General features: G+C 38.1%; 4 protein-coding genes across 4 annotated transcripts; all 4 read right to left on the bottom strand.

Moving 5' to 3' along the window:
- Positions 1-67,848: 67,848 nt before the first annotated feature.
- Positions 67,849-88,529, bottom strand: LOC115922194. The gene is made up of 2 exons (XM_030980523.1): positions 88,403-88,529; positions 67,849-69,112 (listed from the first exon to the last, which is right to left on the bottom strand). Exon 2 carries the CDS (start codon positions 68,949-68,951, stop codon positions 68,253-68,255), a length of 699 nt encoding a protein of 232 aa, XP_030836383.1. The 5' UTR covers positions 68,952-69,112; positions 88,403-88,529; the 3' UTR covers positions 67,849-68,252.
- A 16,522-nt stretch (positions 88,530-105,051) lies between these two features.
- Positions 105,052-109,906, bottom strand: LOC115922193 (macrophage mannose receptor 1-like). Its single transcript, XM_030980522.1, has 6 exons — positions 109,863-109,906; positions 109,267-109,333; positions 107,858-108,039; positions 106,743-106,959; positions 105,998-106,203; positions 105,052-105,433 (listed from the first exon to the last, which is right to left on the bottom strand). The coding sequence occupies exons 2-6, from the start codon at positions 109,325-109,327 to the stop codon at positions 105,131-105,133; spliced, it is 969 nt and encodes a 322-aa protein (XP_030836382.1). The 5' UTR covers positions 109,328-109,333; positions 109,863-109,906; the 3' UTR covers positions 105,052-105,130.
- Positions 109,907-113,070: 3,164 nt separating this feature from the next.
- On the bottom strand, positions 113,071-116,829 carry LOC115922192 (THAP domain-containing protein 2-like). Its single transcript, XM_030980521.1, has 3 exons — positions 116,727-116,829; positions 115,324-115,519; positions 113,071-113,430 (listed from the first exon to the last, which is right to left on the bottom strand). Exons 1-3 carry the CDS (start codon positions 116,792-116,794, stop codon positions 113,320-113,322), a joined length of 375 nt encoding a protein of 124 aa, XP_030836381.1. The 5' UTR covers positions 116,795-116,829; the 3' UTR covers positions 113,071-113,319.
- Positions 116,830-120,540: 3,711 nt separating this feature from the next.
- On the bottom strand, positions 120,541-125,248 carry LOC577120 (THAP domain-containing protein 5). The gene is made up of 3 exons (XM_777369.5): positions 125,037-125,248; positions 123,549-123,750; positions 120,541-122,630 (listed from the first exon to the last, which is right to left on the bottom strand). Exons 1-3 carry the CDS (start codon positions 125,108-125,110, stop codon positions 122,226-122,228), a joined length of 681 nt encoding a protein of 226 aa, XP_782462.2. The 5' UTR covers positions 125,111-125,248; the 3' UTR covers positions 120,541-122,225.
- Between the last annotated feature and the right edge of the window lie 13,100 nt (positions 125,249-138,348).

Below are 138,348 nucleotides of genomic sequence, written 5' to 3'. Positions count from 1 at the left end.
CGTTCTCTCTCTCTCTCTCTCTGTCTGTCTGTCTGTCTGTCTGTCTGTATCTCTCTCTCTCTCTCTCTCTCTCTCTCTCTCCCTCCCCCAGCTCTCTCTTTCGCATTCATTCCCCCTTTTTCCTTTGCGATTATCTTTCTTTCCCTTTCCCCCACCCACCCCATCATTCTTTCTCTTTATCTCTTGTACCCTTTTCTGTAGTAACTATTACATATCTCTCCCTCTCCTCATAATTAATCGCAACCCCCACTCCCCTCTCTCTCTCTCTCTCAAAAAAAAAAAAAAAAAAAAAAAAAAAACGAAGTCAACTCAATAACCCTTGATATTAAGTCATAACATGTTGATTTAGTTGAGCTAACGTCCAGTCCTAATAATTGATTTACACTCGATTAAGCGGATATCCTTGGCCTCCTTTCTGCCCGTCATAATTTTATATAACTTCAAAATATAACACCCATTCGCCATCACGGCTATGACCATGCAAGCATGTAGCCTTCCGTGCTCAAAAATTGTAATTATCATGTTGGAATAAAAATTACATCCATTTAGATCTTTGGAAATGGAATCTTAATTGATCTGCACACAATGACAATAGAGGCGGCCGAATAACGAATATCGGATGCACAGGTAGACCGTGAACAATACTGTATAATTACGCTTTCGGGCATGCGCACTGTTTCGGTTTGTAAAGACTCCTGAGGCATTTTTTTAATCGAAATTAATTAATGAGATTGTAGAATAGTTTGTAGTTAAACATGAACAGTGATGCGGAAACTGCCAGTATCAGTTGCACATGGTTTCAGGCATAGTGCAGTCTGCGCCGACATGGTACAAAGTATGTACACTCAGTCTGCAATAACATGGAAGCGTGTATACGTGGGACAAACAGGCTCCTCATTTTCAAGAATACAAAATATCCATGACAAAATGGAAAAAATATTTTTTTTAAACCTGGAGTGGATTGCAATGATAAGATTTGAAGGCGGCATATTCACAAATGTTAATCTGTAAGCCTTGATTAGACAAATGACTTTGTATTCTTGTTGAAAAACAAATGCACTGTGGAGTGTGAGATATCTGTAAAGAAAGCTGTTTTTTTTTACCACACCGAAAATTCACCCAAAAGCATGAAAAGCAGTACATTTGACTGTAGAATGCAGCTGCATTGAACAAAGGGGGCAATCAAAACACACACACTAGCTGGCTCGGGTAGATGTCAAGATTATTGTCTCTTTGGTTGATCTCTCGTAACCCTTTAGAGTTCATGATTTCGTTCATAGAAAAACCACAAAAAAGTGCACTGATCTGATTCATACAAAGCCAGATATCGTGCCCTGAGGTAGTTTTATTACTGCCAAATTAAAGCTACTAAATGCAATGCCGCAACGTCCTTTGTGAGGCAGCGAAGAGCGTTGAGTGCCCCTATGTTGAAGATACCGTCTTTGATTCGATTCTGAAGAGAACAACCGAAGAGAGTCCGCCTTATGATTCTGATCTTCATGATACGTTGGGTATCAAATAACATGCACGTGCTTGTAGGGGTATCTCCCATTCGTGCTCATTTGATACATTATGAATATTCAGCTGAGCACGATGGATTGTTAATAAGTGTATTCGAGGGGTAGACGGTATCGTCTCTGGCGGTGTCCTTTATGTTTGTGGTCAGCGACGGTATAATATCAGAGGCTGCGGAAGGAGAACGTATCGAGAAGAAGACTGATCAACCAGATTTGATTCATAATTCCAGGAAGATTGTTTATGGAGGCGACAACAAAGGATGGGCCACGATTGTGGATTCTCCATTTCTCGCCTTCGAACTATAGGAATATATAAAATTCAAATCAGAACCAAACCGCAAATCAATGCGAGAACGCGTGCTGACCCAATCTACTGGTTACTTGAAGATGACCATCTCCATGTGGCCCCTTCTACAAGGGTTGTCCAAAGGGTTCAGCTGAGGTTTGAAGCATCATCTCACCTGCTCAATGTGACCGCAGTGTCAACCCTGCTCACTCAATCTGTCAAAATATTGAAGGTTTTTTAAAGAGAGTGAAGGGACAGAGGTGTTTGGATAAGCTAATGAGGTACTTGATCACGGAACCCTTGACCATTCATCAAGGTATTGCAGTGGTCATTTTCCTCTTGACCTCATTATGCAGGTCCTTTGCTACCACTTCATCATGTCATGTCCTTAAGGTGATAGGTGTTCAACTTCAATCAGCTATAGGCGCTTTGAGTAAAGAAATTATAGTGACATTGTTGTGGAATCGTGTTCAAGTTGATGCACAGACTTAAAGGCCTACAGTAGGTGGCAGTATAATGAGTAGAGACAAACTAGATATCATCTGATTAAAGATGGAAGTCCAAATGACATTCTCAATCTAAAACAAGAACGGGCTAAACTCAACAGTCATCAAATATATTTAGAAGAGTATCCCAATCTGACATTTTTTTCCTTCGAATATATTAGTTCAAATTCTTGTACCACCGTATATTAAAGCGGACAGTGATGGGGTATCATTGCAAAAACGTAGGCCTACAACAGAAAATATAGTTGGAAGAACTACGAAAAATACCAAATTTATTGAAATTCTTATCATCGACATCATCATCATAACGCATTATAAATGAAATATAGCATGTTAGAAGAAATGCCCCCTTTTCACAACTGACATATTTTCAACGAATTAGGTTGTCACAGATAAAAATCTATTGAATCAATCAAAACTAAACAATCAGGAATAGGTGAGATGGATTACTTCAATCTAAATAATCACCTATATGATACGAAGGCTTGTGAAATATTTGGTATGTAAGCTTGTCTTTCTGATACAAAGGGGTATAGTGGTGACGCGCCGAGGGGGGGGGGGGGTTAATGGCAAAGGGGCATCTGACCCATACGTCCATTAAATTGCACGTATACGATTAAGTAGGAGAGCTAAGTAAAGGGAGGTTTTAATTTTTTTTTTAAATGTCCATCTATGATGGGAGTGGTATATTTTAATGGGAGGGAGATTCTCCATAGTAAGGACAGGGAAACCCCCTCCCAAACTATATACGATTCTTTCATATTTCATCCGCATAACAGACACTTTGCTCCCCGATCCCCTGTGACTCAACTCATTCTACGCCATTGTACTGTTTTTTACGCGCTGCCCACGTTAAAATTGATATTGATGCTAACGATAACATCAATGGTGTTATGAAAGGATTACATTCTCAAAAGAGTTTAGACATTTTCATTTAAAAAATGTAAAGGAAAATGAAGGACCCAATCACATTATTCAATAAAAACTCAATTAACCAGATGAAGAATGTCGTCCTTTTTTAGAATTGGTTTTACAAAACCTTCGCTACACGACCCCGCCCATTCATTAAAACACCAATGATAAAACCATTATCAGCTTTGAAAGAAATTTAAAAAAATTACATTTCAGCGTTTGAACAAAAGCAAAGTACATGAATGAACCGTTGCAATTCATAGATGTTTTATTTGCATTGAATACAAAGCTTGTCTCGACGCCATGTTTGAATGGAGAAGGCTGAGTTCTGGTAAAGATGAAAACAATTTGTGAGCTTTTTCACATTTTTTGTCAATGTCAGATATGTCTACTGACATAGGATTTGTCCTTTTCAGGAGAGCATGTCCTCATATTCGAAATATGACGATAAATCGCTGGAAAGTTTGGACGAAACACTCACGACACATGTGCATGTAGTCCCACATATCCATTTCTGTGCGGAATGCTGTTCACTGGGAGTGATTTTCAATTATAGCGAGGCTTAGTTAACCTTCTATCATTTACCACGAAATACCCACCTCCTCTTATTTACTACAAAATCTACCATTCTCAAGCGTTTCTTTGTACAATCGTATGACCAGAATTCACCTTTTCTTATATAAAAGAGTCGAGTTTTCAAGATAATGTCTTTTTCTTTACACATATACAGCGGATGAAAGACTGTAGGCTACTTACTATACATGCGTTCTTTCATGATGACTTGTAGACAAGCATAATCCTTGTATCATGAATGATTTATGACTAGTTCTGTAATTGTATGCACTATTGACATTTAGGACATTTGTCATAGTTCACGTATTTAGTTGACACGTCTTAAATTGGTTTTCCTTTTTGTTGCCATAAAAGATGTTAAAATTGCTTTGAAGCCGGCGGAGTAGGGGCAGTTCTGTAATTGCGACCGAACCCATATTGCAGCCCCTAAAATCATCGGTTCAACAATCTCTACAAAGGATCAGAAATGGATTAGGCAATTGTAATTTCCTTTTGACGACCCCCATCATACTAAAGAGCTTGTAATTTACATATGTTAAACTGAAATATCCCCGAGGCACTACAAGGACTATGTATCGCCATTATAGGGCTTTTGGGGGACAATTTCAATCACTCTAAAATGGCTGTATTTCTGCGAGAAAGAACGGGTGTAATGGTTTTTGTATTCTTCTTCTTCAGAAAAAAGAAGAAGATTTTTCACCGATGATATACAGTTTCTTGTACCCTGTACGTATTAGGCAGCGTCATACATAGTATACGGGGCATGCATCTGAAGTGGAGTCATACATCATTATGAACAGCGGTGTAGGCTAGGTTTTTTGGGGGGGGGGGGGGGCAGGCACCGGTCAAACTCGGCAAATGCTCGGTGGTTGAAATGATCTTCTTTATAGAAACGCTCACACTCTCTTCATCTTGCTTTCCCTTGGCCTTGCCCCCGTTCTTCCCTTCCTTCCTCCTTCTTTTTCTTCTCACCCGCCCCTCTTTTTGACATTTGATTAAAAGAGCACGTGCCCATGTGTACCTAGCTACAGTGTAGCTATACGCCACTGAATATAAAAAGAATTACTGTATATACATAGCATTCCGTAGCAACGTGTAATATACAGCTCCTGCACACCAAAAAACATGGAAATACCATTCATTTGCTATCGAACATACCATCTCCACTCGTTTCAATTCTACACAATCAAATTTGATTGATTTGATTGGGGAAAAATCTGGGACGACTTCTATTACCTCTAAAGCCGGGCAAATCTCGTATGCAGGCAGCTTTGACATATAATGGGAACCGCAGAATAAGGGTAAATATTCCGCCGAAAATATGTTGGTCAAAATGTATGAATGGGGAGGGTATGACCCACTTTGGTTAGATAGGGGTCCATGACTTTGACCCCCTTATGCGACCTTTTATCCCCATTTCGCTTCGATTTGCCCCATTTTATGACACGAGCTTGAGAGTATGATTTATGCAAAGGAAATGAAATAGTGTGCTAATCCACAAGTTAATCGATATTTAGCCGTACTGCAACAATTGAAATGCGAGAAAAGGGTTGGCGGAAAACAAATAATCACAAATTATGATATCACACGGAGCAGATAAATTATGATGAAAAAAGAAAGAAAAGGGAGCACAGTCGTGGGAAAACCGTCAAAAATAAGGTGTAAAAATAGAACAGTGTGAGAAAATCTTATCTCTTTTACAAAGTCTTAGCGACAAAATATTTGCTAAAAACATGTAAGAGGTTGAAAAGGGTCGTGAAGGTTCATGTCATAAGCATTGATTACACGAGACAGTGTGATTGATCGATTAGAGAGAGAGAAAAAAATCATGGGAAATAGTTATGAGTAAAAGAATATAAATCACTCCAAATATTGGTAAATTTTAATGAAGATTTAGTCTACAGAGTTTTGTACGTCTCAATATCTCTCAGTATGGGGTACAAAAAGGGCGCTGGAACGATTAATAACTGAGGCGCGTAAAGCAAGTGAAGTGCCCAAAAGGCCGGGAGGGGGGGGGGGCTTGCAAGGGCGTCGATCGGTTACCAAGAAAAAAGGAAGGGTGCCTAACCCTCTGAAACCCTTGCCCCCCTCCCCCTTATCATTCGTCACTAGCCCAGTAAATTATCACGTGACTGTAGACCTATATAAGGCTTGGTGCAGAATTTTTTTTTTCTTCTTCAATTGTTTGGAAAAATACGTCATGTTCTATCATTGAGGGAATATCTAATCTGAATCTAAAGGATTTGCGCATGATCTTAACGAAATTATAGCGGACAGCAAACTACAACTGCTTAGGCCTAACAAATCTGGGAAATGATTAGGAAAATCAATCACTGTCGTAGCCAGTGTTACAATATAATAAATTTACATCTGTTTCCAAAGAACATTCACTCTAGATACATCTAAACACAAAGAAAAGATCTCAGTGTGCGGTCCGACAAACATGAAAAATTGAGTTATGACTTTATTTATCATGACAGAAATCTAACGAACATAGTTACTTTTGACAAAATATACAATGGCTCTCAGTTACACCTTTGAAAAGTCCAAAACAAGGAGTAACCCAGGACAACGAAGCAAAACTGACATCTTCCATACTAATGATAACAACATAGGGGAAGCCTAGTTTATATTGAACAATCAACCCTCATTTGTTGTAAATGATATCACCGGTCATTTAATATAACATCTACCTTCTATTACAATATATTGATGTCGATTTATGATGTTATGAAACTAATCATAACATGAATATTCTCCTATAAACGAATTTTCTATTTTCTGCGACATGTGAATACAGGGCTCTCTGGGAGAGCAGGCTCAGAAATGAACTTGAATGAGACCACCCTGTTAAAATAAAACTATAATAAAAAAAATAAAAAATAAATAAATAATAAATAAATAGAGACCAAACGTTAATCATAAATTAATAGTAAATATTTTCTGTAAACAAATTCTATACTGACCATAGTTTTCCCCGTTTGTAGCGTTCATTCGTTAACTTAAGAGATTAACAACTGACTAGTGACTACCCAATATTTGAAATTGCACAAAATCATGCTTGAAACAAAACCTTAGTTCTTGGCATTTGAGAACAGACAGACGCCCTCTCCGCACATTTTAAGGTTCAACCGGGCTAAATGGAATGAAAGAGGATCAGGAAAGCTTAAATTCATGCAGATCATGGACGTGTTTTGGGTCCATGGTCAGATGATGACATCAATGACACTTCATGAAAAGTGTTATTTATTGAATCCTACCGGGAGTATGTCACACTTGAATGCGATGTGATCGTGATAAACCTTACGGGGCGTGAAATAACCCCCAAATCCTACTCCACCTGCAGGTGACAAAGAGCGTCAGATGACGGGGTATTTTGGAAAAGAGGGGTAAGGTAAGGGTGTGTGGATTCGGAGGGAGGAGGGGGGAGGGGCAGTGGTTGGCATATCATCAAACGATATAAGAAATAGGCCTATCGAACTGGGGCGTCTAGGTGAGAAATATTTGGGTTTTCAGGAGAAACAGGGGGAGGGGGGGGGTCTAGAGACGAACTCAATAGGAGATATGGCATTGGCGTAGGGTAGGTCCAATCGAGGGGGGCACGAAAACTAGTTGTAAGTATATACGAAGGAAGATGGGCCTCCCTGTGTTTCTACCAATAAATAACAGAGATTGTGACGTTATATGGTTTAAAAAAACTCGATAAAATGATTAAAATGCATTTTCTGTATATTTTTACAGTCCATTAAACGATAGTCAAAAAGGGAAAATATTCTTGTTTATGTCATTAGTCTGCTCGTGTTCATTTCCCTCTCCTTTGCCATCTCTACCTTTCTCCTTTCTGGTGGACGGACTTTTAACACTTCGAGTGGGGTACGAGTGGACCCCTTGGATCGCTACGCCAATGTACATGATGATAGGAAGCAGTTTTCCACTGTTTAAGAATCAGAAATAGTAGCTTACGTGGACTAAAGAGTCTCAACTAAAGGGAGGGGCAACATTTCAATCTGAGTGAAAGGTTACGCTTCTCTTTTATCAAAATAAAGCAGACCATAATTCGTTCAAAACAACTCTTTCCTGTAATTGAGCGGGTATAACTGTGATTGGAAAAGGCAAATAAAAAACACCTTCTTCGATTAACTTTGCTGAGGTATGTTGTTTGTGAGAAGACCGGTTTCATTTGTGGAGTTTACTGCGACTCGTTATTGTGATGAAATGTTCCATGTCTACGTCATAGCCTACAGGTGCATCACATTAAAGGGCGGATTAGGGACAAACGAAGCACGAGGTGAACATCAAATTTCCTGTGAAATTGTTCAAGAACGATGATTTGATGGTTCGATACAATCAATTTAACATACTCTCATCAACGCTCATATTACCGAAAGTAAAAACTAGGGAGTGGAGTACATTTCGAGAGACCACCTTTTTTCCCATCAGCTTGCCAATAAAGTTTGCACTATAATGTCGTGTTTTGTACTAGTTTGGACCGATTTTGCACCAAGTATTTACAAAAGTTAAATCATAACTTTAAACACAGAGGGAGAGACATTGTTTTTAGAATACAAATTGAAAGTTTGAAATAGATTTGCCAAGGTAAAGTGAAAGTTATCCGAAGAGTAATGTCTACAGAAGCTGCATCAGCCTATACATGTTGTCATGGTCGTTAGGTTTGTCAAGTGGCCGGACGAAGGTTGTTACGTAACATGTATATGAGTTTTTTCTATAAGAATGAACTGAAAACAAATATTATACTAATTAATCACAAGTCTGAATCTAAGATATCTCGCGGTAAATTAAAATAAAAAAATGTCTGCAGAGTCATAACTAATCCATGTGGCATACATTTACCATTCACAAATCGGGGGTGTCAACCCTTCTTTCTTTAACTTTTGTATTTACGTAATGTCGGTATAAGTCACCGTTGATAGCACTACCAATTGCTCCTGACAAAATGCATTAACATGATTGACAAAATGGCAATAAATGGAAAAAAAGGTTTTGACATTTGTAATCAATACCCTCAATTTGAAACGACCGGAAAAGGTTTACATAAAAACCCATAGATTATGTGGCGTAAATATTTGATTCAAATATACCTTTCTTATTTGCAATGGACTGTGTTAAACTCGGGCAAGGCCAGAGCCTGAAAAGAAACAAATTTAACCCTTTTCCCAATTGCACTCATGGCCCGCGGGTAGGCCAAGCGTTTATTGAAATAAATGTATATAACAAGCAAAATTGTGTTTGTACGGTACACAAACTTTTTTTCGTGCACAAAGCCTCGGTCTGGTTTGAAAATAGCGTCAACTTAAGGTGTGAATATGCACTTTTATGAGATCAAAATAAGGTCATCATGAATATTTTGCCTTTAAATTTCGTTAATATTGGAAACTAAACATTATTGTATTGAATTCATACACCGCTAATGATCATTTCAAAAGACAAGTGACAATGGGCTCATAATATACAAACATCGCGATGTTACGCTGGAGTTTGCTTAGCAACACGCCCAAATGACCCGGTTGCTAAGCAACTCTCACGATGACGTCGCGATGTTAGTGAAATCACGATATTTGTAAACGGGTCTATCAGTTATCAAACAAACAAAACAAAAGAATGAGGAATAATATTAAGGAAACGCTTTCTCTCTGTGTGTACTACTCTTTAAATGTACACAATTTTACACGAGTGGAAATCTACTTTTTGAGGAGTCATATTGGGATAACTTCGTCAGTGAAATCCACTCTTTAAGGAAATGTTGTTTTCATCCTTTGCTTTCGGAGTAGATTCCACAATAATTTTGAGTTGAATCAAGTCCAAGAAGTGATCCTCACTCGGCCATTTCTCTATCTTGTATTTTTTCTACTCTGTATTTAGATAATATGAATATTGTAAATTACTTTGTTTTGTTTTATCTGATTTCACTGTATGATAGTATGATGTTCATGTTCATTCAATTTTATAGAGCGAAAAAAAAACAAATTTAAAATTTGAAATATGAAACTGCGAATCCTAAAATATTTCAAAAGATTATTTCCACTCTTTTGCATTAGGAGACTATGTGTGTATAATATCATAATTCGATAATACACACATTTAATATTTATGGAATTGAGTAGACTTAATTCCGCCACTTCAAAACAAGTTTATTGACGAAAACGCATTAACCTTTCCTTAATACGAATTACTATGAATTACTATGAATTACGGCAGACATGGTTGAATTTACGAGCATACTGCTATAAAGTTATTCTCTGCCGATCTTCGATATATTTTATAGGCCCGATTAACTCAATTGTGTCGCCATTCTCCCCTAATCACTTACTTATCATTCATTTCCTATCCAAATCGCTAGGTACATATTATTTATTTGTAGTCTCTAAACCATAGAGTCAATCTTCATTCCATTTGAATATGTATCACCATGGCATTATCAGAACTCATCATTACCTTTAACACATAATATTGACATTGTCACGGTAACAGCGATCTCAACAAAAGCGATGCGTTACACGTTCAAGAACCTGTGAAAAACACTTTTCGACTTTAGAATGAGGCTTTAGAAATCATCATAACAATAAGAACATACATCCATTTTGTATTCCAACTTCAAAACATGATTCTGTTAACATCAGATTTTTTTTAATTTGGGCATAAAATTCGATATTCGACATAAAATCTCTAGCAGTTGAAAGTTATTAACATCGTCTTCGGGGCTATATAAGGGTAATCTCGAGATTCGACAGAAACTGTCTGATAGCTATTTTGAATCGTTGAAATGAATAAGAAGAAAAGGATCTACATATTTTTAGGTTGTTTGGAACAGACGACTTTGGCAAAAAGGAAAAATCTTCTAAAGCCACATACATGTACACTGAACAAGGCACATAGCTATTATGTTCGAGGTGAAAACACTTTTTCAAGGACAGTAGCCTTCCAAAATGTTGGTATTCTTCCTTCCAAAAGCTCCTGACTAATATACTAATACCATAATACTACTGCAGTACATGCCATTTTCTATCGTTGTGTACCTCTACCACTGTTTTGTCTTCAGAGATCATGATTATGATCAAGCTTTTATGAGCCGTTCAAAACATCAGACGATAAATTGTTTTCATATTGAAATCAATCGCAAGTGCTCTATATACACGTAAATATTATACATAATCATGAACGGTGCAGTGCGTGTAAGAAAAATATGTTTGCCTTCGTGTGTTGACTTTTGTTGCCAAAATATGATGTTTTTGTTACAAATTGTTGTATTATGGATTACAGATATAGAATGCCCTTTGAGACAGCATCGAACACCCCGCCTCTCCCGTACACGCCCCAAGGCCGGCGGTGCAAGGGGGTGATGCACCCCATTCAGGTCCTTGCCACCTCGCATAATGTGTCTGAAATTCCTCCCCTTTTACCCTCATATTTCATTCTAAATTCAGTATCTTCTTGCATATTTCCAGCTCAATTTTCCAATTTGAACTCCTTGTGTCTTTTTAAGCCCCCTCAACTCATGTGGAAAATGGTACCTACGTTGAAGAATGTCTGTCGGCAGCATGACTTTGCATGTATTGGTGTAACTAATCGACCAAGGCGTATTTGATACAATTTCGATACAATATCATGAAAGAGCTCGGATTACCCAAATATTTTCGCGTAATTGGTAGCAAATAGACATGCCCACTGTGTTCTGATACATACGTCATTAACAGGTGAATGTGCCAAAATCAGGCGGGTTTCATAGGTTTTTAACAATATTTTCGAATACAAACTTGTTTTTGCAGCGAATTTGTCGAGTAAATATTTTGCTTCATTTGAAGGTGATGTTCAATGGAAGGATTTAATAAGAATATTTTAGTTAATACAATGGAACCGCTGAATTAATTTTCTATTATGAACACGCTCAACTTTTTAACATTGTGGAGACAAAAAACATGCAAAGCGGGATTGTATGGATGAACATAGAGCATTAGTCCTAAAACCAGAAGGTAGTGGGTTCGAAACCCAAGTCAATACGCTACCTTGTATAGGACTTCAGACCATGTCTCCTAATTGTGTACAGTGTAGCAGTCGAAAAGTTCGAATCAATTACATAATGATACAATACTTGATAGTAACAGATAATCTGGTCATTAGCTTTCTTGCCCACATTGCACATTCTTCACTCCCTGAGGAATGAAAAGTCACCATTTTTATATGCGCACAATAGCTAACATGAGTACATGACCAAATTAACGCTCGCATCATATTGATGAATTCATACACCCTGGTGGAGAGAGGCAACGTGGAATAAATTAAATACCTTGCTTATTACATAAAACATGCATAGTGGCTCGAACACATGACCTTCCCATCCTCAGTCAAGCATTTAAACTACCCGACTGCGAAACCTCTGCACATGTGCATCTCATGTGTTTGAAAATTTAAAACACTACACTACAACAACCTTATTCATGAGTTTAGCAGACGACTCGAATGTGTTCATACGGCTGTGACATTTTGTCTGAGGGATTGAACTTGAATCTCATGAATATTTTACCCATTAGTAGTGGAGCGGCTTGTCCCGTCTATGAATAATTTGGCCGATTTTGTTTCTTCTCCGACATAACGTTATGCTAGCATGTCACTGCACAACGTGTAATGGTGTATCAATATGACCATGAAGCCATAACTACTTTAAAACTAACAAGGTTAAGGGGCAATGCGAGACAGAGTGGTATGTGAAGGCTGATTTACAAATCACTGTATATATATATATATATATATATATATATATATATATATATATATATATATATATACAACTTTTTATGTAAGTCCATTCGATAAACATCGTAAAAAGAATTTTTCTTCTGATCAGTTAATGTATCTTTTTTCTCTGAATCACATGCGCACACACACGCACATTACACACATAATAACAATATAATAATAATAATAACAAATAAATTAAAAGGATGGGTATATTGACAGGTAGTTTCAAACAGGTCACGCATTCCACTACGTTCATCCAGAAAATAGCCCTTCAAGCCAACAAAGTAGCCAAAGATAAGCAAACAATCAAATAAGGGATCGGGAATGAGCAAATTTACACTTTGAATCCGCAGGTTGCTAAATATTTTCAAGAAGAAAGGGATTTTGAGGTATTTCAAGTACCCTCTTGAAGGAAAACAAAGGTGCAGTCACGTATAGCGAGTCCCAGGTGGTGGATTTAAGACCAACGTGCCACTTTTAGTCAAAATCTTGGACAAACACTGACCAAAAGTGGTAAACGAAAAAGGCACTTTTCACCCTCTTCAAAAAATAAACCGTGAAGTTTTTTACAAAGTAAAGCAACGTTTATTTGAATGATTATGAAAACAATTGTATAGAATCGGGTTTTCTTCTATCGCATAAGGATTTCAGGAGTTGTGAGAAAGGCAAAAGCATTACCTGGAACAAAATGGAGTTCGTTGAAGTCTCCTTTAAATTTTCTCAGCATAAGATCATTAATTATTTGCGATATGATGTGGTGGGGGTGACTAAAACTACACGCTGTGCTGGGTCGAAAATTGTCCTCTCTAAAGGTTGTGCGTATGGGGGCAATATCAATGTAAAATTCATTAGAAGGAGGATGACTAAGAAAACACACAGTGCATGAAACACTTCTTTTTTTAAAGAAAGATAAATTTAGATCATTACAATGTGTTGCATGAGTTTCCTACATAAATTTGCCAAACGTAATTTGAAAACATGATTAAAAAAAGGGCAACAACCCTTAGCCTGATTGGTTTTGCAACTCGTGGCGTTTCTAGTGGCGTATCCATAAACATACCAGGGGTGGAACATTCCCTGAAGATGGGCAGAACAACACTTAGATTGTTCATGCGCAATATATAGTGATTTTATTTTCGAAGCCTTTAACGGGGGGGGGGTACAGCGGCTCCACCCTATGCTCGCAACTGTGTAGTACAAACGAATGAAATGCTGAAGAGTTTCTCGAAGCATCTATGATCCGATACACCGACTAACAACACCTTGATATTCACAACACGATTTCAATCCACGCATATATAAAATAAATCTATCCATACTAAAATAAGTTACAGGAAAGTCACTTACAAATTAATCGCCAATAATCCACACCTTCAAAATTCCATTCCAATGCACACCGGTAATGTATCACTTTCCTGCAACCTCCCGCGGCTTCATGCAAGCACGAATATAATCCAATAAAATATTCACACGTTTATATTTTAAGTTTTAGGTCTCCGAAATAGCAGGTTGTCTTCTCCACCTTCTTATCTCGTATCCATCTGTTATGAGTATGACGGTAATATATTGACACCAGGGTATGGATGGGCGATGCGATCTTCGAGCGGTTAGCTCATCGTTATGCGCGGGTTTCACGCAGAGACGCACATCGAGAGGCGTGGTGTGGCGCCGCTAACGAGGAAAGTGACAGAATGAGAAGGTAAAGGGAGAAAGAGAAGGAGAGAAGGAGGGGAGAAGGAAAGAAAGAAAAGGAGTAGAGAGAGAGAGAGAGAGAGGAGAAGGAGGATAGAGAGAAACAAAGAAGGGGGAGAGGGAGGGCGAGAGGGGAGGGGAGATAGCACGTATTTACTGGATACAGGGCGAACAAAAGAAGACAGGTAAGATCAAAAGTTGTGTAAATAAAAGACAAAAACCGGATATAAAAACCTAATGACGAAATTTGAAATTTCATTTCAATTTTCCATGGAAAACAATTGCCCAAAACACCAAATCAATCATATTATCTTTTAGGAGTGAGAGATTGTAATACAAATTTAATTACTACAGTATATCAAAATTAATCAAAGGTTAAAGTCTACCAACATAACGAAATACTACACAAGGGAAAATCAAACTGAAACATGAAAAGCATGTTCTCGAAATGGGGGAATTCCACCATGAGAATACGAGAAATACTAGGATGAGCTGTGGATACTGATTTTCTCGCAATCATCAGGATCACAAGGGGCCCTTCTCGAGCAAACACACAGTGTGTAGAATCAATCTTGTTAGCGCCAACGGGTTTAAGGTCCGTTCCCATCACCACGCAATGCACTCAATGTCTATACGATGTACGGTTAATAAACACCAATTGTGAAGGGTGCCAGTGTTTGAAAAAGGTCGTTGCTACCCACGAGTAGACGGGATAATGAATTTCGGGCAGTGTGAACACGTTGCGATCGAAAGTGCAAATCTTGCGAAGATGTGAAATCACTAGGGAAACTACAGTATGGCGAGAGATTGCTCGGCATTTGACATTAATATTTGAACTTTCGATTCGGAGTAGAATGCCTGATTATTTGGATCGTTGGATCAAGCTGTGGCATTTCCACAGTTTCTGCCATTATTGATCACAAGAATGTCGCAATTTTCATGCTTTCGAGCCATCCATTTTGATTTTCAAATAATCCACTTCTTACTATAGACATAATATATCATATCATTCAGTGTATCCCTCCTCCTACAATTATTTCAAAAACAACTATGTATAAAATTTGTTCATTTCCTTCGAAATTTGAACAAATAACTTAGTAATTTGAAAGAAAATTGCGTTTTAGTTGGCACAAAATTGACCGATGGCATGCACCGAAATGCCTTGGCTATATCAAAGTTGTATAGCTTCCATCTGTCTGACTTGTATTCACAACGTATAGAGCCTATAGCTAAAGTCGCTATGAGATAATAAGAAATCCATTAATGCCTTCTGTGAATGAGATTATGATCCGATGAAGTATCATTGGTGTCATCTTCAATCATCTTTCATCTACAAACATGTAAAGAAATCAGGTCCAAAGTAAATGGTGCGTGCAGCAAGGTGACCTGATAGCACCGGTGCTACTTTGATGGTATTTGTGGCCGCACTTCTGTGCGCATCATTTTCTTCTTGTGTGTTGATATGTTGGTATGTTCACTTGAACGGATATATTAAGGGGAATGCGTTTCGCAGAAGTGCAGAAGGCTCTTTAGCACTATGCGTATCTAGTGTGCATGGTGTTTTCGTTGGCACTTTGCAGATTTCATGATAGTGAAACTTATCCGCGGCAGTGATGACGACGGGTATCAAATGACGTACCCAAGGTCTTAAAGGTGTTGGATTGTTTATCATTGTTGTTACAACATGTGCGATTACCTGATGGATAGTGTCATTCTCCTCCCTCCCCTCTCTCTCTATCTCTCTCCCTCAAATGTTCTCTCTGTTTCTTTCTTAAATCACTCACTCTTCTCTCCCATCTCTATAAGTAATCTCTTTTATTCCATCTACCCCTTTTTCTTTTCTTTCATTATCATTTTTTCTCTATCTCAGACTCTCCATCTGTCCTAGATTGTTTTACCTTTTTCTTTTCATCTTACTAATTAGAGTATTTGAAAAGCAAGAAAGAAAGACAATCGATTTTGGATAGAAGGGAAAAGAGTCAAATAACTTTCTCTTTACATTTCTTTACCCCCCTCTCTCTCTCTCTCTCTCTCTCTCTCTCCTTCCTTCTTTCTCATTCTCATTCTACACCGCTTTTCTATTCGCATGGGGGGGGGGGAGGAACCGTACCCGTCTTCCTCCTCGCTACGCCACTGGCCCATTGACTACACTATACTTCACTTCGTTCATTAAACATTTATTGGATTAATCTTCCAGGCACATCTCAAGTGCCAATCATAAAATAATGGCAGACTAATTACTGTCTGCTTAATTACACGCGAAGCCGGTCTTCTTTGGACCGTCAATGAACCAGAAACCCGAAATAATATATGCAGATGGAAACACGCTTAATTGACTCCGCAATTAGTTGAATGGACATATTGTGAAAATAGATATTTTGTGTGCTTCATTCTTCTTTTGTTCATTTTATGTGTCAAATTAGATGATTTATGGCTTCCTATCCTTTTGACTTTGCGGGAGAAAAAGTGGGTCGTAGACGGAAAAAATAGCTATCAGCTAAATGGGCAAGTCTTCGTAAACTAAATTTACGATGGTTTGAATAGAGGTAAGGAACTAAAATACAAAAAAGTCAATGTGAGTGAGGAAACCCGATACAATCTAATCAGGATTCCAAATTGGGTTTGATATTTTACAGATGTTAACTATTTTTATATAACTTTTATCGGGGTTTTCCTTAGAATGTTACCGTTCTGTTTTTTTTTCCACCAACCTAACTTGAAATAAGGCTGACGTCCCCTTTAAGTCTTCACGTTGACAAACCATATCCCGATATAATAAAGATAAATATCAACAACAAAATGCGGTTTCAGATTACAATGTAGTCAGTGTGGCATACCAAGCCGCCAAGCCAGATGTTCGCCCCGAAAAACACGCGTTTGACAATGACCTAATAATAAACGTAGCATCCTTTTATATAGACAGGCACCATGACAATCACAGGCCAAGCAGGACTTTCAACCCGAACCACCCCCACCCGTTCCCAAAAGTATCTAGAATGATAGACTTATAATATGATGGCAATATCGTGTTTTTTCTTCCTCATATACCGACACCGCACTACACTATCCCCTTCACTAAAGGGGTGTGGGCGCTCCCTCCCCTCCACTCCCTCCCCTCCACTCCCTCCCAAAAGAATAGCTATAACGGTGAACACAATGTAGGTAATATCACTTTTCATACATCGACACCACTACACCCCCCCCCCCCCCCTCCCCCAAAAGAAGCTAAATTGCATAGCGTTGAGTTTATAAGGGTAACGCCCTTTTTCACAAATGGCGCCACGTACGTACAACGCACGGTCGTATACCTTGGGGAAAACTGTAAACATTTAGAAATAAGGTCGTGCCCTGGACTTAGTGGTAAACATTGGCGCAGTATAGCAATCAAATAAGACGATCTGCACTTTCTAGTTAACTCGATTTACACTTCTCCATGCGTTACTCTGCCTTGAGGTAAGCTACAAAATGGCATTCAGCGACTTTATATTTAGTGTTATACACTGACATGTAGTCTTGATGCTGGTACTCGTACTTCAAAGGTTGAAATTCCTAGCTCAAAAGGATAAATACTGTACATTTTTCGGTAATAATGTTCATGATTCCATTAAACAAAAGGAATATGAACAACGAAATACATGAACAAAAATAGCTAAGCACTTCCTCAGGCTGACACATTATTTTCGAGGAAATGGAGCGACCCCTTTCATTGTATTATGTTTTTTTCATAAAGTAATAGAAATGAAAATTGTAGGAATCACATCTGGAGTCAAAATACGCTTAAAATTGTGTTCCTATTCACCCAGTTGTCTTTCACCCAATTTGACTGCATTAATGTGTTTTTCCTGATATCGTAATCATATTAAAGAAAGAATGTTTTAAGGCGAATTGGAAATTGTATATAATTTTATCATGTTAAACTCTTGCAAAATTAACGCCTTTTTCCCTGTTTTTTATACACATGATTCACCTCTGGCTACGTTGATATTCATGTCAGGAATATAAAATCGCTCTCGGCATCTCAAATTAAATACAATTAGAGCTAAGAACCTCTCTATCATACTACTTCCCAAATCTTGTTTACGGAAATGTGACTGCCTGCTCAATATGCGAGGGAATTATGTACCGCGCCGAGCGCTTAACTAATAATCTGTTTCGGGCATGCTTGCTTACTAAGCAAAATGATGCTTTTAAAGAGTAGATAGTGGGTAATTAAGGGTCATTTTTATGATCAATTTAAACGTCGTCTGTCTCTTGGGAGATCGGGAGAGAGAGGGGTATCACCAGATGAAACACAATGGAATGCATGAGCGATGCGTCACGCGTTTATATTGAGTTTCATGAGATAATGTCGTCTGCTCAAAATGTTTGCGCCCGTATAAGGATGGCGGGAAAACACAAGATTTCTTTTCCTACACATATGGGTGGTTCGATACCTTATTTTCGATTGCCTTATACCCGTGAGTCATACCAAGGGAATTACTCTTAATTTTCGAGGGCTGCCGCTGGGATGAAATATGGAGGGAATTCCGGATTAGCAATCTGGGTATAAATTGCATTACAGGTCAAAAAAACTAAATAGAAGGAGCAAGAATCCAAGAGGAAATGAGAAGAAGTCTGATGACATTTAATTAATCACCGAATTCTAACAAATTGCCACCACGTTTATCAAGGGTGAATGACATTCTATTTAATCTAATTCTTTGGATTTTCTTTATCATTAAATTTAGCATATTTGGCGTCCTCCTCGGGGGGGGGGGTGACTGGTGTTGAAACATGTTAATTTGAGCTTGTGTTTTATCTATCACTTGGAATCATGATCATGACAGGCCAAGCCTGAGTGCAAACTTGTTTAATATTTTGAGGGTCAAATAATACGATCAGATTTGTTTAAAGCATAGAGCCCGCGATTTAATATGCTACAGTGCTCCTGAAACATTTATAAAATACTCTTGCTTTTCGCAGTTATTACATAATTAGGCGGTAACTTCAATAGCAAATAAGATAAACAAACAAACTATGCTAACCATGCTGATAAATAACTATATTTCAAAATACTTGTATTTACACAAAATATATATGATTTTAATAATATTGTGGTTTTAAGTATTAACAAAGTGTTTCTTTACACAGCATGCTTTTGAGTGCAGACAGAGAACCCCATTGGAACCCCCGCAAATTACATGTTCAAATTCATGCTTCACACAGTACATGGGTATTAAGGGGAAATGCATTTATGAGATGCGTGTTCAGAGATCAGACGTAGCAGCACAGTCCTTCTGTACATGGGAACTATAGATAATATCAGAAATGAAAATCATTAAGGGTGCAACAGAAAAATGTAAAGAAAACGAGATAGGGAGAACAAGAAAGAGAGAGGGAATGAAAGAGAGAGAGAGAGAAAGAGAAGGAGAGAGGAGGAGAAATAAGATAAGTGAAGAGAGAGGGGGAAAGGAGGGATGAAAAGGAGGAGGAGAGAGAGAACGAGAGAGAACGCGAGAAAGAGAGGGAGAGAACGCGAGAAAGAGAGAGAGAACGCAAATTAGGGAAGAAAGCAAGTTGATGGGGTTGGCGTCTAAGACTCTAAGAAGGTTGCAACGAGATACTGTTAATAATTCTCCCTTATTTGAGGCCTGTGTTTCACATTTTCGAAGCGCAACACTCTTGTTACTGATATCATCTTATCAAACACTAATTACCCACGTCTTAATCATGTTAATTTATCAGTTATTCCCGTAACTACAGGAGAATTCTTATCGGAGACAACCCCAAGTTCAATCGATTAACATATTACCCTCCCAGACAGACTGGCAAACACACAAGTCTGTAGTCTGCAGGAAAAGACTCGAGTTTGACACTTCCAATTTCATCAAGCCTTGAGCTTAGCATAACTCTGTCGTTCTCTGACTCAGGAGCATCTATAGTACAGGGCCTATGGAGTGCGGTAGACTGTCTTCATAGTCGATATAGTTTTACAATTCAGACCCTATTATGGACTTCCAGTGACAAGGTGTGTGCATGCAAACTACTCTAAACTCGTGTGTGCGAGGAGCGATGAAGGGTACGAAATGGAAATAGTCCGTAACCGTGTAGGTGGGAGGGGGATAATATATTATAAGATGAGGGAAAGGGGTGGGGATAGGCGGGGCAGGAGTATATGGTGGGCTACAGGGGTATATTTAAGATTTTGTAAAAGGGGGTGTACTTAAGGTGTGCAAAAATGGGTTTTAAAAAGGTAGTACGGGCTAGTTGTGCCTCCCATCCCAACTAAACCCGCCAGGGGAGAGGGTAACTGATCAGTGGGGAGGGGGGGGGGGTAAAAACATACACCCACACCCACACACTCAGATGGGGAGAGAGGGAAAGAGACATAGGTTTATGTACCGAGGTTTATCTAAGAAGCAAATACTTAATAAATACAAAGAAGCGGAGAGGAGAAATCAAACGGTTAGCTGGAAATGAAATTAGACCTTATATCTAAAAGATCATCAAACCCTACTTATTTCTAATGTACAACTGGAAGGTGAGAAAACAAAGAGATGAAAATCAAAAGGGATTGAAGTAAATATTGAGGGAAAAATAGGTGGGCCAACAGTAGGGAGACGAACTGTGGGGAAGACAAAGACAATGAGAGCAGGAAAGGAAGTGAGAAACTCTGGGTACAGCCGTCACGACAATTTATAGATGGGACTACATACATTGGAATTCGATATGCCAATATCACCCACGCGTGTGCACGCTCACGGCAAGTACAGCTCTGCAAGATCAACATTGAACGAAGAAGCCTTGTACACATCAAACCGTTCCGTTTCGCATTGTGTACAGGCATCAATCTTGGGTAGATGTTAAGTTCGCGCTTTCAGCAGGAGTAGAAGATTCTCTTCATTACTCTCATCTGACGTTTTTAAGCTTATAACAATCATAAAAGGAGATATTTTTGCATAAAGACTTCACAATCCTATTGATAGTCTATTTTGTTTTCCCTACGTCGTGGTAATGTCTCTGTATACCAACGCCCAAGCGACACCAGTGCTTACTTGAGCCTGGACCCACATGGCGCTATAAAAGAGAGAATCTCGCATCTCTTTGTTTTTTCATAAAAAGGCATTAAAAACAAGCCCAAACTATTCCCGTAGTATATTCTGATGTAACACAATAATTAGGCCTCGTGTATTTGCCTCTCCCCATTATTGACGGAGTAGTATACGGTACGTAACCTAGCTAATCGATCGAATTCAACCTTTGCCGAGCACAAACTGACGGTGAAAAATATGGGCGGAAAATGAAAACAAAGACCTTGATCTATGTTAAGTCAATTTGCACATTTTCCCTCCATCTAACGAATCCAACAAACCAACATTTAACATTCATATCGGATTTCCTATCCTAAATTTGAAAAAAAAAAGACATCTGCTTATCGTGTGGTACAAACAAAGAGCGCTAGAGGCAGGTGTTAAGCTAACCACAGCCATTAGAACCTAAGTGATGGATGCGGAAACATTTTGACAGCAAATTCAATAGAAAGAATCTTTTGAACTTGCGCTATGTCACGTAATATAAACACATGGGCTTGACGATGAAATCTGACAATCCGTCGTAAGTTATTTGTCGTTCCGCCCTTCATAGGTGCGTCCGATATATTCTGTAATAACATCATAATATTTTCCTTAATCCGGGTGAATCCCGTTACCAAGCCCCCCCCCCCCCCCCCCCCCCCGCCTCCTTTAGATTTATACCATGAAGTCAAATTAACTTATAAAGGTCTTACAATGACAAACGCCTTAATTGGTTTATATGTTTTTTGTGTGTGGAATTTTCCACATGCTATAGTTGTAATAGTCCTACGCGAGTTTGTCTGTTTTCCAACTTGCTTCCCGTTCGTTTAATTGTTTCGTGATGTGCATGATTGTGTGCGTATAGGAAACTGAGAGAGATAAATTAATGTCCTTAAAATAAAGAAAGGAAAGAAAATGGTGCGGTCATTGACTTTGCCAGCCATATTTGCCCGAAGGGGTAATAAATTAATGTTCTAGCCACAACGGCTGTGAGCATTGATTCAAATCTCAAATTTCAGATCAGATAAATGATGCACATTGTGCCCCCCCCCTCTATCTCTCTCCCTCTCTCTCTAACCTCTCTCTCTCTCCCCTCTCTCTCTCTAACCTCTCTCTCTCTCTCTCTCTCTCTCTCTCTCGCTTTCTCTCTTGCTCTCCCATTACGTGTCTCTCATTGAAATTAACATGCATATTTCAGAGGCATGCAGTACAAATATATGGAAATTACAGAAACGTGAACTGAATTCGTTTGTTTAAAGGGAATGTTAAGGCAGGAGAGAGTGTTATCATAATTATTTGAATACAATGGCATTTCAGAAATGATAAGCAGTATAGGGAAGAATCCTTTCGGGATTGGGTAGGGGTACTCCAGGTCTACACTATGCTGAAATCAATTATGTTTATACAGCCTCCTCGATAAAAGAAAAAAATGCAAACAAATCTACGTTCAAAATGAAAAGTGAGTTCAATTTATTATCGAGGAAGTAAATTTTTAAAATCATATTTCGTTTTATGTAAGAGTCGCTAGATTTTGACATACAATTTTGTGAATGTAAATAGGTTTCACTATAAAACTGTGACAAAAATGACATACAAAAGCGGCAAATACCTTTCATGCCTTCCAGTTAATGTGGATGCCTTTAATATCAGAGACAAGGAGCGCATCTCCTGTTCTCCATTCAGCGACAGACTGACTGATGTATCCCTAATTGAGGTATATCCATAATTTGCTCTGTCTGGCTGTTTGCAGAGCATGAATCCTATGCATAATTCACATCAAGCCGGGGATATATTGATAAGAGAAGATCCTTGATCATGTTGATACTGCATGGAAATAATTGACATTGTGCGGCCATGGAATACTTTAAAATGTATGACCTTAGTGCGTTCAGAATACATTAAAATGGGTACGTGATTAATTATCAATCGTGATTGTTCACATTTTCAGACAATTCAAGAGTTGTAACAGAGATTGTAATATTTGAATTGATATTCCAAAGGAAAACACATCAACAGACATTATAAATGAAATATCATCGTCTCAAACAAAATTATTTCTCAGTCTAGATTTTTTTCTAGGTATTTATATAATGAAAAAAATTATCATAAACGAATAGATAATGATCCAGGGTGGCAGTGGGAGTACAGTACACAACATATTATGAATGGGTGAGAGGAAGAGGGGGCAATTACCCCCTAAATGGGTACGTAGGGAATCACTATAGTCGGCGCATTTGAAATTCTTTCAGCACTTTTAACATTTCGTCTCCAAATATGAGCTTACCATGTCCGTTCAATTTGTTCAATTTTTAAGGACACTCTCTTGGTCTCTCTACCCCCCCCCCTCCTCCCTCCCCCTCCTACAAAAAAAGAGGAATAAATACTAAACGGAGCAACGCGTGTGGTCGCACTGAGTCACCGACCTTTCAAAACAAGGAAGAATTATGTGGCAACTGCACATTGACTAATGATGGTGATAAAATTGAAACAAAGAACCCGAAAACACAAAAATAGATAAAATAGGGGGGGGGGTGCCAAGAAACAAACTGAATGGGCGATAAACAACACACATCTCATATCTTGGGATGTGTAGAACCGTAAACTACACCATCTGTTCGTCTGAGGAGGATCTAGCTGAGTATTGTCCCTTAGGAAAAGTAAGTGTCGCCACATAGTAGTAAGAGTCGCCAGATAGTAATTAGTGAAATGGCACCCAACACAAGCGGATTATGCACAGACAGAGTCGTGTTCAAAGCATGCATCTTGCATGTAGATACAGAAGGATGTGCTTTTTTTAGGGAGACAATTTCCAAAAAGGCATAAGAAAGATGAAAATATGAAGATGGTAATATGGGATTGTGTTTTTATATTTAGATTAGAGTGTGACATATACACTAAGAATGGAAAGGAAGAGGGGAGAAATATTGAGAAAAAGAGAGAGGAGAAAATGCGCGAGGAAGAAAAGGCGAGGGGTGAGTGTGAGGTAGGAGAGAGAGAGAGATGAGAGAGGAAAATAGTCAGACAAGCACAACAAAGAGACGGAAATTGGAATTGTTCAACATCTCCTTTAAGCAAAATAGTATATTTCATTCGAGTCTTTATCCTAACGAAACACTTTTAAGCAACAAAAAATGTTAACATTTTCGGCTATTATTGTAATAAACAAGAGAAATATTTTGTACAATAATCATAATTATGCCCAAATAATTGTAACTGATAAAAATAACAGAAAGGGGAACAACAAGTTAAATACGGTTGGCAACTTGAAACTGTTTTTCAAAGGAGCATGCAGCCATGCAGTTACCGTGATCGCACTCTCTGTTGGCTCTTTCAATATTTCAACATAAAAGCAGCCGCGACGAGTCACCTATTATTGCCGGTGTTTCGTTGCGAGAGCGAGACGAGGATGAGAATCACAAGGGAATTCCCCGCCAGAAAATGAATTACGAGCCAACAGACGATCCCTTCAATGAATACAGTTTATTTTACCATGTGACGAATGGTCACTGAAAGTAGTCCCGGTGAATCAGCTGTATACATCAACTAAGAAATTATGTATAGGCTACATATACTCATGAATTTTATTCCTACATTTCCCATCCTATCCCCTTCCTCCTCATTCAATCTCTTTTCATATATCTTTTTAAAGGTAAAGACCAGTTATGGTCATGCGATTGCATTGTGAAAGAAACGTTGTGGAATCGATCAGAAAAGGTTGATCATCTAGCATCTAGCATCTGCAAGGTTCTGGAATCATCAAAATGATAAGAAATTTGGCCCATTCTTCGTAAAGTTACAAGCACTATACACAGAAAGATGTATATGGGACTACCCTATATCTCTCACAGACCATGAGAGAAACAAATTTACGAAATATATGAATTAGTAGGCGGTTTCCCGGCAAATTTTGTATCATCATGTATTAGTAAAAACATATTCTTTCACATGATTGGTATGAGAGCTTCCATTTCATTTTTTGAAATTGGGGCGTTTCCAATACTGGTCTTTACCTTTAAAGCGTCTAGCCTACTGCGCTATGACCGAAAGAGGAATAGGATCCGATGAATTATGATAAGATAAGACCTGAACGAGATTAATGAAAAGCAAAACAAAAACCAATTCATATATCAATGTTCAGTGACTCAGAGCATGTTAAATGACCGGTTTACGTATTTTCCCATCCATTTCCCAAATTTTGAAATGTATAATTTTGCCTCTCAACATTATCTTCATCAATCTTTCTTTCACAACAAAACATTAATCGCTATAAGTCATTTATTAGGCCTTTGTATATCAACAATTTTATCCTAAGTATACCAATCAGAAATAAAAGCCATTCTCCTATTTTAAGGGGGGGGGGCTATCATTTATCATTTGGTACATCAAATATCCTCAGACATTTTGACACTTTTTGTTGAATGGTAAAAAATTAATTCACGTGCAAAATTAAAGTTGAGGTGTGCTCTTTTCACATCTGTGTTAGATTATTCATACGATAACAGCTTTTCATTCATATCAACCATTTTGTAGGTTTTGTAACAAAGGAATCGTCGTCGGAACAAACAAAGAAGCGTTAAATCATCTTCTCGTATATCTTCTTTCTCCCTCTCTGCTTATCACCCATCTGCCTACCCCGGATGGCAGGTGGGGATAGGTGTCATATATTTCTTCTCATGTGCACTCAAAAAGATCAGCTCTAATTCCGCAAAATTACTAGACGTTAAAGGGTATCATCATATACTGTGGGTTTTTAACATACAAATTTGTAATTATTATTTTAATGACATTTTTTCAACAGTTCTTAATGGTGTTCATCAGCGTTTCGTTTCTCGATAATCATTGCCTAACCATGTCGATTATTTCCGTTTCAATAATTACCAAAACATACCATTTTAAAGGTGAAAACTGCTTCTTGCTGTATATAGGCAACATTTTTAGTGTTTAGATCACTTATGTATTTTTTTTTTAACTTTGCGTGGTGGTTATGAAATTAGTGTTGGGGTTATGGAAATCTGGTGACAAAAAAAAAAACCAAAAACAGGACTATTCTAGAAAATTGAAAAACTGCCTTTGATTTTCAATCTACATTTTCTACAAACAGCATGGTTCTACAATATTGAACGACTTCGTTTGAACATGTTGACGGATTAGTAGAAGAAAAACATTTATAGTGAGTAAAACGGACTTTGTCTCGTCCACAATTACTGGAACGGACTATATACAATCGATGCCTGACCATCATATCCAAAACGTTCATGCCGTTGAGATTCCTTTAAACTTTGATTCCGGCGCAAAATTGAAGAATAGATCTGTTGTCATTGTCAGCATCCTTAATGAGCGATGACGTTTGCCTAAATGTGGTAGCTCCGTCGATTACCAAATCATTCATCACTCGTGCTCGGTGACGATCGCACCTCTCTAACCATATTTGATTGGTCGACAAAGGCGCGATGCCTTTTTTAAGACACGAGCCGAGACGATGCGTGTGTGCGCGAGCGCGATTGTGCGATGGTGCGAGTGGGTAACTAATTAGCGCTCGGACTTCTGCCATAAAGTTAGTCATGTTAGTACTTAAAATTCATTGTAGGACTCTCTAGTGAAAGTTTTGTAATGGTTTCTAAAACTATAATTGCAATTCATAATCTGAATGTAACTACGTAAGTGAAAAACTTGAAAATCAATACGCAAGGACATTTCTTTGAGGCAAAGTTAGTGAAGGCAATAGGACAGCGGGGCTCGCGAATCTATAAGTGCCTAATAAAAAATATAGGGTATCATACTTTCTCTTTGCGATGTTAAATAACTCCTTTACACACCAAGGCCGGTAGTTAATACAATTTAAGTGACTTATAATGAGATCCCTAATATGATTGTGTGGAAAAGGCGCATCTGCGGTCTTCTTCTTCTTCCTTGAAAGATATTTCTCAATAAACTTTGACTGTCGAAAAGTATAACATGAATGTAATGTCATAAAGCAATTATGGAGTCACACAAGATCTCTAAAATTTAATTATAAGATAAACAGTTTGGCCTCAGCTGGAACTGGGGCATCTGGTAAACGGCAGACGACATAATATATCGATACACAATTAGTGCCTTAATGAGGTGCTCGATATCGATCGGTAGAAAATAAGAACCCATGTTAGCAACTCCGGTAAATAAACGTTTAAATACCATCACAATACCGACAATAAAAGCCCTTCGTGTACAGATCTTAAAATAGACAATGAATCAATTGTGGGAGTCTTGTTAGAATTAGTTTTGATCAATAGTTCTTTCACAGGATAGGAACCTCCGGACATATTTTGTTTGAAGGACGAAAGCGCAAGTCACTCATTGAAAGCAACCTGAACCAATTTCTACAGATATAGTAGAGTACAACCGGAAGAGTTTTAAGTAGATTATACCTTGCTCCAAAGGTTCAGCTTGGAATAAGTTAACTTTATTTGATCAAAGCGAAAAGAAATACCCCATGTAGTTTTTATACTTAAAACGTAAGCGAACGTGTTCTATTTCATTTCATCCTTGATTAAACATGCATAAACCTCTCTGACTTATAGCCTGTAATGTAAATGTGACGATAATTTCAAAAATATAAACTTCGGAAGTTAGGTAGTCCTCTCTTCTAAAAATATTGTTATTTCTTACGTAAATTGGCAGGGGCGAAGTGTGGTTCAAGTCTTGGGGTATACAGATCAAATACCAAAGGCAGAAATTCTCTCTACTTTTCCCAATACTCTTTCTGCCTTTCAAGTGGAAAGGGCACGTAGCCCCTAAGTATACATCCCGCGCCCCGCCGGGCCGACGCCACCTTAAATGGTCTATCATTACTTAGATGATTGCGACATTACGTCTCCACAACAGTTATCATCTATTGAGCCAAGGACTATCCATCGATTGCTTGAGAGGTAAAATGATTCAAAAGAACTGAAAACCAAATACTTTACCTGTTGTCATCCATTGTTACGCAATTCATTCCACTTAACATTAATGATTGGGGTACATGTTATCGAAAAGAGGTGATTTATCGGGACAGGTCTTGATCGATAAGCTATTATAATCAAAGCAAGGATACGAAATGCCGCTACAACATATCTATGGAAAAAGGTCGAGATGCAACCTGTACATCGGCGCGTTAGAAAATGCCGAATGATTTTAGTAACAATGTATGCTTTTGTAATCTCATGCCACAAATACATTCATTTAAATTAAGTGGAACTGTCTTTGTATTCTGACTCATTCAATAGCCTTTTGAATCGAATTCCTGCTCGACTTTGATATTCGTTTTCAAGACATTAATTTAGATTTGTCTCTCTACGCAGGTGGGGTAAATAGGAAATGTAAATTATTGGGTACCAGAGCAGCTCAGCTGAAAGCCACTGTTATAATTCTAAAAGCTGTGGTGCGCAGTTAGGCATATATAATTTCACAATAACTACGCAATTTCAACATTTTATGCAATTTTTCTTCAACAGAGTTATTACCATGTCCTAAAATAAATGAACATTTCTCTGAAGATGATTCTTAAACCACAGTACTATAACTGAAGATTACAACTTGTCCATAAAAAAGCAATTACGTCACAAAGAGATCCCAAAGTTGATGGACCGATTTTATGGATCATCTAATCACCCGCTTCGTTCTTTTCAATTTCCTTCAATTCCTTCATGAAATAGTTTTACGCATTGGACCAGACAATGAAGAGCATATTCCCGCCAAATTGCCAGTCAGAGTACACTTTTGTTCGGTACTCTGGACAAGTCATATCATAATATCTATAAATACCTACATGGATAACGTATAAGCTACACGTTTTATCATATTAATATACTCGGCCACCTGTGTTTCTTTCATTATGTATTTTACTGTGTGTATTTTGAGGTAAGGTCCGTGATATAACAGAGTTCAGGTAACGTAAAATTCCTGTCCCTGCACCGAATAGTTACCTTTTTTGTAAATCGAAGGTACTTACGTAAGTAAAACAAGGCACATACTCATTGTGTCTTTCTTTATCCTTAATATCCACCATCTATTTTTCCATTACCCACATCATCCTTCTCTCATCAATCCCATGATGTGTTAATACCAGCCAAGCGTAAAATGGCGCGTAATTTACGTCAGCAGAAAGTGACAAAAGCGGCCGTCTGCACAGAGGATGTGGAAGGTGTGAAGATCCCCCCTCCCCCCCCCCCCACACACACATATTCCTTCCTTCTAAATATAGCCGTACTTTAAACGTGGAAGCAAAAGATTATTATTGCGATGGAACAATATCATGATATTCCAGAAGAGACAGAGTGAGAGATAGACATAAAAAAAGAGCAATAAAAATAAAGATAAAACCATAACGTTAGCATCAGAAAGAGAGAGGGAGAGAGAGAGGGGGTGGTGGAGACAGTGGACGAGAGGAGAGAGGGAGGATTGGTATAAAGCGGCAGATATTCGAAGTATTGAGAAAAAGCTATAAGGAGAAAATTATTGTGAATATCAACATGGCCAGATAGGTGAGGGGCACATAAGTGCGACAGAGCGGGAAATAAAGGAGCGAAAAGGAACGAAAAAAGAGGAAGGCGAAGGGGAAGGGGAAGGGCAAAGAAAATGGGTTGCATGCAAACAAAATGTGTCACGTAACACCCCTATAACAGCTTATGAAATGTTATATAATGCACTGCCATCTTCGGCTTGTTGTTAACCTCTTTCTTATTTAATACACCGGTGACCCATACCTCAATACGATTCAAGAAAATTGTTATCATGGTTATGACGTAAATATGTCATATTTCTTGTCAACTAATACAAAACAAATAAAAAGAAATATAAAGGAGTCCTGTTACAACAAATTTAACTGTCAATCTATCAATCACATATCAATCCTAAATCCAACTTATTAAAATCAATGGTTCTCGATTGACAGTAATCGTCGTATTGGACGTTTGAAATCGTGCCATCACAAAGCCTCATTTAGCAAAGCTTGTTTTATCTTCCTTTTCATTTACTCATTTGGACAGCGATGACAATTAAAAGACAATTTGGAGGCATTCCTTGACGTCTTTTAGACGTTGTATCCAAGCAACATGAAACTACCCCATGGGTTATTAGCAGGACCAAGGAAGAGGGGTGGAAGAAGCGTCAAAGGGGGTGCGACAAGTACCCTCTTGAGAAGCAAGACCCACAATGATTGTTGGCGTTTGAGTCAATAGCTTTGTTTGACAATTTAGACGGGAGTATTATTGGTCATCCGAAACGATCGTATGTCCTACAAAGATTTCCTGCTCTTTAATACGATTAATCGAACTTCATTGATCCGAAAGTTATATCATTCAACCAAATCAGCTTTTTCAAGAAAGAATAATAGTGGGGGGGGGGGGGGGGCAGGGGATAGAAGTGGGAATAAATTTTGAAAGATGAACAGGCATTAAGTATCGAATGGATCTAGTATCAATGAATCTTCGATATAGTTGCTTCCTATGAGAAGATACCCCTAACAGTGCAAGAATGATAAATACAACGAAATTGAAAACTAGACCCTTCGGAGTGCTAAGGGGTCTCGAGTAGAACCTATACCAACACCTGCTGCGCTGACATGCACATTGGAGATGCATGAATATAGAATGGCGCCACAGAAGTGCCGGATTTTATGTACTAATTGCATTCACAATTATTTACGCGTCATCTTCACAAGTCATGGATGCATTTGCTAATTTTCTCTTCAACATGTTAAATGATTCCTTTCAATGAAGCGCTTTGAAAATGTATAACTTTCATGATGCATTTGAAGTTTTAAGCTGCATTTTATCGTTCCACCAAGTCAAACAATAGCTTGATTATGCTTGTATGATATCCCTTGAGATAAGTTCTGTTACAGTCCGTTTCTTACTGCGAGTTCAACTTAAGATACAAAGTCTGTTGTCTCAACACGCCATTCTAGTTAGGAAAATAGAATGTTCCAATGAGTCAGAATTAATAAGGTCGATTATCAGCAAAACTCGGCTAACCGAAAGAGACCATCCCAGCAGCAGTAGATAATTTGTTTAATTAGATATCCTTCCTCCCAACTGAATGAAACATTGATGCAAATTGTAATTATTCGAAACAGGATGAAGCAGGCGATCTGAAGGTGCATGTCAATTGGTATACATATTGGATCCTCCAAAAGATCTGTCCAACTTCCAACCTTTTTTGAAAATCCCATTCTGCTTCTGTCACAACAGGGTGGCGCCGAAGAGGCGGGATATTTATTCAAAGACACCTTAATTGGATTGATGAGTAGGTAAACCTTGCCAATTAGGCGAAACTGGAGATCAGCCCGAGCAAATCATATTTCGGTAGAGAGATACATAAATATGTTTTCTTCATGGGCGGATTGGGTAAAGTTGTTTACGGGTCATTGAATTTAGGTTACACTTTTTTATGATACGCAACCGGTAATTATTAGGGACTTTTAGATTCGCACGAAGACAATAGGTCTATGCTATGCTCGACGTCCTTTTAAAGCACTGCCTTGAATGGACGTCACACGTATTAGTCCACGCAAATCTAAAAATCCCTATTATTGTCCCGACGTGTCCGATCTACTGTAAAGACATGTCCAATTCAGCTCGAGACCATAATCATCGTGAAGAAGTGCTTCACTTCAAATATGATGTAGAAGTCCAAATTAGATATGAAGTTATTTAATTAATGAACAATAAATACAGAATAACGACCACTTATAGCGAACTTGCGTCCCAAGAAAACCTATGACTTTGACTTTGAAGTCGTACGTCCAGTGATGTGTTTTGTTTCCACTTTCTTTCTCAGAACACCCCATGCATATTTCATTTCATGAGTGTGGCATGCCTTTTATAGTCAAGATATTAAGTGCATGGCGCTAAAGCGAAAGGCTACATGCAGTTAGCTGGGTAAAGCTCTGCCAATAAGACTTAACAAGCTTCACGAATCGTCATCATTGCATAACCGAAAATCCCCGCCACTTTTCACTCCGTTTTGTTCGGCGGATTAACAAACGAATTTACTTTGTGCATACTGATTTTCCCTTTTAGAGTCATTCTTTAGGAACCACTTCGAGACAGCATTTCTAATCGTATATACATATTGTGCTTTGTGTATCCATCATGTCCCCTCGGCTTTTCCACAAATTGGACAAGTGGCTCTAGACAGACAGGACTCTTGTCAACCTGAGATTTCACACTTAAGATACTCAAAGTGGCCCCCGGCATCGCCTCCAGCTGCCAGCCAGAGTCGTTTTTTCTTAACTTCTGTTCATGTCTCTAAACAACTATTTAAAGCTCTGTTAAAGAAAGTCTGCCAATGTCTGCCCAAAATCTTGCAATTTGGTCTCGTGTAATCTCGACAAAGCGCCCTAGTTCTGACTTTTCTTATTGAGAGACAAGACACCTTCTTTAAAAGGTGTGTCAAAACTTTGGTCAAACGTGGGAAAGTTATACTCTTGAGTACATGCAGAAGAATTTAAAGTAGGTCTTCTTGCATAATTCCGAATGTTGGTGGATTTAGTTTTCAATAGTTCTAAAAAAATTAAGGAGTCTATGACATACAAACTTTTAAAGACGGAAAGCCCACAAGTGGCTAAATTTGGAAACACAACATTGCCGTTAAATTGTAAGAGGCGTAGTGCGGGTGAGCGCCCGTAATTAACTGCAAATGTAGAATAGGATTGATAAGACTTAATTGAATATAATTTACGAGTTTATAAGTTGTTTCTTCTTTTTCAAGTAACTCTACTTAGTGAATAAGGACTTTTTCTTTGCATAAGTTTTCTATTTCTACTATCAAATGTTTGCGCAAACATTCGTAATGGGAAAACAATCAAGTATCCAAGGGCATACGGCAAACGCGGTCAAAATTGTTCATCATTTTATCTGTAATTTGAGGCAGTCCAGAGGGCTCACGGTAAATAAGCCGAATTTTCGTACTTTCTTCTTTTTTTTTTTTTTTTTTTTTGGGGGGGGGTCAAATTGGAAGGGAGTATGGCAACTTAACCTCATAATGCATCAAATATTAAAGGTTGCACTGTGGGTATGACGAAAATCATATTTTTAAAAAACTTGGGGCATCAAGATAACCAGCAGAAAAAAAAAACACCTGGTGAAATATTCGCTCATGATAATATTTCTAATCGAAGCAATTTCATGGAAAAGAGAGGTATTAAACTCAAGAAGAAAACATATGCATTGCTATAAATAGAGGCATTTTAACACCTTTAAACAAGAATGGAATTTGACATTTGCAGATAGAAGACCATTGGACCTAATAAGACATAACTAGGAAACTGTTTCTTGAAACTTGTGAATCTTACGAAGATGTTAAAGAGTTAAAAATACCAGTCATGCCAAATATGGTTCTTTTATTAGAGTAAACGATGACATTTCCTTGAAAATATCACGCACCTTTAGCCAGTTTAAGAAAACTTTATTCACAGTTCAAGCACTCTAAAGTTTTAGCTCTTGAAAACAGAATTCCTTTAACAAAATTCACATACCATCACGTATGTGTCGTAATACATTCGTTCCTCAAAGTGGTATGACTTTTCCTGATCCGATTTAAAAGGTTAATAGAACGAGCGAAAGTTGAGCTTTATGAGTTCAAGAAAAATCTGTGCCATCACCCTTCGCGTTTCATAAATGCGACCTCGGATGGTTTACTTATCAAAACATGGAAGTGTCTTGAATGTAGAGTCACTGGAGAGGAATTATGGATCGAGAATTGAGTAAGGATGAGGTTTAATATTCTTAGAATTGTTCCATACCGTGGGGATGAAACGGGGATCGAGGAGAGGTTATATCTCACATGATATACATATGTATATTATTTTCAGCTAAATTTTGTTACATACTTTGAGAAGTGATGCGACAGCTCTGATATTATTTTGAATTCAATATACAGTCAAAGATATAGTCAAAACAATGGCTTTATATATTTGATAAAAGATATTCGATAAAAAGAATGAACTAACAGTGCTAAAGTAAGTATGTAAACTGTCTTATTCCGAACTGATTCATTCAAAGCCTCAAATACACAAGTAAAATCACTTGATGCGAAAATTTATAGAGACTTTTATTTCTTCATTCTTCGATTAACCAACTGTCATTGAAATGATATTTTGGAGAAAACAATACAAATAAAGAAATTAATTTCATACTGTTTCCTATTTCAATTATATTTTTATCACTCTCAGTCAACAACAATCAAAATCCGTCTAAATCCTCGCAACAATATATACATGCTGCAAGTCTTGGGTTTTCTGAATAAACAAGCAATTTCGGACTGTATAATTTATTCGTTCATTCACATTTCTATTTTGAGAAATAATCGAAAACATAGCAGCTTATTGAAGGCCAATTGGACCAAGGAGTTACTGAACAATACACGAAGAGTGAAATTACACACTAGCCATGGATTGAATACAGAGAAGAGTAGAGAGATAGAGTTAGAAACTGAGAGAGAAAGGGGTCGGGATAGAGAGATAGAGAGAGAGAGAGAAAGAGAACATGTGAGAGAGAGTGAGCGAGAGAGAGAGAGAGTGAGAGAGAGAGTGTGTGTGTGTGTGTGTGTGTGAGCAAGAGAGAGAGAGAAAGAAAGAGAGATATAGAGAGAAAGAAAGAGAGATAGAGAGAGAGAGGGGGGTGGGGGAAGAGAGAGCGTGAGAGAGGGGTATAGGAAAGTTTAAGAGAGAATTGTGAGTGTGCGTGTTTGGGTTTGCAAACGTGGGAGTGTTTTTGTGAGTATGTGTGAGAGAGAGAGAGAGAGAGAGAGAGAAAGAAAGAGAAAAGACAAAAGAGGGAGAGGAAGAGAGAGAGTTCTCTGCATACACCAACATGTAAACACCGATTTCTGATTGCTAACCGGACGGCTGAACAAATTAAATGCAAAATCTATTGCAAAATCTATTGCAAAATCTATTGTAGCACAAAATGATGTGCGACCTCGCAGTCTTGTGACTTTGCTTTATATTACGGGGGAGACCCCAGAAAGAAAAGAAAAGTGGTCAGTCTGGATAAAGCAATTTGCATAATCGGTCTGTGTCCGATGAAAGGTGTTTTGATTATCAACTTACAATGAGGGTTTTGGAAGGAAAAAAGTAACTGTGTTATTCAACATATTTAGACTGTGACAAAAATATGCACGAATTGTTTGGGGCATCAAAATCACCAGGTTAAATACATGTATACGGCGTATTGAGTACTTCTTTAATAGGTGACATTTGACGGCATTTTTCGGCTAATGCTTGCAAGAAACGCAGTCGACAATCATTAGGTCTGACACTTTCTCACGAGCATTTATAAAAGGAAGCACAACTTAGCCACTGTTTTTTCACTAAAGTTTCCCTCAAATTTACACAACTGTAAAGGGCTTTACGAAATTAATGTCTAACTGTTTTTTTTTCCTGATCAGTTGACTGAAAGAATGAATTTCGAACCGTTAAGGTAGTGATATTAATATACCAAATGTTACGATAAGGTTAAAATGTCAGCTGATTTGCTTTACTTTTGTTTTTCTTTCTCCGGATGAATGATAAAGAAAGATGATAATGTGTTTGTTCTTACCTTATAATGTCCCAAGGCATCGATAGCTCGTGCGTACCCATCAGCAGAGTACATGCACAAAGCCGACAGCAGCTCAAATACTTGCTTCTTGACGGGGGCATTATCCGTGTCCAGGGCTGGAAGAAATCGACAAAAAGAGAGAAAATTATTACGTTTGTACTCTTTGACAGTGATTACATTGTCAATATTAAGCATGTTGAATAAAATGTGGTCCAAACATGTGGATTTACTGACATTACGAAAGTATGGGCGAAAGTTGGTTAGCACCTACGTCATATATTTTAATTCGACCGAATAACAAAGTAAATTGACACCTAATTGGAAAGTTGGGAGATTTTTCATAATTTTCATCAGTTTTATCTTGTCATAATTCATTATGATAAATAGCAACAATCGCATCCTCTTCTAGAGACTTAATATCGAGGATAAATACCTTAGGGCACCAAAGGGCACTTGCCCATCGACTTGGTATTGAACCCAGGACCTCCCGGTTACGAGATCTCTGTTTCACCACTGAGCCATAGCAGTTCCATTAGTGTCACTTGTTATCTCGAAAAGCCGTTCCATTTAAAGATCTTATGATTACCTTTTACCAAACCAAGATTCGACACCATGGCCCGTGAAACAGGTAGAGCAGGAAGCTGTAATGAATGGAGACTCCGTCTCGAAAGAATTTCCCGAGGAAAATATATTCAAGATTAACTTGGCTTAACAAAAAGAAATGTAACCCTCTCCAGCCATCAAATCCATCTACAGCTGTCCTTATCAATGCACAGTTTCCCTCTAGTATTCCAAATATTACGAAATGTTACGCAACGCCGTCTGCTTCCCGAAGTTCTCTATTCACTCGGTCGTAAAAATATGCAGGCATCGAGCTTTGAAGACATGCGTGGCACCGAAAAATTAGGTCATGTTCAGTGAAGATGTATTTAGCTATAACATATAAAATACAGAATTCCCGACATATGACCAATGAAACTTCATTTTGGTTATCAAATGTTTTTTTCGTGCTGGGATAGCTCTACTGAAGACGAAACCATTTCAACCAGCAAAATCGACCAAGGAAATCGTGAGTTGGAGCGAATGTAAGGTTTTCATCATCAGGATTTTCTCATCTAATTATTGACATTTTCCGAAAATTTCCGAAATTTGTATATAGCTAGGAAGGTAGTCCAAAGGTTTATCTCCCTAAAGAACTAAATGAAATTGTGTTATATGTTTGCGCATTTGTTGGACGATGGTTAGAAGCTGTCAATTCATCACCACTTTTCACCCCAAGTACGGGCCGGCAACGCATAAGCCGCCGTGCTCGCTGGCCTGGACTGTTGGTGGAACGGGAGGACTTAGAGCCACTAGGGAGTTGTATGGTCTCGGAGAGGGATTAAGGGGATTACGGTAGGGGAAACAAAAGACGCGCGGTGCCACGGATGGCTTCAAAGGGACCTCTTGGACGGGATCTCCATTCATTACAGCTTCCTGGGTAGAGGTAAACAAAACACTCTCTTGATTTAGAGATCATTGCCAGAGCCTAATTTCTAAGGTTGATCTGGACACATGCCTCTCTATACGGTCCCGCGGGAACGCTTAATGGAAGAACGAAAATCTTACTTCACAAGTTCATAATTCCCCACCTGCCTTTGATTTGAAAGGGTGATTCTCAACCTAGATTTAGAATATTTATCCGTCACTTCGAGGTGTAAGGAGGTTAACTCACCTGTTCATGCCCCCCCCCCTCCGAGTATTTATAGCATATCTGGGCTAAACTGCAGTTTTAGTAGAGTGACTATATATGCCAACACGTTTTAAATAAGGAAACTCTATTTATGTTTTTAAAGACACCATAGTACCGAGATGACTAAATATATTTTGCATTTTATTAAATTGTGGGTTTATATATATATATATATATATATATATCTAGATTCCATTCTTTTTTCTGTGTTGCTTTTAACCAAGACGACAACTTGAAGAATCTCATTGGACCGTTGTCCGAATAATCGAAATTGCTTGTCATGCTTTTTGGGCGTCTTCTTTTGGTTCTTAAATTTTCCAACTCTGTTGATTTTGTTAATTATTATTATAGGCTTCAAAATGGAACCATTTTAAAGCTCCTACATGGGGACAAATAATATTCTCAACCAAGAACCTAATGAATGCCATATATTTGCTATATTTAAATTTTATCAAGTCAACTGTTTCGTTGTATTTGTTATAAAATAAATATGGGAACCCGTCACTTATAGTGCAATGAGTTTCTTTTTGTGCGAGTTTTCGACTCGGTATAATTCGGTTTTGGAGGTGTGTCTTCATCTGATGGACCACATTATCCATTTCCACTCTCATATTCCACGTTTTTCTCCCACGATATGTTGCTTTGATAACCGAGCCGCCGGGGCCCAAAATATGGCAGAAATCTGCAAAAATAACCCTACGGAGCGTTGATTTTGCGACCTCCCACTGTAGGGGGTAAAACCCCTTCGTTCTCACAAACAAATACACATCAAGAGTTCAATTCGGATTGAGCCATTTGAGCAAACAAATTACAATCTGCAATCATAACAAGTCTTAAGGTTGTTATTTTCTTCTCTTTTCATTATAATGAAATCAAGGAATTCATGTTTTCAATAACAATCATGCCTCGGTGTGTGGGTTCGGATCAGACGACAACGCACGCAAAGAAGGTGACAAATTATGACGGATATTTGTATGCCCAAACTCTGAATTCTCTTTACGATTCTTATACATATTTTGTGACAATGCACGACCGCAAGTTACGTCTACAAATTAATTGGCTTCCATTCACTCACTCATGCTATCGAACGCAGAATAATTCAAAAACCTTTAAGGAACAGTCCACGAACATGCCACTAATCTTTTCATCAAATATCAAAATCTGATTAAATCCGTTTTGATTGTCATTGTCGCTGGTGGAGTAGCGAAACCCCCGCCCGTTGTAATAGCTTTGCAATTATTAAAACTTTTCGGAACTGCAGGTGATACACGTAATGACGATTATTTCGTAGGTCTGGCTTCTGATAATAGGGACAGGCAGTCAATGGCGGTATAGTAACGGTTCAAAGAACGTCAGCACGCACTTGAGATGGTTATCAGCTGTAAATAAGTCGAAAATTCCCACACTTTGACAAAATATTGCCCTTCGTCGACACGCAATGTAGGACTATATCATGGAAGCTGCATGCAGTTCGCCTTATTCGGTTGGGAGGTCACGTGGTAAAGGTGGGAAGAGACGCCGTAAGAAGGTCAGTGGTTCAAAGAAGTCAGGATTAAAAAAACAAGTAAACTTCTATCATTTTTATGGCTTACAGTTTTTATTTCAGTGTTTGTACTTATGTTTTTCACATTAAAAAAAATGTTACTGCATGTATAAATACATTTTGAAATCTTTGTATCGTCAACTCCCTCCCCAAATATCTGGCTCCCTCACTCTCCATCGTCCACCGCTCTTCCTCTAATTTCAACTCAATTTCCTCTCCCTCTCCCCCTCCTTCTCTTTCTACCCCCTCTATCTACCCCCTGCTCTCTCTCTCTCTCTCCCTTTCTCTCTCTCTCTCTCTCTCTCTCTCTTTCTCCCCCTCTCTTTCTCAATCTAAACAACATGAGATAACGTCATTGTCATAATCGTAAGGAAAATAGTCTTCATATTATTCGAGACCACAACTCCAAAATAAAATCGACTTTATAACCCGCAGTTTTTCATCTTTGAAAACTTTTTGTTCTACTGTTTCGACCTATATACCTTTACAAAACCACCCACTCATTCTTCTTACCATACAAACCGAGAAAGTTGACCCAACTGTTGGTTTCTACAGTACAAACAAACCTATATAGGAACAAAGGGGATTGCAATGGATACTACGACGGAGCTCCAAATATTGACAAAATTTCAACCTTAAATAGAACTCTGACCTAAATCAAAAGATTTCTTTTAAACCTACATGCGAAGTAATCTGGGCTGTGTAGAAACTGGGATCTTGTATCGGTCCAACCATTTAAATACTACAATGTAGAACATCCAGCAGGCACTCTTAATGGTGCTGCCACCTTTGTTATTATGGGGTACCCACTGCGAAAGTGCCCACAAAGTGGACGGGTCAAATCGACTTATTCTTGCCGACAGAATGCTCAATGAAATTACCTAAAGATGATAGATGTGCCAGCCCCCCCCCCCCCACAATCGAAACATGAGCACGTCCAAGACAGTCTCTTACGTTGCTGACTACATCAAGAACTGATGATTTCATGAAAATGATGGCTCAACTTGAGCTTGTTTTGATGAGTTCCAATACCAAGGATATTTTCAATGTTAATTGAGTTCATCGGTCCGCAATACTTGGTTACATATGGAAACAACTGGCTTGCCCGTGTCAATTTTTTTATGGTAGTTCGATCGCCGCCCCCCCCCACCCCCACACACACTTCCACACACGCACACACCTCTATATATACGCCGATGTGTTAAACAATCTTAGGCTGTGACGTTAGCATGAAGAAACGTGTGCGTGTGTTGCGGGGTCGCCACCTGCGTCAGGCAATACGATTATTAAATTTCATATAACATCATGAAGTGCGTTGACAATCATATTATAGCACTTGACCTTGCGTGTTCAAACTTGTGTAAATGAGTTAAGCGATACTAGTACATGATTTTTTACATGAATGATAACTACATTATTAGATTTTATTTCATTTAAATTCATGTCAACACGGAAACACTTGCTTCAGCCTATGTATGTTCTTTGTCATGACCGTGATTCTTTAATTGATAATTAATTTGATATCTGCTTTTTATGCGGCGACATTTTCTGTGTCGGATAATAGTTTCTTTTATTGTGTTCAAGAACCTAAGCGTTAAACAACTGACTTACATTTCTAATACATTTCTGACAGCCATTATTACCGCCTGTCCAACTCAAGATGCTCCCTCAAGTCTTCTCATTGTAAGGTGTCTCCCATGACGCAAATAAATAAAAAAAAAAGCAAACACAAGGTTGTCAGTTAAAAGTACTATTTACCAATCATCTTCAGGATAACAATTGCACTTCAGAGCAATCACAGCCATCATCAATTTGTGTTTCTCTTTAGCGAACAGAAAGAGATACTCTTCATTTATCGGACACTTTTCAATTATTGGGCGAGGCGAAACGCAAACGAAACACCCCGCTCCCCTGAGACCCTCCAATCCACGTTTTTAATTTTCGAAAACATACAGGGACGATGATGAGCAAATTGAAAAGTGTTTCATTTCAAATTGATTATACAATCCGACATCCCTTTGTAGAGCTCACGAGGCAATCCCAGTTCAGACATCTAAAAAGAAATTTCCCAAAAATGTGTGCAATGTTTCGTCGCGCTTTAAAAATCTCGAGGTCGCAATTTTCTTAAATCGGGAACATTAAAAGGAATGTTGTCCGAGAAGAAATCTTGCTTCTTTTTCAAAGTGTAATTCTTTCATATGCGAACTATGCTAATTAGGGATGAAAAAGTAGCAGTGAAAGGTGGGGTGCCGGCTGAGGATTCCCTTAAAGTGATAGGTCTTTGAGAAAATATCGATCTGCTGTAAAGAGCTCCTTTTCGTCTTCGAAGAAAAGTTTACGTAAATGGATCGATACGTAATCCCATGTCAACAAAGATTCTTAACTCATATAATTTACGGAGTGATTAGAAGCCATCTTTTAAGGGTCCTCGGACCGTTCCTGGTCTTTATTCTCTGGCCTAGGACCCGCATTCCTGAACCATTGTGCGATTTTATTTCGCGATGCGTGTATGACAAAAGTAAGGCTTTGTAGACTGATCAAATAGCCTCTATACACACAAACGTGTGCATTAATGTTTAGACATGCAAACTAAAAGTGGGACATAAAATTGCAATTAATCACAACGCCGAAGAGACAATGATGACCTCATGATGTTGGGTATACTAAAAAGCAAGATTTGAAAAGGCTTGCATTTATACAAACTTTCCCCAGCCCCCACTAATTTACAACGTTTTATCACCAGTCTATTGAACTTCTTCTCTAGCTATTTTCCCCATTTTCCGACGAAACTGTCTCTCTCTGATCTGAGATTGTTCGTGGATAGCAAAAATTTATCAGCTCATCTTACAAGTCTTGATCGCTGCACATCTGTTAGATGAATTGGCTGTAAAATGTCATCTCAAACCAGTAACCTTTTCACTTATGCATAACCAGTTCGTCTAACAATACACCGTGATAATTTATATGGGTAGCGAAATGTCTCTTTTTTTAATTACAAACTAACTAACTAAAATAGGTCTATCTACCATAGCATCTCTTATGATAAAATCAAATTTTTGAACTAAGAGAGTATGTTTTCTGGGAGTTAAAACATAGAAAGATTTTCGAACAAATTGTCACTTCTCTCCGATAACGGGCTGTTTCAACATGCCGAGACGAGATTTTACTGTCCATACGCTGTGCATATAATAAGCATAGGCCTAATAATCTCGTTCCTCTTACCAATTTAACTATACCGACGAGATTTTGCTGTCCATACGCTGTGCATATAACATACATAGGCCTAATAATCTCGTCCCTCTTACCAATTTGACTACCCCGACGAGATTTTGCTATCCATACGCTGTGCATATAATAAGCATAGGCCTAATAATCTCGTTCCTCTTACCAATTTAACTATACCGACGAGATTTTGCTGTCCATACGCTGTGCATATAACATACATAGGCCTAACAATCTCGTCCCTCTTACCAATTTGACTATCCCGACAAGATTTTTCTGTCCATACGCTGTGCACATAATTTTCTCGGGATAGTCAAATTGGTTAGAGGGACAAGATTGTTCGGCCGATGTATACACACAACACGTGAGCACATCAATGCCTGCCGCAAGCACGGGCAGAATGGTCAATATTGTTGGAGCGTCAAGTCGTAATAATTTTGTTAAAGATTCGACCATCCGGTGTTCATCATTTCATGTTTTAATGTGAGAGGATAAAATCGAAGAAACATCTACATGCAGGCAAAATATCAGACATAATATGGAATAAAACTCAAATGAATCTAACATAATATATATTTCGTCAAACATCTATTTAGTCGGTTTGATTTGTTTTTCATTTAATTTGTCTGATGCCTATAGCATTGCATAATGATACCTTTTTTAAATTAAAGAAACGTATTTTTGTATATTAACCTTTCTGACCTGAAGAATAACTACGTATTGTATTTATGGTACAAATAACACTGTTACTAAATACAAGAATTGTGTTAAAGGCTAAAGGGAAGTTTCGACAATAATATCTAAAATATATAATCAACCAATAGAAAGTAACGTTTGCTACATACTAACACACATGATCAGTCATTGTCAGTTAGGAAATGTATGATAAGTATACACGTTCCCATATAGGCCAACGCTCGTAAAACGCATGTCCTAACTTCTACAGGTACAAATACACCTTGGACAATTAAGAATACAATGTATGGTACCAATTCGGTCGATAATGACAGGATTGTAAATGCATACACCAAGGCTATGTTTTAACAGAAAAAACAACTACCTTATATTAACCTGTACTGACCCATGAAAAATATATAAACATCATGAACACTTTCTTCAAACTTTAAACATTAGTGTTGAAAAAATCATTCCAATTGCTATGGAAACATGAACGTCCCATTGGAAGCTCTCGTACGCTTCCTACATTCTTTTGAACATTCTGATAAACTTTGCCACAGTTTAATGCCCGACAAGGAGGGGGTTCGCTCGCAGGGGGCTATCTGCTCGACCATGCATTCGCGCAGACAATCAAATATCGATCATTAACCGATTAATCAATTTTATCACAGTTTGAGACGATTGGAAAGTATTAGCAGTACTTTGCTACGCATCGCGGCTCCAATCGATTTCGATGTGTGGCAAAGCATTCATCAGTGATACACTAAACAGGTCATAAGACAATTTTAGACCAAGGATGGTCGCTTTGTATCCTCCTTGGGTGGACATGGAAGATGAGTTGCTTTATTCTTTTATTGATGCTGGCCTGTCAAGTAAGGTCCAACAATCGTATTGATTTGTGGTGTGTTTTTGTGAAGGTGAAATGCATCATATATAGGGCCAACCAGGTACCCTGCTGAATCTCAAAACAGGTTTAAAAAATGTATGGAGGCAAATACAACTTCGGTGATGTATCACATGGGGAAAAGGTTTTGAAGTCCCACTACACCCAGGCTTACCGTTCATTTATCCAAGTGGAACAAAACTTAAAATTCATTATTTCAATGTTTATCGAGCAGTCTATCGGGCCTATTAAAATGATTCGCTTGAACTCGCAAACTGACGAAAGTTTTTGGGTTTTTTTTAGATGTCGTCGTATGCTTCTTAAGCTATTTATAGCACTGTAGAAGCCAGATATTAATTGACTTGAGAATCATGCGTCTTGCAAAGCCTCGCTCATTTTAGTTCATTGTGCTTTTCAACAAAGTAAACATGGAAATAAGGCAACGATAAAGATTTTTTTACCGGAATTTTTTCCTCGGAAAAAAAGTAAAATCAAGCTGTAATAATGCCTTTAAAGACTTATTTTTGTTGTTGACAGGTCGAATCAAAAGCAAGCAAATTATGCAAGACAATAGGCGAAGATATCGGACACCTAGCAGCGATAAAGCGACAATACAAACTGGTGGATAAATTTGTTCAGAGCAAGATAAAGATAAAGGACATTTAGATTGCTATAGCTATGCAGACACGAATAACCACAGAATTACATTGTTTATGGGTAATTTATTACTGCATTTGTATGTTTACTATGCGTACTGTAAATATGTATGGCGGCGTCCATGCCTGCACAGCAATTTGTTTCGGGCTTAGTTTTAATGTTAGGAATAAAGTTAACACTAATGCAATATAACTAGACAATATGTCAATGCTTATAGAGGTGTGAATCATTTCTGTAAATAAGTACCTCTAGTGTCTAAATTATAACGACATTATATGCATTATCTACACGAACTTTACCAGAGTTTCTCCAAACTGAACTAAATGCAATATTACCTTTATAATGTCAGACCAGATACCCACAAAGTGTAAAGACACAGCAATTTACCAATTATCAGTGATTATGATTATTCAAAAAATAATTTGAAAAATCATCTGTATTCTGTGAATATGCTTTAAGTCGCTCTACGTTCTATCTTTTCATGCATGCCTATATATTTTATTGACGTTTATCTCTACACACATGTCTTGGTATTTTGTGGTAATTTTGTACTGCTCAGTTCAATGTGCATTTCTACATATATCTTAAAAATAAATACAATTATACAGACAGTTATATTGGGAAGAGCAATATGTATTACCCATAGGGGTTGTCTGTAATGAAAGAGAATAAAACAAATCAATGAAATCAATGTTGTTGCAAAATTGTGTTAGGCGTGTACTTCACCAGATCACATGCATTGTGACATTCGCTTACATTGATTTTATGACATTTTCACCTTCTTGTGTTTGTAAGACAAGTGGCGGTTATAGTCACGATATATTCGACACCCTACAAGTACTGCGGTGAACCAGATAGGGTTCTACGACTCATACTCCGAGGACAACTGCTGCTGTTACACTAGACAAATTTGAAACTTTAACCGTGAACGCAAGTAACCTAGTTGTACTCATGTCAGACACACAGTTATGGTTCGGCGACGCGACGTTTGCTCCGCGGTCATCACCCTACACTAACCGAATGTGTTACTTCAACCATGAGCCCCAAATACACCAAAGCCTAACTCTAATCCTAAAAACCTCACCGAAAACCCGATTACGACCATAATCCTAACCTTATATCTAATATAAAACAAAATCGTAGAGCAGAGCACCTGAAGCAAACCATTGGAGCGAGTCTCTGTCTGTTACGGCCTTCTCATATCCTAATATTTAGGTGTAATCTACACCAAATAAGTTAGAGTGATATTCACTATTCCACATGTAAAAGTTATACCAACCAAGAAGTAAAGTCTCAATTTTGTAACGTAAAGGAACCGATAAAAGACCACATCTGAAGGGGCAAAGTTTGAATCGGTCCATATTGGGGGATATACTCGTAGACCGACAACAATCTTTTTATCAGTCTCATGAAACCTCAGAAAAGGAGTCTAAAGGTTCGCAACACCGACATCGGTCTCGCGGGATGCCTTCACATTTCTTTTGGAACATGTGGAGGTACATTGTTGCACCCTCTCAACCAGAAGGCAAAATGGCATATTTTGATGTTCAAAAATATGTGCACCCTTTTAGGGAAGTTGCAAGTGTTTGTTTATTTTGTTGCAAAATTTTAAGTCATTTCCTCGTGCGACGGTATCTCAATACCTTGAGGGTCTAATAAAGTCTACAAAAGTTGGAATGTTAATCGCAATTTTATTATTTTTCTGTCATGAAAAAGAGATCCGGACTTCTGAATTGAAATGACAGTCACTAGATAATATAAAATAACTAGGCTGCAAAATTGATGCAGTAATTGGTTATAATTTTGATGGAATTGGATTTCTTTGTATATCTACGATGGAATGCTGTTCACTGTTCAGAACATAGATTCGGTCAATTTTGAATGACAAAAAACGGCAGCGAATAACTCAGGGGCAAATCCTAAACGTCGCCATTGCTATCCATTCTGCAGTCTGGTTTGATATATTGTGCACTGTGGTGACGTAGCACAGGGGGAGAAGGAAGGGGGCACACTGGGCAATATTGTATCCCCTCCTACCGAATGATAAGATCAGAGCACCTAAAGCATCTGATGTGCCGAGGATATGAACATTATACAAAAACAAGTCTAATTCAATCAAGAAGCCAATATAATCTTCTGAAATGAATAGAGAGAGAGAGAGAGAGAGAGGGGAGAGAGAGAGAGAGAGAGAGAGAGAGAACGCAGAATTTAAAGAAGAAATAATCATTCAGGAGCCAATTATATTCTGAACTGAACAAAGAGTGAAAAGATATAAAAATATGAGGAAAAAACGCACGAAGAAAATCAACGTGACATTAGGTACCATGGAGACAGTTCAAGACAACAATACATAAACTGGATCTTGTTCTATGATATAGCAGAACCATGCAACCCCCAATGACTGAGACCATGCTACGCCATCGGTACTGCGGATCAAGTCACCAGACATTTGTAATGTATACTCCATGGTAACAATTGCTACACCAAATTGAGACGGGGATTAGGCTTGTAGCACTGAATTTTAAAAGTGGAACAACTACTCTCGGTGTTATTTTAAAAATGCCCTTTCCCGGGGTGAGAGTGCGTATACTGTTGCAAATGTTTAACCTTTTCTTTCATTTGCTACAATAGAGCTTATAGTGTCACCAGCGGGGTTATCATAATAAACATATTGATATGGATAGTTTTTTTGCTCTTGCTGCACTTATTCTGTACCATAAGCTCAGATATTCTACCGTTGCACGAGCCGCGTCATAGATCAACTGACGCAAGGCTGCGTCGCCGGCTGGTGCGATTTGTGTTGTTGTGTACGCACCGTGTGAGATCGAGTAACACCGTAGTCAAAGTGAACTCAAACAGAACAGTGGAAACAAAGAATTGTAATTACCATGAATACTAACGCATACGCTTATTTCCTTCACGGTTCTGATTAGCGTATGTAATAAGGCAATTAGAAATGATGCGTCGTGTGCGCACGCATCAGTCTTACCTCTCCTGATCCAACGTGTCGAGGTTTATGAATCGCCTGTTAAAAGCTACATTTATGAAATTATACACATCGCAGCTTTAACTTGTTTAATATGCCTGAAAGCATTATTCCGAGGGTGAAATTTCACCAACCATGCAAGCTTTCTGTGGGGCAATCTCTCTCTTTCTTCTAAAGCCCCAGTCCCATATAAAACCGGACCAGCACGGACGAGCACGGACCACTCCGGACCATCCCGGACCATGGTCTGGGGTGATCCGGGATGGTCCGGGATGTTTTGTTCAAAAAAGTGTGATGCTTTTAAGCTACAGTCCCATATACGTCCCGGACCGTCCCGGACCATCCCGGACCCCATCCGGGATGATCCGGGATTCGGTCCGTGTTGACACCGTGTTGGCACCGGGGTGGTCCTGGATGGTCCTGGATGGTCCTGGGCGGTCAATAACTCACTTCCGGACTGCCACGGATCAACACGGACCGCCCCGGCGCCACTACGGATGACCCCGGACCCAGCACGGTGGCTACACGGATCACCCCGGATCAAACTATTGTCCCGGACCGTCCCGGACCACCCCGGCAGTTTTTGACCGTCAAAAACATCCGGGGTCGACTCCCGGACCGCCCAGGACGATCCAGGACCATCCAGGACCACCCAGGACCATCCAGGACCACCCCGGTGCCAACACGGTGTCAACACGGACCGAATCCCGGATCACCCCGGATGGGGTCCGGGATGGTCCGGGACGGTCCGGGACGTATATGGGACTGTAGCTTTACCACCTCCTATCTCCCTCTCACTCTCTCTCCCCTCCACCTCCCCTCTCGCTCTCTCTCCGACACCCTCCGTATTTATGTTCTATCTCTCGTCAAACTTACGTCAATGTAATTGCGAAATTTTGGGGACAACGCCCAACCCTCTCTTCCTTCACCATGTTAAATATACACATCATGTCCGAATCAACACGTATGTATAGACATTATACATTGTGCTAGGGGACGCACTGTGTACTTTGCCTTCACACTTTAACTCATTGGTGTGAAAAACAAACTCGGGATTGTAGATTTTAATCATCGAAAGTTTGCCAACCAATCGATTATTCATACTACCCCGTCAATGGTGGAAATGTTTTATTATGTACTCCGGTCTCACCATTCGACAAGGGATTCCACACCGATTCCACTCCTGATAATGTTCTAGTGGAGTTGTGGTCTAGTGGATTATTTATCGCACTGTAGATCACAAAGTTGGGGGTTCAATTCCCTCTACTAGTTAAGATGTTACATTTGCCGCACTCGACCTATATAGAGTGGTGAAGTGTGACGTCATCAAAAATCTATTTTTAGAATTTCTCATTTTTTTTCTTCATATTCCGAAAGAACATCAAAATTAATGTCCAAATGTCGAAAACCAATTGAATATGTTAAGTATTGGCTGAGATATAACACTGAGTTCCTATGGGGAGTATATTAATTCAGATGGTCATATCTCAGCCAATACTTAACATATTCAATTGTTTTTCGACATTTGGACATTATTTTTTATGTTCTTTCGGAATATAAAGAAAAAAATTGAGAAATTCTAAAAATAGATTTTTATGACGTCACAAGTTGATACCCGACAAGGTTCATTCCTTGAGTGCACTGAGTGCTGAAGACGGAGCTAAAGCCGGAGTTATAATATCCAAAGTCATTTACTAGCGCACAGAGACGCCAATGTGATATGCCCAATACAACAATGGAATGTTATTTTTATTATAATGTACATTTTGGTTCAGTCTGGTGTGTGTCTCGTTGGTGTGACCAAGGTTTTTTTAGTCTCGTTTGTGTGACTGGGTTTTTTCAGTACATTATAGATTATCACAAATAACATTTACATGTGATATTTCTCAAGGTTTCTGAGTCATAAGACGGGTCTACTATCCTTGCAGGTGCATTGCCTCAGTTACACCAATGGGACCGGTCACAGAAAGAACAAAATATTACATTACATCGAATGGCAAAGAATCGTTCGAGTCGAAGTCGGTTTGGCGGTGTGACTGAGGTATGAAGGCGTCCGTCATTATCTTCAAGTGTTTGAGGGAAATAGCATTGTCATGAGCATGATGAGTTTTACGGCTTCGTTATATACATTAGGGTGAAAGAAAGAGGGAGTGTGGGGATAGACAGGGCGAGAAATAGGGCGAGAAAGAGAGAGATAGATATAAATTTAGAGAGAAAGAGACAGCAAGAAATGTAGAGAGAGAGAGAGAGAAAGTAAGACAAAGAGAGAGAGAGAGAGAGAAGAGGGGCGACGATATACGAGAGAGTGAGAGGAAGAGAATAGTTATGAAAAGGTAGAAACATAATATATCACATAGAAAGGCCTACATGACGTATGTAGAGATAAATACGAGAAAGTGAGAGGAAGGAAGGGGAAATAGAGGGGGTGGTGATGGTGACGAAAAAAACCTTGATACGCAGCTTATTATCAGGATTATAATAGGCAGATAGGTTTCTACGAAAATATGACAACAAAATTTCAAATTATACTGGGCAGAAGAAAAGATGTGACATTAAAAAAAATATTAAAGCAGCGAGTGCGTTTAACGGAAGGCGCCACATTAAAAATCAATCCATCTACGTAAGACAGCTTTGAAAGAAGCACAACCAAGCAAAACCTCCATCAAACAGAGCTTTAATTAAAATTCCAATTTAGGTACACAATCCCATCCCACACAGGGCGACTGGTCCCGAACAATGCTACAGGCCCTGTGTATGGTCCGCACAATAGGCTTTTAGTCCCCCATTGTTACCCCTACTTACGGTCACCCGTCAGACTTTACCCCCCTTTCATATTACCGTTATAGAGTCGCCAGAATGATTCGGGTGGGAAGCCATTTATCTAAGTTTTAAGAGTCTTTACGGATTGGTGCAGAAAGTTCAAGTGTGGGGGTGTGTACTTGGGGCAGCCGGCCGGCTTGCGGGAGCTTTCTAAACATTGACTCTTTAGGTTGGTACAAGAGGGATCTCTGACTTTGCTCTTGGACTTTAAGACTCATTTTGGCGGGGATTGTGGTAGAAAGTCAAGTACCGTGGTGACGAAGAACATATACTCAAACGCACTTGAAAATCGTATTGCACCAGGTAGCCCAAAATCAATATCATGCTCGCTCAAAGAACGTATTACGAAGAACGTTACTTATTTATTTGAAGGAAATATTTGTACAAAGAAAGCTGTGAACAGTTTTTACCAGGTGTTAGGTACCTTTATGTCGTTGTTTTTTCGCGCCATGTTTTATATGCTGATGTTTGTTAATCGTAATTACTTTTGTTTGTTTGCGCAAGTACCTCGTTATGCATGATATAGGGCTACTCCAAGCAGTGTGTTCTACAGTACATATGGCATTTCCCATAAATTTCATCCATGAATATACACAAATTCTTGATATGACTATGGCTCCTCGTAGTGATACCAGAAAGACTCAATGATCATATCTAGAGAGATTCTTCATCTTTTGGATGAAAAAAGTGGGGAAAATCGTACGTCGTATGGGACACATTGTACAGAATCTCCTTATAGCTTTTTACAAAATCTGTGCCTTGGGCGTCTAAGATAATGTTCCTAGGTACCATTGTATGGGCCAAGAGAAGTATTTGGCTTAAACATGGTTTGTATGCACAAGCCGATTATGTCGAAGAAGCCGATTACCGTTACGAAGGTTATAAACCATTTTCCTTGGTATGGATTTTCTCTTCTGTATGTACTTTCCTTTTATTTCATTCTTGCAGCACCCAATATGTATCATTGGTCATCCAAAGACACACTGAAATTACATGTATATCAATGTACTTTATACGATGTTGGATTTGTATGCAAAATTTAATATGTCCTGTGACTGATGCAGGCGCGGATCCAGGATTTCTTAGGGGAGGGGGCCCAACTTTTTTTTTTTTTGCTCCCGAAAATTTGAAAATCACGCCGGCCGAAAAGTCGCTCAGTGGGGGGGGGGGGGGGGGGGGGGGGGTAGTGAGCACATTTTTTTTTTTTTGAGCCTCAAAAAAATTTCAATTTGCACCCCCCCCCCCCCTTGGGCGCCAGGGGGGGGGGCCCAACCCCCCAAAATCGTAAAAATCACGTGATTTTACATGATTTTTTTCTCAAGGGGGGGGGGGGCCCGGGCCCCCCGGGCCCCCCCCCCTGGATCCGCCACTGGACTGATGTCAAATATGAATTCAGTCAGAACAAAAAGTAAAGATCAGATTTGAAATTATAAATATTTTTAAGAGTGATTAGTAAGCGAAGTCAAAACTGTCATGGTTCTAGTCAATGAGAGTCGTAGGCTAACTTGGTGTCCAGAGAGAACCAAGTGATCAACACATCCATCAAAGATATGGTATTAATTAATTAAAATCTCTCAAGATTGCTATTTTTAAAGCATATGATCGTATACCAGAAAACAACCTTTTATCACGAAAAACAAATCGCTTTGGCTGATATCTGCTACAGAGTATTGCACGAAACGGAAGGATTTAGAAATGCAAAAAACCATTTCATCGCCCTTATTTTCTATTTCTGAACAAGTGTTCATGAAGCAATTGTCATCGAAGTCGGGCTATGACAATGACCGAGTTTCATAAGAGAAAAAACATAAGCGTCATTTGAATTTGGATGACACTTTTACACCAGCAGTGAGATAAAGGTTGCTCCACAAGCGAGTGACCTTGACTTTGCTCTTCACCTTTTCAACTCCAAAAAACCTCCACGTGTAAGTATGTGCACCTCTGCCGTCCATTGACTATAACCGTCATCAGTCAGTTTCGACTTCGGGTGTCACTCGGCCATTGTCCCCGAACGACTCCTCCTACCAGCAGAGTCACTACAAAAACACAGTCGGTGTTAGAGTTGATAAATGGGGGCTGGTCCTGCATACTTTTCCCACGAATCACTATCTCTTTCTCCACAAAAATAAACCAAATCTCAAAGAAATAAATAAAGCGTTTCTGATGAATGGACTGCAGACCGGTTGAAAGACGGGTAGGCTATACGAACTTTCTTTGTCCAAACGTTTGGAAACTTGCCCTAGCGGCCTAACCTAACTGTCGTCGGTTCGTATATTGGTGGAAGAGTCGTATTTCATTGTCCGAAAATGGAAATGAAAATATTGATATTACTCGTTTGTTTTCTGATCAGCTTTTGGCTAGAGTTGAGTCACCGTGATGTGTAGAGAAATAAATAGCTTGATTGATGTACAGCTTTTTCGTAGTTAAAGGTCCAGTTATAGAATTCTGGGGTATTTTTGACAAAAGTTAGTCCATTTCTTTTAGAAAGCGAGTAGAACAGAAAATAAAACGCATATACCAAATAAACTGTCTCAAATGTATACGCTTAGTATGTAAATACTTTTTGAACTTTTATCGCCCTTCTTCTGTATTTCATAAACACTCTTTTAAAGTGGCGGACAAAAAGGGGAAATTTCTCTTCTGAACACTCATTAAAATATGATGATGCCAAGTTCTGCCAAAGTTCTGCATTCATTTTACAATCGAAATGCTTGAAATGATTGGACCATGGACCTGGTTCATCGACGGACCTTATACCTCAACCTCAAGTTGGGCCCAACTCAATGGACTCAATGGTCCAAATTACAGAATCGTGATTGGTGTCGTACATAATAGGCGCGATAAGATCCAAAATAGGTCCTTATAAGCACGCCATCCTTGAACGGAGCAGCCTAGGATATTTTCGAAGGATGGATCTACTATTTAGGTCCAACTATCAAGTCTCCAGACTAAATGGTCCAAAGTAAAGAATGATTGATGTCGTACTTGACTTTATGCAGGGATATAGGGTCTAAACTAGGTTATTATGTAGGCTCAATCATACCATCCTTGGGCGAAATAACCTGTGGGACCTAGTCCAAGGATGGACCTATTCTGGGTCCCATTATAAAGTCTACAGATATCATGGTCCAATAGTATAGAACTATGATTGATGTCGTATATTCGAGATAAGATCAGACAGACGAATGGATAATTGTATTAAAGTCAAAACATAAAGAAAAGTAGGAGGAGATGATTAAACACAACGGTTGCGGTTACTCGATTCATCCAGTCTCGCTTGCTTTGGGACAAATTGAATACAAGTTGACGCCCGTTACAGGATAATTGGATGAAAAATTACCGGATTTTGAATCAAGCATCCATTTTGAATTGAGTCTCTACTACACGCGTTAATGGCGCTGATTAGGCGTTTAATGATCCTAGTTCTTTGTGCGGAGTCTTTGCGGTTGCAGCAATGGCGCTACCCAGCAGGGACCATTAGCTCACAGAGTGCTTTGCTATAGACGTGAGAACAGCATGAGATAAATCACCGAAAGGCACATTCAATCGATACGTTGCATGTGTCATTAAACGTGGAGAAATCCCAGGATTTAGCACGAAACCATCTTTATTTGGATTCCCTTTTAAGAGGCCCTGGCAACAATGAATAGTTTAAACCAATCGCAACTGAATAATGATTTGAATTCATCATGAACCGTCTTTGATTTATTTTCCCCTTTTCATTGCCATATGTGTACAACTGATCTTGACCTCTCAAAATACATGCACTAAGCTAATACTTAATCATAATAAATAAAATCATTAAACAAATCAAAATTAGATAAAAGCTTTTTGATCAGGAGCTGAGGATACAATGTTTTCTGTGTAAAAAGTAAAAATTGTAGAATCACTATATTTCTTTTCTAATGACGTTCTACCAAAAAAATACAGCAATGGTAGCATCGTTTTCTGAAAATGTGAAATCGTGGATGCACTTCAAGGAGAGCTATAACTTTCAAGCAGGTAAATATGAAAATTGTATAACAGCTTCAATTCCTAGGTGACATTTCCAAATGAGATTCGGAAGTACACATGTGATGATGTCGGATCTCGAAATAGCTCTGGTTGATCTTGTTTGCCAGCGTCTGCCTAATGACTGGAAACAAGCGTTCTGATGAACCGTGAAGACACACCGCGGACACCTACTACAAGATGGTAACGTGGTAAAGATCTTCAAGCTGGGAAATTCGTAACATCGGGAGTCTTTTTATAAAATAAGTCATAGTTTTTTACGAAGAAACTATAGGATGCAGGCTATATATTACTGATTCTGAATCTGTGATTAAAAGAAGAAATCATAGTGCAACTTTATGAACAGAGAAGATGAGTCTATAATCAATGCCATTGGCATAGTTCTATTTATTTTGTACTATCTGTGAACTCTTTCACCGTCATCCTTGTCTTTGTAAGTTCTGAAAATACCCACCAAGAAAATTTCTTTCTTTTATATTTGACAGTGGACATCTTGGGTTGATACAATGATCTTATTCAAAGTATACACCATTAAAAAACGCAGAGAGAATTAACATAGATTTGACAATGTTGATAAAGATATCAGGACGTCATCTATCCGCCGCCTAGCTGAACCCCCTCCATTCGCATCTAGTCAGCGAGTCGCAATTCTCTTCTTGTTATGATCTGCTACTTCTTGCACATTTGATGCGCCGTCTTACATCAGCACAACAATGAAAACAATAAATCTGCTCAAAGGCCTAGTAGTCAAAGTAGTCAAAATACATGTATAAGTAAAAAAATATATATATAAATGCCAGTAGTTTCCAGATGATTTTTGAAACACATCTTGATCCGGTTATGGGTCATTTCGAGTGACCCTCTGCCGATTTGTACTTGAACAGTTGACCTCTTGAATGCGTATATCCAGAAATTGTTCAGAGACTTTAGTTCTCTGACTCTAGCCTATTAATTTATATATGGATGTCAAACTCATTTTTGCATCTAATAATTGTGTTTTCGCGGTAAACTGATCGCATCTGGAAAAAAAGAACAAGAAAACAGGAAATGTTCCTATTTCTTCTAGTTTTGATTTGCCTGTGAAATATATTGGTAGAACGGCAATCTGAAATATATATTCCACGTACGTCAGTGTTGCTACTAGATACACCCTTTTTAAAGAACAACCAATGTACTTTCATCGTTACTTCCGACTCGACACACTATTTTGTAAATATGGGTTAATGAACAATATCTTTTAAATATTTTGTCAAACTTCACACGACTCTAATCGTTATCATAACGGTGTCATATTGAGATACAAAAGTACCGGAAATTTGAATTCAGTTCAATGGTACAAAGTTAATAGATGGATTTGATGACGTCAACGTCTTTTGATTAACTGTTGACAATTTCAATGGCAGTGCCTTGAAAATGACAGGTTATTTAGTCCTTTTTTTATTTATTTTTAAATAGAAGAATGGTTCGTTCTGTCCCATTAACGCACCGGCCAAAATGTCCTTTTTATATATCTGTGATCGTTCTAAGGTTGTTATTGTGTCTGTACTGAAGTGATTTTAGATCACATAATAAATATGACTTTATGTGAGGTCGTTATGTATCTTTTTTACTTTTCATTCAGAAAATATCAGGGTAATTCTGGTAATGAAAACAGTATCTGACAAAAGGGCTGAAAGAACACTCTGCAATATGCAATGACTTGTTGGATATCACCTGCATAATCATACATATGATAAAATGTTCGGGACTCAAATTATAATGATTTTGTCATGAGTACTCAGCTATCTTACATTTTTCATTCACATTTCACTTTCTTGTGGGGGATATTCGCGTGTAGTCGTGGTCATTCAGTATAAATTTGTAACATTCTGGGAGGATTGGTTCGCAATATCCATAATTTTACATTTATCCCTATGGAGTTGGAATGATATCATGCATTAATAGCCACCTGCATATGCGTCCTATCTAATCACGCATAAACATTTTAAATAAATAATAAAAGATTATCTATGGGTTTCAGAATTGGAAGAGGAAAAACATCCCTTTTGGTACGTCAAATTCAAATGCACGAAATCCAAGCCAATTTCACATGACTGTGTATCTCGCTCCACATGAAAAGAGCAAATTAGAGTCGGAAATCATTCCAAATCTTCATAAGACATGGGTCATGGAGTATGGGCCCAGCATGGCGCGCAGGGGATATATGCGGTCAAATACACTCCGGATGACAATCAGCCCGCCTCAGGGGTCCTATCAATACCCCTTTAGTACCCCTCAACCACAGTTCAACCCCCTTTCAAAGATCCCAAAATGGTGAAGAATAAGGATGGATTGTAAAACCCTTTCCGTGTTTTTTATCATGCGGTATTCCTCTCTAGATAATATCTCAATACCGGGAAACGGACTGAATTTAGGGTACATGAATTAGGATATCAGTCATTTTACAAGTTGTAAATATGTTATAACTGAACGACTTTAAAGTATGTTATATTGCTTAGGGTATGCTTACATGAGTAAAAATCAATATATTGAATTTGAGGAGGAACATTTATAATATTATTTCGACTAGAAAATGGCGCCGTACTCGTAGGAAACGCATTTTCGAAACTGGCAGGTAATCCTATGACTACTCTACATTCCTACACATATTGGGAAATAGTATTCCATACTATTTCACAATTATGGTGTCGTTCATTTCGCATCAAAGAATGTCAAAGTACAGAAAATAAACAACTCTGCGACTCAAGTGTATTTTGAACTAATAACACAGTCAAACAGCACCTGCGCTTATTTGCAAGAGACCAAAATAAAACACATAATGGCCTTATAACTCAGACAGCTTAGCCGGGTTAAATGTTGCATAAAATTCATAAAAGATCGATGAAAAGGTGTATCATGTATTCTATCCTATTTCTTTTAATTCAATTTGATTCAAAAGCAAACTGCCTTCCTGTTAATAAGATTATCAACATTTTCACGGGTGATTGATGCCGAAAAGGCCAACAAATCAAGTAAACAGCTATCACAGAGTTACACCGGATGCAATGTAAAAGTTGCGTGCTGAATATGTTAAGAATAGAGACTGAACGTTATAAAGTACATGTACCAGTGGCGGATTCAGGGGGGGGGGGGGGCGCAACCGGCATGAGCACCTCCTTTTAAAACCCAATCATACATAGCTCAACTAAACATAAACAAAATGTGTCCCTTAATGTGGTTTTGCATCCCTTCAGAACGTCCAACCCGCCAGGTACTTGAAAAGTGTGTTTACTTTTATTTTGCTTGACAGGGATATTTGTCGAAACTGTGCCCCCCCCCCTTTTCACAAACCCTGGATCCACCCCTGTGCAGTACAATGAAAACATTACAGTGTATTGTGAAGGCAACGGATGAATATGGACCATAGAAAGCAAGAAATGTGTGCATTGAAGGCATAAACAACGCATGTTACCTACTAAAAATCAAATCGTACAAAGAAAAAGAAAAAAGGATAAGGGGTGAAGAGAACTGCAGGGTATGCACAGAGAGAGAGAGAGAGAGAGAGGCAGAGATGCATATAAAGAGAGAGAGAAGGAGGGAGGGAGATGGAGAGAGAGAGAAGGGGAGAGGGTAGAAGAGGAAGAACGGAAGAGAGTGGAAAGAGGGAGAGAGAGGAGTTGTACACATTATGTTTGCAGTGTATATTTGCTCGTCAGATAGAGAAGCGGAGAACGAATAGGTACGAATGTCTGTTTATTCGTGAGAGAGAGAGAGGGAGGGAGGGAGAGAGAGAGAGAGAGAGAGAGAGAGAGAGAGAGGGAGGGAGGGAGAGAGAGAGAGAGAGAGAGAGAGAGAGAGAATAGAAGAATATAGAGAGAGGAATGAAACATCATCATTCTGCGATACGTGGTATGAATGACTGTTGTTCATTACAATGATAACGGGAGCTTGTAATACAGGTGAAAGTTTGCAATGGTGACGAAAGGGTGACGAAATGGTGCCGAAATATTCTCATCGTGAAAAGTGAGAGTGAAACATTCGGGTAGGTGATCACGAAAACCATGTTCGTATACACGTCCACATCTCGATACCTCTAAAGGTAGGAGAGAGAAAAAGTTACATGTCCATGACAACATAATACAAGCAATACAATAGATGGATGAAAAGGGGTTTCACATAGGAAGAGCCGCTACATGCATCTCAATGTAGCAATAGGAGGGTTTCTTCCTTTTGAGGTCCTTTCGCTCAAAGAAAATGCCTATAGTGAGCAGCCCCTGTGGTAATCCCAGATTAGTAATCCCCTTTCAAATCTCAGCCCTTATAAGAGGGGATACAACAAAAGAGTTTCCTTTACAAAAGACGTTGCCTTGGACCAACCACCGTTGACGAGAAACTCGCCTCTTTCATTTTGAAACACCTGAGGTAAATTGGACGAAGGGCTAGCTCTTCAGGTGAAAGGGGCGATCCTTCAAGTTTCACTCCTGATGTCTGCCCCTCGACCAAGTAAATGTCACATTTTGTAGTGTTTATGTTTCAATATGAATGATGCAATGGTGAAAGGGAAGACTGGTGTTTATCTATGATTCGAACTGTATTTGCAGGAAGAACATGAAGTGTTCCCCATAGCTATGAAACGTTTAAAGGCGTCGCGGGATCATTTTTAGAAGTAGGGTACTTCAAGTTAGAAGAAGTACCCCGATAGATAGGAGTCCAGCATGTTAGGCATCAACATGTTGATGTAAAAAGCATGACAAATTTAGAAGATCAAGCCCCCCCCCCCCCCCGCCCCTTTCCACATCAGTGGGATATTTTATAGCTATGGAAATGTCACTCATAATTATACTCCGGGTGAAATTTTACATGGTACAATTTCACCTTTGAGACAAGTTTGAGATTATGAAAACCAGCTCATAAACTGCAGTTTTCCCAAAATGACTACTGAACAAATAAAGACTTAATATCATATTCAAATTTTACTATTCAATTATGACTTATGCCAATCCGCCATCAAGTCTTTACAATATCAAGCAGCATACCGATGCATACTCTACTCGACACACAAAATACGTTAGAGAAGAACATCAAAACATTACCATTGATTACACGTCATTGGAAAAAGAAAAGGAAAGGATCGAGTTAAATATCACAAGTATGTGTCAAACCTACAGAAATAGAATAAAAATCACATGTACACATGCCCTACATCCATATCGATGTGTGTTTTATCTTTTTGGTTCTGTTTGAGGCTTAAAGGTCAATGGGCTATCCTGAAAGGGCGGCAAACATTTATATGTTCCTTTGTTGTGGCAACGGGGGAAACTCCAAGCAGAGAAACGAAAGTATACCATTCCAACACCGGTAGGGGGATATCGTTCACTCCTAGATAAAACTAGAAGTAGTTTCCTGGGGATATTTAGCCGTTCTGGGTGTTACTTCTCATCGCATTGTTTGCGGCAACCCCCCTCTCCAAAAAAAGAGGAGAAGAAAGGTAGAGAAACCTTGGATGTCCTGAGACCCCATTCATTAGAACCTGTGATCTGGGAAGGAGATAATAGAACATTCGCTGACTTGTCTTGAAGATGAAGGGGCATTAGCTCTTTCACAAGCCTTTTACAAACATTGCGTGTAGGTTTATGTGATTGGTTTTTATGCATCGAATTGCCTGTCAAGATGGGGGAGAAAATCGACAATCACTATTTTTTGTTAACATAGTAGTGACCTCACAATAGTACAGATTTTCCAAGATGATTTTTTACCAAATCAAAATAGTGTTAGGCTTGTACTGAAAATACAAACTCTTCGTCACCAAAACACTTCTCACAATCACAAAGATGCGATGGATGTATACAGAAGAAAATCAAAGCATAAGACGTTACTATTAATAGATTTGTTAGATGGTTGACATCTAGAGCGCATGCTTAGCCCCCAGGCCATCAGCAAATATAGAACTGACACTAACTTCAAACAAAGAGGCTTTCATCTACTTTGAGTTTACCAAGGAAAGATCCTTGTTTCAATAAATGTCAGATTGGACAGAATAGAGGCCTTTCTATGTTTCAAGTGGGTGCCCCAAGAGAAGAGTGTACTTATTATGGCATACGCACTCGAGAAATCGAAGGGCGTGGAGAAAGGTCCGCCATTAAACACAATTGCGTTTTACCCGTCTCGGTCGTCAGTCATTCAAATCGGTTATTCCTTTTTATCGGAGGTGTGCTAAAGTGTCATGCATAGAAGGGCGATGCTTATGTATAGAGTTTCAATTGCAAATAAGAGTTTTGCCTGGTAGATTTTCTCTCAGATGTTTAGCAACCTACTAACAGTGCAATTCTTACAGTTCACGCAGAAACAGAACACTGAAGCTGTTATACCGAATTGATGTTAAGTCCAAATGAGTATCGTGATAATAGAATTAGCAGTAGAAGTACACACTAAGAAATGAGTGCAATTCTGCTACAATAGCAGCACTCTCTGCCAAATACGCGTAGGTGGGTGCAAATCTGCACCCCTATTGCACCCTTTTTTCTTATAGTAGCCCATGTGCAGACGTCCCAGGCACGACAGGGCTAGTATGTCATATTGTCCATCATAGTGATATACAGGTTTCATTTTACGTCATAAGCACTGGCAATCTTCAAATATTTACATCCTCTACCGATAATCTGGATATGATATCATTTTATTATCAATTTTATCAGTACTATGCTTATCAATAGTCCATTTTAAGTTTTGACCTACATTAAACACTCAAGTAGCCGGCCTCTGAGAACAGGGTTCATACAAAAACTGTAGCTAATAGGGTTGCTCTTTTGGGTTTTCTAAAGTTGTTATAATACAATGCAAGAAGAGATCTGGCACACAAGTGATATAATGTGACTTACATTAAAATCTATAGCCCAAATGTTTTGGCAACAATCGGAGAGTAAATATAAACATAAAAGTTTGACCATATCGCCCCCTCATCATCAAACAATCAATCATCATTACAGATATATAGCTAACACTCAAATACCGAATCCAAACTTTGATACCTATTTCAATTAATGTTTACGACAGACCTATGCTAAATCATTTGGGTAAATAGCTGAACTAAAGCAAATGCATCGTGGACCAGTCATAGGAATTACGAACATATGACACTTATAACACAACAGGATCAAAGCTGAAACAAACATTGGGATCATTTTTCTTCAGCTTCATAAGATTTCAAATTCAACGTCGAACTTGCTCTGCTTATTATTTTATCAAAAACATGTTAATTCCACAATCTTTTTAAATTGTTGTCGCAAACTTATAAACAAATCATTTTGAGATTGACTGTAGACCTGTTGTACTACAGTTACATAATTTACACGTGTTGTATTCATCATCAACTAAACAAATATCGAAGTTATATATCACTCATCTAAAGCCGAAAAGGTTCATCTTAATACATCTGTCATTTTGTATACCCTTTGATCATACGTCTGTACCGCTGATGGGTTTTGAACATGTTGAAGATGACTCGATTTAATCAGATATAAATGAGGTTAACGATTAACGAGTGGTCATAATCACAACTAGAAATCGAGACACTGTATAAGAGAGATAGAGATATAGAGAGAGATAGGGAGGGGGAGGGGAGGGAGAGGCGCAGAGAGACACACAAAGACAGACCGACAGATATCAAGACAGACAGAAACAGACAGCCATTATACGGGGTGTACAATCAACATAATGAATTCGATCTGCATTGGGGAAAGTACAGAACTAAAACATAGAACAGATCCATACAGCGCAGGTGAGAAAGAATCGCGAACTTGAAAAGAGGGGCGGCGAATGCACCCTTTCGCGGCTAGAAGTCATAAGAGGCGCCCATTATCCATACCCTCTTAAGGTCACTGGTCTTTTGTTGAGGGGGTGAACTTGACTTGGTGATGGAAGGGCATCTGTCATAGATCGGAAGTACATGGGGGTGAAAGATTTCTACCCAGAGGGGTAAACCGTGACCTTAACCAGAGCGAAAGGGTCGTGTAAATACGTGGAAGTACAAGGGCTCTATACTCTGTACGATACCCCCAAACCAATCACCATACACTTCTGCATAGGGCCTACACTTTTTTTAATTCAAAGTGAATATCTATTAAGCGCCTTTGTAAAGCGCATAGAGAATTTTTTTATTATACGCTTTATACAAATTAATTTATATATTAATATTATATCGTAATATGTAAGTCGAATCAAATTTCTGGAAGTTACTTATTTGACGGCAACGAAGACGTAACGACATGAGTAATTCATGAGTAAACTGAATCGACAAGATGTAAAATTATGGGGACTGCCTCAAATTTCCCTCATTAATACACTTGTATCGTACATTTTGCACGCATAATTCTTTCTAAGTATATATATATTATATATGATATATATAAAATATTAATACAATATTAATAAAATGAAGAGGGGAAAAAAGTATTATCTATCACATCCTTATTGTTAACTAGGGAATAGGGAAACCCCCGAATATTTACCGGTATATAACTGTATATCTAGTGTTTTAAATAGAACATCAAAAGATGAATGAAACTCCTCGTAAATTATTTCGGTATCGGTGGTCACAGTAGTACTGTATTTGACTTTGGCTTTGGTTTCTAAACGTACACTGATGAGGGGCAGTGTAGTTTATGGTTAAATATTGCAGTTGGGTCATCAAAATAGAGAATTTCTTCTTCACCAGGGTTAATATGCAATTAGAACGCAATTCATCAGGGGAGCTCGAAAGGGAAAAAAGGAAAGAAAGAGGACCGGAAAGGGGAGTAGTGAGAAGGCAAGAAAGGAGAGAGAGAGAGAGAGAGAGAGAGAGAGAGAGGGAGAGGGAGAGAGAGAGGGGGGGGGGAGAAAGAGAAAGAGAGAAAACAGCGGCAGACGAAAAGAGAAATATGTTTTTCTTTCACTCTCTAAGCTTTAATTCAATCATCATGATAATTGTAAATGCAACGGCTGGAAATAAAAAGTATTTTACAAGTAATTACTACTTGCTATATGATGTCCGAGGACGGTGCTTTCCCATGTTGACAAATTTAATGTCACAGAAAAATAGAAAGGGAAACGAGAACTAAAGAGAAAATATGAAAAGAAGGTAACTTGGTCCCTTCCAGACCCTCCACGACTGCCTCACATTTACCCCCGCCTAGAACAACAGTGCCCCAACCCCCAATTACCGGAAATCGGGCTATGCCACTATCAGTATACGTGAAAAGGTTGGTACATGGTGGTAACGTCGTTAAAATGGACCTATAGACTTTGAAAGATCACCTAGAAGAGTTATGACTCTGAATGTATATTTTGATGATGCACTTACCTTTTTACTAGTCATAACATAAAGATGCCATGAGTCAGAATTTCATGAACGTATTTATCAAGCACTTATGCATTCGATGAAGATAATGAATAAATATACCTTTTAAAGGTTTCTTTATCATTTTGGTAGTGTGTATAGTCTAAGTAGAACATGTTCACCTTTTCCCTACATATCTTAAGTAAACTGTATTGTGTAAGCCAGTATGTACTGATGTTCAACTCAAAGTACCCGCAATACATCATTCATTTGTGGCGTAAATCATTAGGGAATTAGAAATGTCAGATAGTTTTATTGATATTTGCAAATGTGACGGTACACGTACTTTTAGTGCAAACACCTCACACGCGAATATGATCCATCAGTGTTTGCTTCTTTCAAAAATAGGAAAATCCAACATTTGATCACAAAATAGTTACTTATTTCAATTATTCGATTTTCAAGTCTAGTTGTGTTTGTGGTGCTCAGATATATAGGGGAAAGGTGTATTTGCCTTCAAAATCATCTTGGGTGGATCCAAAATTATTTGCCCCCGGGTTGGGGAAGGAGGGGAGGGGGCACAATCATACATGTCAGACAACTAAACAGAAAGAAAGGTTATGATAACGTGTTTTTTTTTTCTTCTTCTTATTCCTCTTAAAATGTCGTCCTACTACAAGAGAGCAATCAAAAAAATGTTACGTTATGATATAATACAGATCGTTTATCGTTATATGCATGTAAACAAACATATATTTTATGTTTGTGTTTGATAATGTAAAGGGTTGGTTTATACAATAAGTAGTTTATGTCAATAAATGGAATTATATCACAAGCCATAACATTTTAGAATCACGCACACTGGCGCATGAGACAATGTTCGAAACTTTAGACGATGTCGAGAGCACAAACTACGTGACCAGCCACATTCATCCCTCCCGCACATTCCGCCATCTTTCCTTTCTTAGCCCAGATAATTAGGGACATTTTGGTGGAAAAATCCCAGGGGCAACAGAACGAATGGCACTTTTCTTTGAGAAGGTTAATGCTCTTTAATCTTTATAGATCATGTGTTTGAATGTGTAAGTCCCGAGGGCTCAAAACGGTGTCATCATAAATAGCACGCAACCCAAACCTCAAGAGATAGTGCATGCTCCGACTAGAATTGCAACGTGAGGTACGTGATCATAATAATGTGCGAGAGTAGGTGGATTCTTTCCCTCAACAACAGTAAGAATATCTCATATTTCGGCGACGAACACAGAAGTTAACCCGACAAAGCGAAACACATGGCAAATGTCCCCATCAGAAAACATAGCCTCCTTGCCACGGGTCACGGTATACCAAAGAAACTTATTAAATTGTAATAAAAGCTGTTTTCTTCCAAACCAGCGTCGTATTTCACGTTAAGGTATTCCTTCTGCATTCCAGCTGCCTTTGAACTCGTAGAAGATAGAGCGAGAAAGCAAGGGCTTAGCTCAGAACAGACGTCATAAAAAAAAACTTACTTCAGTTTCTATTTTTGTGATTACCCCTAACTATTGATATACCCACCTTCCTCTTTTTATGCTATTCATCGTGATAGCTCGGCATGGTTTATCTTTTATTCGCCGACATTCATTGATTCTGTCACCATCTATTATCAACTGACCTTGGATGTAGCACATGATAGCTTAACAAAACATAATCCAGTGCCATCGCGAAAATGAAACGCTAAAAAAACGTAAAGAGATAGCAGTATGACAGTTTTAGAATGATAGAACGTTCGACTCTGTGATTTATGTACAAATTTGGTATGACGAGAATGGTATGGATGGTTGATTAGAGAAGTCATGACATTCTTCTCTAACTTACCAGCGGCGTAGTGCGAGACCAGACATTATTAAGAGGGGACACCAATATTACTCGATGGATGAAAAGCAGATTCTTAACGAGGTCATCAATTCGGGGGAGGGTGTACAAAAGGGTTGCCGAGTCTTAATGAATGTTCCCTTTCCCCCTCCCCTTTTCTACTTCTATCTTCTTTATTTCCCCCCGCAATTAGAAGGGGGTATGTGCCCCCTCTTGCCCTATGTAGCTACACCACTGCAGTGTACAAGTATGGCTAATTCTACTGCATGACATGTCCTATTAACTAGACTCTTCTAAACCGCAATTTGACGTGAAGCACCCAATTAGAATCTCTAATGAATTCCTAAAGTTGCAATTTTAGAAGTTAAGAGAACTCGGACATAAATACGACATGACGGCTAGCGTGGTGAGAGCAGCGGGGGTCGTAGCTCTTACTGGGCACCCTGTGAAGATTTGATGGTGCACCCTAATACGGGTAGTTTCCAGGTTACTATAGCTATTAGATATCCAAACTTAAACCATAACTTCCTCCCTCCTTCTCAGCTTTAGGACAATTTGCTATAGAGATATACGATTGGTTCACCTTAATCGCAATTTCTCCAATCGATCGTTAAGTTAAAATTTGAAGCAAGTATATCAAACTCAGATTGAATTGTGAAAGTTTCGAATCAATGGCAAATCTCTATGATATAACAAAATGATATAAGAGGGTGAGGGGAAGGCCATATTCATAACTACCATCGTGAATGTTATCAGTTTGCAGCTAAGTTATTATGGTCCGCCTGGCAGTAGAGGGAAATTACCTTAATTCTTATCAGTCTATCAATCTAAATTTAAATCAAATCGTAGATCAAGTTTACAGAGATTAATAAAGAATAAAATCTTAGCAATCATCAGAGTTGACCCAAACCTAAATGACTCAAAACCGTGCATGCATTCAATGTTTTCGACATTATTTTCAGTCATGAAAAACCCACAATACTCCTGATACTTGATAATTACACGCCTTCGAGGCCTCTCTCATTTGATTGCATGTATTCAAGGATGATTCAACTCTTCACTAAAAATGGAAAAATTCGACATCCAATTTGGTTTCTTTTCTTCTTGTTTTTCTTCTTTCAAGCATATTGCGATAGGAGACGGGTCATCCATCACATATTCAACCCAAGCATTGTTCATGCGAAGACCAGCCTCAAAATAAAGACACCATCTGCAATGGCTGACAAAAAGAAGACCCCCAAAATCGGGATTTTTAAAAAATAATTCCTCTGTCACAACCCCCGAGCAATTTAAACTGATCGTTCTGATACAGGTGATGTGAAAACCGACATGAAATGAGCCAAATTTACAAAGATCAATCTCCGAAGTCTTACAATAGGAAATCTTATAAAAAATGTTGGAGAGTGTTACAAAGGCGTCCCTTGTTGATCTTACAAAGACACCGCGTTTAGACCGATAAAAACGGACAAAAAAAATGTAGTTAATGGGAGACGGATTCGAATGCAACGTACTTATACAAAATAATAATGGAATAACGTACACTATACGTTCAAATACAATAGAACAATACTATATGGCAATATACTTCATAAGTTTAACTTTGATTTATTAAATATTGATATATTACCATAGCAACTTCTACATTTATGTTCAGAAATGATTTCAGGTCGCAAAGTATGTTTCTAAGATGAACCAACTTTGTTAAAATTAGTTCAATGCCAACAAGTTCGCAACGTGCACCAAATAAACCAGAATTGTGCGCCATTTTGATTGGACATGAATGTAGTGATTCTATCTGTTGCCTGTTTAAACATTTTTCTTTAGTAGTATCATAATGCTGACAGGTCTGCTAACTACTGGCGCCATGCAAACCAGAATCGCGCGCCATTTTTGATTGGGACATGTAAATGTAACCTATGGAGCGTGGATCATGAATAGATATCACTAACTTTTGAATTGTACTTTTATGTTTTATTCGTGCGAGCTACTTTGACAAGTCACGGGCCACAAACCAGAATCGTGACATCTCTGAATAATGGCGGATTGTTAAAGAAAGAGGTGGGAGTGATAATTGTCGTGAATTGAATTCAAAGTTCTGATGGGAGCATTGGTTTGAAAAGATTCTAGTTCCCTTATTCAATTGCGTGGACCGTATTCTGTGTGTGCGTGTGAGGGGAGGAAGGGGAAGGCGCCGAAATTTATTGGTACGGGAGCGAAGACAATAGGACGACACGCGACACACGATGAACTTCGAGAATGGCTTCTCCCTCTTGTCATGGCGCCTTCGGCAAATCATTCAATCGGGCAGAACGAGAACTTTTATGTTTTGTTTTTGTTATAAATAAACAGACAGCATATGGGTTGTCATAAAATACAGCTTGTCAAACTGAAAGTATTTAGTTACAATTGGTGTGTATTGGCACGAGACAACTTCATTATTTAACCGTTCTTCCTCGTTAAGCTTTTTAAAAAGTTTATATTTTCGAGGAAGTCATGTTTACTTAATAGGAGACAGTACAAGTGTTTAGTTAATACCTTTATCAAGGCTTAACTCTATGCTTTGGTAAAGTAAATTTCGTCTGTGATGACATTCAGAACGTTGCATGTGGCAAACTAAATATGGATATTTACTTGCAATAATTGTTTTCTTTTTAATCGTTGAGATGTAATAGATAATTTTAATGGTTACAAAGTTTCTATTGATTTAAAAACAATGGATAATCATGCAGATATGTGTAACATGGTTTGATAAGGTTTACAAGGAGATAAGGAACAGTGTGACTCACCATTTGCCAACTTTCTTGTGAATTCGGTATCCTCAATTATATAATCCAAACCAGCTTGGGAATCCATTACTGCCTTGAAGCAGGCGACGCACTCTATCTGCGCGAAGGCATCAGCGATGCTCAGGGAGCGACGGCCAGGGCGGCCGGGACTGGCGTTAGCACAGAGCCGCTCTAAGGAAACGTAAAGTAATTCCAATCCGTGTAGCTCCAGGAATCGTAAAATCCATTGGCGATCGCAGCGTTTGAGCTGCCTCTTGAGTCGCGTATAGCTCTGAATGGAAGGACCACTCTGAATGAGAATGATAAGGCCCTTTGGATCGCCCGGGCCTTCCGCAGGACTGCTTGTACTACTGTTCTCACCCGAAGCTGAGTCATAGCCCAGTAGATCTTTGTGTATGCTCGACCGTACGAGCAACCACCGACCGGCGGCGCTATTTCGTTTCACACCATCGTCAGAAGCGGCGGCGGCGGCTCCCGCGCTTTCTGGACTGCGGGAGAGGATGTCGTCTGCGTGTGACGACCCTTCGACATCGTCGTCCTTGTCGACGTTCTCGATACGGACATCGGGAATGACAGGCCGTCTCTGTATGGCAAGAGACTGTGTGGGAGTCTTCCTACCATCGTCGTCAGCCATAGCAACGCGTCGTCCTCGTCGTCATCCACCAGGTCATCATTGTCTGGTTTTCAACGAGCTCATTCCGGACGATATAAAGGTCAATGCTTGTAAAATGTATTCAAACTCGGGAAATAGAAGTTCGGAATTTGCCCCTACAAAATGCCTCTTGTTCACAGCATCTGTGTTTGAAGGAGAATAACGGAGGGTAGATTATGATTAGATAATGGTGTTTCTTTTTTTTTAATGGAAAATTTAAAAATAAAGCGAAAGGTATTATTTAAAAAGTTAATAATAATAGCATGAAGTTTACCGAGGTAGGGGCATCAGACAGTTCTTTAAGCCTCTACTGAAATTCGGAGCGTTCTACTAGCAGTGGGTGTTGAAATATCAGTGAGTTAGGGTGGCAACCTAAGGTGAGAAATTAATATAAAGCTGTTTTTACAAATGTATACAACTACATGATGCCAAAACTAAATTAGGAAAGCATGTCTTCTTATTGATGTGTTTTAAATCAAAGTATTGATGACATGTGTTCAAAATCATTATATTCCTATGCTGTATTATCCAAGATTGCTATCTTTAGAAATGGGGTCAATGAACTTCGATGTTTGGCCATTCTTCACTAAAACAACCATGGTAATAGCCCCAGAACAGAAACATATGTTAACCATTTTTCTGGGATAGGAGACGTAGTTACCAAATTTAATTTTTCAGCAACTTAAGCTGAAAAAATGATTCACAGATATTTGTATTTGTCTATTTAAACTGGAACAGAAATGATGAAAGGGTGTTTCGCATTCAATATCGAACCTCTCTGGGGATACAGTAAAACTTTATTAAAATTGAGGAAGATATTTCTTTCATTTAACACGGTGGAAAGTGAATAATTTCCTTCCAAATGGTTTGCTTTCCAATACCTGATGTAAAATCTATCACAATTCAAACAACAGGTTTCACCAATCATAGCGATGGTCGTAACTACTTCCTTGTAAAATCGTTACAGCGCCATCTACGTTTACTGTCATGTCAACATTGGATCTCTTGGGTATTTCAGTAAATAAACTAATTCCATTTTATTGGAGACTCTTCCAATCATTGAATCATTTAAGTTTACGCCTGGTCTGAAAATAGAAATAAACCAACTCTAGTATCTTTATAATAATATAGTCTATTGGAAAATAGAAAATGGAGAAGTGCTGGATAGTGCTGGAAAGAATGAATGAACAAAGAAGCTTGAGAAAAACAATCTGGAGACGAAAGGAAAAAAGGATAGGGCACAGGGGGGGGGGGGTATCATGCTCAGGGACACCTTAGAATAGAAGATGGATGGAAAACGGGGAAGAAGAAAACCAATAATTTGGATGATGTCAGGCTTGGTAGGATCATAATACATAATGAAGAAGAAGGCTAAAGATAGAGAGAAATGTAGCAAGAGCTAAAGAAGGCTCTGGTGAGGTGACCTTTCTTTGGCGGAAAACCTGAGAGAGAAAAATAATATCATATAGTTCATCTGGACACATGTGTGCTGTTTTATTTCGATACTCAATAGATGAAATTATTAAATTAATTATTATAACCTACAGCTGCTGCACAGTCCACCTGCTAACTGATGATTAATGTTTTCCGTGTACGACGATCGTTTATAACATGATTGAGAAGGGATAATTACATTTAAATGAGAGTTAAGAACAACGATGTGGAGGTGTCGTGGTATAGTTGTTCATTAACTCGACTGTCAGTCAATAAATAGTGGGGGTTCCTACGGCAATACAATTAATAAACATTTGACACACTCCACCCAGGTGAAAATGGGTAACTAGCTATTATAACTATTATTAGTATTATTTGTATTATTTGTATCATCATTATTATCAAATGTAGCATATCTTGGGCTGTGAAGGCTCTGCAAGTGCGCTGTATTAATGTCGAAATATTCACAAAGTTTATAATTATTTCATGATTCTAAACATCTCCTCACATACATGACTTCCTTCTGTAAACGAAAATAATTGTGTTGTTGTTGTCGTTTGTTGGTGTTATCGGCGTTTCAATCTTTTTGAGAATATTTACGCCTTTCACTTTTTTTCCTTTTTTCCGTTTACTATTAATTCGTACTGTTCATAAAACTCTAGTTTTTGATAATGTTTTCCTTTCTTTTTTCTTCTTCTTTCCCTTCTTCATTTTCCTTTTTTAATAGCTTACTGGTCTGAGTGCCTACTCGTATGTTTATCTTTTTCCCCTTTATTTTCTTGATGAGGAGGGCTCGGGAGGGCTCAGCAATGGCGCACCTGCATCTGAAATAGCGGTCAACCGTTGCTTCATTGGTCTTAGGAGATCGGAAGGGACACTAAACCAGTGTGAGGGGTGTCAAAATGAATTCCCTCATGTACGCAGGTGTTTCATGGCACCTAGAATAATTTTCCCGTGTATGAAAGCGCAATGCTTCCGATAATACGATGATTTCGAACAAACTGGTTCATATTATTTTTCCTCTGTTTTTGTTGTTGTTGCTCGCTGTCACATTGTGTTCGCGGTTTTGCATTTCTATTAATAATGTTTTTGTTGTCATTCATGCATGCTTGATCACATGCATGGGAACATAATTGAAGAAAAACGAGAATATTAAAAGATTATCACATGAGGATAATGTATGCATGATGTGATGTACAAGTACACTTCATGAGACACTCACTAAATGCACTTAGAATTACGAATCCGTGACTTAATGGAGAGAAATGAAAATTGATTCGTGCTATACTTTGGACAGAGAAGAACGGTGGAAGGGAACGGAGAAGGGGAGGGTAGAGAGAGAGAGAAGAAAAAAAAGATAGAGAGAGAGAGGGGGAGAGGGAGAGTGGGAGACTAAGAGAGAACATCTGAAGAAGAAAGAGGGGAAGGGGGTAAAAAGTACAAGTAAGGGAAGAAAAGGTCAAACATCAGATTTGTTTTTACAATGGCTAGGAACATGATGAATATGTGAAAACATGTCGAAACCTAACTATTCAATCGATTCTTCTAAACTTCAGGACAGGGTTAAGGCCCGCCCCACAGATTGTATTTTTTTGTGCCTGGCAAGATTCCCAGAGCCCCTTTCGAAAACATAATAATGAAATAGTGTACAGAAAATTATGATAATTGAAAGTTACATGTTGATGGAAACTAAGCCACATTCCAATGGGTATCGGGGGAAATTTAGTAAAAAGATTGCAGCCAAGAGAAGTAATTGTAGGGGCAAAAACGAATTCATTTTTTTCTCTCTCTCACTTGAAAAAAGTTGGGGAAACTCCTTCTAGATTCGACCAAAGTACAGTTGATTGGCCGCTGTACCACGTGTATTGTGCCTTTGCGAGAGAGTGGTTTTGGGTTTCTCATGATTTCATGTCAATTTTTTGTTCTTCTTGGGGGGACTTTGGAGCTACCATTATCCTGTCGTGTTTAGATTGGCGTAAGGTATGTTGATTGAATCTCGTGATTCACACGCAAACTTGTCACCTCGACATCACCAAGAAATGTATTCTTGAGAACATGGACCTAGTAGTAGTAGGTTCATGTAAAGGATAAATGGAATTGGTATTAGGTTAGCTTGGGACATATTCAAATGTTAGGTGTGCATAATGCGTCAAGCCATTTCGATAGCGTTATTGCCTGCGCTGTTCAATCATATCTACATTAAAACGCGATGCGTCTTTCCGCTTGTGTGTTTACCTGCGCTATCTAATCGTAACCCCGTTGCACATGGGGCGCCATTATTTTGTCTGACGCAACACAGCGTCAGTGACTTATGCAATCTTTGACGCGCCTTTTAAAAGTGACGTCGTACGAGAAAATGATTGAAAAAGAACAGTGAAAACAAGGTGTTGAATCGCTTGCATCAGTTGGGCTAATGAACTTTACAGGTTTGTTAATAGCGCAATCGAAATGACGCCTCATGTGCAACGAGCTTAATGAATACAATGAGTCCATGCGCCACTAATTCAACGCAACGTTTCCCTTGTTCGTAATGTTTGTCACTCTCACATTTTATGTTAAAGACCACGTCAATCGATGATGCAGTCAAAATACAAAGTTCGTCAATATGGTCAAGAGCACCAAATTCGCCGGACGGATTTGATGACGATACTGAATCCGCCGAAGGTTCTGAAAATTCGTCACACCGGCTCACATTGGGTTTTGTTTAATTACACCAACAAAAAAAAACAACAAAAAAATCTAAACCTACGCTTCACCACTTGCTGTGAGTAATATTACACTTTGTACAGAATGGTATACCGTTATCTTAAGAGAGCCGACACGTTCTGGTTTCAGATAAGACTGGTTAAATGGTTTGAAGGTTGCTTTGATATCAGCCAATTTCTGTCAGTACTAAACTGATAGCATGATGTCATTGATGACGTCATACGTATAGGATGACTTAAAAATCAGTATTCGAAGTAATTTACCAACTACAGAGGTACTAAACGATTCAAATGCGAATTATATAACTAAACTTGAACAAGTATACTTTTATACAGATCCCTCACATCCACGGCATACCCAGATCAAATTCTGTTATCATGTTCATTTTATTTTCAACATATTGCTGTATTGATATTTTAATGTATATATTTTGTCGTTAACTTGTCAAGAGATAAGAGAGGTGAAGTATGAAGTATGATTAAGGCATGTGAGCATTGACGAGCATATTGTCCAAAATTGTTTAAAATATGAAATAGCATATATGGCCACTTTAAAAACAAAACCTCTCTCTCTCTCTCTCTCTCTCTCTTTCCCCCTTCTTCTTTCTATGACATACGGAGATGTTAAAAGACCTGATTTTTAAAAATCGCCAGTGTGACTGGACCTTCATTGGGTTCAACACGTGACTGCACCACCATGTTGATTCTACGACTAACCAATTGTTATATATGAAAGAGATGGACATTTGTTTAACATATGACCTTGTGGAAGTCTGAATGATATTACAATAATATGGACAATGTAACCCTAAAGGAAGTTTGCTCTCAAAATAGCTCCTTCATATACACCGAGCAAAATGAAAAATCAGCCCTTTGCCACAAAATATCCCAATGCCATCACCTTATGGAGTAATAAACTAAACCCAATAAGGTCCATTTCTTATAATAGATATTTCACCTAGAAATTGCATTGCAGTGTGTTCTGCTAAACCTGAAATATGCACTAATCCTCTGTCTTCCACCTTTAGAAGGGTTCTATTAAAACTAAAAGGCGCATCTTTAATGTATAACAATCATATATAATAATGTATGTACAGTTAGAATGTATAAAATTAACATTTAAACATTTCCAGTTGTATGGGCTCACGGCTATACGGCATATGGAGATATTAACAAATAATATAAAACACCCCCTCACTGAATCCATGTGGGATTTGGGTTCCGTGCCGAATCTTTGAGGGGCACAGGGTGCTATAAATGTACCCTCTCTGGTCCATTATTGTACCCCAAAGGTGCTATTTAAAGATTTACCTTTATCTCTTTACGCACATGCACTTATCTTTTTCTTTCAGTAGCTGCAGAAAGCCGACTATAACAAAACACGAGTGATTTTACAAATATACTTGACCTTTCGATAAAAGCGATATGAAAAAAAATTGTAAAATTGACTTTCATTGCCTTGAAGCCCTTGAAAACTGGCAAAATTCGCAGTGGTCAAGTGGCTCTTCACTACAGGGACCCCTAACAAACTACGTAGCCCCCAGAATTAAATAAAGGGCTCTCAGGGGTGATAAAGGCATTTTCTCTCCTTTTCCCCCCAAGAACGCAGACCAAATACAAGATTCCGATATGAAATACAAGTTCAAATAGACTTGCACAATAATGGATCGCATTTCAAAGGCATTTTTTATTTAGTTTCAACGCCGCAAACGTCCACTTAAACACGATGCATCAACAAACGTTTTGTCCTAAAGAGACAGTATTTTATAAGAATGCACATACGTTATTAGTAAAGTCACGCGCATATACAATAAATAAAGGGTGCAAAAGTTGAAAATGCATGCAATATTATTGCTCGCCAATGTCCGCAAATGAAACTAAATATTTGACAAAAGAAAAGATAGAGAGACACCCAAAGACGTACAAACCGAACATACTTTAAAACTCTTAGATCATCGATCATGTATATAGATGAAAATATCTTCTAACCAAAAATGTCGAAGATGTCACATAATCAACGAGGTCATGGAAATGTCGCACAGAGTATATCAATGAGCGTTTGCAAATATCTGTTCTACAATTTTTGGGGGGAACTTTTAACAAAAATAACTTTTTCGTGAATAGACATGACACAGCATCTATCATTTCTGTTGTAGAGCTCTGAATCTCAACTAAAGTACAACGTTACGTGCCCTCACTAGTAGGCTACGTCTTGAAATTTTACACATGTTTAATGTCTTTTGTTTTATGAGTTCATCGCTCAGTTCATTCATAACTCGATCGGTCTAATATCTTTGATTCATATACCCTACGTCTTTAAAAACTAACTAATTATGAACAGGATTCTAGTTTTGTTTTTGAAACGTAAACAACAGAGGATCCCTTAGTGTGAAGAACCAACAGGATCTTTAAATGTAAACATCTGTATTTTGAGAGAAACTAGGTTTTTGAAATAAAATGGGGAAGAAGTAGTAGAAAATGAAAAGAACGAAGAAAAGGGGAAGAAAATGAAGAAGGAGATTGCAGGATGGATGACGGTTCAGTTTCAGAATCAGATTGAAAACGCATTTATTTCCCGATCGCATCACAAGATACGAGGATACAAAAATCAATGTTAACATTAATACTTTGAGGAACGAGGCGAAGTTCCCTAACAGCACGAGTCTTGCGATGTTGCCGCCATAATGAGGCAATGAAGACATGGGCAAGTCCGAGCCATTTTGTCCCATATTATCCACCACATCTAAGATTTTAGTATATCTGATGATGCTATCAAGTTGATAGACTTACTAGACCTTGAATCAAATAAAATATCGAATGATATGATATTTTGATGTCAATTTATGCTCACAATTCTATACTACAATAAAAACATATCCTTGACTTACCCTCATTCACTACGTGATAAAATACTGAAAACGTAAATATCCTAAAGAAAGAAGGAGAACATACTCAGCTCATTATATTCAGTACTGTATCTATATTTATCTATGAGTCTTGTGATAACGCATGTACATCATATCAGGTGGAACATCTGCTCGAATCAGCCTGCTACGAGGTTTGTGCCTGGCGTAGCGACGGTGAGGGGGAGGGGGTGTAGGGGCTAGACTCTGTATGAATCAAACCGATAATAGATGGCCACTTTAAAAAAGAAAAGCAAGAGACAATAAGGAATATGGAAGATGAGACGTACGACCCCTTCGAAACTCTCTATTTCATCTATATATGATGACTAGCCCCCCCCCCCCCCCCCCCCCATGTTCTGGACATTGTAGCTTCTCATATTACCATGCCACCGCATGAACCGATCATATCAACTAGAGTACGTATAAAGGGGGAGAAGAGAAATAACCCCCTCAACCTCCATCCCTCCTCGCATTTCATTCTATCTAGGGATGTGTACCGCCACCCCTACCCCCTTGAGTAGACTTACTGCTATGCCACTGTAATTTCATAGAGTACTCCTATCACATGAATTACAGTAAGACAAGAAAAATACGCGTTTTCATTGAACACCTGACAAGGTGCGGGGTATACCAATCCGATAATAAGCATAGTACTCTCCAGATAAATGTTTTTTTTCGTTGATATCAATCGTATAGAATCTCTTATCGCAAATTTCAATCCGAAATGTCCAACATGCAAGGCGGTGTCGTCATAGAGAGAAAGGAGAGATAAGGGGTTGGAAAGAAAGGGAGAGGAAGATGAGAGAGAGATAGAGAGACAGAGAGAGACAGAGAGAGAGAGAGAGAGAGAGAGAGAGAGAGGAGGGCAGATGGAGAGGGAGGTGCACAAAGTATTTTGGCTAGACACCATAAATTGAACAAAATGACCAAATTGGTAATGATGTGATAGGTTGTTAGCATGTACTTAATACGTGGAACAACCGATTGTTGTTGTTGTTGAGGAGGTCTAGATCAGAGAATACCGCGCAATGGCGACGATTTATGTTTCCTTTATTATAATTGTGATATTAAAGCAACTCTAAAAAGGATGCTACATGTATATCAAACCAGGGGCGGCGATTTCTTTTCATGACCGGGGGACGAAATGCGAGGGACCAGGGAGCATAGTGAACGAGAGGGGCGAAGGTGACGGAAGTGACTACCCCCCTCACAGGTCTTTGTAGTTTTGTTTACAGATTGTCCACAATATTTACACAGTTAAAAATTTAGTGAACATGTTGTTTAAAAGTTTAAACAACTGTTGATTAACGGGTGACCTGATCTAAGAGTTGTTTAAAATGTTAAGCAACTCGAGTTGTTTAAAGTTTAAACACTTAGTTGATCAACATTTTGAACAACTTGTTTAAAATCACAATTTAAACAACTGGTGTTGTTTAAAGACGGTTGTTTAAAACGGAGCTGTTGTTCAGTGGGGGTTGTTTACACCAACTGGGTTGTTTAAAGAAAGTTGTTTAAAACGGAGCTGTTGTTCAGTGGGGGTTGTTTACACCAACTGGGTTGTTTAAAGAAAGTTGTTTAAAAAGGAGCTGTTGTTAAATAATAATAATAATATTGGATTCTTATATAGCGCACGTATCGACCTTGCAAGGTCCTCAAGGCGCTCCAACATTACCCGGCTATGCTAGGCTGCCATAGGACATTAGTTCCGCGGCGGGACTCGAACCGTGGACCTTGTGATCGACAGTCCGGCGACGTTTCCACTCATCCACGACACGTCTACAGCTTGGTTGGCCATGATTTGAAACAAATCTTTTAGCCAACGCGCACTTTACTGGCACGTGACACATGACGTCATATGTAAACAACACTGTCTAAAAGCTCTCGTATAGTAAATAAAGCAGTCATTAAATTTTAAACAGCGAATGTTTAACAAAATTACTTTCGTTTCGAGCAACATTGTTTACAATTTGTTCAACTGTTGTTTAAGATAGTGTACAACTGTAAGTGAACATCACTTTTTTAAGCAGCGTTTTTACTGTGTACTTCTATATTTTGAAGGCGGATATCGTGCGAGGGAGCGTATTGACTACAAGGCATTCACAAGTGCCTCTCTCTACCCAGGTGCAGGGATAGCAGGTGGGATCTCTTACTTGAAATGTACTGACAAAAGCTAGTGTAATCATCATAAAGAGTCCTTAGAAAGAGGAAAGAGACATGCTGTCTAGAAACGTTTCAAAATGGAATGTTTTCATCGACATCGTTATCATATTATCGTATTACTATTTTTAAATTGGACATTAATGTATTAGCCAGGGAGCTGACGCACAAATTAGGTTTCGATCTGGTATTGCAATTTAACTGCTAAGTTGCTAACTGTGTCATCCCTAAAATATCAGTACACATTCATGACATTAATGTTAGAACATATGCTAGTCATTGCAATCCTGATAAAATGGTTTTACAGTCATTTTGGTCTGATGAAAATTGTTGTACATCAGAACGGAATGATTCATAATCTTAATTTTTAAATTTCAGTCCCCCAACTTAAATAAAAAAGAATAGAGATAATAGTCATTTCATCTCCATATCACATGGATATGGCTTTATTTTCTGTCTCGATAAACTTCGTCGAACTAAATTGGAAAATGAATGATCATATATTGGTTCTGTCAATGTTTGATTCGGGATTAGACTATGGGAGATTACAGACTACCGATCCGATTGAAGTCCAGACACTAACTTGTGACCTGTTCGGGACATGGTGATTTACAAGTATTCCTTCCTACAAGTACCCATTTGAAACCTGGGTGGAGAGTAGTAAATGCAGATTAATGTCTTGTCAAAGGACATTAGTGTCGCGGCGGGACTCGAACCGCGAGCCCTGTGATCCGCGACAAATGGGAAAGTTGTCCGCGATTGCATCACAAGGACATTATTGATTCAGCAAATTTCATAAGTTCATAACTTTTTCAATTTTTGTCCGATTTCATTCAAACATTCCCCATTGTGCTTCCCTGATTTTCTGCTTTCATCTAGAGAGGTTTACTATCAAGGTCGGATTTCCCTTTAAGATTTCACATATCTGTAACATGGCAGAAACTGACCGTGTGAGATATGATCAAACACGATTAATCATTGATGATCAATGACCAATATAGAATGCAAACACCAGGGGGGTGTTTTACAAAGACTAAGAACGACTTCAAGTTGGACTTGACTATGGCAGGCTATTCATGCCACTGCTTGCTCTCACAATTCCTAACATTGGTCTCTCAAGGGAAGTGCAAGTCGTGGTCACAAATCTACAGAATTTACAATTTTTGATAATTCATTAGTGAAGGAAGGGGTATTATCTGAAGATCATAATGGTGATGGCAACCAGTGGTATGAACGGCCTGCCATAGTATGATAATGAAAAAAATACAATCAGTGTTATTGCTTTATGGGTAAGTACAAGATACATGTATTGTGAACATAGATTTAAACAAAATATCATTTTATTTCAAATTTTGTCCGATTCAAGCTCTAGTAGGGCAATCAGCTTGATACCAGTCACGATTATACTGAAGCCTTTTATTTGGTCGGCAGTGTATTATGCGACATTATAGTTTGGCCTGGTCAAGGCAAACAAGAAAAAGAAATTCTTTGGTACATGGAGTTTCTATCCTTGTTTTCTCTCGCTCAGACGGTGAAAACAACGACGGATGAAATTCCCCAGGCCAATACATCCTCAATGATGTATTTTTGTGCATAAATTTGTTATTGCACTAATTTGATGCCAATGCATGAATGGAACATAAATCACGATGCCGGTAAATAGTGCCTCACAGGCAAATTAAGAGGAAAAGGCGGAAATATAAAAGCTCTAACGAGCTTACTCTAAACCCCTGCATGATAATCTTTATGAAATAAAGATAACTGATTAAACCAGAGTAAAGTGCGACACTCGTATGAAACACATGAAAGTCCAGCATGAAGATTATGGTAATTTCCGAAGCTTAACCTAGAATACAGCACAACATGTAGAATGACGTATATGAATGAGATATGTGAGAAACTTAGAATGCACAACACAGACAGTCGTCAAATTGCATATGAGATTAACTCTTGAGCATAACATACCCAAACGTTTAAATACCATGAAAGGCACCGCCCCACCTAAACGATAACCATAACTTATCCCATAATCTATTTATCTTTTTCTTTTTGGGAGGGGGAGCCTTTGGGTCCTGGGTCGTAATAACGAGATATTCATCAAAACACCACGATATAAGGAAGTTAAAAAAGAGACATAATTGCTTATTGACGATCGTGAAGAATTCATCATCATCATCATAATTGGCACAAAGAAGACTAGAATAACAAAAATATATATTATCGATTCGAAGTCCACCACGTAAAAAAAATATATATATAGAAAATGCAGATTTTACTAGATAAAATTATTCTGAAGATGAAAGAGAATTGATATTACGATAAAGAAATGACCTTGACGCAGCTATGTGGAGAGGGAACAGAGGTGGCACATATTATAAAAGTAGAGAGAGAAAATGGAAGGACAGACAGACACAGAGAGAGAGAGAGAGAGAAAGAGAGAGAGAGAGAGATGTACATAGACAGATAGATAGAGAAATAGAGAAATGGAGGACAACAAAGAAAAGGTTTAGGAAACACGAGAACTTTACAAGAATTCAAAATCAAATGTATTGAATATAGAATCCAAACATGTTGAATCTTTCTCATTTGGTGAACAAACAATAAACAATAAAAAACATTATATTGTAAAAGAGATAACTTTGTCCCCCTATAAGTATCAGAATGACAATTAACAGAAGTAGCAAAAGATGATGCTTCCCCTCCAACGTTCTCCCTCCAAGACTCATCTTCACTCCTTTGGATTCAATCCATGTTTAGTTCGACCAGTCCCCCCCCCCCCCCCGCGGCCGCCCCTGTGATTGGACCAACACGCCACTTTTAATATCCCAAGTGGCGCCGACGACGTGTGTAGAAACAATACAAGTTTTAACTGTCCGACTATATACATTGTTTGCTTCGTGCAGCCAAATGCATAAAATATTTCATTCGAGATCACTATCATCCATAAAAAAGTCAATAAATTCCGTTTTGTCCATATTGTATCTGATCGAAAACAACTTGATAAATGAAAATACATTAATTTCTAATAGAGATTTATTTCACGCTCATTCCCACGGTTTCCGTTTGGCTATTTCGTCATAATACTCTATTAAATGCACATAATCCTCTGGGCAAACCGTAATGGTTGATAATAACGGGGTATCTTGCATAAGTAAAGATTATTCACAAACACTGGGATTTCGTCAAATCGAACCAAAATTAAAAAAGGACAACCTCGGAAGTGACCTGATGACCCAATCTTAGCGGCACCCCCGCAGTGCACTCTGTTGTCAGTTTAGCCCCTAAATGTAAGACAAATAAAAACAAAAGAGAGAAGGTAAAAAAATCTCCTCGAAGTCAGATTTGTATATCTATGAAAGCAAGTCATTTTTGTTCGAGTGTGGGGGGGGGGTAGTAGTGGGGATCGCAAAATTGGTATGTTGTGCCGGCAAAAAGAACAGGAATAATCGGCTGAACATTGAACCAGGGCAGAATATTAAATGTGCCGTAAAAAAAAAATCTTCAAATCCCACTACGGGAGGGGATTATTACTCCACCCCCCCCCCCCCACCCACTGCCCCCTCATTGTTAACGTATTGTATGTGACTTTCAACTTGTCTGATTGGAGTAAAAGGGGCACTAACTTTGTCTTAAATATATAGCCCGTCTGGCTCTACAAAAAGACGAGAGACTGCTTAAAAATTGTACTATAGACACAACGTTACTAAACAAATAATTAGTACGTAATTTCTTTGGTTGATCTGGATTGTATGCACTGGCGGTTTAATGGGATTAAGAGCCCAGTGCACTATTCGTATAAGAGTATATAGGGGAAACCCCAGGGAAGTGGTCCACCAGCACATCCCTCGGAGAGGACCTAAAGCCGTCGGTCCTCTGGTTGCTTACTACTAACAAGCATAATGCTTTCTTAGCAGTCAGGTAAAATCACAACCACAAAAAATCCTCAATCAGTTATACCAGAAAGAGAGACCTGAAGGTAACTTTTCGCCTGCAGGCACAAGTGACGCCAAATAATTAATAATAATAATGATAAATTGGCTGATAACGTGCATTTTGAACATACTAAAAAAGTGACATGAAGAAGCTCTCTTCTTTCTTGGATAAGAATACTCTTCAGATTACTTTGCATGTCATACTTCGTGGAAACCCGAAATACTGCCTTCCATCACATTATTTATCTTTCGGCAAACTAAGAGATATTTTAAAATGATTTATTCAAGCAAAGAACTAGTCTGTGGGAGAAATAGACAAAGTTAAAATCACACTGACACCACAAAATCTTCTACTCACCACAATTATCGAATTGATTCGACTGCGATATAAATACCGAGATAATTTCCAAAGTGGTTAAGAGAACTCAAATCGTCTGCGACCGGCGCAAATATTTGCTTTGCCTGTGAATAACCGACTCAATTTACTATAAGCTCTTCATCGACTGGGTAAGGTGGCGTTGGCCGCGGTTGTGTTGCAGTGTTTACGGCGGGGTCTCCACTGTCTCCAGCCGAAATACATACGATACGAGTGGGACTGGGCAATTGGAAACCGAACTATTGTCAAGCCAGGGTCAATAGAGCTTGAAATTCACACGATTTTTCGTGGATGAATGCTTAGTAAAGACGAAGCAGAGGGCAGTTTGAATCTTTGGGTAGATCTGTGCTTTATATATTCAAGTCCTGGCTAGGAAATAAGTAGATAATGATATTATTAAGTACTAGAATAAGTATTAGAATAATAGGAGGCCTACTTATTGATAAAATTTTAAACTGGTAAAAACAGTCGTTTACCTAGATTTAATGAGCTTTAATATAAACACTTAGAAATTAAATTGGAAGAGAATTTATAAGAAAGAGGTCTGAACATGTTCATATTACTTAAATAAATTTCCTTTTGCACAAAACACTACAATACAAAGACAAATTATATCGAAAGTGAACGAAGCAAAAATCTGTTAGAAAAACAAAGATGTGCTGGGTACCCGACTATCATAGTAGGAAAAATAATTTCACACACTTAAAAATATCCTACTTTGTGAGGGGATCCCCCCTCCGAGACCCTAACTAAACAAAAAGTCTGGTGAGATGCAAAAAAGTATCATTATTGCTGAGCGCTCTCCCCCCCCCCCCCCCAATAATGTGACTAACCTCCTTCACAGACCCTCACAATTCGTCCACTTATCAGACTAGAGCCCTCCCCCGCCCCCCCCCCCCCAATTTTTCATGACTAAACCCAGGCTACGCCACTATGTGGGTGTCGACGGCGATGACAGGTGTGGTATATATATTCGTCGATGCTGCGAGCAGAATTAATATTTATTTAATGGAGCGATAAGATAGAGATCATCTCTGAACACGTGGTTATGAATCAGGTGTATGCCATGTGGGTGCGGTGTGTGTAGAGTCGTTGCAGACACTGGTGTAGCGTCAGTGGGCGTCAAGTCGGTGGCAACCCCCCCCCCCCCCCAATCCCTCCTTCCGCTTGACTGGACACCATTGGTTCAAGCGCAAACACCCAACTTTTAAGAAAGGTTTGATGTAAAAATCTGTCTAATGCATATGGGTATATATTCTATGGATTGCGACGATGGTAATTATGGAATTCCTTTCAATTTCAACCCTGGATTTATTGGTTGCTGCAAGGTTAGGGTCGTTTTTAACGCGTAGGATTTTTGTTTTACTATTCTTATTGTAAATGTAAATGGATATACCTTACTCAGCATTGAGCATTTTAAGATTTGAATGGACTTACAGCATTGGTTGCAAGCTCAAACTCGCCAACTTTTAAGAAGGTTTGATGTAAAATCTGTCTGATGGAAATGGGTATATATTCTATGGATTGCGACAATGGTGATTATGGAATTCCTTTAAATTTCAACCCTGGTTTAATTGGTTGATGCAAGGTTAGGGTCGTTTTAACGCGTACGGAATATTGTTCCTACTATTGTTAATGTAAACAAACAATTACATACCTTACTCAGCATTGGGCATTATAATTTGAACATTTCAAGATTTTTTTTCCTGATATTTTGAACCAAATGAACGCAGGATTCATTTACTTTCTCAACTGCATTCAATCAGCAGATGTATGAGATTTATTGTATTATTACCAACGCTCCTTCTCTCCCCTTTCCTTTTCTTCTCTGCAAGTCACACTCTTTTTTATTTTTATTTTTATTGTTGTATCTAAGTTGAGGGCTGCGGGCACGTCAAGCTACTTTGCTTATTTCTGTAGCCCTCCTACATATAATGTATGTTAATTATGCATTCAATATATTTGTTTAATTTCGTTTATTATCTGTATAAAATTATATACACTTAACATATTGTATCAAACCATAGTATGTTCATGAAAATGTATGATGAAAAAAAAAAAGATGCAGAAACCAATAAATCAAATCAAATAAAAACTATATTTAAACAACGAGTTGAAAGGGGAAGGACAATTTGACACATTTTGTGTGAAAATAAAGTCATAACAATTAAAATTGTTTCCCTGTTGTCAAGGCAATAACATTGGTCTTAAGATAATGCCTGAGCACAAACAGAGGGATAAGGGAACACCCTAGTAAATACTAGTCATAACGAATAAGTTGTCAGACAATACTAAATATACAGTCTTGCGGTTTTTAGATCGGAAGGCGTGGTTAAAGAACAAAAACTCACATATGTCATGAAGCGTTAAAACAAATAATGTCATTTTATTTGCAATTACTGTCTTTTATCCGTGCATTCACGCGTCATGTGAAACGATTACTATAACAGTTTATACGTTGTGGGAAAATTTTAAAAAAGTAAGGCGTTCTATGTTATTTACATTTACAGATGGTTGCTATGTGAAAATTAGTGAAGGCGATATCTTCCTCTGCTCTTTCTCCAAGAATTTCATACGTCATATATTATATACACTTTATATCGCGTTCATGTCATTTTAGAATTCAAATAAAATTTCAAAAGGCCTACAAGTAACTGTATAGAAGGAAGTTACAGTGAACAGGATTGGTCACAACTTAGCACAAAGCACACAAAATTCGTTTGTCACATACTGGCAATCAGCAAATTAATATGTTTTTAAAACTAAGATTAAACAAGTCCATACCTTAGTCACAATCTACTATAGTGTATTATTTGCTTCCTAAAATTAAAATAACTGTTATTGATACAGTTATAGTCAACATTGATAAACACTTTAATCTGCAGATTACCTAAACTCTTTACCACTTTCCACAAAGTAGCGGTAACAAATCTATATGCTTGATTAATAAAAACATTTCACTATCTTTACTGTAGGGGCTAAAATATTGTGCTTTGTTTTATGATGATTATCTGCTAAGTGGCATTGAAAGGAATGCGTCAATCTGCAGATTTGAAGTCATTAATCACTTTCTATTTAGCATTTCGTGGAATATAAGAAGAATATCGCAGCATCGAAAGAAACAATGGACTGTCAACATGTACGTCATGTAGCATGCATGAATCCTGTCTTAGCATACAAGAATTAATGTGATAGCATACAAGAATCTCGTGGTATCACATACAAAGGTGTTTTGGTAGCATAGCCTGCCTGCATGCCTGCCTGCGTTGATGTAATTTGGTGTTATGAAGCTTTGATTGATAAGCCGTGTATTTAGCCATGCTTGATCGATGGTGTGGACAGGCTACGTCCTCTGGTATATTAGAAGGCGTCATCTTCTCAATAATCACACTTTTACATCACCCATCCAACCTATACTACCAGGACAACAAGCAAACAGGGGTGACTGTTTGGTGGGTCAGTACCCCCCCCCCCCCCCGGTCCCCATCAGGAGATGTAGCCTGAGATGGTGGGCGTATGGGTATATACCCTACATCAACCCATCTGGTATACACTGGGATAATGGTAAAATAGATGGGTAGGAAGGTGAAAGATAAACACATCTTCTGCTCCCCCCCCCCCCCCCCACCCAAAGCACAAGATAGAGACTGGAATGGAGCGTGGGTAGGTGAACGACCCTTTCCACCAGTATAGGTAGGCTTAGATAATGGGTGAGTGAGAGGGTGTGAATAGACACCCCATGTATACCTCCCCCCTCCCATCATCAAATTGAGACTTGGATGGTAGATGGATGGGTAGGCATATATAGAACCCAAATCCCGTTGATAGATTTAGTATTAAATGATGACTGCATGGCTGCTTAGTAGATCCTTATCCCATTATCCAAAGTAGATGTAGACTGGGGTAATTAGTGCATGACCATACCCCCCCCCCCCCATCAGCAGATGGAGCCTGAGATGGTGGATCGGTGAACTTAGACAACCCTCCCCCGTCGCTATATAGAGATTAAAGGTGATGTGGTGGGATGGTGCACATTAAGGGCGTGACTGACGGTTAGTGAATGGGGGGGGGGGGGTGGTTGAATGGCTATCAACCCCATTTCAAATTTTTGTCGGTTAACAAATTTAGAAATGTTGATGGTATTATGGTAAATTGCATGTCCTTAAGCCCTGCTGATGAATAACAAATTCTAAAGATGTTTTTCCTTCTTCTTCTTGCTTGATTGCTTGCCTGATAAATTTCTTTAATCCTCTACGATTAAACAAAATTCCCTGGTACCATTCTTACCATTGTCGGCAAACTGTAAATCTGAGGACGCTGTTTTTTGTTGTTGAAAATGTCGGTTTTCGCTTGACACCCCCCCCCTCCCCCATCTAATTTCAAACAGGAATAGCGAAGCCCCCCCCCCCCACCCCCTGAACACACACTCATCCACAAAACTTGCATAAAATACATAAAGCGACAAATGTGCCCCATTCTTGACAAGCAGTATATTTGAAGGGGTCAATAATACGATTTTTCACTTCTCTCCTGATAACGATGAGAAGGTAGCTAAGTCCACTGGCATTGTTAGCGCAATGAAGTACTCACAATATGAGTACCGCAATAGGTCATAGGCACCATATTTTTACAAACATCTGGTGATATCTAATGTTATATTTATATGAAAATAATAAGTTATGAAGAAAATGACAAGTTTCGCATGTGTACCCTTCCTATCTGCATTGTCCAAATAGTAAATACGAACAAAGTAAATGGCAAAATACAGTAACCTCTCTATAAAGGTCACCTGTCTATAATTATATAGTGGCCATCTTTTCTGTTTCCCATGGGTGATCCAATGCTTAAAACTTTCCAACATATCTTAATTCATGCGATGCCGCCAAAAGCATGACAAGAGAACAATTTTGTAAAATTAATCAGACTTACCTTCGCAGCTTAGTTCACAACAAGGCGACGCGCATTTCATTTCACAGTGACGTCGTGAATGGAACACAAGATGTATAGAGGAATAGTTTCGCGAGTTCTATATAGTGATGAACATTAATTACTGTCAAACCTATGGAGAATGTTTCCCCAAGTAGCTTAAAGTAGATTGCTGTCCTTTGCAAACTATTTTTTGCAGTAAAAATAGATCACAACTTCTATTTCTTATAGAGCTAGATTTGATACTAATAAGGCTCAGCTCACGCACTGCAGTAAAATGCTTTCATGCGATGTTCTAACTTGTGAATGTGAAAACCCCAAAACGGTCTATACAGGCGATGAGTGGTCGGAGTCTAACTTGGTCATATTTACCAGTATTTATGTTCTTTGAAATCAAATTAGGTTAACTTTACAGAAAAAATGTGAATCTGTGAAAGTCAATCAAATTACATTCATGCATCACTAACGATGTCCTCAAAATCTGGAATGGAGTCCTAAAAAAACAACAAAGGCACCCCTATTGTGAATATTGGAGGTAGCTGTGACGACACCTTCAAACTTGTGACTAGGCCAGCTCCCCGACTATTCCCTCAACAATCGAAATAAAGATGGTGACCTGTTTGACACAATAAAACTTTTTGAAAGTCGACAATCCAGGGGCTAACCTTTCAAACAGTGTCACTTTCTTGCAAAATTATTTTGATGGTTGGGTGTAAAAATCATGGAAATTTGAAATAGTTTTTTTTTCCTCGGTGCGACACTAATGCTTTCTTTGCATTCAATGTAAATAAAACAAAATATTACGTTTTGATGATGAATGCTGTAATCCGCATTTAAAACCGAATAAAATCTTGAGTTATGCAGTTGAAAAAATAATTATCTGTTCAGAAATGAGAGAGACGCCATAGAACATAATAAAACATTTCTAATTTGATGGAAGCAATTTTGCCATGCGGATAAAATGTTGGCGAATATTTGAACGGTGATCACAACTTACCTACCAAACTTTTGATGCTGCAAACTCATCACACGATTACTATTCCCTTCCTGCAAATCAGAATCCACCTTCCACTGCTCCCATATGTATTATCCTTTTGCATCCAGGTGCATACTCCCTTGGCGCACCAGCGAAAGTGAGCAAAGCGCGGGAAACAGGCGACAACAAATTATGTACCAGCAGACGACTGGGCCATGAACGTGCTCAGCGACAGAAAACAGTTTGCTCATATTGCTTTCGATAGCAAACGAGACTGTTCTTTAATACAGTTGCTTTCTTCAATTTGTCAACATTCCTGTTTAATTGTGGCCGTTATTCGATGAGGAAAAGGGGTCGAATTTGATTGCCCCCTTCTCTCTTTCGTTGTTGCTCCAAGATGGGACCTTTCCTTTGTATTTAAGAAAGTGGTGTTGATTTTAGGCTAAGCGTACGAAGGGCCCTTGCACTCTCGGGATCATTTGATACCAGTATTAAAATTGGTTATTGGATGGCGATAGGAGTTCAGATAAAATGAAGACATTCCGGGGCAGATTTCATGATTTTCTGTTTGTTATTGTTGAGGATATTTTGTGTTTGTTTATCAAAATACGCATACAGTAATGTGCACTCGTTTGGTTGTCATAACTGCCCCTGGGAGGTTTAGATGAATAACAGTAGCAAAACAGAATTACTCCATTCACATAAACATGACAAAGCATATGGAGGTTTTGAACGGCAAACCGAAACATTCTTCACTTCTTAAATCTTTTCCTGCCTTACTTATTATGCCCATATCCCGAAAAGAAATAGCGATGGGTTTACTCTATTTTGCTGTCTTTGTTTGATAACTCGTGAGCCCCCCCCCCCCCTCCCCCTCGTCGTTTTTTGTTTGGTACCCTTCCACATCACATGGTTTCTTTTATAATTATAATCATACACACCTTGATACTAATATATTCAGGGTGTCAATTCTTTTTATCTCTCGGCTTTTTCCTGCATTTCTATTCCTTAAGAAAGATATATTATCCTCTTGCAACCTAACAGGAACAACACCAGTGCTCAGAATAAATCGCTGTATCATCGAACCTCGCAATACCCCTTTAGAAGATGGGTAAAGTATTGTGTGCTGTAAAGCTAGCGTGTCAATATAGAGAACACTACATTTGTTTAATGGAACACCTCTAAAGTAAATATAGTCTATCGAATCAACCCTGACGGATGATAGTAGATAAAAGAAAACCCTTGAATAAATAGAGGACAAAAGAGATGATAGAGCAATGAATGAAGCACTGATTTTTACAGTTAGAATGAGACCAGCCAGGTTGTGAAATATAAAGCGCTTCAATTAAGAAATGCCCTAAAACGGTTTTATCTGTATCTTACAAGAGCATAGGTATATGAAATAGATAATTAATTTCAAAATTTGTATTACCATTTTACAAAAAACAAAAAATGCTGGTTCGTGCTTGGTTACACTCTTAGTAAAATAATGCCTCCATATCTACGGTAGATCGTGAAGAAATTACGGGGATGACCCAAAGCAAAATAGGTCCATAGTATTTCAAAATGTTACTATTGTATACAAGAGCAGACAATCTAATTGCATCTGGTCATTGGCGTGGACCGGGGGAGGGGGAGGGAGGAGGAGGAGGTGGAGGATTTGTAAAGAGGGTAAAAGATAACTAACTAATACTCCCCACATTGGACAGATACCATCAACTAATATTTACTTATCCTGGAAGACAGCTGCCCATTCTAGATAATACCCAACTTGGTAAATTATGATATTGTCCGGTTGTGACTGTCCGCGGCCCACTGTCCAGGCGACGGTCATTCAACACGGATTATGAAACTACAAAATCGACTTCTTAACTCTCATCACCTCCGAAATTTGATGAATGGACATTAGGGGTCATGAAAAGTTAAGGCATCAAGCCCTTTATATAGTTCGTGATATTCCTTAATTGATGAAGTTTTCAACACAATGGTCCCCATGAGAAATCGGATGCCCATATTTGAACGTCATGTTTACCTATTATAACCCTTTATACCAGTAATCAAATAGGATACGTGCTAAAGCTATTCAATTTGTCTAACTATTCAAACAATTGACACGATCTGATTATCAATGATGAAATTGTCTTTATTGACATTATAATAATAGACTTTTCTACAACTCCTCCCACTCCTATACATTTTTACAACATATCTTTTTCTCGTAAGAGAAGGGGAAAGAAGTAGTTCCCCCTCCCCTCCCCCACCACCTCAGATTTCTCAAAATTGCATAGCAAGCTCAAACTTTGTTTTTCGACGTAAATTCTGACGAGGAAGGTGAAATTTAAGTAAACAGTGATAAATATTGCACACGTTCATTCAATTCTCCGATAAAGTTAGAAATGGGACCCGTTGCTCACATCATATTTAAGTGCGTAATAATTTACAGATCCTGTTACTTCTCAAAATTCTCCTTTTACCTTCCCACAGCTTAACTGACAAATTATTCGCAGTCGACTTGGGATCTCTTGGACCATGCATGCCTGAAGTCTTAAATGGAATTGGATATCTTTCACCCTTTTCATGTTACGTTTCCAGGGGTGCCTCGGTAAGGTAGAGGTACCTAGGTAGGAATACTACAAAGACATTAGGTAAACATGAGGGTGAGTCATTGGTCTTCAAATAGAACTGAAAAGGTATACCAAGGGCATATTTACAGGGTGTACGCGGTGATGGAAGTAAGACTTCTTACGGGCAGGGGCGTAGCCTGGGTGGAGCTGTGGGGCTGAGGGGGGGGGGGGGAGCACTGGTTTCGGAGGCATTGTCTGACAAAAGGGGTGACTGTTGACAGAACAAGGTTTTCGAATTAGGAGAAAGTGTGAGAGGGGGTCGTGTCATCTTCACATCACCTCCAAATTTGCCTTCCTTTATCCCCTTGCTCTCTATATCGTCTCTTTTTTCCGGTCAGTCACTTCGGGCACGTACCCCCCCAACACCCCCGACCCCCCATGCTCACCCCAAAGTGGCTGTACCACACTACTTACGGATCAGTAGGAGGTCTAGAGTGTCTCTGGAGTAGTAATCAAACATTTTAAAACATCTTGTAATGTTCCACTTATGTTCCAGTGACGAACATGACCGGCGGGGTAAGGGCTCTGCGGTAACTTCTTCGTCGGGGTGGGGGGGGGGGGGGTGGGTTGAATATTTGTAATGTATATGAAAGGTCAAAGAAGGAGTAGGTCTAAGAAGGAGTAGTAGAAAGATTGAACCAAGATCATTAATAATTCATGCAAGAGGGTGGAGGACTTTGGTAGTATAACTGATTATCGGGATATTAAATATACATGGTATGAAAAGTAATTGACACGTCAAATTACAAAAAAGTGTTTTCCAAGCTATTCAAATTCATCAAGTAAAACTTTATTAAAACTGCATAATGGAATATTGTGCTTTTATAAAAGCAGTTATTTAAAAAAGTTAAATGGAACAAGACGCAATCCATAATAGTGACAAAATAACGGTTGGCTAGTGCCATCCTTGATAAGAAAATCCGTTTTCAGTCCAAATGAAATAAAATCTTCGATTATTCCTGTCAACTATTTGAGTGTTTGAGATCAAAATTATCGTCAAATAACTTTGATGTTAGACATGAGATGGCGCCCTCGAGTATAAAGGGACTCTAGCTTGTCGAGAAAAAAAAACAGTAACCCGAACTGTGCTCACTATACCTTTTTGAAGGAAAGCTCAAACAGTCCTCCAACTCTTGAATAATGATTTGATGCACAGAAAAAACAAACATGGTTGCCATTCAGAATGATTATAACTGCAATTAACTAGATTACGTGTGCATTTATGCACAATAAATGCCACATTGTGAACTTTAGACGAGATAAAGAGACATTAGATAACGTCAGAATGACCAAAATGAGGTTTAAGGTCCAAAGTTACCAATCATATTTGTATACAATGGGCAAAGAATAACCATCTTTAACCTAATACATGTAATAGCTTGACAATACATGAACCAGATTGTGTTGGTCTTTACTGAGTATAGGGCTCGTGTGCTTCGACATAATTATAAGACAGTTTTATGTATTAAAATAACTCATTTATCTGGTTATATTTCGTTTATTTACTTATTTATATATTTATCTATCTATTTATTCATTATTTATTTATTTATTTATCTATATTTAAAGAAATGATTCATGGTCTTCCACGAAGCCCAGTATGGTACAACACATATAAATATAAATAAAATGCAAACAAAGAAGGCTTTACCATTTTAAACAATAACATTGGCATTGATGACATGATTATCAATCAACGGTTAATTTTTAAAAAAATGCATTCCATAATATTCTTCGCTCCAAATTTATTTTCAATAAAAATTCAGCAGCCACTCTAATAACACAAACATCTCTATTTTGTATCCACATCTATTAATCAAAAACTAAATTTTAGACAAATTATTTGTCTCAAGAATATCATAATATCAGTAAGTATTAGTTAATATCAGTTAAGCCTACTTTTAAATTGCAAATCATTGCCAAAAATGTCCATTTCTTAATTGTAGCCCGGAATATCCACTATGGTTCTAGCCACTGTTTCTACATGTACATGTACATGTATCTAATGTTTCTGGCCACTTTAATATAACCAGTATTGGGGATGAAATCAGGCGAAGCGATCAGCTAATTATGCCGCCACTGGAGGGTGAAAGAGATGTAGATTTTCTTGCAAGTTCAAGGTTTCCGTCAGTGAGCCCTTAACACAGTGTTACCATTGCACCTGCAAGCTACGATTCCTCATGTGATTGCATCCGGCCAACATAGATGGTTACGCTGAAAGGTCGGGAGGGAATAAGGAAGGGTAAATCTAGGGGTGTGGGGGTTAAGGGGTGACATAACGTTTGATTACAGCAAGAGGATGGATATATTGGAAGGGAGATGGAGGGGTATATCTATGGACGATGAAGGATGTAATACCCATTTCATTACTGTGATAGCATCCAGACAACATCGATGGTTTCACTGAAAGGTCGGGAGGGGAAAAAGGAAGGGTAAATCTAGGGGTGTTGGGGTTGAGGGGTGACATAACGTTTGAATGACGATGAAGGGCGTAATACCCATTTCATTACTGTGCAAGCATCCAGACAACATCGATGGCTTTGAATGGAATAGGGTGGTGAATGTCTATAGGAGATCTATGATATAAGTCCCTTTGGCTACACCAGATACTTGGATGGGAAATAGGGAGAGGGGGTGGGGGGGGGGGTATAAGTCATTGGGCGATAAAGGGCGTAATACCATTTTAGAAACGCCGTAAATTCGGAAGTTAAATGTAGGGGAAGAGCATGTTTATGAGGTATAAAGAACGTTTGGCTAGATGGGAGGACATTGGAAGGATATTGGTGGATATGTTTTTGTCATTTTTTTTCTTCACTTTTAATGGAAAGTAGGAGGGGTGTACAACACCCTCTCTGTCGTCTGTGAGGTATGACAATGGAAAGCATAGTGATGAATCTGTAAAAGCTTTGTGGATGAGCTAAAAGTAGATATTTTTCAGGGGGAGGGGGGGGGGGGGCGAGTGGTGGGTGTATTTTGGCTGAGCGTATTCCCAAGACCACTGTCAGTAACATTCCAAAATCTGAAGATATAGGAATCTCCGATACCCCCGCCCCCATTTAGAAACAAAATCTTTTGGCGACGCCACTGACAAACCATTTTTGCCACCTTCTATGTCCGTAAATTATTGATCAATCGTCTCTGTTCGTAACGCTATCACTTAAGCCCGATGAACATCGATTTGATTCACCAATCTTAAAATAAAGATAAATAAATAGACAGAGGTTGCAGGCCTCATATGCAGAAAAACATATTTATCGAAGTTCATCCCCCTAGAGTTAATCTTAAGACAGTTTGACAAGTTTCTTGTCGATATCGGAAGCCATCATGATCATCAACTTCGGGAGAAAAAACACCTTCCAGCAATAACGCCCCCATCTCATGAATAAACATCAAATGTATCAATAAGCATCATCGGTATGACTTGTTTCGAACGGAACACCTTCCCCCACCCCCATGAAAAACCCAGCAGGAAGACTACTTCATTCACTAAGATTATAGATAACATAAACGTTTTAGCATGCAGACAAATATCTAGTACGTATGTAGACTAATAAGGCGCACTTTTTTGCCGCCGAAAAAATTTGAGAGTCGGGGTGCGTCTTATACACAGGTACAGAATTATTTTTTTTTTTTTTAATTTTTTTTTTTTAGATTCGATTTATGGCGCTATGCCTGGCAATGTCGCATATGTTTTCTATGTTTTCTATAACAAATGGTGTACCACAAGGTTCTATCCTAGGTACTCCATTATTAGAAATATAGAGGATGCTATTCATATCATGCATGACTATTGATGTTTGGCATAGAACACAGAGCTTCTGCTAGGTGATGTGAAGAGGCTGGTGTGGGACACTTGGTATCATGAAGCCTTAGACTGTTGTTACTATTATTTGTGACAAGTTCACAACTTCTACTGCACCTCGATGTAAAATGAAGGTCCTTCCCCGCGTGGGTTTTCGGCAACAAAACAACAACAACAACAAAACAAAAAACGATTTATTTATTCATTTTTTTAATTTTTTTTTTTTAATTGTTATTTTTAATTTTTTTTTTTGCCCCCAAAATAGGGGTGCGCCTTATACACAGGTGCGCCTTATACACGGAGATTTACGGTAAATGACATTTTCAGACAGCATATTACCCCCATGTCATAACGCAAAAATATTTACTCCATAATATCTTATTATGAAGACGATTATCTGCACTTTCAAATCATTCTTCATGATATCGCTGAAATAAATCCATAACGTATTTGAATAAATGAATTTAAAAAATAATCATCGACGATGTGCATTTTGATGATATAAATTTGTCATAAAAACATCGAAATATATCTTTAGAATAGAAAATTTTCTAATAACTATTAATTATATTCAATTACATCAGCCCTAAAAACTAAATTATTTCTCAGTATAATTTCACACATAAACAAAACATAATTTTTATGTTTTAAAAAACCCCAACAAAAACAATGGCGTTAGACAGGAGTATATCCACTGAATGGTAATTTACTTGTTCTTCTTCTCCTAATACGTGATCAACGCCCAAGGACTCTTGACATTATTTGATAAATGTTACAAAGTACATTTCATAAATCTATATGTTTATTGAAGCCCTAGGACTTTGGTTATATCGTTTTCTATATGTTATAAGAGTTATAAATCTATGGAATCTTGAAATTGTTTATTTGTTCTCTGTGACATCCGGAAGATTTTAATGAGCATGTATAAGTATATGTCACTGAATAATATCAAATATTTATCTTTTTTCCTTTTATTACCATCATCATCATTATTAATAGTATTATTATTATTGTTATCATTATTATTATTGTTACTATAAATATTATTATTATTATAATTGTTATTATTATTATTATCATGATTGTTATTATTATTATTATTATCATTTTCATCATTTTGTATCACTTCATCATTATTATTGTCATCATCATCATCATCATTATTGTTATTGATATCATAATCATCATTTTTATAAATATTATAATTAGTATGAGGAGGAAAAGACGGAGGTGGAGAAGGAGTACCATTATCAACATCTTGACACGTCAAATTGATTACATTAAGGGTACGTGCCCCCTTTTCGACACCTCACTACCGCCGCTGCACTCCCCTACAGGCCACGTACTGTATGAATATCTGCCAAGCGGTGGCAGCAGCTACTAATATTCCAATAAGATGTTGGGCGGTATACCACCGATGATCAGATAATACGATGATTTGATAATCTTCGTCTAGGTAGACAACATACAGTGCGGTCTATATCCCGGGTGTCATGAAATGACGATGACCTTATCATGCTTATAGAAATCTTATTTTCGCTCTTGATGAGATAAACGAGACAAGCAGTGGCGTAGCGCCAGCGAGATGGGCTACAGAGTCGCTTGATATTAAAAATGGTGTGTATTGAGGGTACTGCGAGGTAAGTAGACTGGTGTCGAAGTATTTTAAAGAGGTTGCAGGGCTAGAAAATCTCAGGAAAGTAAACCAATAAAGCAAACAAAACATCGTCATTACCCCCCCCCCCCCCCCCTCCCGAAGTTAACGATGAGCGCTAGGAAAAATAAATGTAATTTTGATGGACATCACAATCAATACACTGAAGATATAGTAACAATTTTTTTACGGCATGTCACGTTAATTTGCCCGGCAAACTTATTATTAACAACACTCTTAACTTATTTTCAAGAAGGTTGTTTGTTAAAAAGTTGCCCCATTCCTTTGAAAATTCATTTTAATGACTTATCTTTATTCGTCATTGTACAATCATAGCATATCACAATAAATGTACATTATTAGGTCAAGTAGGTACAATGTAGATCCGCTTATCACTGTACTTTAACACGCAAGATCTGTCATTGCTATGTTTTTTGGGGGTGCTGGCAACCAAGAGTACAAACACTACAGGCAGCATGCAGATCCGAAATGGTCAAAACTTTAAAGGGGAAAAGGTTTGAATTTGTCCCGACATGTCTTTTTTCCGGGAATATGATTATTTAATTTGGGGTCCTGCCGCCCCCTCCAAGCTCTGTCGGAGTGGTAGAAGCAAAGACATTTGTCAAGATATATTTTTCCTGGGAATCCCGCAAGAAAAAAGAAACACAACAAAATCAACAAACAAAGATATCCTCAGACTAAACAAAAGCAATATACACAACAACCGCAAAATTTCACTGCCGATTGCTCTTCCGATGGCCTTCTTAAATCCCGTCTGTACTAGTTTGGCCAGGGGATTAGACCTCTCTACAAGGTCACTGACAGGTGGTTATCTCATCAAATCAGCTTTCAATTAACATAATTAAAAAGAGATTATGGGGGACCAACAGTCACTAATTACACATTGTTTGCTACATAGAGGGCGCAAGTAGCTATACGCAGTACAGGGGGGGGGGGGGGGGCTTTAAGACTCCTGAATGGGGTCGAGGCGGTTCTGCCCCGGATCTGCCCATGCACAACTGATATTTGAAACTAGAAGAAAGTAAACAACAGCAAGATCTTCTGCAAAGCAAAGACATACTTCTTCACTGCATGACAATCAGCGAAGCATGGTCTTCACAACCTTGCAACATTCCGTTACTGATACACACGGCCTTTATGCATAATGGATAGCATTACACCCCGGTTGATATTTTCTGTCAAGACGGGTCCACATGAGGACGAAAATATTCTCATTCAGTTAATCCATTGCTTACGGGAACCTGGTGGTCCCTGTGTTAAGTCAACGTGAATCAGATAATTCAGTAGTCAACGGGTTAACAGCTTGATGTTACATTCATAGAGATAATCAACAACATGTTTTTATTGTAAATAGATTTTAAAATATATTTGTTATTAGTACAGTAACAAGATTAAGCTCTATCTGTAACCAAGGAGACGTGACGTTGCTTAATAAAAAAAAAGGGTAAAAACACGATCGCAAAATTGTTTCGCAAAACCAAGAAATAACCAAAGTTCTAATATTAAACTCCTTAAAAAATATGTGCCAACCTTACAATGAGGTATAACTTAAACTGAACAAGATTGCTATGATATATGCAATAGGGTATTGAAATAGCACTTGAGTTGATTTCTCGAAGGTCTTTGCGATCATGATCATTTTGTGAATAATAATATAACAATAACATGGGCCTGTCTATCTAGCGTAGCCTTGTCAGTATAGATAGGACTCTTCCCGGGGGCTCTGCGTTCAATACTACCCTAGAATTTCCAGGTACCCAATGAATACAGCTGAGTGTAACACAAGTAATTATCATCTTGCCAAAGCATCGAGCAAGGATCGAACCTCAGACCTCTCGTATGAGTGTCAGGGGCATTCACCAATATTCCACAGTGCACACAGAGAGCAACATAGAATTAATTAAAAACATTGAACAAAATAAAAACACCCTTTCCAATACTGGCACAATTCATTTAGTTAGGGGCCTACCTGTGCCGCATGCTCTCACGGACTCTCACTCCAGCTGATGAAATTTCTCCGCCGGGAAATATGCAAGTTATATTTAGAAATATGCTACCAGACAGAAAATAAGTTCGCGCACTTTTCCTTAAGCTGCCATCATTGTTATGATCCGAAAAAATATCCACAGGCAAGAAAAGGTGAATTATCCTTCTATCCATCCAAGCACGGTTTAAAACATACCCATGTAGCACAGACGTTGAGTCGAGAGTGATGGCGGGAAAACGTGAGATGACATTTTCTTCTTCGAGACCGACCGTGGTTCTTTGCGACACGTGATTTTGTTAAGGGTGTACGAAGACAGAAGGAATTAACGCGCATTAAGTTCTATCGTCTGACGGTATACACGGAGAGAGTACAGCAAAGCCACGCAACCGCCAATTTTTTGATAGTATTTTGTCATGCATCCGCGCGTCTGGTGTATACGATGTAGCCTATGGGAGATAGGAGAGAAAGGATAGACGAGGTGGTTGTGATGAAGAAGTTAAAAGAAAAGAACACAAAAATAGAAAGGGGAAAATGGAAAGGAAATGGGAGAGACGATGTGGGGAAGTGAGAATATGGGTTGGAGAAGGAAAGGTGGAGGGGGAAATATGCGTGGAGTAGAGAGTTAGTGTAAGAGAGAGAGGGAGTGATAGAGAGAGAGAGAGAGAAAGAGAGAGAGAGAGAGAGAGAGAGAGAGAGAACATCAGGATGAGATGAGGATACAGATAAGAAATGAAAAGCAGAGAGGAAAAAGAAAAATATAGGGAGATAAAAGAGAAAGAGCAAAAAAAGTTAATCAGCGGGAAGTATGTGTGTGTGTGTGTGTGTGTGTTAGAGAGAGAGAGAGGGAGAGAGAGAGAGAGAGAGAGAGAGGAAGGGAAAATGGAGAAGAGGAAGAGAGAGCGAGTGTTTGTTAGAGAGAGGAAAAGATGAGAGGGAGAAAGAACGACGCCCAAGGGGAAGGATATTAGAACCGAATGAATATTACTAGGAAAAAATATGAAAATTGAAAGATAGCGAAGAGAGAAATAGAGATAGAGAGAGAGACAAAGAGAGAATGAGAGAAAGAAGAAGAGAGAGAAAGGAGAGACAAAAGAGAGAGAAGAAGAGAGAGAAAGAGAGAGAGAGAGAGAGAGAGAGAGAGAGAGATGTAAAGGGGGAGGTTATCGAATATAAGGTATCGGTGAATGCAAAAATAGCTATGGCGCCTTGAGCTGAGCAGTGCACGTGTACTACTTTTACATCATGCCTTTCACTGAGCTCTATATTTTCAACATCATTCATCCCAGCTTTAGCTTGCAGCATCGGCAAGGGCGTAATTAAGTCAGACACGGGGTACGTACCCTTTTTTCAATACATGAATGACGAGAAAAAAAGAAGGAAAATAAATAAAGAGATATAATGAAATGGATACGGAATGACTAGAAAAGAAGATGACACCAACCCTCCTGCACACTTCCACTCAATGCTTTGGCCTTGTAACTCACATTTTATTCATGAAAAAAAACCGCTAACACCCCCTCCCCCCACGCCCCCCCCCCCCCCCACCAAACGCCCCTCAATGGCTTGACACATGGTGCGCCACCGAACAGCAGTGATCTGCGACCAATTTTCCTTGAATAGATTGTGTTGCTCCAGTTTGAGCAATCGACCGGATATTCTATCTCGACGACGCCAATTGGAAGAGAAAACTGCAATCGAAGGTGAAGTTGGTGGAAACGATGGCGTAACTACAGGGGGGAAAAGGGTACGTGCCCCCATCGGACAATGAAATAAAATACAAAGTGAGACGGATAAATCGAGAGGGAATATGAGCGTCAATAAACTACCATAAGGATGACTCCCACGCTTACCTTTAAATCAATAGCGTCGCTCATTCATGTTTCATTCAAGTATTATTGCCAGTAACCCCTCCCCCCCCCCCAAAAAAAAAAAAAAAATTATTATGAGTATTATCACAGATGAAGCACTCGACAAGCACAAGTACGATAATACGCCAACGGCGGTCACTACTTAAAGGAGCTACACAAAGAAAATTTACTAACAACTGATAATTAGAACAAATTACATATGGATGGAAAGATTTTCTCTTGAAAAACACGAATTATTTGCTGAGAAATCATATAGATATCATGGAAAGGCGTAAAATGCAATTTTTCAAGACCCTTCTTAGACCCCCAAGCGCCCCCGAACGTAAGCCAAACACACGAGCGTAGCGAGCTCTGAATAGTGACGTCACACCCTGGACAAACAGCTCGGTACCGGCCGTATCGGAGTCTGCATCTAGACAGCCGTGTCCAGGGTGTGACGTCACAATAGTGACGTCATACGAAGGACTGCTGAAGGCAGAAAATCTGGATCGCAAAACTAACATTTTTGAAAGTTGATTTCTGCGGGCCCCAAACATATTTTGAAGAGGAAATTTGTTTTATTAATTTTGATCAGTAAGGCTGCCCCTTCGCAATGATATGAATTTTGCATCAATTCAATACACTTTTGCTTCTTGGTGTGACTCCTTTAACTGGGAGAAGAAGAAGAAGAATGTGACAGAATATTTTGGAATGGATATGGAAAGTGGAAATAATGATTAAACGGAATTGATTTGATAGTACTAAAAATGATTGAATAGAACACAATACAATGAGATGGAAAGAATAATTACAATATACAATTTTCTCCTCAATTATTCATAATGCATGACAGAAATGCCATCAATGGTAAATTAGAATGAACTAAAAAAGAGAAAAAGGTTTAATAGTTCAGGTAAAAGTTTAAAATAATTGTTGAGCTCTTTTATTCTTGTTTATGTCACTTCGGACAAAATAATGTCATAGTAGAAATACCCCTGATAAAAAAAGCTGCTCCCCAATGCCCCATATAGAAGTGTCGTGGTCAAGTACCTAAGTCATTGGACTGTGAATCACATGGTTCGCGGTTCGAGTCCCACCGCGGCAATAACGTCCGTTGGCAAAACATTAATCTGCATTTCATACTCTCCACCCAGATGAATACCTGGTAGGAATCTATTCCTTCCATGCTTGTAGCGTCTTCGAAAAGCTGGGCCAAAGCCAGGGTAATAATATTACATTGTAGGCGTCTTGGGCATCCTCTGGGATGCGAAATATAAATATTAATAAATATTTGTATTATTCATTATGTGCCAGATATGCGGACAAGAAATAGCTGAAACGTTTGGACCCCATGTTCATGCCACACGCACGTGTAGTCCCATATACCCATTTCTGAGTGAAGTGCATGTAACTTTTTACAAGAGCGAGTTCGCTATTTTGATGAATCGAAAGTGTCTTAGTATAAACCAATTCCTTCCTACTGCACCCTATTGTATTTTAGTTTCTTAGTTTTTTTTAGTCACAGTTTCTGTGACAATGCAATCACTTGACCGGTACTCAACTTTTATCTTTAATAGTTCTTTTCAAGTGCCTTGGTCTCATTGAATATCAAATCTCTTTTTGTTCATTTTGAGAGGGACGTAGAGATATAAAATTGGCATCGCGTTAAAGAAATCGTTTTGGTTGGTATTACAGCACGTTTCTATTATTTTTAGTCCAGATAGAAGTGAGAGCTCATCTGAGATATACATGTAGTTACTCTAATCCTTTTTGTACGGTCAAGGAAAAAAGGACAAATGGGTTTATATTACGTAGTAAGACGATTATCGACAGCGTATAAGAGTACTTGGGGGCTGTAGGGGGTCTACATTTAAAAAATGACTTACCTCCTTACTCTAGCTGCTTCTAATGCAACATTAAACACAATTTAATAAGGTTAACGATCGCAATATATAAATAGCCGTATGCATGGCCTTTTGAAATATGCGAACATGACATTGACATTTTTCAGTTTTCAGTTTGATAAGGTAATCATATTGCCCTTGGATTTTTTGATAGATTTCGCAATCATGTTCAAGAGTCTAATTTAAGAAAATCAGTGACCGAATAAAAAGAAAAGATAAAGTAAACTGGTGTATATTACTCACCTCTGATCTTTGATCCGTATGACAAATGACTAAGTTCATCCAAAGAAATCGATTTTAATTCGTAATATCCTTTTGTTTAACAACGTATGGTAATCATTCACAGGCGAAACGCAGATATGAAGTGTTCTATGATTAAAAACGATGCATTGCTTTAATTACAGCAATATGAAAATAACGTACGTGTGATAATTATATTGTCACATTCTCCTTATCTCTTAGTCCCATGTATACAACGTACAAGGTACAAAAATGTGCAGGGCAATGGGCACTTTGCCTAATCAATATCATGATAATATAAGTGGGTCATTAATATATTAAAAATAGGAGGAGAAAGAGCATGTTTAATTTGCAGCATGATTGCGTGTATCCGATGATTAATTGGCTTGGATGTTACCATTTATGATTGCTAGTAAAGGCAGGGCTGGGCCTGTCGAACCGGGGGTCTTGGGGGCTTGGGGGCTCAATTCAAATGACCGCGTATTGTCGAGATGACGCCCGGGCAGGGGGAAGGGGCACTTAGAAATCAAAACATTTGTAGCAGATGTAATCGGATAGATATATGAAATCGTCAGTAAAATTATTCATTAAATCGATTATAAATGCTAACATTTACATTTTGTGTTAATTTTTTGTTAGAGGCCTATACTTGAAACAAACACACATCGTCACCTACAAACACACACGCGCACACGCGCACATCCACACACACACACACACACACACACGCGCACAAATGGATCCGTAATCAAAGCTCACTAAAACAGTCGTCATAAAGTCGAAGCGCATTATTTTAGTGAACAAAGGTGACTAAATAATATAGTTAATATTTATTTTTGCTATCTTTATATCGGATGATATCTTATTCAAATATTTGATTCGTTTTATCTATTTTTTTTTCTCCGAAGATATAAATTATTTCTTTACAGTGTATTCTGTCTGGACGAGAACAATTCCAGCGAAGTGCCCCGGTAACCCACGTTTTAAAAATGTGAAAATTATGAAGCAATAATATTCTAATGTCCGGTATAATAATGATAAGATTTCTTTGACAACATTTTTTGTTCTCACAGAATAGACACTGATTGGAGACGACCATCTTAATTCAAACTAACTTTTAAACTCATAAATGTACCCCGAGTAAGAAATCGAATCATATTAGAGACCTACACAAACCGCATTTTAATGTTAAAACGCAAACAATATGTAACATTTCATAACTTCCATTTTGCCATATCTGCATGTGACCCCCACCCCTGTAATCAGTTCTATTCATGATCCTGTGAAAACGATCTAACGATCTTGTAAGAAAGGGGGAAAACACCTGCGTCATCATTACTTTGTTAGTCTTTGAGAGGAGAGAGAGAGAGAGAGAGAGAGAGAAAGAGAATGAGAGAGAGAGAGAGAGAGAGAGAGAGAGAAAGAGAGAGATAGAGTGAGAGTGAGAAAGAGAGAGGGGAGGAGGGAGGGAGAGAGAGAGAGAAAGGAGAGAGAGAGAGAAAATAGAAAGAGAGAGAAAATATAGAGAGAAAAGTTAAAAGAGAGAGAGAAAAAAGAGAAAGAGAGAGAGAGAGAGAGAGAGAGAGAGAGAGAGGGGGGAGAGAGAGAGAGAGGGAGAGGAAGAAAGGGCGGGGGAGGGATGTGGACCGGGGATGTGGAGGAGGGAGGAGATTTCGTGTTCGGCCCACTGCCCGCAGTGGGCGCCATTGCAATCGCAGTAATTCCTTGCAGGAGAACTTAGTTCAAATAACTTTGGCACTACGTCCCCATCTAACAGTGCTTAAAAATGGAGTTACCTCCCCTCCCCCCCCCCCAAGATAACACATTTTAGAATTTAGCCTTTTAATGCATTCCCATCCTAAATGTAATCAAAATGAGGTTAACGATTCGAGGGTAATCAGGAACATTGTTTTAGGGAGCTGTTATTTATTTCTAGATTGTGGTTCAATGATTGTCAAAATCTTTCAATGGAAATGACGGTGTTAACATTTTGTTGAATCAGTATTTGGCTTCTTTTATAGGAATATACACAGTTTGTCGTAAATAATAATTACAATATATAAATGTTACATTTGAGGTGCATAAGAAGAGACAGACAGACCACTGCTAAGTTGTGACAAATTATCTAAATGGTATCAATAACTTTATTTGATAAAAAAAAGGCAAAATAGGTACAATATAAACTTGATTAAAAACACAGATCTATATTGATTAATGCTCAAAAACGTTATAAAAAGCAAGATAATCTCGACTATACCAATGCAATGCAATAATTTCTCTATTGGCAAAGACAAAAATAATCACCATTTTCTTACAGTTGATATTTTGTTTCGTTAATGCTCTTTAGCATAATTTACTCTCAGCATCTCTTAAATTAAAATCAAATATATGAAATCAGTGCTAAAAACCCACTCTCTGACAGCAGAAAAGTGGAAATCCAGAAGTCATACTAGGGATAACTTTGTTCAGGAGTTGAAAACACTCTAACTTAGAGTGGAATCAATTCCAAAGGAGTGGTTTAATTACTCTTTTGAGAGTGTATTCAATTATTATTATTAGCGTGAATTCCCACCCGAAACGAAATGACCCCCTCTTTAGAATGACTTCTAAAAGAATGCATTTCCCTTCCTGTACTTTCAGAGGGCAGACTTAACACTTAACAAGCATTTCTTAGAAGCTTGGTTTCTTTAACTCGCAAATGTAGCTCATCTCGTTACCGCAACCGTAATCATTCCATCCCAGAGTGTTCTTCTGAATCGCACACACGCGGTCATTGTCCTTGTCGAAGTTGGGTTCGTTCGACTTCCAGAAGTCGTGCACCATCGGCTGGCCATCGGTGAAGAAATAATCGCGAGTTAAGAATTCGCCGCTTCCACCACTGTTTCCTCCGTCGTTGCCGCCGTTGGCGTCGTCGTGATCATGATGGTGTGAGGCAGAGACGCCGTTCGCGTTTGAGTTTGCGTTTGCGTTTACCTGAAAATTTGAATATCGGACTTTTTATTGTCAAAGCTGAAATTACAATGTCGCAGAAATATACAAAATCCATGTATAGAAGTATTTATAAAATGTGTAAATTTAAAACTATTATTAATGGAGCCCAGCCCCTTAAGAGTAGCCGAGTTTGACTTTCATAGCCACCTGATTGTTAGATAGTCTGTAATATACTCTTTTAAAATGTTTTCCCTGTAATAGCTGAATAAATTTTCATCAGGATATTCACCGAAAAATTATTTCTCTCCTCGGGATATTATTTTAAAGGTGTGTTCCGCGGGAAGCCCTCTTGAGGAAAGCTGATACTCGTCACCATTAACAAATTCTGACGCCTCATTTTTATAAGGGAAGTACTAAGATTATCAGAAACGTGGAACAGAAATAACAATACCTTTTTTTAAACATGATAATCATCTTCTTCGAATAACGATTTTTAAAAGTCCCCTCAATCCTCCTCAGCTCGATCAAAAGAGGCGATTTGTTTTTACCAAATGGCGTAGCCACCTCTGTCCAACCCCTAGAAATTTCAATGTGTAACATCCTTACCTCTCCCAGGAGACCAATCCAGTCGGCACAGCTCTCTCCAAAGAAGCTCTCTAGGAAAGCCTGTTCGTCGTGGTTGTCGATCTTGACCAGACTGCAGTCTTGATGGATGGACTGGCAGTGGGTCTGGGCGTCGAACTGGTTGACCTTTGGTGTTACGACCTGGTGGTAGCAGGAGTCCCCGTACTCTCCCCAACCGTCGGGGCAACCTATGGTCGACATAAATTAGAAAAGGAGATAGCATTTGCATGGCTTTTCGCTGATTAAAGGAATTAAAGGGGAAAAAGAAAAGAGACATAACGTCCTTCCACGCCCTTCCCTACTCAATCCGCTTGATTTGTATTAATCTTACTAAATGTAGGTCGATCGGTGCGCCCCCCCCCCGCCCACCCTCGACCAATGACTCTGGTGCCTCTTAAATGACTGAACTCATGTTATGCTACTGAAAATGAGAATTCGAGGATTTCGACCAAAATGAAAAAAGTATCGAAAATTTTTAAAGGCGCTCCCCCTAAGAAAAATATTTATCGATGCGGTAACAGATCAAAAATTTAACAATTTACAAAGAAATATTTTCTGTTGTAGTAAAACCCTACGAAAAAAAGTTGAATCTACATTTGTCCATATTTTCAATTCTATATTCTGGAAATCTTGAACACAGAATTTATAAAATTTATAAAAATTATAAACCGATCCGAAGATCCATCAAGTTGTCAATTGTCATGACGATCCTCATTTTGTGTCTCACCGAATTTTTCAATCTCGCAGATGAAGCTGTACTTGCTATCACACTTGGCGTCGTTCCACTTCTTATCGGCGCCATGAGGAAACATGACACAATCCTCATCACCATTGTTGTTGGGCTCGTGTGCACCCCAGAGAGGCCCCAGCTCGGGACGAAGACGCCTCATGTCTGTGAAGAACCACTGACCCTCACGGTACTTGTCGTTCAGACCGATCCAGAACTTGAAGAAGACAAAAAGAAATGAAAGGAATAAATATAAACAAATCCAATCAATTTATTGAAACTAAATCCACAGTTTTGGATTTCGTCAATATTTATATAATCGGGTACAAAAGAAGAAATCTAAATAAGTTTCAAGTTAAGACTTGTAAAAATGGAATGCCAAATCATGACGAAGTTAGCACTTATACTATAGCTTACCCAACACAAATTTAGTGAAGAATGGGATGAGGTAATGGGCGTAAGAAACGGGGGCTTTGGGGATACAGTCACCGAAAATTCTGGAAAATTTAGGCTTATTTATAACAATATGAATCAATCATTACCTTACTTTTCGGCGCATCGTGATTGGGAAACTTATATTTTAAGTGTTGGAATTTAAATTTTCACTACGATAAATTTCTTGTTCGCTCGCAAATTGTAGAAACAAGAAAATTGATATTTGGGCAAGAGATGTCATTCCGAGGAATATACAGTTAAATAAAATATCCGTGACTCCATAACGATAAGCCCTATTCTCGTTACTTCGGTGTCAAAAGATGGGTTAAGGAATGCAAGGATTAAGAAACTAAATGGATGCAAATTTTATGGGTTAAGCATGTTGAGATTTCATTTATTGTGAATGTTTGAGGAGAGTGGTGGTGGGCCCCTCCCATTTTTTAATTCTACTGTTTGTTTGTTTAGTTGTTTTTTGGTGTAAATTTGAAACATAACAGTTACATCTGATTCTTTCTGAGCACCTGGCAAGTACGAGTTCAGTTTTAATTGATTTTTGTAATCAAGCAACGGAATGGCAAAAAAGACAATCTTTCGACATTTAAGTGAAAGATTTTTTTTTTAATGTATTTTTTTTTTAAATCATAGTTTATGACGTGTTCTGTTATTGTAAATTAACTCACCGGTCCTTTCTCTCCAGCTACTAGATTCTCGACAAAGGCCATCTCGGCCCTGGTATCGATAGAAACAAGATGGCCACCAAGAGCCAGGCACTCTCGTTCACCATCATCCCACGTTACGTCACACGATCGGAAATAGTAGCAGGAGAACCCATGTCTCGTCCAGTCATCAGGACATGTCACATCTAAGAGAAGAATAGTACATCCCAAGATAAAACAGCGAATGAATAGATGAGTTGGTATTTCACCAACAACCAGTCTCCACGGTTGTGTGAAAAGAAGAAAAAAATTATTACCCACCTGAAAAAAATTAAACTGTAAATGCCAGAATACATTTTTACCGTTATACAAAAAAGTAAAAGAAACAAAGAAGGATATAAGGGAATAAAGTAGAAGAAGAAGAACGAAAGAAAGAACTTAAGACTAAACAAAAGCGGGAGGGGGAAGAGGGAGGGGACGTGACAGTCGGCGAGCGAAACAAATTAGAGAAAGACAGATAGCCTATTGAAACGTACTTGGTGAGATATACAGAAATAGAGAAAGAAATACAGATGGATACAGACATAATTAGAGGGAAAGAGAGAGAGAGAGAGAGAGAGAGAGAGAGAGAGAGAGAGAGAGATTGTATGAGGGTGATTAGAAGATATTTCTGACAACCAAATTATTCAACAATGTGCTGTCCTGAAGGTTAATTAAATATGATAAAAACAGGTAACTGTTTACCGCTGTTAAACGAATCTGGAATGCTCCCTGGTTAAAAATTGTTACTTCTTCTACCAACGCATGCATGTAAGGTTATACCTTTATTCCTCAAAAGTAGCCAGATCAAAACCATGAATTAATTTTATTTTCCACCTCCTGTTTGTTATGTGACTTTGTTCGTTTTCTTTTGGTTTTTGTTTAAAGTGGAAGAAAATGAAAAAAACGAAAAAACTCTCAAAGTCGATGATTAAGTGCAGATTAGGCCTAGGTTTCTTGTCATCACATTCATGATCATGTAATCAAACCAAAAAATGCCTCCAACGGTCCAACCTGTAAGAAAAAGTGTCTAATTGTAATTCTCAATAAATAAATTGAACTTACTGCTCGTTTACATAAAACATGTAAACAAAAATGCACCTCATCTTTACCCTAATCAACTGTAAAAGTTATTTTATATACAGATGTTTTGCGGTCTTACATTGTGTGTAAATCAACCTCATATTGTTGGGAAAATGCATATCTGATCGGAAAATTTAAAGTGAAATAAGAATTTTAGTGTGTTAAAATATAATATTGTTGCGTCCTCTTTGTGTAATACTATTGAAAATGATATTAATTTTGCTCTATACTTATCCGTAAATCTTTTATTCAGTCCATAACGCATTCAGTTGATTTTAGAAAATGGCTTTAAAGACGATCATATGACTTACATGCTGTAGATACAGAGATGAACGCGAAGAGGCTCAAAGCTAAGATGTTCAGTCTCGTCATGTTTTACTGCCAAGAGAAAAATATAAAACAGTTTAAGGGCTATCAAATTCTGATAAGAAGTTCATTAGTATATGAAAACAAAAAAAAGAAGAGGAACCGAATGGCGAAATTTTTAAGTAAATCGAACCTATTATAAGAGAGTTTTTAATGTTTGAAATGAGATCATTTAATTTGTATCTCAACTTGGCGATTTTGTCGAGGATTTTGACGTCTACATGGACAACTCTCCCGTTTGTCGTCTACAAAAATATCGTTAAAAACTGCCTTCTCCCTTGGGGCACTTCTCAAAATATATTATGGATATTAATATAGGGCCTCTGAAAAGAAGAGACTCACTGCGTCAAACCTTTCGGAAAATTGACATTTTAGTTATTTTGTTTGTTGAAACAAATGGAAAGTTGTCCGGCACTACGTCACATTGACATTACTGATTCAGCCAATTTTAAGTGCCCATAATAAAATTATTGTTGAATGAATGAATAAAGGAAGCAATGGATGAATGATCATAATGAAAAGAATCACTGTAAATACTTACCTCTTTCCTTTCCACTACCAGACTTGAAAATGCGTCTAAATCCCGAGCTCTCTAGCTATCTATAACCTTTTAATACCAGTGTCAGTAAGATATACCAACTAGTCTCGGTAGCATAAATAGTATGTTTGTCTTGACATTGTACTAACTAGATAATTACCGGTTTATCTTGGAATAAATTGCAGAGAAACAGCTACTGCTCTGAGTTGTCCGGGAGATCGAGAAGATCTTGTCAATATTAGTGCACCTAAGTGGAATGTTTCTTGGTGCTTTTGTAAATAAAGGATCAACAAATGTAGTTGTTGGTTGTTTTTTACGGTACCCTAGAAATATGTGCCCTTGACAATTAGTTGATGACGTTAATGGTTTCTTAAACGTCCCTCGCATTCAATGAAACATCTACAAATATTAGAGGAAAGGTATACTTCTCATGATTGTCTAAGTTTTCTATATAAAGAAATGAGTTGTTATTACAAGAAAATGTGACAGTTTGTTTTCTGCTACTGCTACACCAAACTAATTTAAACTAAAATATATTTCCTAAAGTTTCAAAAAATGTCCAACGCCTGGAAACGAAAGGGGGTGGATACACTCTTCCGATCACAATATGTTTTTGTTTCTGGCTTGATAGTTGATACGTTATTGAACTTCATTCTAAATGAAAGGAATCATTTTGAAAATCACAATTCTTACACAGATACAATATATCAACAAAGTTGATTAAGGCTAAGTTAAGACTTTGCCATTGGTTACGACTCACAGTGGGCCCAACAACCGAAGGATAACGATAAATTGACGTCAACAAATGTAGTTCTTCAGATAATTGTATTTGTTAAACGCCCTCGCAAATCTACGTCTTGGCTAGCCGAGTCAAATATTTGATGACTGAAATGGAACGAAATCACCACTGGCAAGTAAAGTCAACAACAGATGACAATTAATTGGTTGTTGTTGTTACCAAGCAGTCCAAAGTTATCATTTCCGTTTAAATTTGCATTATCTTCTACATTTCTTAAATTAGCAAATTTGTATACCATTCATAACCATTTTTTGTTTACATGTCCCTTGTGTTGTGTAATGACAATGACTGTTCATATATTCTATCATTCAATGAGAAACAACAAAAGCACGGACTAATTACGATCATTCATATTGAAATAAAGAGAGCTACATTAATATAACGTGTCATGAATATGGAGCTTCACTCTAGTTTTATTAGATAAGAATAAGCAGGTAATCATATACACAAACATTTGGTAACACTAAAAGCCGGCTGAGGTAGGGTGTTGAAAAAGAGAAAACAATGAAAAGGAATAAAGAGAAAGTGAGTGAAAGAAAAACAGAGAGGGTGTATAAGCTAGAATGAAAAAAATGAGAAGAGAAAGGGAGAGAAAACGAAATAAAAAGAATTAAAAATGGGGACATTTTAAATGATAATCAAGAAGAAAAAAATGAAATATAGAGAAAGAGATCTAGAAAGGAGAGGTTAATAAGAGAGATAATACAGAATGGTGTCGAATATCAGCCAAAATATTTCACTGAACAGTCAGATGGAAAGTTTATCAATTCCCAAACAAGAATGATTCATGAATAGTACTACATGTAGTTCATAAACAGTCCTTGCAAAACACTTAGAAAAATAGCTTTACGGTAGTCTTTCAAAAGAGAAAAAGAAGTTAAGTCTTAGTAATACTTTAATTATAAGAATTCACAAGAAAGAAATAATTTTATGGATAATACAATTACAAAGGGTATCGTTTTCTTTGGTATTAAGTGCAAACTGAGGTATGTAAAAATGGACTATAAAATAATAGCTCTGCAAATGTGTAGAGTCTATCATAATGAACTTATAAGGGCAAAACTCTTCAAAGAAGAAGTACCGTATGTGGCTGCCGCCAGCTCACCTCATTGGCTGGACATTATCACTTTAGGTAGATCAAAGAAGAGGGCAAACCGAACGAAGTACCTCTTATCGAAACACAAGTCAAAAGCCTAATGAATTAAAAATATCTACTAATATATTATACTGCGTATAATAACAAATGTAAATTCTACATCTCAACTTCCTGACATTGACTTGACCGAGTAGTTAGACAATTTAACAATAATATATCTCTTGACTCTTAAAACTAAACATTGTAACTTTATGATTAAATAATTCTTTGAAACTTTCTCTGTCCTGACTCACCTCGTTGGCTGGACATAAGTATAGACTATTTCATAGATCCTACTTTGATCTGATTAATTGATGTTATTGTATTCTGTGCATTGTTTGTCTACAGTTTCACAGCACTGTCGGAGAATAATTAAAACATCGTTCATATTCAATCAACATCATTCGTTTTACGTTGGTACCCTCATTTAAGTGGCAGTTATACTGTACATTTAGGGGGGAATCTATGATGATACCTTAAGACAAAAAATGAAATAATAATATTAACTAAATACATTGGTAGTTTTCAAAAATATTGATAGGACAATGATTAAATCATACATAACATCCAAAATAAAAATTGAACCATTTAAAAATTGTAGGTTCCCAATGAAGTATGAGAGTTAAAAATTTAGATAAGATTTAGATGTAGAAAAATGATTTGATGTATATTTGAATACATGGTAAGATTAAGGGCTCATCTCCATTCAAACAGTTTTTTTAATTTCTATAAAAAATGCTTAGGACAGCATGTTTTTAACTTTAGGTATTTGGATACACCTTCTAATAATATTAAAAAGATATTTTATGGTCATGTGTCAAATGTTCCCTGCAAGAAAGAAAACATTCTGTAGCTAAAACTTAACAAAACACTTTGTCTTGTTCTTGATAACTAAAAACCTATTTTGAAAGAGATGCAGTATGCTATATTTGGTGAATTAATTTCATGACACAAAATAAACAAATTTCAAGAAAAAGTAAAAAATCAGGCTAGAAATCATGTGCCGAAGTCGGGCCTATACTCCAGAGACTCCAGAAACTTCAAAGTATTGTTAATTGCAAACTGTCCATCCCTTAGCTCCTGCACTTCTCTCGTCAAAACCTTAATCTTTACAGACAGCCTTCTGTTCTTTTTATAGTGATTTTTCAACTTAGCCCTGATTTCAGCCATCTTGGTGCAGGCGACATCCATCCTGTGCTTCAAAACCACAGGATTATCTCTAATGCTGTATGAGTGATCGTGCTGTTTGATTCTGTTTATCCTTTTTCTTTCGTTTCTACTGATGTCACTAATCGGGGAGGGTTTAGCGTGATAGAAGAAACCATCCTCGATAAAGCTATGCCCTTCAAGCAATGTTCTTATCCGACTATCTTTATCTGGGAGTTGCTTTTCCTTGTTCACTTTTGTTTTGTCTTCCTTCAAGATACCATCTTGTTTACAGTTTCTGATATTATTCAAGGCATTTACTTGACTCTCTGAATTTGGAAACTGTCTTTCAATATTGCCTGCAACAGGTTCTTCATTTATTAAAAGTTCTTGGTCGCTGCTTTGCCGATCACTCGATGCATCTGTCCGACTGTCCACATCTGCAAGCTGTTTTCTATGGCTGACTCTGCCTGGTTTTTTTGTTTTTGTTTCTGAGAAAGTGAAAGATTAGAAGAAAAAAAGTAGACAGATACAGGTACAGTGTATCTAACTATCCATACATTTTGGTAAACTTTTCATTCATATTTTTTCAAATTGTGATTTGAAACCCTTATACATTAATGAGATTTGGCTGGTTTAAGAAGTAAATGATCTTAAGCAATTTAACAATGTTAAAGCTAGTCAGATGCTTACCTGATAGCAATGATCAGGATATGCCATTAACTTGATAGGTATATAAATTATGTTAAAGCTAGTCAGATAAATCATATCTTGTTAGGTGTTACTTAATGCAATGTAAAAATGGAATTAAAATAAGTATAATTGTAGGTTAATTTCCAAAATGGAATATCAATGTTGGCAGAGGCGGCCCTCCCGGCCCTCAAGCCCTCAAGCACCCGAAAAGTGCCCCTTTTACTTTTTAAGAAGTGCCCCTTTTTACATAGGAATAGTGCCCCTTTTACTTTGACAAGTGCCTCTATTAATTTGTAAAAGTGCCCCTTCCCCTTTTCGACTCTAATAAGTACCCTTTTTTGTTTGGACACAACCCCCTTTTTTCTTTCGATAAGTTCCCAGTTTCCTTTGCAATAAGTGTCCATTTTCCGTTCTCATTAGTGCCCTGTTTAATCTCTAGTAAGTGCCCCTAGTTAGGTATGAGAAGTGCCTCTTTTCACTTTTGATAAGTGCACCCTTTACCTCTGATAATTCTCCTATTTAAATCTGAGAGGTGCCTCTTTTACTTTGAAAATTGCCCCTTTTCCTTTGTAAGAAGTGCCCCTCCCCCATGTTAACTCGGATAAGTGCACCTTATATTTACACATGTGCCCTTTTTCCTTTCTAATAAGTGCCCCTTTTCCTAATGATGAGTGCCCCATTAAAAAGGAGCCCCTTCCCCTTCTCATAAGTGCCCCTTCTCTGGTAAATGACCCTTTTCAGGTACCAGAAGTTACTCCTTTTCACTTTAGATAAGTGCCCCCTTCCCCTCCGATAAATGCCCCTTTAAAATCTGATCGGTGCCCATTTTCTTTCAACTAATGCACATCTTCCATGTGCGAAAAGTGCCTCTTTTCACCACTGATACTTTTCCTTTTAAGAATGATACTGTACGTACCCCTTTTCCTTTCTAATGAGGGACCTATCCCTTTTTCATAATCTATCAAGATCTGATGGGGCCCCTTTTCCGTTGACAAATGCCCATTTCCTATTCCCATGACTGACTTTTTCATCCCTGGTGAGTGCATCCTTTTGAGGGTGTAAGAAGTACCCCATTTTCACCTCTGATAATTACTCTTTGTACTTTGGCACATGCTCCTTTTCTTTCCTGATAAATGTCCCCTTTTCCTCTCATCATTAAACGCCCCTAGGTAATTTCAAGTGACTAAGAGCAATTTCGCCCAAAGCTCGCTCGCTACCCTCGCATCCATCTATAGATGATATATTATGTTACTTATCAAAGGTCTATAAGTCTTCCGTTATAAGAATGTGCTTATAACTCCATTAGGATTGGGTTTTTTCCTAAGATGTAATTTTTCGCGATGTGACCTACCACATCTTAAAAATTGTCCTTGCTCGCTTCGCTCGCAATCAATTTTTAGACAATCAAACCCATTTGCAAAGCATGATGCTTAAGCAATATCTTGTATGGCGTATAAAGTGATACAAATATTGAAATCAACCCTGAGTATTGTAATTACAATGTAGGGGTATACACCAATGTCTAAAAAATTATATATTTTCGCTTTGAGATTTCCCTTTGTAGGTGCCATTTTTTCTTGGTGCCCCCCCCCCCCCCACTTTAAAACATAATGTATGGGGCATATTTGATGTTCAACAATCAATAATCATAGTAGATACCACATGAATAAAAATTATGTGTTCCTGCTTACCTCTTTGAGATGTGCAGAAAAGTTAAAAATGGTCGGAATAGAACCTTCACGGAGTCTGGTTGTTTGTCCAGTGCGGTCGAAACAAACTTCTTCAAAATGGATGGAGCACATGGTTGAATACTTATTGGGTATCCACTTGTCCCTTCTCATCTTGACGAGCCATTCTTTCAGAAGGGCTGAACCAGATTTGGGAAACCTATAATTGAAATGAATGAAGGAAACAAAATTAAACCGATAAATATTAATTAAAATGGGATATGGTTTTAGCAACAAAATCTCAACACATGGAGAATGGTTTTGTAAGTTTATTGTCCAGCTTAGATATTTTTGCCCATTTTGACACTACAGCACACATTCAAAATAAAAATATATGCACAATATTTAGGTAGGTACCCCTTCCTGGCAAAATGACTCTCAAAATTGAATACGGATTTGGAGCGCTTCCGCATGAGAACATGATCCAAGCAAATTTTTGTGTCTATGGATTGTCACTGAAAAGTTTCATTAGGTCAGAGGTTCACTTCCAGTTTCAACAAATTCAAGTTTTACCATGTTCACACCACTCCTAGTACACCACTCCTATGGAGTCAAAACATAAACAGTATTGACCTCATAGGGACATGTGTGCATAAACGTGGGAATACATCGGCACTGGCGGCAACACACAAAGGCGACATTGCTAACCAGGGCGAGTTGTCTGGCAGGTGTGCATTTTTTTCTTTTAATTACCAACTTTGATGAGTAAAATTTCTTGTATTTTACAACAATTTAAATGTCCAAAATTAAGGTGTAAATTTTGAGTAAATTACAGTAAATTTCTTACAATAATGCTTGAAAGTTTGACGACTCACAGCAAATTGTGTCACTATTAATACTAGCGCGATGCAACATGTTCAAGTTAAGCAGAAAGTGCAACACATGATTAAGCTCCATTGAGCTTCAGACTGTTTTTAGCTGCACATAGAATTCTTGTAGAGCGTTTTTACTTGCACTGTACACTTGGCACTTGACAAGCACAAGGTACGATAAATCACCAACGGCGGACTGTTCTATACATACTGGAAGAAGAAGAAGAATCTTCTTAAACCAAGTTTCACAAAGAAAGTGACCTGCTAGCTGCTTATGCCCGAATGAAATCCCCCCGAAAAAAACAGTACAGCATTTTCTGGATATCATGTATTCGATATTATCGGTTTATAAAACTTTGCAGCTCTGTGGAATTCAATATTTTTGATAGTTCATAGCCGATGTCATTGAGCTCGAGCGAAAAGAGTTCACAAACATGGAAATGAATAGATGGGACCAATGTACAAATACACGCTAAGTCATACTGTGGCTTCTGCGTTCAGATATCATGCAAAACTGTTTATTTTTGCCATGTTTTTAATGAAGTGATCACTTACCTATGAAAGGTTATTCCAGAGCCTTTTTTAAGGCGATTGGTGCAGTTGAAAGCTGCACAAAATGGCATTTTGCAGATAAGAGTTGAGCTCACACATAGCACGCGAAGTCTTTCACAACGCTAGTACTATCCAAGATGGCGCACGGCGGTGCCATTCAGCGGACTCGGAAATCCTTCTACTTCCGGTACTTACGGTGAAATTCGTTGGCGCTATCCTTCGATTCCGATGATTTCCGCCAGGCTGTGTGTGAGGGCGTCTTGCTCTCACTTCTGCTAGTGTCCCTTTCTATAAAGGGACACTAACTTCTGCTAGTGTCCTCTGCTGCTCTACGTTTCCGTGATTCTGATGTAATACTTGCCCGGTGTGTGAGATAAAGATTTACATTGACCTTTGTCATTGGCGAAGTGAAAGGTTATGGGGGGGGGGGAGAGGTGATCATGTGGATCGAGGACAGTGTCGCAACAGTGCCCCTATTTCCCGTAGTTCAAGTGCCCCAGTCTTTTTTTATTCAAGACTTAGAAATCCCCTGTCAGAGTTTTCACTAAAAAAATAGTATTTTATATAGTCTAGATGATGATCTACTTCAGTGGCGGATTCATACGGACACAGGGGGCACGTGCCCCCCCCCCCCCCCGGTAAAAAAAAAAGAGGGAAAGGGGGAAGGGGGAAAAAAAAATGAGAAAGGGAGAAAAAGGAGGGGAAAGGAAAGAAAAGAGAAGAGAGAAAGAAGAAGAAAGAGGGAGGAGAGAAAAGGGGAGAGGAGAAAAAGGAGGGGAAAGGAAGAAAGGGGGAGAGAGAAAAGGCGGAAAGGGAAGAAAGGGGGAAAGACGGAGGAGAGAAAAGGGGGAAAAGGAGAATAATGAGAAGGGAAAAGAAAGAAAGGGGGTGGTATAATATTAGTGTTTTTGGACCGGGAAAGGGGCGGGGGCGCCCAAATTTGCAGTGTGCATAATATGGGATCCCTCTTGCTCGGCATGTAGCACCCCCCCCCCCCCCCCAAAAAAAAGGACACGAAGAACAAAAAAACAAAAAAAGAGATGGAAAAAAGGGGGAAAAGAGAGCATTTTTGTGAGTTAAAGGAGAAAGGAAAAAATAAATGAGAATTAAACAATAATAGAAGAGAGGTGCGAGAGCATGAGGAAATGTATTGTGAAATAATAATGGAAAAACAACTAGGGGCGTCGCTAAAGGGGGTGTGGGGTAGGACACCCCCCCCCCCACCTGTCAGTATATTGTCGGTAAACTTACGCTGCTGTCGGGAAAATGAGAAAAGGGGGAGGGGAAATGAGAGCGAAAGGGAGAGAAAAGAAAAAAGGAAAGGAAAGGAAAGAGAAGAGAAAAGAGGAAGTAGAGGAAAGAAAGGAAAAGAAAGAAAAGGGAGAACAGGAGAAAAGGAAAAAAAGAAGAGTAAAAGGAAACAAAAGAAACGGGGGATGAAAGAGAGGAGAGAGAGGGGGGTAAGAGCCTGAGAGAATAGGGGTGGGAGTAAGAGAGAGCGGGGATGTTGGGTGGAGTCACCACGTCGAGGGAGCAATGCAGAAGTTTGAAGTCGGTAAGATGTTTTATGTCGGTCGGCCGGCAATTTTTTTCCTCTACGAACTGTGACTTTTATCGGACAAGGAAACATTTTTGAAAATTCAGACAATAATTAAGATTCGTTACATCGAATCGTCTTCTTTCTTTAATAATCATATGAAACGTCAAAACTTCCGCGCTTCGCGCGATAGGGGGGGGGGGGGGGGGGGGGGGGACAGAATTCAGACAAGGATAAGAGTCGAGAACGGTACAACAAATTTTCGTCTTCTTTCTCTAATAAGTAACGTTAAAACTTCCGCGCTTTGCGATGGAGGGGGGGGGGGGCTGAATTCAGACAAGGATTAGAGTCGAGAACGGTACAACAAATCGTCTTCTTTCTCTAATAATTTAATGAAGTGTCAGAGCTTAAGCGCTTCGCGCGGGAGGGGGAAACTGGAAAATAACTTAGTTCCTGGGCCCTGGTTCATAGGGTTAAATTTGTAGACATTGGGACATTGACATTAATATATTTGTCGGTAATTGGTGACTAGTTTTGTCGTTAATAGGTGGCCTCTACAACCCCCCCCCCCTCCCCACACTGAAAAAGGTCTAGCGACGCCCCTGATAACAACACAGTTTATACACTCGAGATAATTTTTGCAAGTACTACTGATGACGGAACTGGTGAAATACCAGACCACCGTCTTGATACATTGTGCAGCAACGAAGCATATACAACGTCTCGCGACGTGACAGATCACTTTTCTCTAACTTTTAACTAATCAGAAGGCCTCGTTCTTTTTCAGGAAGTGCCGGTGGACATTAATGCGCCAAATGTGGTTCTCAAACTGCAAAAGATCCCTACTCTTGGAGGGGGTAGTAAAAAGCCATTTTACATCATATTACTCCAGGAAGTGCCTGAAAATGCGCCTAATGTGGTTCTAAAATTGCAAATGCTTCCTACTCTGGGAGGGGGTTATGACCCCCCTCCCAGGCCAACCCCGATCGTTCGCTCCATCTCGGAAAGCGATCTCGGACAATGCCCTTGTAGTTGTACCGTGTCCAATATAACAGGAACCTACTATGCTGCCACCCCTCCCATTTGAAGGCACTAATCGATACAACTTGCAACGGGTGTACAGAGTTAAAGTCACTCGGCAACATTGTCAAAGGTTGATGAAAAAACCGCGTATGAAATGTTACTTATTATATTCCTTCTACAACCCTCTAACATGCAAAAAATCATGAACAATTCTCAAATCACAAAGATATTTATGGTTTTCTTTGGAGGCGTCACTGCATGTGCAACACCCTCTTACAGTAAATTCTCCCAATCATTTTTTAATTTTGCCAACCAACCGTTTTTCCATGAAAATAAGACATAAGACATGCTTTTTTAAAGACAGGCTACCAGTATGCCCCCCCCCCCCTGTTCTGAGGAAATTTGAGGCATTTTGAAGACATACCGCGACCAAAAATATTTCCTTAAGTTTCAAAAAAATGTCATACGCCTGGAAAAAAGGGGGTTGCATACACTCTTCCGATCACAATGGCCCGAATTCACAAAGCAAGGTTCGAGCTCAAACCTCCTTTTGTTTCGCCAAACCTCCTTTTGTTCTTTACAAACCAAGTTTGTAAAAAACGCGTAAAACGAGTCATATGACGTACGAAAACCAAGGTTTGTCGACAAACCTCCTTTGTGAATTCGGGCCATTGTGTTTATGTTTATGTCTTGATACGTTATTGGACTTCATTTAAAACGAAAGGAATCATTTTGAAAATCAAAATTCTTACACGGATACATTGTATCAACAAAGTTGATTAAGGCTAAGTTAAGACTTTGCAATTGGTTACGACCCATAGTAAACCCAACAACCGAATGATAACAGTAGCTTGACGTCATGAAAATGAGGTTCCAATGATTAGATATTTGTATTTGTTAAACGCCCTCGCAACTCTACGTCTTGGCTAGTCGAGTCAAATATTTGATGACTGAAATGGGACAAAATCACCACTAGCAAGTAAAGTCAACAGCCGATGACAATTAATTGGTTGATGTTGTTACCAAGTAGTCCAAAGTTATCTTTTCCGTCCGAGTTTGCATTATCATCTAAAAATTAGAATAATCTTAAATTAGCAAATTATTTTTATATCAAATACAATTTGCAACAATTTTTTGACATGTCCCTTGTGATATGTAATGACAATTTTCACATATTTTATCATTTCATTTCAATGAGAAACAACAACAACAAAAGCATGGGCAAATTACAATCGTTCACATTGAAATATTGAGAGCTACATTTTATATAAAGTGTCATGAATATGGAGCTTCACTCTACTTTTATTAAATAAGAATAAACAGGTAATCATAGACACAAACATTTGGTAACACGGAAAGCTGTAACACAGAGAGGGTGTATAAGCTAGAATGAAAAAAATGAGAAGAGAAAGGGAGAGAAAACGAAATCAAAAATCAAAAATGGGGAAATCATTTTTTGTTAATGATAATCGAGAAAAAATTGAAATATAGAGAAAGAGATCTAGAAAGGAGAGGTAAATAAGAGAGATAATACAGAAGACGTGTCGAATATCAGCCAAAATATTTCATTGAACAGTCAGATGGAAAGTTTATCAATTCCTAAACAAGAATGATTCATGAATGGTTGTTCATAAACAGTCCTTGCAAATCACATAGAAAAATAGCTTTACGGTAGTCTTTCAAAAGGGAAAAAGTCTTAGAAATTAGCTAACACTTTAAGTATAAGAATTTACAAGAGACAAAATAATGTTATGGATAATAGGATTACAAAGAGTATCGTTTTCTTAGGTATTTAGTGCAAACTGACCGTATGCAAAAATGGATTATAAAATAATAGCTCTGTAAACGTGTAGAGTCTATCATAATGAACTCATAAGGGCAAAACTTGAAGAAGACATACATTTAGAAAAGAAAAAAAACTTTGATGATAATATTAACTATATTGGAAGTTTTCAAAAATATAGATATGACAATGATTAAACCCATAACATCCAAAATAACAATTGAACCATTTCAAAAATGTAGGTTCCCAATGAAATATGAGAGTAATTTAGATAAGATTTAGATGTAGAAAAATGATTTTATTATATTCGAATACATGTCAAGATTAAGGGCTCATTTCCATTCAAACAGTTTTTTTAAATAATATAAAAAATGCTTAGGACAGCATGTTTTTAACTTCAGGTATTTGGATATCCTTTCTAACAATATTTAAAAAATATTTTATGGTCATGTGTCAAATGTTCCCTGCAAGAAAGGAAACATTCTGTAGCTAAAACTTAACAAAACACTTTGTCTTGTTCTTGATAACTAAAAACCTATTTTGACAGAGATGCAGTATACTATATATGGTGAATTAATTTCATGACACAAAATAACAAATTTCAAGAAAAGTAAGAAATCAGGCTTGAAATCATGTGCCGAAGTTGGGCCTATACTCCAGAGACTCTAGAAACTTCAAAGTATTGTTAATTGCAAACTGTCCGTCCCTTAGCTCCTGCACTTTCCTCGTCAAAGCCTTAATCTTTACTGAGAGCCTTCTGTTCTTTTGATGGTGACATTTAAACTTAGCCCTGATTTCAGCCAACTTGGTGCAGGCGACATCCATCCTGTGCTTCAAAACCACATGATTATCTCCAACGCTGTATGAGTGATCGTGCTGTTTGATTCTGTTTATCCTTTTTCTTTCGTTTCTACTGATGTCACTTATCGGGAGGGTTTACCACGATAGAAGAAACCATCCTTGATATAGCTATTCCCGTCAGGCAATGTTCTTATCTGACTGTCTTTATCTGGGAGTTGCTTTTCCTTGTTCACTTTTGTTTTGTCTTCCTTCAAGATACCATCTTGTTTAGGGTTTTTGAGATTAATCAAGGCATTTGCTTGACTCTCTGAAACTGGAAGCTGTCCTTCAGCATTGCCTGCAATGGGTTCCTCACATATTAAAAGATCTTGGTCGCTGCTTTGCCGATCACTCGATGCATCTGTCCGACTGTCCACATCTGCAAGCTGTTTTCCACGGCCGGGTCTGCCTGTTTTTTTATTAAGGGAGCCTCCTTTTCCAAGGTAGTCATGATCATGTGATGAACCAGCTCGAACACCGGTGCAGGAGCAGCCAGTTGCTTCCCACTTCTTAACTTCTTAAGAGGATCATTCATATCTCCATGTTGACTTTGACTCTTCAATTGTTCTTGATTCAGGAAACCGCCTTTTCCAAGGTAGTCGTGATCGTGTGGTGAACCAGCTCGGACACCTGGTGCAGGAGCAGCCAGTTGCTTCCCACTTCTTAACTTCTTGGGAGGAAATTTGATGACGATCTCCTTTTTCTGTTTTGTTGTTTTTGTTTTCTGAGAAAGTGAAAGATTAGAAGAAAAATGTATAAAGTTAGTCATTCAGACAGATACAGGTATCTAACTATCAATACATTTTGGTCAACCTTTCATTTATATTTTGTCAAAGGTTAATACAAATTGTGATTTGAAACCCTAATACATTAATGAGATTTGGCTGATTAAAGAAGTAAATAATCTTAAGCCATTTAACAAGTGTGTTCAAACCTTACTACAATTTAACAATGTTAAGGTTAGTCAGCTGCTTACCTGATAGCAATGATCTACATATTATTAAGTATATAAATTATGTTAAAGCTAGTCAGATAAATTATACCTTATTACACTTAATAACAATAATAATAAAGATAGATTTATTGAGCATATAATAAACAGAAGTTTCTCTATGGGCTTTACGAAGTAAAAAATAAGCAAGTACAAGTATGTTTAAATAGTTACAAGAACAAGTTATGTAAAAATCGAATAAAAATACGGTAAGTATAACTGTAGGTTAATTTTCAGAATGGAATATCAATGTTGGTTAATGAAGTTAAAAGTATGTTTGTTGCCAATTTACAAATCATTCTATAAAAAAAATTAACGCGATACAGGTACACTATTTAACAAACTGTAGCACAAACTAAATAAGAATGGTGCTCCTCATTTCTTCATTTTGTTTGTAGGGAAGAGGATTCTAAGAGAGCCCAGACTAGAGTTGTTTGGACTTTGGTCAACAAATGAACAAAGGCACTTAATTTCAATTTCAATTTCTCTCTCTCTCTCTCTCCTCCCCCCCCCCCCCTCTCTCTCTCTCTCTCTCTCACACACACACTCCCACTTATCAGAGGTTCTGACTTCTGCTCTCAATTTCCTGGCATGAAAATACTGTATCTGCGACTGAATGATAACAAGACATTTCTATAAACCATGAATTACCTTTGGTTTGAAAGGGACTCGTGGGAGGTTGAAAAGCGTGGGAACTGCAGATTCGCGAATCCTTGTGGTTTGTCCTGTGCGATCAAAGCAGATCTTCTCAAAGTGGTCCGAGCAGATGGCAGAACTCGGTCTCGGTTTCCAGGACTCTCTCCCCATCTGTGAAAGCCATACCTTCAACAAAGCAGGGTCTCGTAGGGGTAGTCTGAAAAAAGAAAGTTGTGAAAAATTATGTGTGCTGAGAACTTTTTAAATGCATCTACACCTGCATGAAATAAGAATAGTAGTGATGATGAGGATAAAAAATTATAGATTTTTTTGTGGTGATAATAATAAGAAAGCGTTTGTGTATGTTATACAAAGAAATAAATGAAGGGAACAAAAATATAGAAAGGAGGAGAAGAAGGGAGAAAGGAGGAGAAGAAGGGAAAAACAAGATGAAGGAAGAGAAGATGAAAAAGAGGAAGAGAAAGAGAAAGAGGAAGAGTAAGAAGAAGATATTAAGTCTAAGAGAATTTTATTTTGCTGTGCAGGATGTGTGAGAAAAATTTGTACTTTTTAGCGCTAAATTGGGTGCGACTCCAAGGTTCATACCGTTTACTGTTGTTAGACCTTGTAGGAATAAAATTTTCCATTTTCTATCCAAGTTTCTAACCGCACTCAATCGTTGATAGAGATCTAGTCATCTAGACTCATCAGTGCAGTCTACACTAACTAACTTGACTAAAAAATATGCAAGAAGAGCAACAAAAATTACATTGTAGAAACAGAGTTCACGTTCAACAAATATGTGTGTTATTCTTGTCTACGACGGTCTTGGGTAAGTTGGGCATCAAGTATATTAACAAGAAGAATAGATTAAGACGTCTGCTTTATCATGGTCTTGGAAACCACTTGCTCGTCAGCACGCACACGCAGGTGTGTGTAGAGTTCATCATAGGGATGGGAAGGAGATCAATGTGTAGAGAAGAATGAAATCATCAAAGAATCCAGAACAAGGGGACACAGGCTCAAAATAAGGGAGCCCCATTGCAAATCTAAGAGGAGGCAGATGTCATTTTCAGTGTGGAGCATAAATATAAATTTAATGGCAATTTCAGGAAGGTTATTCCAGCTATTTATCATGATGATAAATAGCTGGATTCTGCTGGAATAACCTTCCTGAAATTGCCATTAAATTTATGTCTCATCAACAAGTCGGAACTTGCAAATCATTGGAAGCACCACCCGCTGAAATACTACCCATACCAACGCGAATCCATGCAGTAAAGAGGGGCACATATAGAGCTGAAGCTTCAGGCCTCAACACCAAAGTTAACTAAAGTGTCTCACGCAATGAAGCGCTGCGGTGTGTGTTTATGTGGAGCGCGAGCGGAGCTGAGCGAATGGTGGTTTTCTAATTCACGCTAACATGGTTTGTAATAGTATGGGACTGAAGCATGGATTTCGAATGTTGTCATAGCATTGCCATCAATTGGTTTTAAAACTTACCTGTGGAATGACCTTCCACGAACAACAGCTCGATCCGAACGGTTTTTACAATTAGTAGCAGCACATGAAGACATTTTAGCACAGACCAGATTAATTCATCAGATTCAAAGGAATTTTGACTTGACCTCATGCATTCTAGCCAGCCAGAATCGGACGATTTGGGGTCTTTCAAGATGGTGTCCGTGATGGCGTCGCATTGTACACTGACGACGTATGGCACAGGAGTTCAATACCGCGAAGCTACCTGTTTGAGTGCCATGGTTATAAAAGAAATAGTTTTTGTTTTATTCAGTGTTATATGGAAATCAGTCAAATTAAAATATTATCATTGCAACCATTTGTTTTCATGAACTTTATTTAAATAAGCCTTTCTTTTCATTTTTTTCGATGTAGATGTAGGCCTAGACATTTATTTTCAGATTTTTAATAAATAGTATTAATAATTATTATGATATCATGTCAGGTTATAAAATCCTAGTATCCTACCATGTCATCCTGTAGGCATATTCTATTCAGAGGTGGGGGGGGGGGGGGTGATCATGTGGATCGAGGGCAGGGTCACAACAGCTAGTGTCCCCATTTTCCGAAGTTCAAGTGCCCCAGTCTTTATTTATTCAAGACTTAGAAATCCCCTGTCACAGTTTTCACTTCAAATTTTTTTTTGGATATAGTCTAGATCTACTTATTTTTGAGATGTTGCTTTTTTCCGGTGCCAGTCAACTACTTTTATTGAAATTGCAATATACCCTTCTTAAATATTAAACCTAGTACATCAATCAGAATGCCAATCTCTTATAATTATAATTATGCTCCCCCCCAAAAAAAAAAAAAATAAATAAATAAATAAAAAAAATACGGTGAGAGCCTATATACAAGGCCCCTTTTGTCGCCCCCTCCCACGCAACAATGCTCCGCCGCCCTTGTCTAATTTGACATGCCTTTGATGGATATGAAATGAGTTTAGATCGGTGTATACATAATCAAAAAGAAACTGAACGCTTTTTAATTCTCGTATAACTTTCGTTAACGTGTTAATGTTACAATGGTTTTAGAGTTCTTTTGTTTTTTAATTGCTTAAAAGAAAAAATTATAAAGCCCAATGAAACGTATGCTAAATTTTCCCAAGGCCAGTAAACTTAACCGAAATACTCTCGTTAGCTCGAGCGCTCAAACAGAGAAAATTATGAAAAGAAATTTTTAAAAAATCAATACAAATAAATATGAATAATTTTTGTTCTCTTATCCTCAAGCGAGATTTTTATTTCCATAAATTTCAAAACATATTTACTCAATGATTGAGTAAGACATAACATAGGCTAAAAATTAAAGTATGTAATTCTTCCAGCTTAGTATTATTTTCTTTGCTAACACATTCATACCTTAAAAGTAATCTTATGAATATGAATAGTATGCCTGTGATTGCGATCGAATTAATTAGTGAATTGCATCCCTCCTCCTCCCCCAAATGATATATTTGCATTATTTTGTTTAGATATTTCATAATTGAATGATTTAATATACTCGAACAAAATACTAAAAATCGATTTAAGAAAACAATATTTACATGATGAAACACGCACAGAGAATTTATTGCACAAAGCTATGAACAAACAAAGTTATTTTTTGTATACAACATGTACAAACAATATGATTCTAATCGACAATAGTAATAATAATAATATGCTTTAAAAACATTTCAAAATCAAGATACGAATATAAAAGACAATAGAAATAAAGACATATATAGAAATGATTACATATCAAATACAAGTAAGTAGGCATATACAGTGACCATTAGAAAAATCGATATATTACTGCCTTGCCAAAGGAATTTTGTGTCGCGTCGGGATCAAACCCATGACCTTTGTATTTCAGTGCTTAAGTGCTTAAACGACTTGACGACAACCCCTCTAAAGATTCCGGTTATTATCCGAATTTTCGGTTTTCTGGTTACCTGTATATATAGTTCAAGACAAAAAGCTTCAGAATGTTTCTCAACAAATTATCTATTATTATCTTATTATTATTATTTTTTTTTAATTATCTACATTTAAACTGACTGGTCCTAAAGAGTTCAATTTTTACAATGTTGTTAAAATATGTTTATGATTATTAAGGTTGAAAATGTATAAAAATTAAATATATATGGAGTTTACAGCCTGCCACGTACTTTCAGGCGCAGTTCTAAAAAAAAATAATTCGGGGGGTTTGGGGCTTCGGGTTCTTGCCTTTATTTTGTACATGTGCCTTGCTTAAATTCATTTAAAATCAATAGATTTTTCTATAATTGATACTGCTTATGACAGCAGGTGTACACACCAGACTAACAATAATTATCAAGGAAATGAGGCACCAATACATATCAATTAAAATGTAAGAAAACAAGATTTAGAATGTGAAATGTATCGTCATGCCGTCACGCCGTCCTCAAAGCCTTTGGGTACTTTGTCGAGAAATTCACTCAAACTCCCTCATTTTAAGGTCTGTAAAAGAGATATAATATTGATATAATGATATTAGTGACAATACACAAAAGGTGTATAAGCATGTACATGATCAATTTGTAACTTCTGATTACATGATTAATTACATGATTATTAGGCCGCCATGATTAATTTGTAGCTTGTTTTGGTACTTTTGTATGTACTTGTATATTGAAGATATCCGAAATTGACGTATGTGACGAAGTGAGAGGGAGTGGCTCGAACGGAGAAGGGCCTGCCAAGGCCAGGGGGATCTAGGGGGGTTCGGCGGTTTCACCACCCCCCCCCCCCCCCCCCGGGCGGCCAAGTAAACAAAAAAAGGGGGGGGGGAAGAAGAAAAAACAGGAAGGAAAAAAAGAAGGAAAAAAAGAAGAAAAAAAGTAAAACGGCGCGATTTTGGAAAAATCCTGGATCCGTCACTGAGTCAAACCCTTCTTCTTCTTTCTTTTTTCTTCGTTTTCTTTCTTTCTTTCCTTCTCTGTCTCTCTTTCCCTCTCCCTCCCTCCTCGGTTATCTATGTCAAATCTTCTCTCCTTTGTATTTTAATTATCATTCGTTCGGATGCGTTTTAATAGAGGGTTAGTGTGGAGAGTGTGGAGAGTGTCGGAGGTGAAGGTGGGTGGGGGGGGGGGGGGGGTAATTTCCCCTTCGAATAGGAAGGATAAATCTGATCTTCTTCTACTTTCCATTCCTATCTATGGAAATAAGCCAATTATCAGCTTTTATAGGTTATTATTAAATATTCTGTTCTCTCTCTCTCTTAATTATTGTGTATTGAATGTGTAAATGTAGGCTACTTATTCTTACGAGAAAACTTCAATCAATCAATCTATTCTTTTTCTCTCAATTTTCGTCCATTTTTCTTTTCTCATCGATTATGATGGGATAGGGCCAATCGCACCCATCAGTGACGTACGCAGGATTTGTTCAAGGTGGGGGGGGGGGGGGGGGGAGGGGGGTAACATTTTAAATCTGGCCGAAAATTTCGCAACGCCTCAGCCAGCCGCTAAATAAGCGGGGGGGGGGGGGGGGGTAAGAGCACATATTTAATTTTATTTTTGGTCCCAAAAATTTCGCAACGAAAAGGGGGGTAAGAGCTCTTTTTTTTGAGGGGGGGGGGGTCATCAAAAATCGCCTGGCACCCATCATACTAATCTTTCCTCGGCGCTACGCCACTTTCTCCACCCCTCTCACCACCTTCTCTCTTTTGTTTGTTTTTACACACAATATTTAATATTCACTCACCACCACGAGCAATGATCTCATACCCACTCCAGGACTGAGGGTAGAACTCAAAATATTGGGTATTGTTGGCCTCAGCCGATATCTTTCCAATTCCCGTTCCGTAGTCCCGCACGTTTGTGTTACTGTTAGTCCAGTACACGTAGCCGTCATAGTAGGCCAGTCCCTCGATTTGAAGACGGGCATGGGTGATCAAGATTCGGTGATTTTCTCCAGTTATGTCAACCACTTGAATTGTGAATTCCGCATCCCTATACGCATAGAATATGCGCCGACCTGGGATAAGAGAGAGACACAGACAGACAGACAGACAGAGACAGGGATAGAGAGAGAGAGACAGGGAGATAGAGAGAGAGAGAGAGAGAGAGAGAGAGAGAGAGAGAGAGAGAAGAAGAAACGAAAAGAAGAAAAAAGGAGGAGGGGAAGCAAGACAAACATACAGATCGTAAAGAAGACAGGATTCCTAAATGTTAACATGAATATATCACATTGTTAATGGAGTCATAGCTATCATTGTTATTCCTTTTTGTTACTAAAAGACATGATTTTGTATTATTTCTGCCGTCTTTCATATAAAGATAATCTAATCTAATTTAAATCAAATCTTGCACTTCTTCTTCCAAATGATGGCGATTACAAATCGTTGTTTGCCTTTAGAGCTGTTCATCACAACCATCTAACATCAAATCAAGTCTTATCAAATCAAATCAAGTTTAAATCAATTAAAATCTGTACAAATAAAATCAAAATCTTACATTCCTTATCCCAGGTGATGGTGAGATGTTTGCCGTTAACTGCATATACGAGCTGTTTGTCAGTACCATTTAGCTCCATATGATAGATACCACCATCCCATGTCGAGGCCAGTAACTTTCGTGAGTCGTTGGTCCTGAAAAAGAAAAAAAATGAACGCCATTTTGGATTAGAAAGTTATGCAAACCATTGGTAGTCAGAATATCAATATTCAAAGCCTTTGTATTGAGTTAAGTATCAATCAGTATTCTACTGTTTAATAAGAGGTTGATCAGATACTCCCCTCCTGATGTTAAAATGTTATGGTGTACAATGTCCCGATGAGCCGCCCCCTCCTGTCCATCTCTTTTAGGGGCACCCCAATCGCCCCTGGCTACGCCGGTGGTTGAAGATAAAAAGACAAGTAATCATCTGACTATTCAATGTCTTACGTTATAACAGCATCCCCAGCCACGATAACATTGTAAACATTTCGTAGGTAGATTCGGTGCAGCTGGCTACCGTTCAAGTTCACACTAGAGATGTAAGATGCCCTACAAGCCGCGAATAACCGTCTCCCATCCTCATCAATGGCGAGAGAAGTAACTTTAGAACCTGGAAATAAAAATAAACAAATGATGATAACAATGAGAACAAAATAATATCAAGAATAATTGTGATGATTATAATAACAATTAAATTGATAGTAATAATGATAAAATTAATAATTTTGGTATTAATGATAACAATAAACGTAACAATTAATATAATAATGATGATAAATATAATATGTCTATTCATATAGCACAGCTACAGCTACAGCTACAGCTACAAATATTCTCTGCTACGCTTGATTACCTGCTTGATACTGCCCCCCCCCCCCCTGTAAACCAACGCAAAAACTACACATGATAAAATGAAATAATCAAAAGAACGATTACACAAGTCATGTACACAAGTAGATCGTGAAAATCAAACTATTATTCTATTTCACATTCTTTTCACTTCGCAATGTATAGGGTTTTGGTTTTAGTTCGGGTTGGGGCATTTTCGTTAAACCGCCCCTATCGCGTCCGGTTGACCAATCGCTTTCAACGGTAGCTTCTTACATTCTGTTAAGTTGGGCACCGTCCCCGTCTGTGACCCGTTCAAGGTCCTCCACAAGATCTTGCCCTCTTTTGGGTCGTTCGTTACGCCACTCGGGCCTATGGTGCCCACGCCCAGATCCTCAGACGAACCGTAGAAGATCTTGCCCTCTCTTGGATCGTACGCTACGCCCCTCGGGCCTACGGAGTCCGTGTCCAGATCCTCAGATGATTGAGGGGAGGAGAGACTGAGGACATGAATGTTCGTGATGTTGTCTGTAACCAGAAGGACGGGCGGAGAAGGCAGGTTGTCGGGGTTTTGGTTGAGGCCAGAGTCCTGCTTGTCTTCTGTGACAAGCAAATGGAAAAATGAAACGTTGATCTGAAAACAGGAGCTCAAGTGCGGATCCCCGTAATCTGTCTAAAATCATCCCCCTTTTTTAAAGGGAGGGGGGGGGGGGGTGTTATTCAAGTCAACACCCAATAAATTAATTACTTTTTAGACTGTCAGAATTATTCGGTAACCAGACCCCTTTCAAAAAAAATCTTGGAGCCGCCCCTGTAGCTGCCCATCAATGGGAGGCATCGATTTGACATTCCAATATAAACAAGGCTAAGTTTGGTATCAAGATCTATCTGACGTTTAAATATTACTCCAAATCAGGGGTGTCGATTCCAAGTGCAGCCCCATCCATTCCCCCCCCCCCCCCGCCAATTCCGAAAATGGATAGACACCTTTTCAACGAAGGATGTTTAAATACAAGCTAAGGTTTCGGAGTTCTAATTGGGTCTAATTCCTAAATGGTCGGGTGAACAAAATGTTGATAACAATTAGCTATTGATATGTGTTTATCAAAACTATGATACCTTTGAGAAAAGTAATGAAGATTAAGGCGGAATCAATCATATCAAGAGAAAGAGAGAGGGGAAGAGAAACTGGAAAACAACTAGAATAGTACAGATGTACAAACATAACTTTGACGAAAAAGAAACAATGGTCAACATTCTCACTTGTTGTCAGAGCGGTTGTTGTGTCTTTCATAGTCGTAGTCGTCGTCGTCATCGTGGTTGTTGGAACGATCCGAGGAACGATGTCCGTGGTTGTAGGGTTAGCTCGAGCAAGGCAATGGAATCCATTGATGGTCTCAACACAATCCTCATCAGACGGGCACGGATTGCTAGAACAATCTAAGTAATGTATGCATAATTGTGTTGAGATTAGGAAGAGTAAAGGCCTATAAACAATGTGGAAGAGTTTAAATGTATTTAGTCGTGTCATTTTTTTCTTCCAGTAGCGCTATAAAAAGTCATGAAAATAGATAGAGAGAGAGGGTGAGAAAAGGGAGGCCATAGTCAGCTGCCTAAAAACTCTACGAAGGCGTATTTTGTTTGTTGTTGTGAAAATGATTTTAAAATCCATTACTATCAATATTACACTTTCCACTGTCTTTCCCTTCTAAAAATCCATCGCTCCTCATCCCTCCCCTCCTGCCCCCCCCCTCTCTCTCTCTCTCTCTCTCTCTCGCTCTCTTTCTCGTTTTGACAGGTGTTACACGGACTTCCCTTGCGACGGATCTGTTTCCAACTTTTTCCTACCTGTGTATTTGCAGTAAGCTTTATGCTCTTGAAGAAGCAGAACAACTGGGAGCAAATCGTCAGGGCAGCTTTTCCAGGAGAGATCATCGCATCTTGGGCTTCCTAACACACCAGCGGCTGGGTTAAAAAATAAGAGGAAGGGATTGATACTCCGTGACGTCGTCAAATATACCTTGAATAGGGGGGGGGGGGGGGATATTAAAGTGAATTAGACCTCTTCATTTACAGGAGGTTTCTGAAAAGGCAGGTGATTTGTGGGGAGGGGGGGGGGGGGGGGGGGAGTAATACATTGACCCACTACCGGTGCTGTTAATGGGCGTTGTACAGATAATTTCCCCGACTAACTGAATTTCTAACTTCAAACCTAGACCCAACACAAACACTATACCTAAATCTAACTCTACACCTAAAACTTACCATATAAAACCCAATCACAACTTAAACCATCACCCTATATTGTAAAGGCGCAATTGTCGAAGCACCGGTATAATAATTGTGTGTGTACTTTACATGTTGTTATCATGGTATTTTGAACCACTTTTGTGCACCAATTCAATATATTTTCATAAATACGTTTAGCCTTTGGCTACGTTTTAATGAAGCACAGTTCAAACACATCTCTTGTCATCTAAATGTTTAAGCGCAACATCAAAGATGTACACAAGGTACTTAATTTTAATTTGAGTATGTAATTTATACTTTGGCAAAATGTCTGTGATATATACTATCAAATAGCGGTATGGACAAATTATGTAAACATTTCTTCTGATACTCACCCAGGCTTGTGAATATGCAAAATGTCTGGATGAAGTTCTGCCAAGACAAAAAAGAAAAAGGCTATATTCAACACTTTGAAAATGACAGAATCCATCCCAAACCTTTGGAGAATTGTATGATTTGGTCGTATCACAAAGCATAGATATACATTTGCCGGTCTCGGGGGTAGTCGGTCTCGTTGGCTGTTGATCATCTTGACTGCAGCCATAGAAATCTCGCAAACTGCCAGCATAAAAAAAATAATATTTTCGATAATATTGTATTACTGCTGAATATAAAATAAAGGTATAGTCGTCTCCCAAAATTAACCATCGAAAGCATGCATTTCTTACCTTTAGCGTCATTTTTCAATTCAGTATTTGAAACGAATTCTCAGATGATGAGAGCTTCCAAATTAAGAAAATTTGAGCTGCTGCACCTGTGAAACCAAAAACCCTAATGCACTGTTACTTCTCCGAGTCTTGATAAAAGTAATTTCACAGTTACCATAGCAACCAATGATTTGCGCTGCTGCTGCTGGAGAAGCAACGGTACTTTCTATATTGATCGCTTCTCATAATACTCTAAACAACCTGGAAAGGATAATGATTTTCTGTTAATGCTAGAACAAAAGCCGAAAGGTTTGAGTTTTCAATTGTTCGGTGGAATCTACCAGAAATCAAATTTATATTGTTGCCCGATTTTTTTAAATAAAATCGATTAGATGACTTTGGATGGAAACCCGACTTATTGTTTATACGTCTTTGTGATAAATGAAATGGAAGGTATTTACAGTTATTAAAAATCAAGGATATCTATTGTTCTATAATGAATGGAAAAGCAGAAGAATTAAATACAATAATTAAAAATAATCGATGGCATACATGTGCTCTATAATGAACGGAAAAGAAAGAATGAAGAAAAAGGGCAACAACGAATGAAAATAGTATTTTTTCCTTCGTTGTATGATAAGCTAAACTCTTATAATTATATAAAATAACAACAACAGAACAAAATCACCATTGTTTCCGTATTTGTTGTTATTCACTGATTCACTGTGAAACTTTTTATGAAAAAAAAAAAATTCTTTTGGCATCGTTCATGTCCTGTGAGGTAAACAGTATCAAGATCGTCATAGACCTACTGCCTATCCTATATGGTATGACTTCAACCTTATGCACATATTGATAATGATGGTGATGATGATGATGATGATGATGATGATGATGGTGATGATGATGATGATGATGGTGATGATGATGATGGTGATGATGATGATGATGGTGATGATGATGGTGATGATGATGGTGATGATGATGATGATGGTGATGATGATTATGAAGATGATGGTGATGATGATGATGATGATGGTGATGATGATGATGATGATGATGGTGATGATGATGATGATGGTGATGATAGTGATGATGATGATGATGATGATGGTGATGATGATGATGATGATGGTGATGATGATGATGGTGATGATGATGATGATGATGATGGTGATGATGATGATGATGATGATGGTGATGATGATGATGATGATGATGGTGATGATGATGGTGATGATGATGACGATGGTGATGATGATGATAATGATGATGATGATGATGATGATGATGATGATGGTGACGATGATAAAAACGACAACAACACCAACATCAAAACAATGATAGTAATAGTGTTGATGATAATAATGATAATATTAACAATGATAACATTGCTAATGATAATTATAATAATGATGATGACAATAATTATAATGATAATAATAATGATAATAACATTGATAATAATGATAATGATAATGATGATGATAATGATGATGATGTTGATGAAGAAGATGATAATAATTTATATGTATTATGAGCTAACTCTTACAGCAATACAATGAATATATTGAAACAACAATACCCTAGATCTAACGGTGCAAAATGCGTCAAGTGGAAAATCTAGATAAATGAGCTTAATGCCATTAAATGAATTCGTACCACATACTAAATGATTTATAGCTGTATGACTTCTTCACTCCACCATACCAACTCTACTTACAGTATATTATATAATGCTATATAAAACAAAACCTTTTGTCGTTATGAAAAGGAAAGTTTGATTCCATCCGTCATTCATGTTTAGATAAAAAACAGCCAGAATTTGTTTTTGCCTTCCTCTCCACTTGACGTAGGGGGCGCCATATCTTCTATATAAAGGGACATTAATGCTATCCAGAGCAATCTATACACAGAGTTTGGCCAACCCGGTTCGATGGTATATGGATCTGATGCTATCCAAGACATGGTTTAGAACTTGTGACATACGACTTAATGCAACAATTCTATTAAAAAAAAAACAAAAAAAAAACGATTAAATGAAGACGTAATAAAATTATTTAAAGTGACAATTACCTAACAAATATAATGCGACAATTACCAGGTTTTCAGTTAATAATTAAATTATCTACCTATTCATTTTACATGACTGGTTACAACAGCGCTATAGAGATAACCAAAATAAACGCTTTTTAATAAATGAAAGTTAATAAAGAGGATTCTTTTTCCTTTCTCGGGACCTAGTGACGAGGTATTAACTCGTTATTAAATAATGAACCACAATGCTTGGAATCCAGTTTTGCATACATTACTTGTTGCTATGCCAGGCAAGCTTTTGGGTTGACAAGAACAGCCTTTCTTAAAACATTATGCATAATATTTGAATATGTTAGTAAACCGGTCTTTTCTTCTGCACTTTAGAAGCTTCAACATGTTTTGTGTGCGTTATTCTCTGATATGTCAGGAAACCCTCGTGCAAGCTATAAGTTTGTACATACATTAATGTTTACCTAATTACCACATGGATTACCGTTACATTATATACCTCATGCTCTGATTAACAATGGCTTATTGAAAAGACCCTGCCGTTGTGAAAGCAAACTTGCTTTATATGCAAATTAATCGATGAATATTCATTTACAGTTCACATGATCGATTCATAGGATTTTCGCTTGTAAGATAGCAATTTATTGCATCTATGAATCACATAAAACAGCAAATTAATTTTTAATTGTCTCCATTTAAGAGTTAAAAATAATTTTAAATTACTGTTTTGAACTTTTTATCAATTTTGATTAGAAAAAGAAGTAAAATTACTATCTACCAAAACATTAACCGTTACCTAAAAGTACGTATTTTTATATATTAAAATGGCGCCCTCACTTGCATTAGAGTTAATCTATTTGTTTTCTTTTAACATTCTCCAGCAGGACCTACTATTGAAGTCAATAGCAAGGTCCAAAAATTAATGAAAAATCAGAATAAGTACGGTAAAGTCTATTAACATGCCATTATCACGAGTATCCTAATACTAAAACAATTTCTTAATATATATATATATTTTTGGTAAACACAAACGCGGAGAGTGCCAATCGCTAGATCGCACGCAGATTGTGTTTATGTATGAGTGTAGTAATTGGTTTTTACAGATATTATACGTCTGGGGACCGAAAGACGTGACTCAGTTTCGAACCTGGATACGCCTGAGCCAGAAGACAGAGAGCTGACCAAATGAAAGTACCGCTAGACCAGCTCACATGCGAAAAGTTGATGGTATAGCATTTATCAAGACTTTCTATTTCCCTATTTTTATTTTTATTTTTGCTGCTCGTTTACACTGTTATAAATGGTAATTGGTGTGGCATAATCCACTCTTAATACAAAATTACGTCCTAAAGCAGACTGGATTGAACTCTATACCAGAAAGGGGCAATAAGATATGGGGAGGGGAGGAAAATGTGTGACAGGAGTGCATTGGAAGAGGGTCCAGACCTAGCTGCCGCCACGGTTGGGGGGGGGGGGTGGACAACCGCTTTGATATTTGGCCGGAATATCAAGAATCGTAAAAATAACTAATCTGCTTTATTATTTGTTCAATAATTGTTCAATTATTACTTATTCAATATCAATATTTTCAATTTATAATATAATATAATAATAATATCGAATATTTAGGAGTGCTAAAAACAATAATATAAGTATACCATAGCGCTTACAATTATGAAAAGAGGACAAAAAATGTACAGTACAGGAAGTATATCACATTGGGTCAAAGTATATCACATTGGGTCATTGGGGGAAAAGGTGAGTTTTGAGGGATCTTTTGAAGGTGGCAAGACAGGTAATTTCCCTATGGAAAGAGGGGTGCTGTTCCAAGTCTTCGATGCAGCTACTGCAAAACGTTTTTCAGCTGCTGAATGTCTAGATTTGGGAATGATAAGTTTACATGTGTCGGTTGCTGAACGAAGATTACGATTAAAAATAAAATGTATATAATATTAAAAAATCAAACTCCATAAAACTTTGCTTCAAAACAGTGTACGATAAATCAATAAAATACGCACAAATATGTTAAAACTTAGTAAAGAAGTATTTATGAGGCCTTTAAAGGTTCAAGTACTCTCTTAATTTCTAGGACTTAAATTTTAAATCCATTTTGAGACTTAAAATATTTCAAGTCTTTAAGACTTAATAAATTGGGAATTCGACTAAAAGTTTTATCGAAACCAGCTTCTAGATATAAATCTTGGAAAGACTTAAACTTCTCGCCAATAAGATGTGCATATTTCCAGTTGCACCTGTTGATGACTGACTGTTGGCATATTTCCAGTTGAACCAGCTGACACCAATTAATTTGCATATTGAATATGGGGTGCGTGCAGATCTATGTTTTTTTAAACAATTTTTCTGAATTTACAGCATATTTCTTAATTACTGATGATTTAGGTATATGCAATTCATTTCGAAAATACTACAAATATAAATTACAAGTTATTAGGACATTTCGCTACTTCGTATGAATTCCATTTAATTAAACATGAATAAGGGAAACATTAACTATGAACAAAAATAATTTCAATAAAATACAAGTATATGAAAAATAATTCGATTAAGTAAATTATGTATAAGTCTACTTATTACCGATGCCTTTACATTGATAATACAGACGTACCAGTATTGAAGTGTTGTTGCCGTTCAATTGGTTGGAAGTTTTACCAAATGGTTCTAATGGCTTAGCTAGACCAGTAAATCTAAAAGACTTGAAATATAAATACAATTGACTTAAACTTTAAATCTTTCAGGGACTTAAAATTTTAAGTCTTAGCTTAGATTTATTTTGAAATGAATCCAAGAAAGGTTTAAAATAAATATTAAAAGACTTGAAATATAAATCCAATTGACTTAAATTTTAAACCTTTTCAGGGACTTAAAATTTCAAGTCTTAGCTTAGACTTATTTTAAATCCCAAAGGGTTCGTCACTAATATCAGTCTCTGTTAGATTTAAAAGTAAGACTTTAAGATTTAAAAATAAGACTTTCAAATTTAGAGAGTACAAGAGTGTTTTATCCCGATCGATGTATCAAC

This window comes from Strongylocentrotus purpuratus, unplaced genomic scaffold (assembly GCF_000002235.5).
Source record: "Strongylocentrotus purpuratus isolate Spur 01 unplaced genomic scaffold, Spur_5.0 spur5_scaffold_11, whole genome shotgun sequence".
NCBI lineage: Eukaryota > Metazoa > Echinodermata > Echinoidea > Camarodonta > Strongylocentrotidae > Strongylocentrotus > Strongylocentrotus purpuratus.
This window is presented reverse-complemented; position numbering and strand designations above follow the sequence as displayed.

Bases quoted from the DNA above. Each gene is read 5' to 3' on its own strand.
- LOC115922194 (XM_030980523.1), bottom strand. From the start codon at position 68,951: ATGGCTGACGACGATGGTAGGAAGACTCCCACACAGTCTCTTGCCATA.
- LOC115922193 (XM_030980522.1), bottom strand. From the start codon at position 109,327: ATGACGAGACTGAACATCTTAGCTTTGAGCCTCTTCGCGTTCATCTCT. The intron at 106,960-107,857 runs GTGAGTTAATTT...GTCTTCTTCAAG, and splicing joins TAGCTGGAGAGAAAGGACCG to TTCTGGATCGGTCTGAACGA. The intron at 106,204-106,742 runs GTGAGACACAAA...TGTCGACCATAG, and splicing joins CTGCGAGATTGAAAAATTCG to GTTGCCCCGACGGTTGGGGA.
- LOC115922192 (XM_030980521.1), bottom strand. From the start codon at position 116,794: ATGCCATTTTGTGCAGCTTTCAACTGCACCAATCGCCTTAAAAAAGGC. The intron at 115,520-116,726 runs GTAAGTGATCAC...TTTCAATTATAG, and splicing joins TCTGGAATAACCTTTCATAG to GTTTCCCAAATCTGGTTCAG. The intron at 113,431-115,323 runs GTAAGCAGGAAC...TCACTTTCTCAG, and splicing joins TTTCTGCACATCTCAAAGAG to AAACAAAAACAAAAAAACCA.
- LOC577120 (XM_777369.5), bottom strand. From the start codon at position 125,110: ATGTCTTCATGTGCTGCTACTAATTGTAAAAACCGTTCGGATCGAGCT. The intron at 123,751-125,036 runs GTAAGTTTTAAA...TTCTTTTTTCAG, and splicing joins CGTGGAAGGTCATTCCACAG to ACTACCCCTACGAGACCCTG. The intron at 122,631-123,548 runs GTAATTCATGGT...TCACTTTCTCAG, and splicing joins GAGTCCCTTTCAAACCAAAG to AAAACAAAAACAACAAAACA.